This window comes from Calliphora vicina, chromosome 2 (genome assembly GCF_958450345.1).
Source record: "Calliphora vicina chromosome 2, idCalVici1.1, whole genome shotgun sequence".
Classification (NCBI taxonomy): Eukaryota; Metazoa; Arthropoda; class Insecta; order Diptera; family Calliphoridae; genus Calliphora; species Calliphora vicina.
In genome coordinates this window covers 97,050,792-97,176,042 of record NC_088781.1, presented here as the reverse complement: position 1 = coordinate 97,176,042, position 125,251 = coordinate 97,050,792, and the positions used below count along the sequence as shown (strand labels likewise).

General features: G+C 30.4%; 1 protein-coding gene and 1 pseudogene across 1 annotated transcript; one reads left to right on the top strand and one right to left on the bottom strand.

Annotated features, from left to right (window-relative positions):
- Positions 1–29,028: 29,028 nt before the first annotated feature.
- On the bottom strand, positions 29,029–115,965 carry Oatp26F (Organic anion transporting polypeptide 26F). The gene is made up of 7 exons (XM_065501271.1): positions 115,563–115,965; positions 64,775–65,085; positions 64,471–64,666; positions 57,849–57,951; positions 40,086–41,024; positions 39,831–40,016; positions 29,029–29,889 (listed from the first exon to the last, which is right to left on the bottom strand). Exons 1-7 carry the CDS (start codon positions 115,747–115,749, stop codon positions 29,709–29,711), a joined length of 2,103 nt encoding a protein of 700 aa, XP_065357343.1. The 5' UTR covers positions 115,750–115,965; the 3' UTR covers positions 29,029–29,708.
- LOC135952619 (putative nuclease HARBI1) lies at positions 41,922–45,431 on the top strand (annotated as a pseudogene).
- Positions 115,966–125,251: the final 9,286 nt, after the last annotated feature.

Sequence of the window (125,251 nt, the reverse complement as noted above, 5' to 3'; positions counted from 1 at the left end):
TTTTGTATTTGAAATTCAACCAATAACGAAAATTGTATATTCAATTGTCAAAATAATCAAATTCAAAACTCAAAATTCAATAGAAAATATGAAGAAATTTTGTTTTTGAGCAAATGAATACTTGATTTAATTATGAAATAATTGATACCAGTTCAATATGTGACAAATATTTGAATTGAAACGGTTTAAGAAATAGTTTTTTCTGTGTAGTTAATGTTAAAAATTAAGTTGTAAGTTATATCGGATTTTCTTTAAAGTGATATTCGTTATGCCCCACTTTTACTATATTTATTTATAGCGAATAATACTTTCTACTGGGTAGTGATACCAAACATACAGGAAATATTTTTCGCTTATGGGACTTATATTAGGAGTCTCTCAAAGGTAGTGTCATGTGACCCTTAACATGCGTTTATGATTAGTGGTTTCAATTAAAAATACTAAAATTATAAATGGCATGTATAATGTTTCCCATGAGCCAAATTGAAACTGTACAATAGGGCCCCATTCATCAGTACTGATTAAAACACCGCATATTTTTGTTACACAATAAATTCTCTCTTACACGTACTTGCTCTAATATATATTTTGAATGTTTGAGTTCATTTTAAAATCTAAATACATACAAATGAAATTGCACTTGTTTTTCCATTTTTACTGCATCTGGCAATACCACACTCAATCACATATTTTATTATTGTTTATTTTTGCAAAAACACACATAATTATTATTTTATTTAGTCAAACAAGGTCAGACGAACAATTTAAGGAAAATAAATCTAAAACAAATAATAACCTTAACCCCTTAATTAAACACGCACTTAATTGTTGCAAAAAACAAAGCATTTTATTTTACATTTTAAGTTATAAACGACATGTTTTACTTTTCCCGTTTTACTAAAAACTTTTTTAGATGAGTACCTACATCTAAAAAATATATTACCTCTTGCATTGCCCATGCTCCATGAAACAGATGTCAGTTTTACATACATACAATTAATGTACTTTTATTTCTCTCTCTCTACATATTACCTTTGCTTGCTCTCCTGCCGAGGTAGTAGCCAGTGTTGCCAGTGTTCAATCTAGGGGGAATCTAGGGGTTTAATATTAATAAGCAAAAAGTTGGTGTGAACGGTATTTTTCACGTATTTCCGTTTATTTGAATATTTAATTTTCATAAAAGTTATTGCATTGTATTTTTATATAACTGTCAATTTCAGTTTGCTAGTCATATTTACATATTCTGTTTTGTTTACTTTGTACTGACCGAGAAAACGTTTAATTGCAGTGGGGAATTAAACGGAAGTGGATTTACAGTAGTAGACAAAACTGTTCACGATTAGATGAATTTTTAGTTTACAGCTTATTTCTTGCACATAACAACTAGCCCGATAACATTTTACTTTTGTAAATTGTTAAGCACTCTATTTATAATTATCTGGTATCTCACTCTTAAACTAACGGAACTTTTATACGTTTTTTGAATCACATCTGAACGAAGTCAAGTGTGAACAGTATTGTTCCCCAATAGATTTTGTGAAAAAATTAAATTAAATTCTTTTAATTTCTTTATAACAAAAAAACACAAAATAAAGCACTTCAATAAATTTTCAGTTACTTTACAATGGATAAAGCTATAAATTCTGTTTTGAAGAAACACATCCTAGAAGATATACAAAATTGTGTTTCGTACCGATTAATTGCTAAAAAAAATACAAAGTTTCTATCGGACTTTACAATAAAATAAAAAAAACAAAATAATTTATCAGTATCATGACATTGTGGTGGTCGTCCACCAAAGCTATCTTCTGCTGATGATCGAATTTCAAGGCGCTTAATCGTTTTTGGAGCCACGCATACTGCAGTTTCCACTGCAATTAGCACTAAAGTGCTTAGAGAGGCCCATGGAATCAATGTCAGTGACAAAACAATTCGAAGATGTCTTAAAAAGCAAGAGCGTTTATAAAAAAAACATTCTTAAGTCAAAGCATCGTAAGGATCGATTAAAGTTCGTTAAATCGTACGAAAACTTCACCATTGACGATTGGAAACAAGTTACTTGGTCTGATGAAACTAAAATTAATCGGGTGGTGTCAGATAGACACACATTGACATGGGTTGTTAAACGCGATGATATCTCATGGCAATGAGCCCGGAATATTTAAGCGTATCAATGGTATTATTAGTGCCACAGACTGTATTACCATATTAGAGGCCTCTTATCTCCCGATTCTGGATATATTCGGTGTTGAACGTGGTCAGCAAGAAATATATATGCAGGACAATGATCCTAAGAGCACCGCGAAAATAACATGGTTTGTTGATAACGAAATCAAACTGCTCGAATGGCCTTCCCAGGTCACAGATTTAAACCCTATCGAGCACCTTTGGACAATTTTGAAACGGAACATTTTTGCCGAAAAAGACTCTCCAAGATCTGTAGTTGAAATGTGGGAGCGAGCTCCTCTAGCCAGGCAAAATATAAGCCCAAACATTTCGGAAAATCTTATAAATAGTATGTCAGAAAGAATCAAAGCTCTAAAAAAATCACGTGGTGGTCATACAAAATATTAATTTTAAAATAACTCTGTTTTTCAAACAAGGGACAAAACTGTTCACACCGACTTTTGTTTTAAAAGAAGTAAGAAAGTATGGTCGGTCAAGCCCGACCATATAATACCCTACACTAAGTAAAAGAGCAAAAACATTTTTCTTTTAAAATTTCAATAATTTATATTTTTGAGTGATTTTCGGAAGTGGGCCTTATATGGGAGCTATGACCAATTATGGACCGATCACCATGAAATTAGGCCGTGTAATTTATGTCTATACGAAAGTTAATTATGTTGAATTTTGTGTGTATACCAACATTTATAAGCGATTTATGCACGTTAAAGTGATTTTCGGAAGCGGGTCTATATGGGAGCTATGACTAATTATGGACCGATCGTAACAAAATTTGGTAACATGAATTTTGTGTATATAAAACTTATTTGGAGTGGAATTTGTGGAGATACATATATAAATTAAACATAGTTGCGATTCATAGAGCTGTACAGAAGCCATGAAATTTTATGGAATATGAACCTTACATCATATAGGCGAAATGATTTAAAAATGAAGGACTAAAATTCCTGTAGAAGAAGTAAAGAAAAAAATAAAATCCCTTCGAACAGCCTACAGTGCAGAAAAATCTAAAGTGGAAAATAGCAAAAAATCTGGATCTGACACAGACTCCCTATACATTCCAACTTTGTTTTGGTATGAGATGACTTTTCTTGACGCATCTCTAATTCGTCGGAAAACTGTTGACAATTCTAACCAGGTAAGTGAAAAACCCAAATAAAAAACATTCTATTTCTTAGTGGATGCAAATTTTTATTGAATATTAATTTTTTGCCACTGAAAATCTACATTACCATATGTGGTTAAGTATCGTGACAGCTCATCCCCAGTTCTGCACGAATATTTATAAGTTTTGTGGCTTTGGTTGCCAATTGCTGAAAATGCTTCCACAATTGTTGGTTCTGCCACTGTTGTTAGAGTTCTTGGCTTAGTTAAATAATTGTGAAGCACACAGCAAGCCTTCACGATAGCATCCACAGTTGTAGGTTGAACTTCGATTGGTCTGTGAAATATGCGGAAGTTATTTGACAGCAGGCCGAAAGCACATTCCACCACCATTCGTGCGCGGCATATCCTGTAATTAAAAATCTCCTGCGGCACGCTTAATTTCATGCATCTGGCATATGGCTTCATTCAAATTTCAGTCAAGCGCTTCCTTCACTGGCGATCAGTTGTGTTGGTTGTGGAATATTTAATGTTCCATTCTTCAGACTTTGGTATAAATAGCTGTCGCTATAGATGGTATTGACGGACGACTTGCCATTGCAGCCCACCTTTATATATGTGAAGCGCGGATATGCGTCAACAGCACTATGCTAAAATAGCGCTTAAAATTAAACAAGTAAGAGTGCTATATTCGGCTATTCCGAATCTTATATATCCTTCACCTTTGTTGTGGATGCATTATAATTTTTTATAATTAGTATATATGTATGTACATTGCCCACTTTCAGCGTACAGCATCATAAATTTATCAAGAACACAAAAAACAACAACAACGCCATACGAAACAAAACACCAAAAGAAAAAACAAAAACAAAATACGCAAGCCAATGAAACCAACACACATCCAAACATACGTTTAATTGTATAAAAAACAACAACGCCAAAAGAAACAAAACACAAAAGAAAAACAAAATACGCAAAGCATGCACATCCAAACATACGATTTGTTGCTTTTTTGTCAAAGCATGCAATACATTGTGTTTTTTGATGAAATTTTCAGAGGTTGTCTCGGATTTTTGCTCATATCTCCGTTATTTATGGACTGATTTTGCTGATTTTAAATAGCAAAATTCTCGAAAGTATGTCTGACAGAATTGTTGAAGATTTGGATCCCGGAGATATCTGGGGCCTTCAGAAAATTGATGTCAACAGACGGACAGACAGACAGACAGTCAGTCAGACAGACAGACATACAGACAGACAGACAGACAGACAGACAGACAGACAGACAGACAGACAGACAGACAGACAGACAGACAGACAGACAGACAGACAGACAGACAGACAGACAGACAGACAGACAGACAGACAGACAGACAGACAGACACACAGACAGACACACAGACATACAGACATGGCTTAATCGACTCCGCTATCTATAAGGATCCAGAATATATATACTTTATAGGGTCGGAAATGAAAAATGTAGAAATTACAAACGGAATGACAAACTTATATATACCCTTCTCACGAAGCTGAAGGGAATAAAAATTGGGAGCCTGTATGTGCCGTAGCCTTAATCCGAATATGCTTCCCATCCAGTGCACTTAGTGTATGTGGAAACTGCCAGAATTTCTCAAAATCGTCAGATATTTGCTGCCATTCGTTTTCAGTATTGCGCATCTGTTAAGAAATAAAATTAAAAGTTGTAATATTGTAATGGACATATCGGACACCCAGTTCAAAAGTGACACAACTCAAAATTAATTTGTCGGGTTATATAAACCCGAAAAATTAATTTTACGCTTAAACTATGCACAATACACTTGTTTATCTATACAAAAGATATCAGTGTATTATGTTGTTGGTAACTGTGGCTAAAAAAACACTAATATCTTTAATTTTGCTTCAAATGGTATATATTTATTTTCGATTTTCGAAAAATTATATAAATATATATTTTTTTTAATTAAAGGGACATGTTGGTTCATTAGCCGAAACATCTTTGAACTCTGAGTCGAACGAATCATCATTCGTATTCGTCTTGCTCAAAGAAACGAAAGCATTCCCCAGAGCCCAAGTCGAAATTGGATGATGCTTTTGAAAAACTAATTGCAATAAATAAAGATGTAAGTGCATTTGAGGCTTTTGGGGAAAGTGTTGGCAGGCACTGTTTGGGTATGCCATCTACCTCTGGCCACTTATAAATAATCCATAACCATTCGACATCACTGACAGGAAAAGGACCAGCTACACCATTGCAATCAGCTCGAATAGGGTACCCGAGTTGTCCACGACTTCTTGTTACTGAGCCCTGGGCTGCTATGTATGTATTATGAACAATTGACCCAATCGGCTAGTGCTTGTTGACTACAGACCCAATAAAAACGTTGTTTTAACTTTTCTAGGGTTTTTGTCACAATGAGATGACAACCACTGGGACCGTAATGGAACCTCTTCATTACTTTGTTTATTTTAGAGGTATAAACAGCCATTTAACAACTGTAGACTATGCCATAGGGCCAGTATTGGATCACTTCTTTGCGCTACCACAGTTCGGGTAATGTGGTATACATATTTTTTATTTGATTATAATTTTTAGAATCTTTATTCGATTGGAACAGTTTTCATCTGGTGTTTTACTACAAGTGTTAGGTTTACATCCATGAAAGTAAAAAAGTCTTTTAAGTTCAAATTTCAGAGAAATTTGGGAAAAAGAGAAAACACCCATAAACAAGCCATTGAAAAAATTGGCGGGTAATGTGGTACACCATGTTCTTTTAATATTGTATACCAAACAGCATAACCGATACATAGTATTTTAATTTGTAAATGAGTTGCGTTTTATTTAAATCATCTTTAATGGATGCGGTTAAAGTTGGCGGCTGACCTAGCTTACCAGAAGCTCCTCAATACATTCTTCGCTTCGTAGGAGACACTGAATGACTGATGCGAAAAAATGTCCATTTGTTGTTTCTAATAGCTCAGATAGCGTTCTTCAAATCTTCCTCTGCCCATTTTCATACTTCACATTTCTTTGGCATATTATTTGCTTTAAATTCTTTAGCTATACCACATTAGCCGACCACGTGGTTTAATGAAATTATTATCAAATTAAACATATACCCTAAATATACTATATTGTTACATATGTTCTTCAATAGCAAAATATTCCCATTTGACTTTAAAATTAAATTAATTAAGTTTAAAACACGTGATTGTAGAAAAAAATTAATTCTTAACAGATCACAAAAAAAGTCTACCATAAGATAATGCTGATTTTATACAACTGACTATTTCCATGACCTGCAAAAATGAAGTACACTTACCCAATGTGAATTTTCTGATATCATAAAACTCTTAAGCTTGGTACCGCTACTCCTATGCTCTTAGTTTTAGAGAAAAGCAGCTATACCACATTACCCGCCTATACCACATTACCCGAACTTACTCTATTCCTTTTCCTCGGCTTTTATATAATACATGCATTCCACGTTGCAGTGCCATCTGGAGATCGCGTCCGCATTGCCATGTTTCTTCCCTATACTTTGTTCAATGCAAAAGTCATAGCTTTGAAGCCGCTCAATCGAACGAACCCAACGTTGCCCTTCAAGTTGTTGAAATTGCAGCAACCACCTGAGGGCAAAATGATCGGTTCTCAGTTGGAAGTGTTGACCATACATATACTTGTGATAATGCTTCACATACTCTAATACAGCCAGGGGTTCAAGTTGCGTTACGCAGCATTCTGACTATTTTGAGGTAGTATAGCGAACGTATGTGTCCTGTACATTTTCTAAATAAAACGGCGAATCCCCGTTAAAACTAAAAGCACTTCAATTAAATAGCGTTTCGATGGCTTAATATAAAAAAGGCGTAACTCGATTTTTTATAAGAAAAGACTCACATTTTATTTCTCATTTAAAATTTATTTTTTTTTTATTTTAATGAAGTTATTTAATATAACCTTTTTTCATTGATATTTTTGCTGTCAAACTACATATAAAATATTTGGAATGAAATATATGCGAAATAATTTCGCAAAAGCAGTAATCTGTTTTTATTGTGGAAAACATGTGAAATACATCTGGCAACCTTATTTTTCCACACGAAATAACATACGCAGCACTTCTTTTATTGCCGTATCATCAGCGAATGTTGATATGGTAAGTCTATTACACACAGTTAAGTAAAAAGTATATATCAAATAAAGTGTTGGTCCGAGAACACTTCCCTGTGGAACACCAGCTTTAATTTCATAATTTCCTGTTACATAATCGGAATATTTCACTCTAAACTCGGTCTGGTGGCAGTAGACACTTAATTTTGTGAATTAACCCCTTATGCCACACCTTGTCGAAGGCCTGGGCGGTGTCCAGAAAGATAGCACAGCAGTATTTTTTATTTTCAAAAGATTTTCTGATCTCGGCAGTCAATCGATTAACTGTTGAATGGTTCCATGTTGTACACGAAAACCAAATTGATGAACTGGGATAATATTTTGGTTATTTAAGTATGGCATAATTTTACATTGCAATATTTTCTCAAATAACTTTGATATGCATGGCAGTAGACTTATAGGTCTGTATGAAGACGGCATTGTTAAATCTTTTCCTGGTATAGGTATCATTATGATCTGAGCAATTTTCCAATTTATTGGGAAAACGCCTAGTCTAATGATCGCAGAAAACAATACAGATAGCACGATTATAGCTACATTCGGTAGGTTTTTAATCATTGATGGCGTAATTTTGTCATATCCTGAAGATTTTTTTGTATTTATGTTATTTTTGATAACTTTTCGAACGTCCTCGGGACTTACTCTGATATGATCATCCGCTGTCTCATGAACAGGAGGATTTTCCAGTAAAAAATCATTGTTGGGTGGATTTGGCTTAAATACATTACGTAGGTGCTTAGCATTTCTTGCCCAATTACCTTCAGCTTTTCTCAACGAAGTTTTTTCCCTCTACCGGTGGTTTGATGTTACGTGTTTAGTATTCGTCAAACTCTCAATGTATCTTCCGTTTCTGGGATCCTCTTCTAAACAAAGGGCTCTCTTCAGTTTTCTAGTAGCGATGGACAGCCTCTGCTTTGCAGCAGGTGATCTGTTTTGTTGCTACTCTCTTCTAAGCTTTCTCTTTTCGAGAAGCAATCGTTCAATATCTGAATTGGAAATATGCATTTTTGGTTTTCTAGAGATCTCGATCCTTGAATGATCCAGAGCCGAAGTAAATAATGACGTGAAGTCATTGACGCATTCGTTTATCTCTCCCTCACACTGTATATTTGGATTTGTGTGGATATGGCTACTGTACAATTTGTTTTGTAAAACGAAATATTTTCAGGAGATTTTGGTATATTTTTCCCATAATATGTGACTATTACGGGTGAATGGTCGGAAGATAAATCAAAAGATATTTCCGTAGATATTGAATTTCGATCTACATTTCTGGATATGGCAAAGTCTGTAAGGTCAGGAATCTTCCTAGGATCAGTAGGCCAGTATGTAGGGCTTTGTAGAGGTGTCTTCCTCTGGGGTTAATTAGGCGTGAACCACAGTATGTATGTTTCGCATTGTAATCACCGCATGAAAGGAAACGATCTCCTAGAGTTTCAAAGAATTCTTCAAATTTGTCCTTAGTCATCGAAAATCGTGGGGGCAATATATTGAACTCACTGTAAGATAAATCAGCTTTAGCTTTAAATTTCTCAACAAGAAGTTATCTGTCCATCAAAAAAAATTTCTAAAATATCACTATCGGTTCAAAAGTTACAGAATTTTGGCCGATCAAAAACGATAATGAGCCACTGTGCGCCAAATGCCTAAGAGTCGGTTAAGCCGAGCTGCCGAGTCGTGATATATTAGGACATTATGACAATATGCCTGATAAGAAACCTTGAGAATTGACCAATTGTTTATTAGTATTGTTGATGCAGCTTCAAAAGCATCTAAACTTAAAGAATAAATTGTGTTAAGTATTAATAAAAATCATTTGATCTTTAAAAAGTTAAGTGAATATTTTTTATTTATATTGTAAAACCCATATCATTTTTCTACTTTTACAATGTGTAATAAGCGCAATCAATTTTGTTACATATTCGGCTTATTCGTTGACAATAAACATCAATTAGAATTTATTTTAAACAAAGGTTGAAGCTTTCAACCTTTACTTTGATCGTTCATACGTAAGAAGTTGTTGGTATAAACCCTAATATATTTGTTTAAGTGGCTCCTTAGCACTCAAAAAATGGATGTCTGGAAAATACGATAAACAACTTCATCCCAATGGTTTGGCATTCACAATTTGTTCATAAGCCGGAGAATTGATACTTTTGCCAAACAAATGTCTTTGTAATAGCTACAAAAGAGTATGTATTTCATTATGAATGTTTCATTGTTTAGAAAAACGACTATAACATTGTCCATTTTTAACCGATTTAAACAAATAAAAGTTTGTTTTACTCAGGCTTTAAGATTAATATTGTCTAAAATGAAGATCTGAAAAAAACACTCGTAATAATTGAAAAAATAAAAAATTTCGACATATTTATGTGAATAGAATAGTAAAAGTGTCCATACTTGGAAAGACTCATTCGTACCTTTTTAATGTCGTTTGAAATTTTAAAATCGGTTAAATAATGACTGAGTTTCAAATGTTTTAATTTGCGGGTCCAGAAAAATTTGAGGGTATATTGTAACTTTTAAAATATTTGTAATACACTCACCTAGACCTTCAACCCTGGCAACCTTCAAATCTGGCATTTCTAAACGACTCACCCGATCGGAATAAAATTTGACATGGGCGTAGCCAAGGGGCATTTGAGTTTAAGTTATTAAAATAGGCTCTGCAAATGATCAATGGGCGGCACTTTGGGGGCTCAAAGTACCTTCGACATGAAAAATTGTTAAACACGTGCAATTTGTTTGTTTCGCATCCGATTTCAAAGCCTTTTATATTTTTGGAAAGCGCTCGGCTAGGTCTATCTATTAGCTATTTATATCTTATAATTTCCGAGTTATAGGCATTTCAAAATTTAAATTTTTAAAAATATAGATCGGACTTATGGACCGAATGGACTCGAATTTTTTTGTTGGTTAGAGAACTAAATTGCAAATATCATACATATAAGATCAATATCAATTATGAATCCAAAAAGAAACGATTTTCAATTTAAATATTCAAAACATATTAGCTTTTTGCTGTTTTTTGGGCAAAAGGGTGACTTAACTTTCTATAAGAACATATAACAGTTTTATATTTTTCTATACGGCATCTTTACAAAGACATTTTGGTATATAAAAGATGTCCCATTTTTCGAGTATGTCGCCCCTACGCCCTTCAGAATATGACCTATTTTTTATAAAAATTTGGGGCAAAGGTTCTTAAATCCCAAAGCCGGAATTAAAAAAGGGGAAGCAGCTTTGGAAACCTTGATATGTTCTCTATTTATCCCCAAAGCATTTTTCCAGCCCCGAAGAAAATGTGGATCCTATGGGCAAAATTGTAAAAATACTATTTTTGGGATTTTCGCTCCAATTTTTAGGAATTGCGTGATTCCCTTTGACCTTTTGACAAGTTTTTTACATTTTGTTATTTAGAATGACAATTTAAAAAAACATTGAAAATTTCATTGATTTTTGTTAATAAATGAAGATTTTATTACATATTACATATTTATTGAGTTTCTAAAATTAAAATTTTTATCAAAATTTTAATAGGATTGCAAATATTATTACCAATTTGATCCACATTTATTCCGAACTAATTTTTTTATTTACATAAGTTAATTTTTGGTCTTACAAAAAAAATTTCAAGTCAATACCTCAACTAGATTCAAAAATACGCCACTTCAAAACTACGTCCATCAAAAATATTGCACTTTTTCATACTAAAAATTTTTTATAAATTTGTTTTTTAATATAGAAAATTTATAAAAATTTTTTTTAGTATGAAAAAGTGCAATATTTTTGATGGACGGAGTTTTAAAGTGGCGTATTTTTTTGAAAGACCAAAAATTTAGAAATGCCAGATTTATTTCCAAAAAATTTTGATTTTGCCCCACTGTGGTATACTAGATGAGTGGTAAATCAACTCTGCGCAGCCTTGATCTGTATTGAGTTGCTGTAAGTAGCCTTGCGAGCGGGTTCGGAAGATGATGTAAATTTGACAAATAAGCTTCAAGAGTTCTTCTAAAGTCTAAGTCTCGGTGGATGGTCTTATTTACTCCCTTCATGGTTCTAAGAATTTGGGATTGTGCCTGCCCTCTGTATGATATCCATACTGGTATTGCTTGGTGTTCCCCATAATTAGATTCCGTATATCCAAATTGGTTTTAAGACTGTCTTATACAGGATGACTTTGCAGTTAAGGCTTAATTTCGATTGATTACACAGAGGAACAAAATTGACATTTTGGTTTGGTGCCGAGGAAAATGTTTTTGATAAAACATGTATGGGGCATTACATAGTCAAAACTATATTTAGTTTTTTTTGAGGAGCTCTTGTTTTTAAGATATCGCGGTTTTAATTTTTTTGGTTATTCTGTATTTTTTTCTCTTTTTGTTGGGTTATTTCATAAATGGTGACTAAAATTAAAAGCGCATCTTTGTACTGGTATTCTACACAAAATTATCTTTTCTTTGACATCAATTTTGTTTATCAAAGTTTCAGGATATATTGGTGATATCGCAAGGATGTTGAAAATTAACTTTTTTCAGTTTCATCCTTATAAGTTTGACCTATGGTAAAAGGGTTCAAAATTGTTTCACTATATACAATAAAAACTTATCAGTAAACTAATTTATATAAAAATATTGAAAATTCGCTGAAAATATACTAAACTATTTGGCAAATAACTCAAAGTTTTACAGTATTTTTCATATGTATTTCATATTAAAAAAAACTATATAAATGTTCGTAACTTGAATGTTTTACACCTGTTTTTTTTATAAATATAATTTCTCTTGTTATATTATTTCATTATGGCTAGTAAGATGAGATGCTGTGTTAAAGATCCTAATATGTTTTGTTACATTTGTGACGAATATATGTTAAAAGCTCAGCGAAAATCAATTACAACACTGTTCTTCAATTATATTTTGCTTACTTTGGTATTCAAATTCGCAACATAGACAATTCCTGGATATATAATGTAGAAATAAATCTATATGTTTGTAAAAATTTATTTTTTTCTGTACAATACTAGTGTTTTTTAAAAAAAATTTAAGATTTTTTCACCAAAAGCGCTGTAAATCACGTAAATTCAAAATTCGCAATATTTTAAAAACGTCAAATGAAGTATTTACATTCCTGTAGTTAGATTTAAATGTGTATTAAAAAATAAGGCTAATGACTACCTAAAAATTTATTTATAAAAAAAATTGTTTTTTAGGATGTAAAATTTCGGGATATTATCTAAATATTTCATTAAATTTTTAACTAATTTTTCATTTTAATTAAAAACTATATTCGCTATAATGCCTTGAATGTGCAGTGATAAATTTTTATTTAAAATTTTCATAATGCACAATTTTATTAAAGATAAAGCTAAAAAAGTCAAATTTCAACTTTCCTGAAAGATCAGACAAATATGCCAAAATATCCATTAGAATTATTATATACAAAAGAAGCATATGTTTATGTAGACCAGTCCAATGCTAAAAAAAATCACATTCTTAATTGCATTACCCAAAATTTTGAAGAAAAACACAAAAAAATAGTGTATTCAATGAAAATATAAAAACCGCGATATTTCGAAAACGCGAGCTGACTGGAAAAAAACAAGTATAACATAGTAATGAGGGTTCATCAACGTGTATAAAAGGTAGTTCAAATCTCGGGCACCAAAATCTCTGTTCCGCAGTGTTATCTAGTGTAAATTACAATTTTGTGTGTACTAGAAGGCAGTAGGCATTTTATCTTGTATGTTCACATTTGCAGAGTTAATCATCTCAAACGTGATTAAGCTCTAATCGCATCAAAATCGATATGATTATCCATACATTTAAATGATTTGTTAATCACATTGACATGATTAAATCTTTATCATTTCATAGAATCACTGAACATACATCAAACTGATGAAGTAGCATCGGCCATAATGAAAATACCTTTCAGATGTACTACCAATAAAAATTTGTTTCATAAACAACTATAAATAATCCATCATTTCTTACAATTCCATCATTAATATGTATAAATAATCTGCTGATAACTTTATCAAAGTATTTCTTTCCATTTTTAATGCTTTAAAGAAATATAAATTTTTTTGTGGTTTTTTTATTTGTCATCTTAATCACTTTACTGTCAACTTAATCATTTCAAATGTAATGTGAACGGCTTTGATTAACTTAATCCACATTTTGCTTAAACACGTTTAAAAACTAAGTGTGAACATAGCATTAGACCTTTATGCCAAACCTTGTCAAAAGCCTGGGCAACATCTAGAAATATTGCCAAACAGTACTTTTTTAGTTCGAAGATTTTCACATCTCTCCAGTTAAGTGGTTAACTTGCTCAATTGTTCCGTGTTGCTTACGGAATCCGAATTGATGATCTGGTATAATGTTTTGACTATTAAAAAATGTTAAAATTTTCCCTTGGATTATTCTCTCAAATAGTTTAGACAAACAAGACAATATGCTAATAGGTCTGTAGGATGATGCCAATGTCAAATATATTCATGGCTTGGGTATTATTAGTTAGTTTCTTATAGCCCTGACAGACATAGGATTTGTATACTATACTAGCGTAGTATACTACATGTGTGTCAACCTATACTATAATTAAACCATCAAACAATGTGGTTTAAAGCTGGTTCGTATACTATGAAAATGTACGTGGTATAAATGTAGTATATTACTACTACTCACTAAACACAGCTCTGTTCAATAAGAACTAGGAAACCCTAGTCATAAAGTCAGTTGAAAAGACAGTTACAATTTGTATTTTTATTTCAAAAAATGGTTTCAATCAGAAAAATTTTAGGAAACAATGAAATTAAAATGCTGATAGACGTCTGGAAGGAACACATTAATGAATTAAGAGGTGTTCACCACCACGTTATGTGTACAGAATTAGAACGAGAGTACAGGACGAATGTACAGGTTTGTTTAAATTTTATTCATTTCATAATAAAGTATATATTCATACATATATATTTGTTTTTATTATTTTTGTAGAAAATTGGTTCACTAAGATCTGAATTTATTGAGGAAAACTCGCTAGCTTCAGCTCAATCCTCCAACTGCAACATTGCCTTCAGATAATATTCCTGGACCAAGTTCAGCTAAAAAAGAAACAGTCATTAGAAAATGACCTAAAGTTGGCTTAATTTTTGAAAAAATTAATTTTAAATACAAATAAACTTACGTTTAAAAAAGTGATTTGCACTTATTTTTTTGGGATGGGTTACGATTTGGTTGGTGTCATAATTTTTCTGTGACACTTTCTTGCGTCCAATTATTATTAATCAGCTCATTATTATTGTTGCAGATGTTGTGCAAAATGCAAAGAGCTTTAATAATGACGCTGACATTCTTCACGTGAACAAAATATGCAATTTTATTATTATTGTTTAAAATTACACTCAAAATTCTTTCTTTTTCCATTTTTCCTAACATATCAAATGTAAAAACAATAATAGTAGTACGCATACTACATGTCTGTCACACTAAAGTAGTATCAATATCGTGGTATAGAAACCACATGTCTGTCAGGGCTATTACTTGCATAGGGTTGCCAGCAGGGCTGGACTTGGCTGGATTGTCCAGCTTTTTTGATGCCTGTCCAGTTTCAAGCCAAAATTGAATTTGTCCAGCTAAATAGAAATTTTCGACAATAATATCCATAAATGAAAACTTACTAACTCTAATTAGTACACAGTAATAACTTATGCAAAAAAGTGTATGTATTTTTTGAAGAAAGGAACAAAATAAATGACAAAAAGTCATTCATATGGAATTTCTGATTATAATGTCAATGAAGAAGAATGTAAACGTGAAGGATTATCAGAAGCATATTTATATTTTATGCAAAACATAATGCAGGAATTTACAGCTCTTGAGAATTACTCTTGTACAGTTTTAGAGTTGCAGGATATAATGACGGTACTTATAAATAGCATTAAATGTAGAATATATAACACATGTTTTGCACCAAAGTTAACACCATTTTGAAAAAATATTCGCCTAATGAAGTTAAAACTTTTAAGACGGAATTAGAAGACTTTGTAAAAACACCGGTTAACTTTTTAGAAAATCGTTACGACTTTGGTGATGACTCCTGTTTTTTTAAAATTAGCATTTTTAAATTAATAAAATGTCCTATTTTCATGGGAAGATTTACAAAAGCTTAAATATATGAAGATTACTGCTGCCTTCGTGAAGCTTATAAACAATACCAAGAGATTTGTCAAATGATATGGTTCTATTTTGTTTACGAAAGGTGAAAGGAATGAATTCGAGAATTTTAGAAAAGTTGTACGTTTATGTAAAAGAGTTTTTCCTATTTTAAACAATCTCTATACTAAATAAAAAACCGATTGTCATTGGACCTGATTAGAGCTAAAATATTAATATGAACAAATTTAGAGGAATCTTGTATAGATTTTTAAAATTGTTTACAGATCTCTAAAGGTTTGGAATTGGCCAAATCCGTATGCTCAAAAACGAAATAAAGTGGCAGTGTTTTTAGTATTTAATTTATTACTTTTAATTCTTTCTTTATTTACATTGATATTGTGCCATCGATTTTTCAATAGCTTTTGGTATGAAGAAAAAAGGACATACAAATTAACATTTTCTCGGTCATATTTTTAGTGTCCAGTTTTTTTTGATTTGTCCAGCTTTTTAAAAGCCAATGTCCAGCTTTTTGCGATTCTGAATCTGGCATCCCTAGCTTAGCAGCAGGAGATCTGTTATGTTACCAATATCTTCAACGTCTCCTCTTTCCGAGGAGAAGTCTATTAATTTCTGCATTAGAAATACACATTTTAGGTTTAGGAGGAATTTGGGACTTAGGGTGATTCAAGGCCGAAAAGATTAGAGACTTGAAGTCTCTAATCCTTGATATTTTTACAAAATTGTACTTGAATTCAAATATAACGATTTTAAGGGCTGATTTAAAAGTAGCATAATGCTTTTAAATAACAGTGCTGTAATAGCAAACTGTAACATATCTGTGGGCATTATTAAATAAAAGCTTTCAGTTGACCATTGATCGTAAGTTGGCAACGCTGTTTGAATTCGAATATTCAGTTAAAGAACATTGTAGAAAGTACACTACAGATGGCGTATGTATTAGTAAGATCTAGAATATTCGAACTTTGACAGTTAAAGAGCAATCTAGAGTGCAGATGGCAGTGTTATAAATAGTGGCAGAGGTTGCAGTCGTTAGTGAGTTTATAAGAGACGCTTTTCGAATAAACATCAACTGAGTGCCTTAAAGTGTGTTGTGTTTTTCAAGTAAATTCGTGTACATTATAAACTGTGTCTGTATTTCTGCGAATTTACAAACGTGTATAAAAAACATTGAGTGACTATTTAATTCTGTTGTTGTACATTTGAATAAATAAAGAGTTGTTACCATTTTCAAACTACAAACGGCTTTTATTTGCAATCAAAAGTATCCGGTTTATTTAAAGGAAATAAACCAGCGTTTTGAAAAGGTTAAAACGTAACAATATCTTCCTCACACTGTATGTAGTATTCAGTGTGGATATGGTTGCTGATGTATTTTCTATATTTCATCCAATCAGTCTTGAATAATGAAACTTCTGTATGAGAGGATTGATATTGGCCGTAATAGTTTAGTATAACGGGAGAATGGTCAGAAGATAGTTCATATGATATGTCTGCAGTTAGAGTTTCTATTTTAGTTCTTTGATATGGCAAAATATATTATATCAGGGATTTTTCCAGGATCAGAAGGCCAATAAGTGGGTTGACCAGGTGATATAAAATATAAGCGATTTTTAGGATCAACTAGAGTCCGTACAGCTGTTTGTCTTTGGGATTCATTTATCGTTGTAGTCGCCACAAGCCTGGAAACGATATCCTAGTGTATTACAAAATTCTTCAAAATGTTCCTTAGTCACTGAAAATCGTGGGGAGGACAATATAATGAGCTTAGAATTAAATCTCCAACTCCGCATTCTAAGCGAATGGATGTTGCTTGCATGTAGTTTTTGAAAAATGTATAGGGTATAACATTTTATCCTATGTGCCTTACCATCACGATAATTCGTGAGATGAAATATAAAACCTGGAATATGAAAATTATATCTACATATTTGTTAAATAAGTCTCCCAGATTAACAATACATCTATATTGTTTTCGTTGATAATGTGTGAAACCATGGTACAATCAGTTACCAGGTACAATTATTAGAGAGAGTTTCCAATGTTCACCCCTAAAACGTCAAACTTTGTATTTAATCACTTAACTTTTTTTAATTTTTTACCGCGATATTTTTTAAATTTGTTACGTTTTAACTGAAATTATACACACTTTTAAAAAAAAATATAGTTTTTCTTCAATTGTTAGTAAATTTTTGTAATAAAAATTTAAATTCAATTATTTTTTTTTGGCATTTCCTTTTTATATTTTCTTTTGTTTGACGTTATAGGGAATGTATAATTGAGAACATACTTTCTAATAATTGTACCTTTGTAATTCTACAATGGTGTGAAACCATTTTTAGAAACAAATTTTTAAAAAAACTCATTTTCTTATTAAGAGTATATGTATCATTTGGTTCTGGGCTCTCAAAAGCTCTTGTTTTGATTAAGTGCGGTTATGTTATTTGCTAGAGTATTTAATACAGTTTCTAACCCTCCCGAATTTTGGGGGACACTATGTTTTTTAATATCAGATTTTAAAATCCTTGCATAGGAGACGGTTCCAGACTGAACAGGAACCTCTTTTTTATTTTTATTTGGAGTAGTAACTCCAGAAATTGGCGAATAGGAAATGCAGTTCAGAATTACTGGATCAACTATTTCGCCTCTTAACCTCTCTTTTCTATCTCTTAATCTTTTCACCAATACTTTTTAAACTGGGCATCAGCGATAGTTAGCAGAATGATCGCCTCCACAGTTTCCGCATTTTCTATTCTCTAAATAGTGGTTGGGGAATTTTGTCTCTATTGAAGATATTGACTACAATTCGTATACTATAGCCTAATTCTTCCAAGGCCTCCTTGATTTCGTTGGGCTCTACACTGGGCTCTATATCTTTAATTACCACTATCAAACCTTTACTGCTTTTCAGCTGATAGGTGCAAACATTTTTCTTGTTATTGTTTAGATATTGAGAGACTTTTCTGTAATCAATCTTAGTGTATATTAGAGATGAACGATCCCGTGATTTTTGAAGAATGTCGTTATCAGAGAACGTGATTTATAAATGATTTGTTCTTTTAAACTCTGACCGTCATCATTATTTTCATTCTTAAATCTGCTCGTATGTTAACCAAAAACTAATATTTGCTGATTTAAAAACGTTTTTAAAAAAAGGAAAATAACAGAATTAAGCAAATGCAGCACAATTTTAAGGAATTAACTGATAGGTACTTAACATTTTATTTTATACACTGTATTGGAGATAAATAAAATTATGCGCCTAAAAATAGGTAGTAACTGTTGTTGAAAAATATAAAAGAATGTCGTTCTTTATTTTTTGATACTTTCTTGTTTTGTTACCAGTGAGTTTTTAAAAACGTTACCAATGAATGTTGAAAGATATAAGGGCACTGCTACACGTTCAATATCGATCCAGTATCGCGATATGTATTGAACGTGTATCAAGCAGTATTGATGGATCGCGATCCAAATTGCAGAATAACCTAATTTTGCGTGATCCAATAAAAATGGATCGCGATCCAAATATCACAATATATATTGAACTTGTAGCAGTGCCCTAAGAGAACGTCATTTAACAGTATGTTGAAAAATGTGAAAGAACGATATTAAAAGTACCTGTTACTACAGTTGTTCCAGTGATTTTTCTGAAACTTTACCAATGAATGTTGAAAAATATAAAAAAACAACATGTAAGAGTATGTTGAAAAATATAAAAGAACGACTTAAATGTACCAGTTACTTTCAATATTCAGTAACTGTTGTTACCAGTGATATTTCTATCACAATGATTAAATCACAGAATCGGTTCATTATTTCTACTTGGTACATTTTAAACGAAAACTGTTAAAAGAAAATTGTTGTCCCTAAATTACTAAGAATTAATTGATCTTTTATGAAAATAAAAAAAACTAACAATGGACATGATCCTGAATACAAGTACAATATTGTTACGTTTTAACCTTTTCAAAACGTTGGTTTATTTCCTTTAAATAAATCGGATACTTCTGACTGCAAATAAAAGCCGTTTAGTAGTTTAAAAATTGTAACAACTCTTTATTTATTTAAAACTAGTTGACCGCCCCGCCCCGGCTTCACCCGGTAGCATTTACTAATGTTAGTTCATCAAGTTTCTCCAACCCTGCCTGTTCTTATTTATTTGCAAATAAAATATCTAAATTTGTACTGCATACTTTAGGGGCTTTTTTTATTACAGTTGACTGGACTCAAAAAAGCCGGTTTTAGCCGTAATATTTTTTTTTCTTTACAAACCATCTCATGGACCATTTAATTTGTATATATATAGATAGATGTACAACAACAGAATTAAATAGTCACTCAATGTTTTTAATGCCCACAGATATGCTACAGTTTGCTATTACAGCACTGCTGTTTGAAAGTATTCTGCTACTTTTAAATCAGCCGTTAAAATCGTTACATTTGAATTCAAGTACAATTTCGTAACAATATAAACGTATTAAGAACTTTTTTTATGTCGTTCATTAATTCGGGTTTTAAAATGAGTAACGTTACCGAATCTTTGCTTAATCAAGGGAATTACATATATCTCTCCAAAGTTTGATATCATTGTCAGTGAACTTGGTTAATATGAAGTTATACAGTGCATGATTGACGCATTTATAAATATTATTTATAAATCAAAATTTTTTGGAAATAAATCTGGCCCGTGAGCGTAGCCAAGGAGTATTCGAGTTTAAGTTATTAAAATGGGCCCTACAAATGATCCAGGGGCGGTGCTATGGGGGCTCAAAGTAGGGTACCTTCGACATGTAAAATTTTTAAACACGTGCAATTTTTTTGTTTCCCATCCGATTTCTAAGTCTTATTTTTTTAAAGCGCTCGGCTAGGTCTTGAAAAAACATGCTTGCGTGTGCTATTTATCTCTTAAAATTTCCGAATTATAGACATTTCAAAATTGAAATTTTAAAATTTTGCCATACGTTGGTCCGCTTTTTTAAAAATATAGGTCTGACTTTTGGACCGAAAAGACTCGAATTTTTTTTTGTTGGTTAGACAACTAAATTACGAATAACATACAAATGATTTCAGAGCAATATTAATTATGGATCCATAAATAAACGATTTTAAATTTAAATATTCAAAAAATAGTTAATTTTTGCTGCTTTTTGGAAAAGCTGACTTAACTCTTTTTTTATTAAAAATAAACTTTCTTTAAGAATATATAACAATTTTATATTTTTCTGTAAGGTATCTTTACGGAGAACATTTTGGTATAAGAAATATGTCACATTTTTTGAATATGTCGCCCGTACGTCCTTCGGAGTTTTACCTATTTTTTTTTATAAAAAATTCAACTTTGGGCCACATGTTCTAAAATCCCAAAGCTGGGATCAGAAAACGGAAAGCAGCTTTGGAAACCTAGATGTGTTTCATATTTATCACCAAAGTATTTTCCCCAGCCCCAAGGGAAATGTGGACCCTATAGGCAAAATTGTAAATTTGACCTCAAGACAAAAAATATTGTAAAAAAAACAAAAAAAAATTTATAAAACAGCAAAAAAAAAAGCACTTATAAATATTTTATTCCAATTCTTTCATATCATCAAAATTATTACAATATACTATCAAGTGGGCTTTTATGTTTTCAAATTTTAATTTTCTACGTCGATCTGTTAAAAGAGTTTTGTATAAAGAGAAGCTCCGTTCTACATCGACAGAGGTTGACGGTGCAAATTTAAATTTGAGAATTTCATTCGAGAATAAAAATTTTACATATTCATCTTTTGGAACGGTACCAGACTCTAAAATGTATTTTATTTCCAAAAACTGCGGATATCCGGGATTTCTTTTTACTATTGCCTCAAATTTCTTTTTATATTGTTGGTCCTCGATCTTGCATAGTCCGTCAAAAACTGTTGATATAGCGTTAGTGCTCTCTGAAATTAATAGTCCCGCAGTTTGCAATTTTTTTAAAGCAACCAAAATGTTTGCAAAATTATATTTTAGAAATGCAAGTTGAGAACTTAGTTCGGAATTTTCAAATATTTGTTTTGCTTGCACAATTGAGTATTCTTGCACAATTGAAATTTCAAGATGTTCAGCGTAGTACATTGCTGCTTCTAACCAAGTACCCCAACGAGTTGGGCATGGAGACGGTGGGAGTACCACATTAGGATACATTTTTAGAAACTGTTGTTTTCTCCGTGGTGCCTGTAAACATATGTTTTTAACATAACTTTTTAAAAACATATAGTCGCATTGAATAGCACTATTTACCTTTAAGAAAATATTTTTAACACTGGAAATCAATTTATTGACTTTTTCAAAGTCAATATTGCCAAAGGCAATCTTTAGAGAAGATATTCCACTCAACATATATGCAGCTGCATCCGTTACTACAAGTAAAACTTTGTCATATTTTATGCCTAAATACAGAAAATTAATATCAAATCTAAACTCTATTTCTTTTCTACTTTACCATCAGTCCACAATATTTGTAGCGAATCAATCAAGTACTTGCATGTTCAATAAATAAGATTTATTGTCTTTTAAATCTTCTAAGACTCCAACATATCTCTGTTCGCTGTCCATATCTCTGTTCATCTACAGAAAACCATATATATTTGTCTTTGGCTGTTTCACGCATTTTTTCTATAGATTCCCTACATTTGAGAATATTTCTCAATAAAATTTTTAAAACTCGGACAACTAACTTTTTTAATTGGTATATTGGATTCTAATATTGCTTTACAAATATCCTTTTGAAATGTTGTGGCAGTTGGAGTCTCTGGATATTCCGTGATTAGTTTCTGTGAACAGTTATCTTGTTTGGAAGACTCCAATTGGTGTTTCCCACATCTTATATGTTGATCCACATTACACTTTTTCGAACTATTTATTTTGTAGTAGCATATATTGCAAAAGAGCCAGTTTTCTGCAATTTAAGGTTTTTCATAGGTATTTACCATTTTTAGTAAAAAATTTCTATTAATTTTCTCTTTCGGCATTTTTTAACTTTTTTATTTCTATTTTTAAGAGCTCACTATGATATCAGTTAATAGTTTTTAAAACGAAAACATAGTTGCAAAAAATGTAGTAACAAGTGTGTGCTCATAAGTTGAAAATTTGATAAAAAATAGGTCAAAGGACGTAGGGGAGAAATATTCAAAAAATGGGACATGTTTTTTATACCAAAATGTTTTCCGTAAAGATACCTTACAGAAAAACATAAAATTGTTATATGTTTTTAAAGAAAGTTTTTTTTTTTAATAAAAAACAGCAAAAATCTACTATTTTTTGAATATTTAAATTGAAATCGTTTCTTTTTGGATCCATCATTCATATTGCTCTGAAATCTTTTGTATGATATTTGCAATTTAATTGTCTAACTAATTCGAGTCCATTCGGTCCAAAATTACGACCTATATTATTAAAACTGCGGACCAAGGTATGGCAAAATTTAAAAATTTCAATTTTGAAATGCCTATAAGCATGTTTCAAAAAAATGTTGTTTCTGCCCCACTGTGCAATGTTAAACAAAGATGTCCAACAATACTTAACATAATGTATAAGACGAAATCCATGTTTTTTTGAAATACCTATATACGCGGTTAATAACATCACATATGGGGCATTTCATGTCAAGTGAACCAACTTTTGAAATCGATGTCTTCCGATCGGGATGAAATTTGCACCAAGGTTAGCTCTATTGGATAGTAACTCAGACACAATTTTTCAACAACATCGGTCGAGAACTCTCTGAGTTATAGGGGGTAAAATTTTGACAATTTGGTCAAACAGGGGTTTTTTCTTATCCATGTAACTTATTACCTATTGTTCTTACCAAAATGTGTCCCAAATAGTATAGATAGCTATTTCTTCGATCTTTCGAAAAAAAATATTAAAAAAAAAAAATAAAAAATTTTTAATATTTTTTTTCCGAAATCAAAAACTTTTTTGACTTTTTTTTAAAATGGGTCCTTTTTTTTTTTTTTTTTTTTTTCTTAAAATAAAGTTTAGATATTTTCCTTGAACACCTACTTGGTCGCTTAGTGGGATGCGAGTGGGATATCTATCAAAATAAATATTTTGTAACTCAAAACATAAAATTTTTGACTTTTTTTGCAAAATCAAAAACTTTGTTGACTTTTTTTTTTCAAAATGGACCCTTTTTTAATCTTTTTTTTTAGGTCAAACAAAAGCTTAGATATTATCCTTGAAGACCCTTTTGGTCGCTTAGTGGGATGCGAGTGGGATATCTATCAAAATAAATATTTTTTAACTCAAGACTTACAATTTTTGACTTTTTTTTTTGCAAATACGATTTTTTTTCCAAATGGGCCCTTTTTTTAAAATTTTTTTTGTAGTGAAAAGAAAGCTTAGGTCCATTCCTGTAACGCAAGACATACAATTTTTTAATTTTTTTTTGCAAAATCAAAATTTTTTTCCAATATGGGCCCTTTTTTATTTTTTTTTTTTGCTCAAAAGATGCGAGTGGGATATCTATCAAAATAAATATTTTGTAACAATTTTTTAATTTTTTTTTGCAAAATCGAAATTTCTTTCCAATATGGGACTTTTTTTTAAAAATTTTTTTTTGCTCAAAAGAAAGCTTAGGTCTTTTCCTTTAAGACCTATTTTGTCACTTAGGAAGATGTGAGTAGGATATCTATTAAAATAAAAATGTTGTAACTCAAGACATTCAATTATTGACTTTTTTTTGCAAATTCGAATTTTTTTTCAAAATGGGCCCTTTTTTAAAAATTTTTTTTTAGTCAAAAGAAAGCTTAGGTCCATTCCTTTAAGATATTTTAGGTCCCTTAGTGGGATACGAGTGGGATATCTATCAAAATAAATATTTTGTAACTCAAGATATACAATTTTTGATTTTTTGGCAAAATCAAAAACTTTTTTGACTTTTTTTTTAAAATGGGCCCTTTTTGTAATTTTTTTTTTTTGCTATAAAGAAAGCTTAGGCCTATTCCTTTAAGATGGTTTTGATCGCTTAGTGGGATGCGAGTGGGATATATATCAAAATAAATGTTTTGTAACTCAAGACATACAATTTTTGTGTTAAAACATTTATTTTGATAGATATCCCACTCGCATCCCACTAAGGGACTAAAAATATCTTAAAGGAATGGACCTAGGCTTTCTTTTGAGCAAAAAAAAAAAATAAAAAAGGGCCCATATTGGAAAAAAATTTTGATTTTGCAAAAAAAAATTAAAAAATTGTATGTCTTGCGTTACAAAATATTTATTTTGATAGATATCTCACTCGCATCCCACTAAGGGACTAAAAATATCTTAAAGGAATGGACCTAAGCTTTCTTTTGACTACAAAAAAAATTTTTAAAAAAGGGCCCATTTGGAAAAAAAATCGTATTTGCAAAAAAAAAAGTCAAAAATTGTAAGTCTTGAGTTAAAAAATATTTATTTTGATAGATATCCCACTCGCATCCCACTAAGCGACCAAGTAGGTGTTCAAGGAAAATATCTAAACTTTATTTTAAGAAAAAAAAAAATAAAAAAAAAAGGACCCATTTTAAAAAAAAGTCAAAAAAGTTTTTGATTTCGGAAAAAAAATATTAAAAATTTTTTATTTTTTTTTTTTAATATTTTTTTTCGAAAGATCGAAGAAATAGCTATCTATACTATTTGGGACACATTTTGGTAAGAACAATAGGTAATAAGTTACATGGATAAGAAAAAACCCCTGTTTGACCAAATTGTCAAAATTTTACCCCCTATAACTCAAAGAGTTCTCGACCGATGTTGTTGAAAAATTGTGTCTGAGTTACTATCCAATAGAGCTAACCTTGGTGCAAATTTCATCCCGATCGGAAGACATCGATTTCAAAAGTTGGTTCACTTGACATGAAATGCCCCATATATATATTTTAAGATCATGGCCTTCGTCTATTTCAACGTATGTAGTCTAGGGTGGCCCTTAATAAACGAAAGTTGGATTTTGGCCATTCTCACCCCCAGTTTGGTGAACATTAGTAAAAAAATCATCCTGAAAAAAATTTTACGTAAATCGGTTGGGGTTAAGACGTGCCGCAAGCCCTTTGAAGTATTGAGATGAATTTACAAGGGGAAAAATGCATCTTTATCAGTTTTTGTAAAAATTTTGGCATTAATAAATTACTTTTGCAATTTAATTTAAAAGAATAGAAATGTGTACGTAATTGTCGTTCTAATGAGACATAAAAAACAGAAATTGGTCAAAAAATTTTAAAGTTATTAAAAATTCGCCAGGCCATTAACGTGTCTCAGGCCACTAGAACAAGAAATGTAGGAACAAAATTAACATATTTTGAGAAAAATGAAAATAAAAGCTCATTTTTACTTAAAATATGTCAATATTTACTTGTATATGAGTTTTTGTCTCCGTAGGATAACGCTATCCTATTCGCAGATATGACCAAAAATAATTAATTTTTTTAACGGCAGTTTCAAAACTTTATTTTCAAATTTTTAAAAATTTTGTTAAACAAATTTCAGATTATTTGATCATCTCATAGGAATTTATTGAGAATATAATGGGGAATTAAAATATGAAAAAATTATGAAAATATCTCTTATAGTTTTTCCGTACCTGCGATTTCAATTTTGAAATTTTCGAGAAAAACCAATTATTTGGCCATTTTTTGGCGAATGAGCTCTACTTCCTTACTGTTACGAATTTTAAGTAAAGCCTATCCAGAATATTATAGTCCAGATAATTCTAAATATACTCTGAAAGTTTTACTAAAATTGGAAAACTCTAAACCTTAAATCGTGAAATTTTAAGCAATTTAAAAATTTAAAATCTGCATGTGTATGCTAAATACAACATGTAAATACATCAATGTGCTAAGTCGAGTTAACATAATTTAGGATCCCTATTTTGTTAATAGGATAAGTAGCTTGTTTTACCAGACAGCTTCCATAGACGGACGAATTGCTTGACTAATGTTTTTGTTGGTAAGTATTTTAATTTAACTGATACATTAATTTAAAAACCATTTATATAATGTATAAGTACAAGTATGTCAAAGATAAGATATATTTTTTATTTTTTTTATTAATATTTAAGTATATAAACGCACATAAATAAACATACATATTATAGGTACCCAGCAGTTAAGCAATTAGTCAATATATCCCTTATGGACAGTAATTGTCACTAATGTCTAATAACTTGGCTAAATAAATTGATATATTTTGATCATTTGGTCACGTATATGCTCTTTGTAGTGCAGAGAGAATTTCATTTAGTTACTTTATAAGTCCGCAAGTAATCTAGCGTAAAGTCAATAGTCACTTAAGTATCTCTAAGTAACCTAGAGTGTAGTCACTTTAAACGTTTTATGAGTAATTTGTACAAACTGATTTTATACAAATTGTGTTGATATAATTCTCATTCAGTTTATTTTCGTTTATGCTTAAGTATACTAACATCCCATGTAACCTAGAAAGTAGTTATTTTGGCCACCAGAAGTAATATATTGCAGAGTTGTCGGAAGAAGTTTTGTTTACAAACAATCGGTTATTGGACTGTTTATGAGATGTCGTTTAAACTGACTATTAGTTATGTAGCTCAGTGATGGGATTTGAACATTTAGATTTAGTGCCAAATAATTCAATCGAAACATACTACGTCATTTGCTATTAGGCTCTTTGAATTCGTATTTGCAAATGGCATAATGTGATTATGATGGCCTCAGGCAGGGTTATGACTAGAAGATTGGAGATTAAATTAAGTTTAATCTTCGGATGTTTTGGGTTCCTCAAGATAAATATTATAATTTTGATCAAAATGTATCTGGTCGGATTGATACATTTTCGGAGCCTTTCATTCAATTAGTTTAAGTTAACTTTAGCAAATTTTACTATGAATAAATTACGAAACGTTCAAACGTCACCAAAGTGATATTTATGTGCAAAGCAAAAACGCACAAAAATTCAAGCGTTGATTTGCCTTTCATAATTTGAAAATTGTGTACACAAAACAAAAACAAATTTTTAAGATGTGTGAAATGTTGTTTTTGCTTTGCACATAAACATCACTTTGGTGACGTGATTTACAAAATTAGGGCCTTAAACTATTAAAAGGTTTTTTCGATTTTCTAAAATTTCGTTCGTCGCATATATTTATAGAAGTGCAGTACCACCCGGGTAAAGTATACTTCTGACATTGTAGTCGACACTAAATATAAAACTAGCTGAAGTTGTTTTTAACTCGGTTAACAAGAGCATCAGCTGTTTTTCGCCAAGCAAAAAGTAAAAATATTTAAGTTAAAAGACATTGGGAAAGATTTTGCAATTATTTAACAGTTATCAATAAAATTAGAACCATAATATCCTAAATATGATATTAATCTTATATTTTCCATTTTTTCACCACAAACTGCTTTTTTCTTTAGATTCCGCGGTTACTTCTATTGTTTACCTTTTTTAATGCTTCACTATGATTATGGGAAATAAAATTGGAAATATTCTTAATCATTTCTACATTATTTTGTTTATATATATACATACGTTTTCCATTTTAAATAAATTCCACTCAAATAGTCTTAAAATTGATTAGTAAATAACAACAATCTTTAACAAAAATATGAATTCAAAGAGCCTACAACCTCTTCGTAAATTTTGTGACAATCATACATTTTTACTGAAACTTTACTAACATGTCTAACTAAATCTGATAAATCGGCAAGAAATCAATCAATTGTAGTAAGGAAATGTAAGAAAAGATAAAATCACGGTTTATTGTTGGTGTTTTGTTTAAGCTTTGATATTTTTACAAATAAAGCTTGAGTGTCTGTAATTCTCAAACACTCTATAGTTTTATTTGTATAATATCTTTAGTTTTTGTAAAGCCTTTTGGGAAAAGGTTTCCTGATGATCTGGCCTAAGCAACCAGTGAAATGCGCATAGGAACTAGCTTATCCCCCAACAATAAATTTCAGTGAATTTATCAAATTAAAAATTGGGAATTTAGCATAAAACAATTTTACTAAAATCTGATACATTTTAGTTTTTCAGGCAATTATTTAATAATAATCGTACTTCAGTATAGATTTTTAATTTAATGACTCAATTTGAAGAAGAAATTCTATTTTGTATTGCATAAAATGCTGGTATCGGTCAAAGCTTCGTTATTTTTAAAATAAGAAAATAAAACTTGAAGTCTATTTCCGAAATTAATTCAAAAAAACTATTTTTATTTTGGTTTATTTTGAAAAGTATAGAAAGTGCCAAAATAGTATCGAGTGTGCCATTGTGCCACTCAAAACGTAATAGTGCCAAAAATGGCACAATTGTGCCACAAATCCCATCACTGATCTAGCTGCTCAAGTAACCATTTTGGTAGTTACTAAGGTAACTGACTCTATATAACCGGTATGTGAATCCAATGCGTTGACTACTTTGTAATCCAAAAGGGCCAATTGAACCCATGTTTAGGATATGCATACTTTAAAATAACTAATCACGTAGCTAGTTATGTAACTAGTTGTCATCCTAAATGATAGGTAATATCACTAGTTCGGGACAGTCTCCTAGAACTGCTGGGTATATAGTTAGTATGTAAGTATAAAATCTAAAACTACACATATTAATTATACACATACAAAACAATATCTATGTATATTTTCTTATGTCTATAAAAGACCTACACATACGTATAAAATACCAAAGGACATACATACATATGATACTATACATTCAAGTACATATGCACTTACGTAGATACTAATGTATCTACATCTATTAAATACAGGCGAATTGAGAATGAAAAAAACAACAAACAAATAAATAAATACATATCATGTGATTATATTACGCATGTGTATGAGATCTTGAGATTTTTCTTATGAATGAAATCAGCTGTACGACAAAAATGTACGTGTTGCACGTGCCACATGCAATATGGTGTCTGTGTATGTATGACCAAACACTTGTTGAATTGTAATGAACGATAAGACATTGGATGTTGGTGGTGGCGGTGAGGTTGATGTACAAAAAAAATTGAGATAGATGTGGATGATGTTAACTGTGTACGTATCCACCAAATCATCAGCTGTTTAACTTGATACCGTCATAACATCTTCATCCACGATACTGATGGCAGCTACTGTTATGTTGCTGTTGGCCTTAACATTCTCGTCATTTGGTACTTCTTTGGGTGGGATGTAAAACCACCAGGCCGCAAAGAAAAACACCACCGAACACAATTTGCCTGTCAAAGCCAGAATCCACATGTATCTGCAAACAAAAATAAACAGTAACAGTATAAAAGGCAGGAAATGTTCAATAAAAGATCATTTAAAATTATGATGTAGTTTTGTTGTGGTATAAATCCTAACATTATTGCTAAATTTATTGTGGAACTTTAATTTTTCAATTCAAATAAAACTGTTTAGGCCTAACCATAATGTGCATATTGAACAAGGCGAATTTATACAAGGTGCAGTCAGTCAAACAACTGATAACTTTTTTTTCGCTTTTTGGTTCTAACAATTGTCAAAACTTGTTTTTATGTTTAAATATCTACATATTCTAAGCCTATTAACAAAATATATGTATATTTTTTACATAAATAAGTAAAGCCCTCACTATTTAATTATCTACACTATATTAAGTTTTAATACTTATTTGTATAAGTTTTCATTTAGGTTTTTTGACATTTGTTAAGACCAATTGTTGTTTTTGTGGAACTGACACCACCTTGTATGAATTCGCCTTGATATTGACCATAAGCAAACTTTTCGTTAAGTTTCATAAACTGTCATTTGCTTAAGCAATGTAGGAAATTGACGGCATATTTCGTACGGAATCAGCTGCTTTTTGAAAATTGGCCTTTTTTAGAAAACCGGTTAACCTCACATTGAAAGGACATTTTTTAAAAGAAAACATAAAATATCCAATAAAGTATACATTGCTTTAAAATGTATAGTAGTCAGGAATGGTTAATAATTAATAACTATAAAGTCCATTATTACAACTTGCGTTATAGTTAATGTTACCTTTAAGGGTACCTTTTTCTATTGATTAAAGTTACCTTAAACTATAACGGCAAGTTTTAATAATGGCCCTAAATATGCAAAAGTCTAAGTTCATTTTATTTTGTAAAAATAACAAAATTATTGTCTCAGTAAAATGGAATTGATTAAATACACTGTCCAACAGCATTTTTGGAACAGAATAGCGACCCTATAATTCTAAAAGGGCATGTTGAGTAGATCGTTTTTGTAGAATAAACTTATAGTCCAGCTATTCTGATTTTTTTTTTACAGTGGGTTAAAGTTTTAATTTTATGATCAAAGCATTATACTAACTGAGAAAAAATGTTGTAAGTAATGTCTAAGAGGATTCTTATTGTCAGAGTTATAAATTTCAGTGGGGGTCACAAAAGTTGTAAATAAAATCGTTTAGCTTTAATTAGCAAAATTACACGCCATCACGGTTCTCACATTTAAAAAAAAAATCGCGAAAAATCCAAATATGATTTGAATAGGCTGAAGTTTAAAATATAAATTGTCCTTAAGGGGATCTACAATAAACATGCGTACTTATGTATGTTATCTCTTTTAGTTCAAGGGTTAAATTTAATTGCTGTTATTTTAAATACTAGAGTTTATGTTATTTATTTTATTTATTTATATTTTATTAACAATATAATTACAAATTATATGCTAATATTAAATGAGCAATGGCATCGTAGGCCTTCAGCTCAACACATATGTAACTTAAATTTAATGTTAGAGGTTGTTAAATTTTGTCAAATAAGTTGCATTTCTTTAGAAATTGATTAATTATTTGGATATTATTTGGAGAAGGATTGGATAGATATAATTTTGGATCTGTATTTTGAAAAATGTGCATTCGTGTGGCACTAAATTTTGGACAATCTAAAAGAAAATGGGATGGATTGGTTAAATTTGCAGTACAATTACAATATTTTTGGACATCGATGTTGAGTAAGTGTCCGTGAGTGATTCTCGTATGGCCAAGTCTTAGTCGGGTAAATTTTACTACTTCTAATCTATTAGTATCTAATGATGTTAGTTCATTTATTGTGTTTCTGCTGCAGTTGATTGTCTTATACCATGTAGAAGTACTGTTAAATATTAGGTTTCTGTCAATTATATTGAAGTGATTAAATATAAATTTGTTTGAATCGTTTAGATCAAAGTTAGAGTGAGTATAAATGGGAGATGTGACTGCGCTTTTGGCTGTTTGATCAGCAAACTCGTTTCCTATTATATTACAATGCCCTGGTAGCCACATGATTAATATATTTGGGTATTTATCTATTAGAATATTTCTAACGTGAGTAACATAAATATTATTATTGAAGATATTCATAATGGATTTAATTGCTGATAGAGAATCTGTACAAATAACAAATTTACCCGATTTAGATTTTAGGTGTAGCATGGCTTCATAAATAGCAATTAGTTCCGCTGTGTATATAGAGGTGTGAGTTGGGAGTAAGAACTTACTTATAACTTTATTTTCAGTAGTGATACTAAAAGATACAGAATTTTGCGTTTTTGATCCGTCTGTGTAAATAAATATATGGGACCTAAGTTTGTTTTTTATTTCGTTAAATAATGATTTAAATTGGAAAGAGCTAGTGTAGTTTCTTGTAAATTTTGACATTGAGATATCAAAAATATCTGAATTCAAGGCCCATGGAGGGTGGTTTATCCTTTTTGGAAAGTCAGCTTTTAGTGATATATTTAATGTATGGCATTTTTGTATTATCTGATAAAGGACTGAAGGAATTCTTGGAATTTTCCTAGCTCTAGATAATTTTAATACTATTTGCCTAAGGGGTGAAAAATTGTCGTATACAATTGTTCTAAAGAGTTTCGTTGTTAAAATATCTCTTTGGGTAATTAATGGTAATATGTTTGCTTCGAACAAAAGGTTTTTTGTATTGGTAGTACGGAAGGCTCCTAAAGCGCTCCGTGTTGCAGAATTTATGATTGTGTCTAATTTTCTTAAATCGGACTTAGGCGCAAGGCCGTAGATGGGTAGTAGGTAATTAATTTTGGTTAATATAATTGTTTTTATGATAGAAATGAGTGTTTTGGAATTGCAATTAAATTTAAGACTTGATAGACATTTTAAAACATTAAGCCTGTTAGTCAAAGATGAACTTAAAAAATTTATGTGATCTTTCCAGTTATAACTCTTGTTTATACAAAGGCCCAATAGTCTTAGTGTAGTAACTTCATTTATATTAAAGTTGCTGGACTGAATAATACACCGACAGTTCTTCTTTTTGCATATATGTAGGTATTTACATTTTGTACGCGATAGTGTGGCTCCAGAGAACTGACACCAGTTATTAATATTGTCAAAAAGACTATTAAGTTGGAGAACTGGATTTTTCTTATTTGATTTAATAATAATATTGAGATCGTCGGCGTATGCAGATAGGCTTATTCCCTTAGTAAAGGAGATTAGGCAGTATAGTCTATTGAATGCTATTAGGAATAGAATAACCGAAATGGGGGATCCCTGAGGGATACCATTCTGTAAGGTGAGTGGTGGAGAGTATTGTTTACCTATTCTTACTGTTATTTTCCTATTGGTCATAAAGTTAAATATATATTTCATAATTTTAGGTCCTACCTCCCATTCGACTAGTTGGTCTAAAACGGAATGAATACCTACTCTATCGAACGCTTTCAAAAAATCAAGTGATATGATTGTGACATGCTTTCGTAGTGATAGGGCATTCGCAATTTGGTAATCTACGTACAGTAGACTATCGATTGTCGATTTCCCCTTTTTGAAGCCAAATTGATGGTTACTTAGTAGTTTGTGTGATGTTACAAACCACCATAACCGGTTGGCTATAATTCTGTCAAGAACTTTAGAAATGCAGGGGTTGAGAGAAATTGGTCTGTAGGAATTGATCATAGACTTGTCGCAACTTGGTTTGAGAATTGGTATTATTATGCTGTTCTTATATTTTTGTGGAATGTAACTTGAAAATATATCATTAAAATGTTTTAAAATTCTTTTTTTTGTTGAAATTGGTAGCATTTTGAGCATTGGGTAGGATATTCTATCCATACCTGGGGTTTTACCACTAAGTCTGCATAAAACAGATTCAAGTTCGATAAGTGTAATGTGTTCCTCTATTCTTGCGGCACCTCGACATGCTATAGCCGCCGGAGGTCCTAATCTGTATCTATCTTTATTTAAACGAAATGTGTTGTCGAAATTGTCATCAGCGGAATTATTAGACCAAAACTTGGCAAATTCGTATGCTATTTTGCTTTTGTCTATTATATTGAATTTAGGATCATCAGTGGAAGTGATACAGTGAATATTGTGGCTCGTTTTATAACCAGTTAATAATCTAATATTACTCCAAATTTTTTTTACTGGTGTTGAATATTTAATAGATGATGTGAAACTTAATAAAGATTTTCTCTTTGATATTTTGATTTCCCTTTTATAAATAGCATTTTCTTTTTTGTATTTCAGGAGGTTCGACTGTGTCATATTTCGCTTAAATAAGTGCCAAGCTTTATTTTTTGTCCTCTTAAGGTTTTCTAAATTGGTGTTCCACCACGGTACTAAATTTTTTATTTTCGGGTTTGACAGCGGAATAGAAGAATTGGCTGATTGAAGGATAATTTTTGTTATGTTAGCACTCTCCTTGTTAACATTAGAACTGATAGGATGTGACATGTCATACTTAAGACAGTTTTCTTTAAATTTTTCCCAATTAGCATCCTTTACTCTGAATTTGCGCCTACACTCATTAGAATTGTCAAGATTTGAAAACAGTGAAATAATAATGGGGAAGTGATCACTGCCACAAAGGTCACTATCAGTTTTCCATACGGTATGTGGGGCCAAATCAGAGGAGCAAAATGATATATCGATATAAGAGTATGTGCCATGTGTGTTTAAATGAGTAGGTGATTTATCATTTAATATAATTAGGTTAGAGTCATTTATGTATTTAAATATGGTATTTCCCCTTCTATTGCTAGATTGAGAACCCCAACTTATATGAGAACCGTTAAAATCACCAGTTATGAGTTCAGTTAAACCTGGGTCGTCAAACATATTCTTTAGGTTACTAATGCTAAAGTTTTGATTAGGAGGTATGTAAGAGTTTGTAAAATTAAATTTTATTTTAGATGTAATAGAAAAACGTAAAGCGTCGAAATCATTAGCTATATTAACCTGACTGTGTTTGAGAGAATTGTGTATCAAAATAGCTACGCCACCAAATCTTGTTGTGGAGGTATTAATATGGTAGAAAGAGAAGTTAATTGGTATTGGAATATTAGGGTAGTTATGAATGTGAGTTTCTTGTAATGATATAATTTTTGGGCTATATCTTTTTATCAAAATCTGTAGCTCACTATAATTGTTCAAATATCCGTTTATATTCCACTGTATAACGTTGAGTGCCATACAAAGGATAAAATAAAAAAAAAAATATTTATATAAATAAGTCGTTCTGTTCTATGTTTTAGGTTTAGTAAAGTAGCTAGTTTTTTTAATATGAATTTATGGTTACATTTGGGAGGAAAGTTAATAGGTATATATATTACATATGATAATTTTATTATGTGATGGTAAAATAGTATATTATTGATAAAATATAACTTAAAAATATTGGTAAACGATAAATGTAAAATTATAATATACATTAATTTAGTTGTATAAAATTGATAATACATAATAAGGTGATTACTCATCCATTTCATCATTAACGTTTACAATAATATCTTTTTTTGGTTTAGTCTTTGGTGTAGATTTTTGAGGTTTGCCAGCAGCTTTATATCTAGCTTGAAGTCTTTTTGAAGTTGTTCTAGGCAGAATTTTTACTTTTGTTTCTTTGTTGGGTAGAGAAATATTGGGTTGGGGCAATAAGTCAGTTTCAAAGTCAGATAGCGAATCATATGTTGTAAGTTTAGTATTAGTTGTTAGTTTTGATGTTGTAGCAGGTTGTATAAACAAACTGGATACTGAATCCTTTGATGTTGGCATCGAGTAATTGAATGGTGTTTTATTGTTGATGTTGGCAACTGAAGAATATAAAGATCCATCATGCTGGTGGCGTTCATTGTAAATTTTTTGGGCAGTTTTGTTGTCTACTTTTTCAATAGTTTTAATAGCTTGTAATTCTTTATGTTTTATAAATACGGGACATTTTTTGTCTTTTGAAGAGTGTTTTGTATTGTGTATTTTGTAATGTATGCAATTCACACAGTTTATTTCGTTTTCGCATTCTTCTTCAGTATCTGTATTGAGATGAAATTCTTTTGCACAGTGGAAGCAGATTTTATTATTTTTGCAAAACTTTGCAATATGTCCAAATTGTTGACAATTGTTGCATTTTGTTGGAAGCGGTATGTATGGGCGAACATTAACTTTTTGGTATCCGATTTTAATATCGTTGGGTAAGGATGACGACGAGAATGTAAGTATAGTAAGTCCGGTTTCAATTGGTTGGTTATTAACAAACTTCATAATTTTCTTAACTTCACAAACATTTTGGTCGGTCAATTCGCTAGTAATTTCCGTCTCTGGTATACCTCTTAAATCGTTTGAGTATATTACTCCTCTCGTTTGGTTTAGTACTTTATACTCAGTTATTTCCACTGTTATTGAGTCGGAGAGTGCAATCAGTGTTGTTAGTTTATTTGCCTGTACGTAATTTTTTGTTTTTATTAAAATATTTCCACTCAATAATTTTTTGCATTCTTCCACTTCACCGTTACAAGTGTAATCAATTGCTTTTTTTAACAAGAACGGAGAGACATTCGTAAGTGTATCATCACTATTGGTTCTCTTCATTATTAAATATATGGGACCAGGTTGAGAGAAATTGAGTGATTTTGTATTATCCCAATTGAGAGTTGGAGATAATTTGTGAGTTGACAAATTGTCCGGTGGTTTTTTCATAATTGTTTTTTGTTTTATGTTCTTAAATAGAACACGTTGATAATGTAAATTATAATTTTTTTGTTTTTTATTTTTACACTTTTTATTTACAAAAAGTTTTATATTTTTTGATAGAAGTTTTTGGCGATGTTGATATAATGTTTTAAATAAATAATCGTTTGAATTTTATCTATTAATTTTTTATTTACTTAGTATTAATATCCACTAGCGAGAAGACGTTTGCTCTGAATTAAGCTACGAGTCGAACTCGAGTTTATGTTATATTTTTCTTAAGTTTCATCAAAATCGGGTCACAAATATATAACATTTCGGTATCATTCCATGAGAAATTCCAGATATTGGAAAATTTTAATTTGACCTTCACGATTTAAGGGTTAACGTTTTCCGATTTAAGTAAAAGTTCAGACTATATGTAAAATTACCCGGACTATAATATTCTGAACATATTTTACTTCAAAATTAATAACAGTAAGGATAAAAAAATAGTTTTTCTCGAAAATCGCAAAATTTAAATAGCAGGTACGGTAAAACTACAGGAGGTATTGTCATACTTTTTTACATTTTTATTCCCTATTATATTGTCAATAAATCTCCATATTATGATCAAAAAATTCTAAAATTTTTTTAACAAAATGTTTAAAAATTTGAAAATGGAGTTTTGAAACTGCCGTTAAAAAAATTATTTTTTTTTGTTCATACCTGCGAATAGGTTAACGGTTTCCTACGAAGACAAAAACTCATATACAAGAAAATATGGATATATTTTAAGTAAAAATGAGCTTTTATTTTAATAACTCTCAAAATATGTTAATTTTGTTCCTACATTGCTTGTTCTAGTGGCCAATTTTTGTCTTTTGTATCTCATTAGAACGACAATTATGTACACATTTCGATTCTTTTAAATTAAATTGCAAAAGTAATTATTTAGTGGCAAAATGTAAAAAAAACTGAAAAATAGCATTTTTCCCTTGTAAATAAGGAAAAAACGCATTTTTCGCACTTTAAGGCCCCGACGCTTAGGGAAGGCGTGTTCGTAGGGGCGTAAAATTTTACATGAGTTATATTCAAGTCCAATAGAAAAAATTGGAGGGTACACTTAACTATTATACTAAAAAAAATCATACTTGTTAAGGGACACTCTACTGACCATACACCAATAAATTTAGAATAGTTAAAGCTCTAGTTCGGAAGAATATTTGTACAAGGTAATCGACATAATGAAGCCATCATAGAAATAGGTTTCGTTTTTGTTCCAAATTTGATTAAATTATCCGTCTTTAAAATTGCAATTTTAAAGATGGATATATGAATTCAATTTAATTTGTTCAATTTTTGTATATATTGTTACGAAATTGTACTTGAATTCAAATATAACGATTTTAAGGGCTGATTTAAAAGTAGCATAATGCTTTTAAATAACAGTGCTGTAATAGCAAACTGTAACATATCTGTGGGCATTATTAAATAAAAGCTTTCAGTTGACCATTGATCGTAAGTTGGCAACGCTGTTTGAATTCGAATATTCAGTTAAAGAACATTGTAGAAAGTACACCACAGATGCCGTATGTATTAGTAAGATCTAGAATATTCGAACTTTGACAGTTAAAGAGCAATCTAGAGTGCAGATGGTAGTGTTATAAATAGTGGCAGAGGTTGCAGTCGTTAGTCGGTTTATCAGAGACGCTTTTCGAATAAACATCAACTGAGTGCCTTAAAGTGTGTTGTGTTTTTCAAGTAAATTCGTCTACATTATAAATTGTGTCTGTATATCTGCGAATTTACAAACGTGTATAAAAAACATTGAGTGACTATTCAATTCTGTTGTTGTTGTACATTTTAAATAAATAAAGAGTTGTTACAATTTTTAAACTACTAAACGGCTGTTATTTGCAATCAAAAGTATCCGGTTTATTTAAAGGAAATAAACCAACGTTTTGAAAAGGTTAAAACGTAACAATATTTTCAACATAAATATGTAAATAAATGCATTATTTTTTCAATTTAATTATTAGAAAATTCATTTAGTTCAAAATCAATTATAAGATGGAAAATCTAAAAAAGCTGGAATTACTATTTTAGTAAAATTGTTTTATGCTAAATTCCCAATTTTTAATTTGATAAATTCACTGAAATTTATTGTTGGGGGATAAGCTAGTTCCTATGCGCATTTCACTGGTTGCTTAGACCAGATCATCAGGAAACCTTTTCCCAAAAGGCTTTACAAAAACTAAAGATATTATACAAATAAGACTATAGAGTGTTTGAGAATTACAGACACTCAAGCTTTATTCGTAAAAGTATCAAAGCTTAAACAAAACACCAACAATAGACCGTGATTTATCTTTTCTTACATTTCCTTACGTCTGACTTTTCTCTAAACACACGAACCTACCCCCACAAGTAAAGTAAGTAGCATAGAATACATTCACAATAAAAATCTATTTCAGTAATTGGGGAAAATTATATAAATTAAAAATATTAAAAAATTGAAAATTCCCAAAATTACAAAAACAGTTGTTCACTATTTAGAGCCATTGAACTTTGTTAACTATATAGAGCGTCCATATAAACTGCTGATACACAGTGGTTTATAAACATTTTATTTCAGAAATAATTTGGTAGCTCGTGAATGATTAAGATATCTTAATGAAATTTCAAATATTCAGTAATAAAGTGTGACTGAGTGGTTTATATTTACATGGAATCGTATTTTAAAATACTCACCAAACATTTAGTTCGTATCCATACATTTAGATAGTACTTGAAAATATCTACAAAAACTACGCTTACACTTGTGGGTTATCCCATTTAGTTTAAAATATCTGTTGTATTTTTTATAAAATTCCAATTTAAATATTAGCAATTTCCATATATTTATCTGTATGAGTATGTATCGTTACCTTAATATAAAAAGGCCCTAACTCGTGATTTTTTAAGTCTAGATTTTTTGGCAAAATATGATACATGACCATTTATCGAAATAAAAGAAAATCTGGTCTCTTAAAAAAACATGAGTTAGGACCTTTCCATATTAAGGTAACGATATGTTTTTGTATTGTATAATGCTTGAATATTTAAAGCGGGCTTAATGATTTGTCAAATTTATTAAAGCAGTAATAAACCTCAATGGGGTTCGAAATGGAATATTCTCTTCTATTAAAAACAAATGAACTTGAGCCTGAATAAACATTATTTCGTATATGTATTAATATCCATAATCTTGGAATTCCAGTTGAAATATTATTGTAACTCACCTGCTCATATTCGAATTTTCATAGACCAGACAAGCTCCAGCTTCCTCATCACATCTCTCTTGCCACAATATACACGTTTCATCAATTAAAGCCCCAAATATCATGGGTGCCGGAATTGTGCCCAGCAAACGAACTTTTATCCATTGTATACCCAAAGCAAAAGAGCGTTGGTCATCGTAAACACATCTGGAAAGCAGAGATCACTTTATTTCATCAGCGATTTTTTATTTAAAATAAAAACAAAAATCAATTTACCTCAATGTGGCTGACAGAGCAGGCATAGTGGCCAAAAACGTAAACAACATCAACATGAAACACAGTGCCACAAAATAAGGAAGATATTGACATGATGATGAGCACATTGTATTGGTAGCATCATACTCATCACCACCAACTATGGTTGTATTAGCAATTATCTGAGAAATACATTCACAATCCTTGTACGATTTACTTTCATTGGTGGAAGACTCAAAAGCACAGCCCGCAAAACAGGGATTATAGTACATGACATTGTTGGTGCCGCATACAGGATCATACAACAATTTGCTGCAAGAACAATTTGTATTACAGTTCGCTTCCAATGTAAATGACGAGGCAACTGTTAGGTCAGTTTTTATTACTCCTCTTTCGTAGGGTGTTGTTACTCCAGCAAATTGAAGATTTGGACAAGACAACAGAAAACAACTGGTGAAGGCAGTGGCTATTGTGGTAACCATAAGACACATCTTTATAATGCCGCTGCAATTAAGATTAAACTTTTTCACAAGATAACCACCCAAAAATGTACCTCCTCCTCCGGCCGGCACTGTTATCAAACCCATAAGCAATGCCGACCATACGGGGGAAATACTAAATTGGTTTTCAATTTGTTTAGGTAGAAAAGCAGCAAATCCAGCTATAATCATGCCTTCCGAAGCTCCAGCCAAATTCAAAAAGACAAATGTTGGATTTTTCAGCAGAGACAGTAAAGCCATGGGTAACTCTCGCAGTTTGGTGAAATTGCTGGTCTGTTCAGCTTTTTTATTAGAATTATAGGCTTCGGATACTTTTTCCTGTTGCAATTTCTCAGAGCCTGGTAATGATCGGGGATAGGCAAAGATTGGTATGGATAGAAAAAAACAAACAAAGGCCGCTACTACGAATCCTATCCACCAAGCTCCAATCCAAACTTTACTGGCACTGGTCAGGCTTAATCTGTAAAGAAAATTTAGATGAGTTTATTTGGATAAATTGTTAATAAATAATATTGTAGATAATAATTAAAAATTATTAAAAATTACACGAAAAACTACTCTTTCCAAATTCACCACAATTTTAGAAAAAAATATCTATTTAATGCTGCACAATGGGGCAGAATCAAAATTTTTTGGAAATAAATCTGGCATTTCTAATCGGATCATCCGATCGGGATTAAATTTGACATGGGCGTAGTAAAGGATTATTCGAGTTTAAGTTATTAAAATGGGTCCTACAATTGTCATTCTAAATAACCTTGTCAAAAGGTCAAAGAGAATCCCGCAACTCCTAAAAATTTGAGCAAAAATCCCAAAAATAACATTTTTTACAATTTCGACAATGGGGTCCACATTTCCTTCTGGGCTGGGATCCCAGCTTTGGGATTTTAGAACATGTGGCCCAAAATTGAAGATTTGATAAAAAAGTAGGTCATATTCCGAAGGGCGTAGGAGTGACATACTCGAAAAATATACCATGATTTTTATACATAAATTTTCTTCGTAAAGATACCTTACAGATAAATATAAAATTGTTATATGTTCTTAAAGAAAGTTTATTTTTAATAAAAAAAGAGTTAAGTATCCTTTTCGCCCAAAAAACAGCCAAAATCAACTATTTTTTGAATATTTAAATTTAAAATCGTTTATTTTTGGATCCATAATTGCTCTGAAATGTTTTGTAATTTAGTTGTCTAACCAACAAAAAAAAAATTCGAGTCCATTCGGTCCAAAAGTCCGATCTATATTTTTAAATAGCACACGCAAGTATTTTTTCAACACCTAGTCGAGCGCTTTCCAAAAATATAAAAAAACTTTGAAATCGGATGGGAAACAAAAAAATTGCACGTGTTTAAAAATGTTACATGTCGAAGGTACTTTGAATAACTTAAACTCGAATACTCCTTGGCTACGCCCATGTCAAGTATAATCCCGATCGGATGAGCCGTTTAGAAATGCCAGATTTATTTCCAAAAAATTTTGATGCTGCCCCACTGTGTGCTGTTATATTAATAAAATCAGCTGATACATATCTATATATTCTTTCAGTTTTTAAAGCGATCAAACTATTTATCAGAACACATCTATTAAGGAGTGAGATCGAAAAATTCTTAACATACATATATGTTTATAAAAAAGAAACCACTAAACTTACAGCTTTAATTTTTTTTTTATTTGATTGAAATTATTATTACAATTTACAAAAAAAATTATTTTTATAGTTTTAATCACTAGTGATGAAATTTTGAACCTTTTTCGGAAACCCTTCCATTAACGTTTTTATAGTGCTTTCTGTCACTTTGCTCGAACATGTAGTCCATCTCCGTTTAAAATCTACCACACTTTTGGACACCTTTTTTGTACTCTTCAATTCTCTTTTAACAAGAGCCCAATATCTCTCCACTGGCCTTAGCTCCGGGCAGTTTGGAGGATTTGCCTCTCTTGGTACAAATACCACATTATTGTTCTTGTACCACTCAAGGGCTTGTTTGCCATAGTGACAGGATGCCAAGTCAGGCCAAAAATAAGTGGACACATTATGAAGTCTTATGAATGGAAGCAGCCTTTTTTGTAAACATTCCTTGATGTAAATTTCGGTATTTATAGAGCCCGTTGTATCAAATGAGTGGCTTCTTTTGCCGCAACTGCATATTGCTTGCCATACCAAGAACTTTCTGGGAAATTTTGTCTGCTTTTGGGTCCTAAACTTTTCTTCAACATTCCCTCGAGCATCAGCAACATAAAATTTTTGACCTGGAAGTTGCGAAAAATCTGCCAGAACATACGTTTCGTCATCCATTATGCAGCAAGAATATTTTTTTATAAAACTTGACTTCAATTTCCGTGCTCTGTTTTTGGCCTCTAAATTTTTAGTAGCGTTCCTGTCAGGAACTTTTTGAGCCTTGTATGTTTTTAAACCTGCATTAGCTTTAACTTTTCGTACCAAATAGTCCGAGCACTGAGCTAACCGGGCTGCTTTCCTACCGGATGTGTTGGGAGCTCTTTTGAAAATGCGTTCTATTTTTTTGGCTTTAGAAACATCATGTGGACCATTCCTTCTACCTGAACCAGGTTTTCTATCAACTGACAAGTTCTCCCGGTACTGTTTAATAACATTGGAAACAGTTTGACGGCAGACCTTTGTATGCTTGGCCAACTTTTTGTAAGACCAAGTTGGGTTTTGTTGAAAATATTTAATAATTTCAGTACGCACTTTTTTCTGGTCACTCATTTTAATCAGATTAACAAAAAAATTAATATAATTGACATTACACATAATAACTGACATGTTTTTCAAAGGTAACTTGATCAAAAAAAAATTCAAATAATACTTGGGTTAAAAAATGTAATGAAAAACGTGTGTTAAGAATTTTTCGATCTCACTCCTTATATAAAACGTTAATGCCTAATTTTCACACACCCTTCGCATTAAATCAGACTGTATTTCGGTTAAAACGCGTCGAATATTTGTCTGAGTGCTCGATCGTTTCTGGTTTATTTGCATAGATCTGGGTTTTAACATTTCAGTTGCTAACAGTTGGCTTTACGTCTAATTTTGTTAAGGGCCCTACATCAAAATTTTGCATCTTATGACGTTTTACCGGATGGTTATTAAGCAATAACGTATATATCTGCAGAACAGTTCATTCATACAACTCTAAATCCAAAAGTTATTTACAATCACTATACCACAACACATCTGAAATATTTGTCGCAGTTCCACATTAGTATATGGGGGATTTCATGTCAAGTGAACCAACATTTGAAATCGATGTATTCCGATCGGGATGATACATTTTGCTAAAAACAATAGGTAATAAGTTACATGGATGAGAAAAAACACCTGTTTGGCCAATATGTCAAATTTTGACAACAGTCAGAGAGTTATTGATCGATCTTGTTGAAAAATTGTGTCTGAATTACTATTCAATAGGACTAACCTCAAAAGACATTCAGCCCAATTCTAAATATTCCCAAGGAATTAAGTTCCCTGGGAATTAATATTTCCCAAGAATAAATTCCTCATATTCTAAACAGTTTGGAAAGGGAATAATAAGGGAGAGAGAATTCGAATTTTCAAAATCAGTTGTTTTTCGTCAACTGTCTTGTTTTGTGTAAAATTTTGAAAATAAAAAAATTACAAAAAAAAAGAAAAAATGTATCGCTTTTGTGATTAACGTTGCTGAAAATAGAAAATGCTGAAGTACAGAAGATGTATATGAAGAAGCAAAGGATAGAAAGGAGAGAGCTACGGGATGCCAGCAACCCACTTGATTTGCCACATACTTTGTAAGTACACGAGGATATTAATTTATTACATTTTTATTAAAATTGTTCATTCTAAAGGTTTGAGAAATATTATAGAGTAAATAAACCGGCCTTCAAATATCTTTTGGATGTATTAACGACCAACATTCAGTCAAAACGTAAGTCGTTTGCAGTTTCCCCGAAGGTGGGTATCAAACGGGTATAGGGAAGGATTGTGATGTATCTGTGGCCCAGGGAAGTCTTAGCAAAGTTCTGGCAGATGTTATAAATGTTTTTGAAGAACATTTATGCCCAAGATGAATAACTTTCTGCAGAACAGAAGAAAAACGGAAAACTGCGATTTCTCTATATATTAAGCATGGCATTCCCAGCGTAATAGGATCCATCGATGGGACACATGTCCGCTTAATAGCTCCTTCTAATAACAAACACTTATACTACAACAGAAAGTTTGAATTAGATAATGGTAAGTTTAAGTTCTATTTAATGACGAATACCTGATTTTTAAACAATAAATGTTTTTTACAGGTTTGTGATCATGAGTTGCGGATTCTGTATGTTTGCGGATTCTGTATGTATTTTATTTGGAATTCAAGCGAGTTGCGAGCTTATCTTGAGCAAGAATACCTTAGAATTGGCAGCAATTATTGGCTTCTTGGTAAAGTTTTTAATTACATCAGACTGCATTCATAAATTAATAAAGCATTACTATTTAGGAGACGCAGGATATTCTCTGGAACCGTGGCTTCTGACCCCTCATAGATGTCCTCAGGACGGGTCCGTGGAGATAAAATTCAATGAAGCTCACTCCAAATGCCACAATGTGATTGAACGCCTCAATGGGGTCTTAAAAAATAGATGGAGGTGCATTCTTGGTGCTAGAGAGCTGCACTACGTTCCAGAAAGGGCAGCTAAAATAACAAATGTTTGTTGCGCATTGCATAATATATACATTAATTTCAAATGCAATAATAATGTAAGAGATCTTGAAAATTTAGATAACCTTAGCGTTCAAGATAGCGATGTGTTACCCTTGGCTTCACCTCAATATTTGTTTGTTGCCCAAAATATTAGAAATAATATCGGGAATAATCTCTAATAAATGTCTATTGTAAATAAACCACAAATGTGTAGTATATATTTCTGTATATTTGTATATTTTATTATAAATAAATTAAATCCTTTCAAAACAAAGCAAAAATTACTTAAAGCTTAAAAAAACAAAACAATTGTTTACATACATACATACACACAGCTTCAGAAGTGAGTATACACCAGTGAATTTTTTGATTTTTTTAAGATCATAAAAATCATTATATTCCGACTTAAATAATATATATTATTCAACTCAATTTCCAACAAACCGAAACTTTTAAATTTGAATTGATGGATAGATTTTAGGATTTTCATTATTTTAAAAGAAATCAAATAATTTTTGGTGTTTACTCACTTTTGAGGCTCACTGTATATATATAGAGCTTATTTATTTCGAACTAAAAATAAAAATTTCAAGTCCGTTTCCAATGTAAATCCAAGATTAGTGTTTATAAGGCTATTCATTTAAAAATAATGGAAAATTACACTCTGATTTTTTTACACTTTTACACAACAAACACATGAAAAAAATTCTACAAAAATCAGAATATAATTTTCCATTTGTTTTTTAAATGAATACGATTTATTTTTTTACAAAAATAAGCAAAAATTACAAAACTAAAACAAAGAATACATACATATTATGTATGTATTCCTGAACAAGACCACATCGTTTTGTTTGATTTTTTTGTGGTGTTTCTGCGACACTGTCTTGAATACTCTCCAATACCACAGCGTCTTCAGCTAATAATTCCTGCAGTGCATGCGAAACGCTCTCTGTATTTTGTTTTTTGTTAGACGATGTTCCTAATCCGAATTTATAGGCCATACCTTCCACAAACTCCTTCATACCAATTAAATTGTAAATGGCTTCTTCTTATGTAGACAGCTTTTGCTCTATATTTGGGCCACCGCCAGTTGTTCTATAATTTTTTAAATTTTATATACTTTTTTTGGTAGCACCAAACCTGAAAAATTTTCACTTTTGTTATAAGTATGTATTATAAAGAACTAGTTTTGTTTGGCCCTGATACGTTCAATTCCGCCTCCAAATTCAGCCACACTCTGTTGAGCTCTTCTTTGCTTCCTTTGAACCACCCGCGTGCAATTTCTGGATATAATTGCAAGGTACTTAAAAGAATTTCCATTAGCTTTCAATTTGTGTTTTTCGACCTGTAAGTAATGACAAATAATGATTTTTAACACATTTTTAAAAAAAAATATTTAATACTTACTTTTGTGCTTGGAGTAATTTTTCTCAAATTTTGTCATTACATTCTCCCTTTTTTGACATTTGTAAACCTATGATATAAAAAATACAAGGTAGTTTCATTTTCTCTTTATGTCAACCTAATTAAGCATTTGACAATAAAGGGGGTTTGAAGTTTATGTCTAAAACAAAGCTACCATATTCATTAAACTTAATCCGATTTTTGCCTTTATTGAAGTATATTTAAAAATATTTTATTCAAAATATTATTGTGCGTTTATCCAATGCATTGAGCAGCAACACAATTCTGGCCAAGGTTTTCAATTCCTGAGTATCGTTAATAAAGGATTTAGTTTATGCTTGATTGTGGTTATATCTGCAACTAAATCACAAAGCAGTTTGCCGGCACAAACCTCTTGCACCTCTACGAATAAGACAACAATTTTACGAATGTACAACCGTTGGTGTAATCTCTTAATGATATTTGAGAGACAATTTCATTGGGACAACTCTCCGATACTTGGTATCTTGATACAGTGGAATATTTGACGATATTCCACTATATCATTCAACAGCTGGCTCTGTTGTGGTTATATCTTCTTATCCGCCACCAAAGATTCTAAAATAAACTGCAAAGTCTCCGGCAATGCAATGGAATTGTCCCTTTACGAAGCGCTTTATCTCAATAAACTCCCACACCCTTGCACACTATCAGCTTGTTCACGCTCTATAGTTTTCAATATAAACTCCAGGAACTTGCCATAATCACGAACATCCCGAGCAATAAATGAAAAACGGCATAATTGGTAACACGTTCTTTATAGCGTCTCTCGTCCAGCAAAGGTGGTATGAAGACAAAGCCTATATTGCGTTTCAACCATAAGATAGATAAGCGAAACACACTAAAAGTCCACTCCAATTGATTAGCATCATGACTATTGAGCAAACATAATAATCTATCCAGGACACGTTGAAAATAGGGATAAAGTCTTCTCTCAAATCTATAGCCAACACAGAAAGTAGTTCCAATAAAGACTGCAGTAACACGTTTGTAGCACAGGCTAGTTTTATAAAAGAAAGTCGACCACAAAATCCTTTAGATCCAAGAATTGAGGCAACGTTAGAATTTCTCTGATAAATTTAAAAACATCCATTTTTTAAAGTCTGATTGAAAAAGGTATCACTATCTTCGGGCAGCTCTTAATTGTCATGGCCTATGTGATATAAAGGCACACGTCTTAGATTAATCCGATTTTCATCTATTTTAAATATAAATTTCAGTATTGTGAACTGTTACATACTACACATATTTCATTGAAAATTTCTCGGAGTATTGTAACATTTTTCTAAATGTGGCAACGCTTCACTGAATATTTACAAATAAAATAAACTTCAAAAATCCCCTTTCTTGTCAAAAAAATATAAATGAAACTACCTTGTAATTTTTTTATATCATGGTAATACCTACTTTTTTCCCGGGGAAGAGTTTCCCATTTTGAAATTCATTTAGAAAAAGGGAAACGAGAAAAATTTCCCGGGGAGATTTTGTTTAGAATAGGGGAATAGGGAAAAAAACTCTCAGGGAATTGTTATTTAGAATTGGTTGGTTCTCTTGACATGAAATCTCCCATATATATTATGGATCCTCATAAGATTCCGTTGAAAACCCGATAAGGCCCAAAGAAAAGGAGCTAGCTGGCTTTCCACAAAAACTCTCTGTTGATATTAAAAATGGGCAATATTGGCCCATGATATCACCTCGGAATAGTATTAGCTATTTCGTCAAAATCATAAATACTTAAGAAATAATTAACAGTTTCATAGATTTTTAAAATAATAATGTTTTTGCCATATACATGCTTTTTTATTTATTAATGAAGTTGTAATTATTTAAGGATATTAGAAAATGTTTATATTTAAACATCCATGAGTAAAATACAAAAACTATTTCTTATTGGAATTTTTGTTCTTCATTTAATATGTATTTTGCTAATATTGCTACTTTGAAACAAAACACGAAACTCCAAATAAAATGTGCAACCTCTAAACGTTATCCGATGGAGAATCAATTTAAACCTTGAGAAAATCGAAAAAGTCAAATAAATGTACCACCCTAATGAGCACAGTGTCATCATTTCTAGCTCACAAACAGTGTTGCCATAATTTTTTTGAAGAAAACTTTTTATTTCTAAAAAAAAAACTTTTTTTTCAACAAAAAAACTTTTTTAACTACATACATACATACTAAAATTACAAAACCCAATTCGTACATATAATCAGACTGAGATAATTTATCTGAATTTATTGGTAAAGACACTTCAGCTCCTAAATAAATCAATTAAACCGTTTAGTAAATGAATTTGGGAACATAATTTTGAAATAAACGGTTCAACTTATTGATATCATAAATTTACAATTTTCCAAAAAACTTTTTTTTTAAAAAATAAAACTTTTTGCACCTCAAAAACCTTGCAAAAAAAGGGAAAACTTGACATATGGTAACGCTGCTCACAAATCAAAAGATATAATTTTAAATACTCATTCATATGAATCGCATTACTTTGGTTACCAAAACAAATAAAGAAAGAAATAAATATTCGTAAATTAAGTACGTAAGGGATGATCATCACGCTCGCAAGGATAATGGTTTCAATATTGTTTCATTTTGTTATTGCTCCTCTGTATTGTTTTACTTTTTAAACTCTGTCAACACGTAATGTGTTACGTATTTAGTTGTCAGTGTTAAAACAGGAACAAAAGTTTGTTTTATTACTCCCCAGACACTTTATTCTCTGTTCGTTAAGTTGGAACAACTTGGGCGAAAGTGATTTACTACTGACTTAACGCGGTTTACATAAAAAAAATATAAGTATTTATGGTTGCTTATTGTTCATTTTTATCAAACTTTTTGTTGCACCCCAACTCCTTAGCATGGCAGGTGTACGTACGTACTACGATTTCAATTTGTATGTAATAAATTGGATAAAAATTACCCATATTATACCCTACACCACTGTAAATAGGGAGCATATTCTGTTCCAAAAGTAAAGTTTTTTCTAAAATACTCGTATATTGTCATTAAAGGTATTTATAGACGGCATTACTGACTGAGTATACTCAGTAACAGAAAAAAGAAATTCATAATTGGAATGAATTTTTTAATAAATATTATTAATCGAACTTGACTTTTTTTTCCCAAACTTTTTTCATTCAGAATAAGAACATGTTCATAAATATTATAAAATTGTTCATGACGGATATTTTTGCTTTTTTTGCATAAATTTAATAATATTTTATAATAAATTGCATTATAATTGCATTATCTAATGAATTAATTCAAAACTATTTGCATAATAGCCATATATTGCCTAATATTTTAAGATGAATCAACAATATCTGAAAATTAAAAATATCATTAAACATAATAAAATATAAATAAATCAATATATCATTATTAGGGGGCGGATTTTCATGCATTTATTATTGGAAAATATGCGCCTAAAATATGCTTCAAAAAAATCAAAATATGACCTAAAAATTTAAAAAATATGCACTTATATTTTTGTGCAGAAACATAAAATAATTAAGTATGGAATTCGAAATGTCCAAAAAATACACAACACTGTTGCCAGCAGTTAGAACTCTTTAAATTATACCAGGAATTAAAAAATTAAAGTTATAAAACTATTTTTAAAACAATTTTTCTTCTGAAATAACGATGGACGATATATTAATTGTAATATCTTGGTATGAATACTTGTTTAAAGCCATAATCTTTAGAGCTTCTCTATTGTGACTTTCCGTTTAAAATCATCAATATTTTGATCGTGCTGTAAAGTAGCATCCAACCTTAATTTTTATCTCGTAATAAACCAGCTATTAAGCAATTAGTAAATGTATCCCTTATAGACGGAAATAATATCTGATCACTTGGCTGACTCCAATTTATATATTTTGGGTCATTTGACGTGCTATTTGTAATGCAGAGAGAAGTCAATTGGTTACTTTTTACATCCCATGGAATCTAGCATAAAGACAATTGTCACTTAAGTGTCTCTATGTAATCTATAGTGTGGGGACTTTAAATGTTAATTGTGTAGTGCATTTGTCTCTAAGTTATCCAAAATCACTAGTTTACGACAGTCTCGTAGAAATGACTGTCAGGAGCTGTAACTGTGTATGTGAAGCTACAAAATCTTTCGATAACGAAATCTCTTATAAATCGAATTTGCAATAAATACAAATATGAATGTTTTTCGATACATTTAATGAATTTTTGATACTTAAAAAAACTAAACCTTTCTGAAGAAACATTTTTTGAAATGATAATTTTCAATTACTGATAGAGAAATGAAGAACATAATGCCAGTTTCTCGATGTCGAAAGAAGTTAGTCGATAACATTTACTGCTATTTCTATAACAAAATTTTTTGTCGAAACAATGTATTGCCCATTAATGACAAAAAAATATATTTTTATTAAAAATTGGCATAATATGCATATAAATATGCATTTTGAAGTAAAATATAACAAAATATGCATTATCAATAAAATATGCAAAAATATGCACTAACAAATCGATGCCATTTTGCAGCAAAATGTGCGATTCGGATAGATAATTAGTCTACATTGTATTTGGACGTTCGAGAAAAAACATGCATTTGCATATAAATCCGCCCCCTAATCATTATTAATAAATATATCATTTTGTAGCTGAAAATCATAAAAATAAATAAAAAATTTCCAAGGAAAATTTCAAACATTTTTCAACAACACAGAAAAAAGTTTCAACATAAATATTATGATTCGAATTCATTGATTTCAATTCATAACATTTATAAATAATTTCTTAAATAGAATGATTTTTTTAATATTATATGTTTTGAAATAAAATCTAGAAGGCTTGAAAAATATAATTTCAATTTCATTTTTATTTTTATGTTGTTCAAAAATGTTTGAAATTTTTCATGGAAAATTTTTATTTTTTTTATGATTTTCAGCTACAAAATGATATAAAAAGCGCGAAAATGATTAAAGTGATTTAAGAGGATGAAATGCTTTTAAATTTATGAATGTTTTATTATGTTTAATGATAATTTTTAAGTTTCAGATATTCTCCTTTTTATCTTAAAATATTGGCCAATATATGGCTATTATGCAAATATTCTTGCACTAATTCATTATATAATACAATTATAATGCAATTTATTAAAAAAATTAAGAAAAAAATGTCCGTCATGTAAAATTTTATAATATTTATGAACATGTTCTTATTTTGAATGAAATAAGTTTGGGAAAAAAAGTCAAGTTCGATTAATAATATTTATTACAAAATTCATTCCAATTATGAATTTCTTTTTTCTGTGAACATACAAATATAAATGAAATTGAAATTATATTTTTCAAGCCTTCTAGATTTAATTTGAAAACACAAAATATGAACAAAATCTTAATATTTAAGAAATTATTTATAAATGTTATGAATTGAAATCAAATCATAATATTTATGTTGAAACTTTTTTCTGTGTATTAACACTTTTCAAATTTAAAATATTATTGAAATCATTCGGTATTTCAAAAAATCGTTTCGAATTATTTCTTAGTTGATTGATATTTTTCTGCAAACTTTATTTTTATTTTATATTTTCTTGACATTTTTGTTTGTCTTATTTGTATTTATAAATACATACCCGATACATATGAAAATAAAAAGTTTTTGAATTGTTTTAAACAAATTTTAAATACCGACCGTAAATCAAAAAAATCATTTGTATATTTTGAAAATCTAATACAAATTTTGTTTAGTTGATGAAATTGTATTATGATACTTGATTTTTTGACAAATATTAATACTCAGTATTGCCGTCTATAAATACCTTTAGTTATACCACATTTTTACCAAATTAATTATGTACTCGTATACACATATAACTTTAACATTCTTTTTATTTGTATTCCTTCCGCATATCTTAAGAATGCGTATCACGTTCTCGCAGTGTTTTATTTTGATAAAATATATGTTTGTTCCATGAGATTAGCTGCATTTGAGTCATGTATGATGCGAACATGTCTTGTACAAGATGTAAATACTCGTACGTACGAGCAAATGTAACTTATAAATATTTACAAGTGTCATGAGAGCAAAGGTATTTCAAATACGATGATTTGATTTATGACAACTTTCGCACCACATTCATAACCAGAGTGTTTCTTCAATCTGTTTCTTTATGAATTGTGAAAATATTTGTTTACAAATTCTGATTTAAGACATATATTCACAGTTTTTAGAGTGTATTTCATGTTATAAAATAAATTGATACGAATTAAAATATATTTATAGGAAAACATTAAAATTGTCGATATATAATAAAGGCTGGTACAATAATTGATTTTTATATATTAGATTTAGAAAGGATCGAATTAATTTTTACGAACTTTAAGAAATCTTAAATTACTTAATCTTTCTCAATTATCCGTAAACTCTTGCTTCTTATTAAGATTACAGATAAACTGTGGGGTAAAAAAAAATGTATTATGCTGGGGACCCTATTAAAAATTGGACACCATTTTTATGTTTCAAAAAACTCTGTAATAATATCTTTAACGAAATAATATCACTTTTTGGATTTCTCATTTCCAAATTTACCACAGTTATTATGTATTGCAAATGTTTATCAAATCAAATTTGACTCGAGATCCTTTCAGGTCCAAAAAAGGAGTCTTAAAAATAAATACACTGTCTCAAACAAATGTCCGTACCCCACACAGCTGAAAATATATTTGATTATATTTCGAAAAATACTTATCCAATTCGAATAAAGTAAAGGTTTTTTAAAAGTCCAATAAGTGATTATTAAAATTGCCAACTAAATTTATTTTTAACAAACAAATTAAAAGTAGTTCAAAATATTAACTCAAAAAATTGTCCGTACCCTATAAATAAATTTACATATGTATTTATAAAATGCAAATTATGATTATGTATGATGTCCTTAATATTGAATGTGGTGTCCTTTAGCAGTAATTACGTCTCTTAAGTGATTTTTCATCGATAAAGCCAGTTTTCTGTAGTTTCTTCACCAATATTCCACCATTCTTGAACGATGAAATCTTTCAGCATTTTCTTATTAGTTATTTTATGCTGGCGAATTCTTTTCTCCAAAATAACTCATAGTTCTATGGGGTTTAAATCTGGGCTCTGGAATGGTTGTGCGAGAGGAGTCATTCTCGCACAACCATAGAAGTGTGCTTTCGGTCATTGTAGTGCAAGAACTGATAGTCGTCTTGTATTCCCAAATTATTGGCGCTAGCTTTAAAATTTACAAATAACTAAATTTGTCCATCGTTCTTTCCCCAAACATGAGATTCCCACCTCCAGTTGTTATATCACCGAGCAACTAATTATGAAGGATTATTTGTCATATTTTTCAAAACAGAATTCCATGAACTTTTTAATTGTCAAAAGTTATATATATTTTTGTTAGGTAGGGAAAAAATTTTTAAATTTGTAATCAGGAATCCCGCAATTCCCAAAAAAAAGTCTTGAAAAATCCAAAAAACGGGATTTTGTAATTTTTTGTCTATATTATCCACAATAGGGGTGTGGAGATCGAAACGCTTTTACAAAATAATTAAGAACATATTGGACCATCTAAAATGGATTACTATATTTTAATACCGACTATGCGATTTAAGAATTTTTGCCATAAATTTGAATTTTATATAAAAAATAGGCGTATTTTGGATGGACCTGGTTCCCTCGGTATAGAATTTTTTTTTTCATTTATGATATTTGGTGTAAAGTTAGTTTTTCAAAAAGTATAAACTTGTTAATACTTTATCCCAAAAAACTAGCGAAAAATTAAATTTCTTCTATTTTTCAAATTCATACGCATATAACTTTGGACTCAGTAATGGTTTTTAAACAAATCTTTTTTTATTTGACATACACGTTTATTTCTAGTTTAATAAAAGAAAAATAGCTGTTATTAAAAAACTGGAGTAGGATGGGTAAAAATGTTGAAAATTTTATTTTGAAATTCGAATATCTCCTAAGCTATAAGAGTTAATTGATAGCTAAGACAAGGTTTTTTGAAAAAATAGTATTGTATTAAATATTTAACATACCGAGGTGTCCTACTTTGACTGACATAAAGGCTTCATCCAGCTGCATTATATGTCAAACCTCATCAAACTACTTAAACCAATTCCCGAAAAAATCATTAGATAATAATGAATTTGAATTATCACCGCTACTTACAAGAATACGATTCATAAAACACATACTAAAAATTATGATTTGGATTTGGACCTACAGGATCAATAAGAAACAACGACACCAATAAGGAGTTAAGAAGTTTAAAAAAGAAGCATGTTCAGGACGAATTTCATAAATATGAGTTGATTACACTGCGGAACAGAGATTTTGGTGCCCGAGATTTGAACTATGTTTTGTACAAGCTGATGAACCCTCATTACTATGTTATACTTGTTTTTTTCCAGTCAGCTCGCGTTTTCGAAATATCGCGGTTTTTATATTTTCATTGAATACCCTATTTTTTGATGTTTTTCTTAAAAATGTTGGGTAATTTTTTTAGCATGAGGCTGGTCTACGTAAACATATGCTTCTTTTGACTATAATAATTCTAATGGATGTTTTGGCATATTTGTCTGATCTTTCAGGAAAGTTGAAATTTGACTATTTTAGTTTTATCCTTAATAAAATTGTGCATTATGAAAATTTTAAATAAAAATTTAGCACTGAACATTCAAGGCATTATAGCGAACATTGTTTTTAATTAAAATGAAAAATTAGTTAAAAATTTAATGAAATATTTAGATAATATCCCGAAATTTTACATCCTAAAAAACTATTTTTTTTTATAAATAAATTTTTAGGTAGTCATTAGTCTTATTTCTTAATACACATCTAAATCTAACTACAGCAATATAAATACTTCATTTGATGTTTTTTAAAATATTGCGAATTTTGTATTTACGTGATTTACAACGATTTTGGTGAAAATATCTTAAAATTGCTATTAAAAACAATAGAAAAAAATTAATTTTTACAAACATTTTTATTTATTTCTACATTATATATCCAGGAATTGTCTAAGTTGATAATTTGAATACCAAAGTAAGCAAAATACAATTGGAGAACAGTGCATGTAATTGATTTTCGCTGTTATTTTAACATATATTCGCCACAAATGTAACAAAACATATTAGGATCTTTAACACAGCATCTCATCTTAATAGGCATAATGAAATAATATAACAAGAGAAATTATATTTAGCAAATAAAAACATTTTTGATTAAATCTTTAGTTTATGTATAATCTTGCAGGTGTAAAACATTCAAGTTACGAACATTTGTATAATTTTTTAATACGAAAAACATATGAAAAATATTGTAAAACTTTGAGTTATTTGCCAAATAGTTTGGTATATTTTCAGCGAATTTCCAATATTTTTATATAAATTAGTTTATTGATATGTTTTTATTGTATATAGTGAAAAAAATTTGAACCCTTTTACCATAGGTCAAACTTATAAAGATGAAACTGAAAAAAGTTAATTTTCAACATCCTTGCGATATCACCAATATATCCTGAAATTTAGATAAACAAAATTGATGTCAAAGAAAAGATAATTTTGTGTAGAATACCAGTACAAAAATAAATTTTTTATTTTAGTCTCCATTTATGAAATAATCAAACAAAAAGAGAAAAAAATACAGAATAACCAAAAAAATTAAAACCGCGATATCTTAAAAACAAGAGCTGCTCAAAAAAAAACTAAACATAGTTTTGACTATAAAATGTCCCATACATGTTTTATCAAAAACATTTTCCGCGGCACCAAACCAAAATGTCAATTTTGTTCCTCTGTGTTATAGATCAACCAAAACAACAATCAGGCAATACGAATAATGGGAACACAGCAATAATATACTTTTAAGATCCCGAAAGAGCATATGAAATCCCGAAAGAGCATTAGAATCAATAAGGCGGAAAGAGCTTCATCGTATTAATATTATTTCGATTAATTATTAAATCGAAGTTCATGAACAAGGTCGCACTATCAATTCTCCAGGTTTCTGAGTAAATTCTTGGTTATTTTGTGTACATTAGAGTGCTCCAAAAAAATAAAATTGAGAATTTTGAACGCCCCCCTCCCCACTAGAATTGTTCTATGTATTGTAGAAACACGTTGTGTAAAATCTTAGGATGATAGGATAACGCTAACTGGTGGCACAACGACGCTGAAGTTTTGAGGTGCATTTACAAGGGGGGAAAATGCAATTTTTTCAGTTTTTTTTAAAAATTTTGACATTAAATAATTACTTTTGCAAATTAATTTAAAAGAATCGAAATGTGTTCGTAATTGTCGTTCTAATAAGATATAAAAGGCAAAAATTTGTTAAAAATTTTTAAATTTATTAAAAAATCGCCAAGTGAGCCGAATTTCCTTACTGTTATGATTTTTCTGTAAAAGCTATTCAGAATATTATAGTTCAGGTAATTCTAAATATAGTCTGAAAGTATTACCAAAATCGGAAATCGTGGGTTGCTTTGAACACCGATATAATTTTAAAACCAATACCTCTTAATACTGAACTCCGCCAATGTTTACTTTGTTTCACAATTAGAGTTGTCAAACAGTTTTTCAAATTGTTCGAAAACCCGGATTTTTCCAATTTTTTCCGGTTTTTACAAAAGGACGGTTTTCGAGTTTTTATGCAAAATTTAGAAGCTCAGCTCCGTTTAACATTAAAAGTAGTTAAAAATTTACACAAAAGGAAAATTATTTGGAAAAATTTTCAAAAAAATATCAGATAAAATATTTATTTTATACAATGCAATTATAACAGTTAATCTCACTTTATCTATAAGTGATTTTGTTTTTTTTTTGTTTCTTCTTTAATAAAAAATAAAGTAAGGAATCGTATGCCCTCAAATCATTTAAATTGTATCCTCAATAGTTAAATTCACAAAAAGGTTAAAACCTGGCTATTCGTACCGGGTTCTGGTAAAAAAAACCGAAAACTGATATTTAAAAATTAAGCTTTTTCGAAATATTCGAAAATCGGAGTTTTGTAGATGTCGAATATTTGATAACTCTATTCACAATGCACAAAATACCAATATTCAGAGTTTTTGAATTTGATAAATATATTTTTAAACTACAAAACAATTAAGTACTCACTCTGTTACATCGACTTGCAGAAAATCTGTATAAATCAGCAACAATTGTCCGCCAAGAACATAACCCATAGCAGGACCAATCATAGTCATGGTGTAATAAGTACCTGTAAAGAAAATTGTTTAAAATTAGCTTGTATTACAGTGAATAAACTGATTTACAAGTTTTATATATCAATGAAATCCATAGATCGGAAAATCTCCTGCCAAAGACCTAACTCAGTTGTCAAAATCCTAAGTAGCGGAATAGATTAGTGTGATTATTTTGAGAAATTTTTTCGCTTGAATTTTTTCTAGTTTCCGCTATATGTATGTATATTTCTCTATGATGAAATCTTTAAGCTTTCTAAAATATTCTCCTCCACATTCTCCATAAATAGTTGAACAAATTCCAATTAAATTTAACTTCTAATAAAAACAACAATTGTTAACAACAAATACTTAAGAAACAAGGATATTCCAAATAAGTATTTATGTAATCGTATGTAATGTGAGTATAAGTTTTTTAGAGCTACTCACACTTCACAAATTCAAATTCAATATGTATCAATTGACAAATGCTTGTATCTATGTACTGCTGCCCTTATAATTGTTTCTTCTCCTCCTCCTACCTCATTTGAAAGAGGGGAGTTTTGTTCGTAGCATGTTTATTTTTCTGTGCAACTGCTGTTGCTGCTTTTGTGTAAATTTCCGTCTGCAATTGCTTTTGAGGTCTAAGATTATCTTAACTAGAAACCAATAAATTTTATAATATTTTTATTGTGTTTACTCGTGTTTATTCGCACAAAGTTTTAAATACATAGAGGAACTAGACAAAACAACAGATCAAATACTATTTACTGATAGAAGAACAACCAATCAAATAAAAATAAAATAAACTAAAGGAAAACAAATTTGAAAGATGTCAACAATACTCGTGCAACTACCATGGAAACCCTCTTCATTTAGTTGTATATTTAGATGAAAGCACTGTATGATGATGTCGGTTGATATCTAATGTGATGTGATGATGCATCATAGCCAATGTTCGTATGTAAGTGGAAACAACTAAAATATATTAGACGCACATTTACACACATCTACATATATAAGAATTTTACAGTGTGTTCCATAATTACAAAAAAAAAAGATGGAAATAAATTTGTAACTTCTAAAACCTTTGTCTGATTTGAATGAAATTTGACGTGCACAAAGAATAAAAGATAAATAGAGAAAATCGGGAAATATTTGGATCCACCGTCATCAAAAAACTGGAGTAGGGTGAGTAAAAATGTTGAAAATTTAATTTTCAAATGCGAATATCTCCTAAATTATAATAAATAATAAATAGCTACGTTTTCCGTAGTGCTTGACGAAGAGATTCTATATATGTATTTTTTCGAAATTGGAACCGAGACGAAGAAATAGGATCGTTTCGAAAATATAACATGCCCGAGGTGTCCTACTTTAGGCGTTCCAAATTCAAACTCGACAACACTTCTTATTTGCGCATGTCAAATTCCATTCAAATCGGACTAAGGGTTTAAGATTAAAAAAACGTAAAATTTTCTTAAAATTTGGATTTTCTTCACGTTTTCACATTTTCGTAAAAAATGCATACTAAAGAAGCTTTCCAAAACACGTAAGAAAATAGAATACAATTTAAAAATGAATGTGTTATGTTAATTTATGTTTTTCGACTTTTTCATACAAATGCTTGCATGTTCTTATATTTTGAAAAAAATCATAGCTGACAGTATTTTGCTTTAGTTAGGTAGTATCTTGACATTAAACTATCGAAACTCAGCCATTTTCCATTCGATTTTTACAAATCTTTTTGAAAAACTAATAGTATTCTTGGTATAATTAGTATGTATGTACATGAAAACTCCTGCATATTTTTTCGTTCAATAAACAACATTTCTTACAATAATATAAAAAATTATAAATTTAAATATTTACTGTTCATCATGGTACAACAACATAAGGTACACCCAATAGAAAATAAATTCTCAATTATAGAATTCTTGTAACGTCAAACAAAAGAAAATATGAAAAAAATCAAAATCAAAGTTTGACGTTATAGGGCTAAATATTGAAAACTCTCCCTAGTGATTCTACCTTCTACAATTATTGTATCATGCTCTGCATAATATAAATTCATATATATTTATATTTCTGTAGTTTATAATTGTGTTTCAAAATTTTTTATTTGAAGTTCAGAATGGACTCGAATTTAGTTAGACAACTAAATTACCAATAATATACAAAAGATTTCAGATTTGAAAAAATAATTTTCAATTTAAAAAATTTTCTAGGTCCCCCTCCTATATATTTTATATACTGCAGATATGCTTACGAGCGCACTGACTCACACATCTACATTTGCGGATGATACAGCCATTTTAAGTACACATGAAAACCCCGCAATAGCTTCTGAACAACTCCAGTCTCACATCGGCGATTTGGATAAATGGCTGGATAAATGGAAAATTAAGGTCAATGCAACAAAATGTATTCACGTTACATTTACTCTAAGACGAGAAAGTTGCCCTTCCACACAGATAAATAATATCAAAATTCCAGAACAGAGCCATGTGAGATATCTCGGTATCCATCTTGATCGCCGTTTAACATGGTGCCACCATATTGAAGCCAAGGTTACACAAATAGAATTAAAGTCAGTTCAATTGTACTGGTTAATTGACCCACGGTCTGCTCTAGACTTGGAATACAAAGTGCGTTTGTACAAAACAATTATAAAACCGATATGGCTATACGGCATTCAGCTATGGGGAACAGCCTCCTCATCTAACGTTGAAAAATTGCAAAGAAAGCAGTCAGCTCTGTTAAGGACAATAACAGGTGCCCCATTCGCAATAGTAATATCCATAGGGATCTCAATGTCCCCATAATACGCGAGGAGATCAAACTCTCCAGTCTAAAATACATTTCAAAACTAATGGATCATCCAAACCCCCTTGCCAGGGAGCTGCTGTCATTTGAGGGTCATATACGACTGAGGCGATTGGAAACACTGGATCTGGCCATATAATCATTTAACGAGCACTCATGTTGGACATTAAAGCGGCAATAATATCTTTAGTTTTAGTTTAGGTTAAGATTTTAATACTTATTGTAAATTTCTCAAAAAAAAGATTCAAAAAAGAAAAAAAGATATAAAAAAAAATTCCTACGCCCTTCGGAATTTTCAAAATTTCAAATTTGGGCCACATGTTCTGAAATCCTAATGCTGGGACTATAGCGCCCCTGTAGCATTTGTAGGGTCCATTTTAATAACTTAAACTCGAATACTCCTTGTCTGCGCCCACGTCAAATTTTAGAAATGCCAGATTTATTTCCAACAAATTTTAATTCTGCCACACTGTGTAGTGTAATTAAAGAGCCCTTTCAAATGATACCCAATATTGTAAGTATCGATTTACAAATATTAAGTTTTAAGCATAAAATACACTTGTTCTACTTTATTTTAGAGACGACTGTATTCAGGGATTGTGCAGCAAACACCAAAACTGCTGATTGTATTTGAATTCCGAACAAAACTCCCGAATAAGCATTTTGGTAAAACACCCGCTTTAATAAGCTTCAAATGATTTAGTTGCGTAGAGACGAAGGGACAACAACTACTTAGATGTTTTTCAACACAACACAATACACTTCTTTCTGTCTGTCTGTCCATTATTTTTGCCGAATATTTCTTTAAACTGGGTCACACATAAAATTACACCAAAACACTTTTGATAAGCGTGACAAATATTGGAAGGAGCGAAGCAGGCGGTTGTTTGCATTTGAGACGGTCGCCACAAAAAAAGTGTTCTTCATCAACACAAAAAAAAGCACTAAGATAAATATCACTCCCACATTTGAAATTGCGTATATGAGATGTGCTCTTTTGTGTGAGTGTGTGATTCTGTTTGTGTAAGAGTCTGGAAAAAAGGAATTATTTGTCAAACGGTAAATAAATATTATATCCTTTGTAGTTTAAATGTTTACACACATTCATCCTCATGTATGGATATATGAATGAATGAATGAGTTTGCAATTGTAATTTACTATGCAGAAGACTTTCTTTCCAGTATCTTACATTTGTTTTGAAAATAAGGCAATAAACTCACATATCTTTAGATGATCGAAAATATTCGCATCCAAGAAAATATTTACTTTACTTCACTTTCATGATGTTCCATTTAAATAAAAAACAAAACTTAATACAATAGAATCTTACAAATAGATATTTATGCATCACTTGATAGTTTTATTATTACTTGTGCAAGTATCGCAATACTGAAGTTTAAAAGAATTTATTTATTGCAATTCTTTAAAATTGGTTGACACTCAATATATCCCAGTTTATCGCCTTATTCAGAAGAATATCAATAAATTTTGAATCAAACGTATGTACATAAACCAAATTTAGAAATGACAAACTAACAGCCTAACCACAAAAGAAATTTTAAAGTTAATTTTTGTTAAAGTCGACTTTATTTTAAAACAGAACTTTTGTTTTTTCCATAACATGAAAAAATAAAAAAAAAAAATTAAATAACTAAAAATGCACACACACAATTTCAAAAGAAAAAAGTCATTTTAAAATAATAAAATAAAATTTTAAATTTCTTTTATGCTACGAAATTCAAACCTTTCGACCTTTTTTGTCTTTGTAGTTAGGCTGTAACTTTGTATTATATTATTTGTATTATACATTGGGGCCAAAATGGCTGTGTTTTTCGTGATTTTAAAAGTTGAGGGTTATTTGGACCCCAAGTCCTGCTAAGGGTTAATTTCCATCTTTGTGCTGTTATTTATGTTATATTTTCCTCAATTTTCATTAAAATCGGCCCAAAATATTTGTATTGTTATATTGCTATCTTTTCATAAGAAATTCCAAATATTTAAAAATTTGACATTTGACCTTAACGATTTAAAGGTTAACGTTTTCCGATTTTAGTAAAACTTTCAGACCATATTTAAAATTACCAGGACTATAATATCTGTTGAGTTTGTAAAAAACATCTTAAGTCGAGATAAGAAAATATCTTAGTTTTTTTTATAATAAAACTATATTTTCAAAACGCTCCGTTTACACTAATCTGCTTCTTCTTACGAATATTCGTTTCTGAGATATCATAAAAAAACAAATGAACTTATTTGGAGTTGTTGTTGATTTGTTTTTGACAAAACAACTTAATTCGCAAAAACTGTTGAATTTATCGATAATTATTTTATTATTTATCCTTTGTATAATTCTTTGAGAAAAATAATAAAGATCTTCAAGCTCAAATAATAAAATATTATTTGATAAATTCAACAGTTTTTGCGCTCTCCTGAAAAATTTGAAAATTCCACTTAAGTTGTTTTGTCAAAAGTCCACAGATATTATGAATAGGTTTTACTTTAAATTTCTAACAGTAAGGAAATTGGGCTCATTCGCTAAAATATGGACATAAAATTAGTTGACATATTTTTATTTTCTATTATGATCTCAATAAATCCCTATGTGATGATCAAAAAATTTTAAAATTTGTTTAAAAAAATTTTTAAAAATTCGAAAATGGAGATTCAAAACAACAATTAAAAAAATATTTTTTTGGCCATTCCTCCGAATAGGTTAACGGTATCCTACGAACGCAAAAAATCATACACAAGTAAATACGGATATATTTTAAATAAAAATTTGCTTTTATTTTAATTTTTCTCGAAATATGTTAATTTATTTTCCTAAATTTCTTGTTCAAGTGGCCTGAAGCACGTTAATGGTCTGGCGAATTTGTAATAACTTTAACATTTTTTAACCAAATTTTGTCATTTATATCTCATTACAACGATAATTACGTACACATTGCGATTCTTTTGCATACAATTGTATTTATTTATTAGCAAAATTTTTACAAAAACTGGGTAATTTTGACCAAAAGGAGATACAGAATTTTTTGTTTTATATAATATTCATTAATATAAATAAATCTACATATTTCTAGAAAACAATGCAGAAAGTTAACGAGTTTCACCTATTTATTCCATATAAATAGTAAAATTTTGCATATATGTGAACTTTGACCTCGATGCGCGTCCAGAAATCGTTGTTCGATTTGGCCCAAATTTTCAGCACTTAACTTTTAGGCCTAGTGTCTCAATATTCCACCCGGCACTCTTCAAAATTTTAACAAAAAATGTTGTCCATACAACTGATTGTCACTCTAATATACATGTGGAAATATGTCCCAATACATGGCACAAAACACAAGCAATACATGCCGTCTGATCCCCCTTTAAGATGGACGATAATGTGCGCCATAAAAATCACGAGTTGTCTATAAGTTGCGCGTCATTCTATTCATGATTATTTGTCAGAGTATACTGATCATAAATGTCTAAAAGTGAGCGCAGTATGACAGCTTGACCGACCATACTCTTTTTGTATTTTTAATCCGTATTAATTCTCTAGAAGATCTCAGTCTATAATCGATTCTATTTCTTAAATTGTGAAATGATTTTTAAGCTGCTAAACCTCACATAAAATAATTCATACGTTTCAATCCCTGAATCTCTGAATTTAAGGCGTATCAAAAGATATTTTATAGAAAACACCGTAATAAATAATAAAAAAAATCCAAATAAAACTTACCCAAATAAACAGACGACATTTTCTTCGATACATTCTCATCAATATAAGTAACGCCAAGTGTAAACAGCGGTGATGCTCCTGCACCATGCAACAGTTGAGCAGCAAAAAATATCCACATAGTCCATGTTAGATTTTCGGTATTATCAACCTCATCCCCAACACCATCAGCCGTTGTCAAGCCATTTAATACACATGACTTTTTTTTTTTGTTTTTTTTTGGTGAAAACAAAATTATAGTACATTTTATAAAAGCATAGTTTTTTCTTTAACATAAATCTAAATATATGTATATGAAAGTACGTACCTTTATGGTGTTATTATTGCTGCTTAATGCCGAACATGTATTTGTCGTAGACATGGTAGCACGATATGGTCCCACTAGGAAGTGCGGCAAGGCAAATGTTAATGACCCCAATCCCAACAATATTGTACCCCAAGCAATAATGCGTGGCTTTGAAGCACCAAGACGACCTCCAAAATATGTTACGGGAACTAGGCACAGGAATGAGGCGATATCATAACCACTCGCAACGAGACCTGTTTGACGTGAACGCAATCCAAAGCGTCTTTCGATGGTTGTTATTACAACATTTATGAAGCCATTAACTATAAGCCCTAAAAAAATTACAAAAATTTTTTTTTATATTTTTTTAGTATAATAAATAAACTTCATTAAAATATCACTCAACAGTAATCAGGGATACTTATGTTTAAAACACAGTGTTGGGATCAGTCACATCGTATACATAAATCGCTTCCAATCTATACATATAAAAGAGTAACGTTACTGACTCACTGACTGACTAATTCATCATCGCACAGCTAGAATCAAAACGATCTGATAATAATGGATTTTTTAAAATTCGAACGTTTAGGGGGTAGAAAAACGGGTAAATTCGGTAATAAATATACAAAAAATTAAAATTGCATGTTACTCCATTTAAAAAATAAGCTGGCAAGTGTTTCGTACTTTTTCGAAATTCGAACCTTTTAGGGGAGAAAACGGGTAAAAATTGTATTTTGGTACTTTTTTTGGCACCCAACCAGAAACAAATTTTAAATCGTATTCTTTACTTATCAAAAAATAGAAAAATATAAGTTTGGTACTTTTTGGAAATTTGAACCCTTAAAGGATAAAAGTTGTGTTTATTTTTGGTACTTTTTCATTAAATATGATTTAACATAGACATACGAATATTTTATTATGCATTCCCACCACGATGCAGATGTTTATTTGAATAAATTTTTACCACCGCAATGGGGATAGGTTAGGTTATAAAGGCAGCTAGTTATCAACCAGCTCACTTGGGTCCATTAAATTGGTTCCTTTGTGTTACTCTAAGGATCATGCTCAGGGCCTCAAGAGGTCCTTCACATGTCAGAACTGGGTTCAATGCCGAACCAACCCGACGCACGAATGAACGAATCCATCCTCCTGACATCCAGAGTAGATAGATCCGCTAGGCCGTGCAAAAATGGACTACATATTTTCGCAGTCCGCACCCCTGCTAGGGCAGGGCAAAGACAGAGGAGATGTTCAATCGTCTCATCCTCGTCTTCATCATGGCAACTCCTACAGAAGTCATTGTATGGAGTATTCAGTCTCCTAGCATGCGCACCTATCAAGCAATGCCCCATGAGCACTGATATCAGAGCTCGTAGCCTAGCCCGAGGTAGCCCCATGAGGGACATTGACCTATGATGGTCAAAAAGTGAGTCTCGATATCGAACAATTTGTCAAATTAGACCATCTGAGCTGAGCAGACTTAAATAATTTACGCTGAATGGTTGACTTACAGCAAGATAGCGGTGAACCGACCAAGTGATCGATCTCGTCAATTTGTAGACGTGAGCCTCTTCTGGCCAGTTCATCCGCAATAGCATTACCAGGTACACCAGAGTGACCAGGCACCCAGAATAACTCCAGGTTACAATGTCTCGCCATCTCATTAAGAGATACCCGGCAATCATGTACCAATTTGGATGTCTAGTAGACGCCAGATAGGGATTTGATAGCAGGCTTACTGTCGGTACAGATTCGGATATTCACACCAAATAGCCTATAGTACTTCATCCTGTATACCGCCTTTTTGATCGCTGAAATCTCAGCTTGAATTACACTACATTGGTCATGTAACCTGAAACACACCCTCTTCTAAAGATGGGGAATATAAAAGCCTCCACCCACCCCATCCGCAGACTTGGAGCTATCTGTGTATATGACAAGCGTGTCCAATGGGGATACAAAAGATACCAAAAAGTGGATAAAATCGGGAAAATACATTGTATTTGAAATTATTAAGCCAATTTTGATAATTTTTTTAAAATTAACTAACTGGGTGTTATTGGAACTCGACTAAATAGGTGTATATTGGGCCAAATCCGGGTAAACAGTTTAGTACTTTTTTGGAATATTTTTAAATTTCACTTATCGGCATTAAAGTTAGCTGATATGCATCTGAGTAAAGTTAGTGTTAGGAATAGGGGACAATATTTAGGTACCAAAATATGAGAACTGAACTATAGGTACTTTTTTGTTCTTCTAATGGTACTTTTTTGAAATTTCTATAATAATGGACTTAGAAACATGAAATTAAGTGAGTGAGAATTCTAGGTGGAGACTTTTTGGTACTTTTTCTTTATTCGAATGGTACTTTTTGTAATTTCTTCACCAATGAACCTAGAAACATGAAATAAAGCTTATATGGACCCGAGTGAGTGGGAAACAACAAATTGGGGATTTTTTGTACTTTTTCTATATTCTAATGCTATTTTTTGAATTTTCTGTAATAATGGACATAGAAAAATTTAAATTAAGTGTATATGGACCAATGTGAGTGAAAATTCAAGGGGATACTTCATGGTACTTTTTTGAATTTTCTATAATAATGAACTTATAAATATAAAATTAAGCATATGAGTCAGAATTTAAATGGGGACTATATGGTACTCTTTATATTTTTTTTCACTAATGAACTTAGAAACATGCTTAGTTTATATCTATAAGTAGTGACAATATGGAACTTTTTGTTTATTATAACGGTACTTTTTGAATTTTCTAAAAATGTATAGTACTTTTTCGTTATTCTAATGGTAGTTTTTGTATTTTCTTCACCAACGAACCGAGTAACAGGAAATAAAGCTTATATGGACTCGATCGAGTGGAAATGCTGTGGGGGCTTTATAGTACTTTTTTCTTTATTCTATGATAATTTCTGAATATTCTATATTGACCTAGAAACATGAAATTAAGCTTAATGGTCTATAAGTGAGTGAGAATTCAAGGGGTAGACTTTTGCTACATTTCCTTTATTCGAATGGTACTTTTTGTATACTCTTCACCAATGAACATTAAATGAAGCTTATATGTACCTTACCGAGTGGGAATCCACAAGTGGGGGTTTATGGTACTTTTTCTTTATTTTAATGGTACTTTTTTAATTTTCTATAATAATGAACCTGGAAAAATTAAATTAAATAGAAATCAGATGGAATATCACGATTAAATATTTTGAAAATTATGTACAAACCTTATTTGCTAATCAAATAATTTGGTATGTTAAGTTTCATGCTACATTTTTTTAATATAAAAATATATGCTAACGAAGTAGCGGGTGATATGCTAGTATTTAATAAAAGAAATTTAGCATAAACAATTTCTTTTGGCCATCCTCTCAAATGGCTAAAAACCAGCAGTACTACCACAATATATAAACAACTGAATTTATATACAAAGCGAAATACGTATTTTCGACGTTAAACCATTAATATAAATGTTTAGGCAAATAAATTATTATTTTTTGTTTAAAGCATGATATTTATGTAAATATGTAATTAAAATGTGTAAAATTACTTCTGTACAAAACGCGTCTTATCACAATCACAACATAAGTAATTAAAATAAGTTGAAGTTTTAAATTTGCAAAGATTCATAAATATCAACTTGGAGAACTCTACTCATAACACAAGAACATATTAATAGTATTCAAATTGTAATATAATTTATAGACAATCAATTAATTTTTATAAAATGTCACGTTTTCTATGGTTTTTGTAGTGTTTAAGTAATTGTTCACCTGTAAATCCTCAAAGTAGCATTGACATTGAATCAAGAATACTCCAGAAATATATACTGTTGTCCTACCTAAGGTCCTACCTAAAATTAAACACTCTCGATATTACAGTTCTTGTTGTAAATTTAGCTAAACTCCGTACATTGATAAGAAATTAATTCATACAAAGTTTAAGTAGAAATACCTGAGTACAATAAGAATATGTTTTTGAAATTTGCAAAACACCTCCAAAATCTTGAGTTACGGGTAAAAAATCAGTTTTCCATACCTTTATGCAATTATAATACCCCGTTCTCACGACGGCATTATTCGTCATTCACGATCTCATTCGTCATTCAACCCCCAATTACGAACTGAATTACATGATTCGCTATACAAAATTTCAAGTGCGAATTACCTCGTTCGTACGTAATTCAGTTTGAATTACCTTACGAATTACGAACAAATCAGTCTTTTATCGAGTGTTTTGTCAATGTCAGCTGTCAAAACAAAAGTACCAAAACAAAACGAAGAAAAAAAATAATTTCATATAAACATATTTGTATTAAATAAATTATTTAAAAATAAATAAAAATCTAATTAAAATTAATTCACTTGTAAAAGTATTTAAAAAAAGGGACCTAATGGAGGGAAAAAGAAAATTATAAACACAAATTTAAAATTCGCACCAAAAAATCAAAAGAAAACAAGTAAACAAATATAAAACAAGAAGAAGAAATAAATGTCAAATTGAATTACGAATCTGTCGTGAGAACGGGTTGTTTCACAATAGCAATTCAGATCGTGAATTAAGTACTTCAACCGCTCGTCAGAACATGGTATAAGCCATTAACATAGCTGATTCTCAACCGATATTAATTTTTAAAACGGATTTAAAAGAAGAAACTGTGGCCTTTCCAATGATATATATATTATTTAAGTATTGTGACAAAATTGTGCGTGCATTTTTTGTTTTTATTTTTTCACCATCTGTGTTCCTACAATCCTAATGTCTGAATATTAAAGCTCGCAAGAAATCATTAAATTTTTGCTAACGAAAGAATTCGATAACTCCTTCAGAAATACTTTAAAATTTAATTATGCCAAAAGAATAACATCAAGTAAGAAAGTATAGTCGGCCAAGAAAGGGGCTAGAAGAAATAATCGTCCGATTCTAACAAAATTTAATAGACTTCGTCCTTGGAACAATAGAAAAGCTTGTACCAAATTTTGTCAAATTATCTTTGACAAAAAACACGATTTTGTTACATCATACTTATACATCCGTTGGTTAATGCAGACTTTTCTGCGGAGGTAATATCGAATTACTTCGTTAGCAAAAGTTTAATGATTTCTTGCGAGCTTCAATTTTCTAACATTAGGATAGTAGGAACAAAGATCTGGTGGATAAATATTAGAACGGGATACTTGAGGTCAATGGCCATTAGAGCAAAACATTGGTCTTCCCGAGACAAAAATATTGATATATCATACATACTTTAAGATCCGACTGTAAATTGAAATGATATAACGAAAAATGTAAAAAGGCTACCACTACGTTCGGCAAAAAAAATAAAAAAAATGTCAAAACTGTCTTGCAGAATTTTGTTTTTAAGGTACGGTCTAATGTACAGTGTTTAATCTTAATGGTTTCCTGAGTTCTTTGCGGCCCCTAGAATATTTGTACGGACCCCCAATTGAGAACCGTTCATTTAAATACTTGCAAAGCTGTTTTGATTCTATTCAGGGGTGATCGATGACCATAAATTTTATATTTAATATCCTTGATATTGGTGGTTGTTTTTTTTTTACTTTGTCACAATTTATTCCGAATTTATTTCTGGTGTCAGGTCAAATTATAATTTTAGATATATGGATGTTTGTATTTATTGAATAGCTATTTAACAATGTTTTTGAAATAATCCTCTCAGACATACTTAAATACTCGTATAAACTGGTAAATATAAATGAACATTCCATACATTCATTCAATAGTACTCGTTCATAGATAAATATGTATGAATATTTTTGTGGTTGATACTCCAATAAGTATTCAAATTTACTAGTTCTAATGAATGAAAAACCACAGATAAATTTGAAAACAATTCAGGATTGAAAACAAAAAACATCCCAATGAAAATATTCGTATCATCAACCAGCAATAAATGAAGGAGTTTATTTTTTGAGTTTTGAATACAGCCGTTACAGATTACGTGCACATGACTCACGTAGAGTCATGAAATTCTTTAATACAATGCCAGTGGTCGGTCGGTCAGTGCAACCAATTATTAGACAGGCAGTCAGTAAAACAGACCGCCACTTACATAGTCAGTTTATAAGTCATTGAGTTTTTTTTTTGTTTGTTTTTCGGTTATATTGTGGCAGGCAGGATAAATATTAAACAAGAAATATCTGTTGCATGTTGCAGCAACACTTGACAATTTAAATAAAATACACAATAATGTTTTACTTCCAAAAATGTATAAATTCATGAGTACGTGTGTGTGTTTGCGTTTGTGAGTACAAAATATGATGACACAGCTTTTCAATACTTGTAGTAATCAAATATTATGAAAATATTACCTTCCACGCGCCCCATTATATGGTGGCGATAAATCTTTTTGTAAACGCTTTCATTACAGCTGCGCTAGCTCTCTCTCACTGATGCTTCACGGCACGTGACCAAAAATATTAATCAGCCAACGTGAAATTTGCATGAATTATGGGAATAATACGAGAGATCTATGTAGTAACTACCAAAATACGAATAAACAATGAAACAAATACAAAAATACATGCAAATAAACTTTAGAGTATGCTACTTACTCCCATGTGTGGCACATTAGAGTGCTGCAAGATTGCATGGAGGAAAATATGCATTTCATGCTACATTAATGGTGTTTTCTTTTCTGGCATAAATGTTGCATTTATTCTGCCTTTTACCCTTCTTTGTGTTCTTTTCTGAAAAAAAATGTAGTTTGGTCGTGTTCTATTCTAATAATGTTACCCTAAAACCCTGAATATATGCTACATGTTTCAACCTCAATTTTATCAAAGGGTTAGAAATGTACCACTTTTTATGTAAGCAAAAAGTATAGTTTTATAATATTTAGAAGCTACATAAAAGAAAAGTGCATTAATGGTAATGATTTTTGTTCTATTGTGATCGTTGAAAATGCAACACATTATGAGGGTATGGGTAACCTTTAATAAATGGTACAAAATATATAGGCAACATTTTGTGTCAGAAAAGAAAACACCATAAAATATTTGCTTTTCATATAAAAGTTAAATTAAATTAACAATTACTTGTGTACTACAACAATATATTGTTACATAGAACACAGCCGAGCCATGTTTTTTCTCTGCGTATATCTAAGAATATTTAAATTCTACAAATCATATCTATATTAGGGTTCTATAAGTCGATTGTTCGATTGTTAAAAAATCGAATGTTCGAAAAGTTGACTTTTATAAATTACCAAAAGTCGAAAGTTCGAAAAGTCGACTTTTTAAAAAACGAAAAAAGTCGAAAGTTCGAAAAGTCGACTTTTTAAAAAACGGAAAAAGTCGAAAAGTCGACTTTTTGTTTCAGCTATAGAACCCTAATCTATATGTCTCCTGATAACCAGTGTTTAAAAAACTAGACTACAAGTAGCAGTAGCAACCAAAAAACACAAGTAGTCTAGTTAAAAAATTAATAAAAACTCGGAGTCAATCGAATACTACTACTACTGCTACCTTCACATTTTAGTAGCAGTAGTTGTAGTAGTAGTATAAATAAATGAGAAATCTAAAAGTAGCAGAGTAATTTGTTATGTATAGTTAACTTAAAAAAGAAAAAATTTTAAAGTAGCAGAGTCGTTTGTTTTCTATTACTTCTGCTACTTTTAAAATTTAATAGTAATAGAAGTAGCTGTTGATGTAGCAGTTGACGTAGTAGAAGAAGTAGCAGTTAAGTAGTAGTTGATGTAGTAGTTAAGTAGCAATAGAAGTAGTCATAAATGAAAAATCTTCAGCCAAAAATTTATATTGTTTGTTGTTGTTGTGATTGTATATTTGTGTAAGATATTCGTGTTGTAAACAGAAGTTCGGCTTTTTTAAAGCGTTGCCGTATTATTTACTTGAAATAAAAACGAATTCTAAGAAAACAGATTTACTACTTTTTCCACAAAATGTTAAGAAAACTAAAAAATATCCACAAAAATTAATTCTATCATTTAATAATTTTGTACATTGTATGTACCATCTATATGTAGAATCTACATTATAGATGGTAACTTTATACACCGAAAAACACGATCATTCTGTTAGCAACACGATCATCTGAGACGAATAAAAATGAATTATTCTTTTAAAAAATCTCAAAACAACAACAACACACAATGTTCATTTCTTGTATTTTTGGTATTATGGCTGAAGATTTTCTTTTTTGACTTCTACCTAACTGCTACTTCAACTACTACTTAACTGCTACTTCTGATACTACGTCAACTGCTACCTTATTGATACCTTACTGCTACTTCAAAATGTTGTCATCAGGCCCATTCGTTAAATTGAAAAATTCGTTATATCAAGATGTTTTTTTTTTAATTTTGGACAACTTTTTCTATATTGGAATTAGGTTGGATGAGCGGTGTGACATTATGAGGCATGAATATAGTCCAAATTTGTATATCTATAATAGTTTTTACTAATTGTTCTTCTGGAGGATGGCTTGGTGCATTATCCACGATTAATAAAGCCTTCATTGTAAGGGATTTCGATTCGGAAAATGAAAATTAAACTCAGGGACAAACATTTAAAAAAAACAGATTTTGAAGATTCTAGATTCCACTTAATTTGTGTAAAGAAAATTTACAGGAAACACTTAGTCACGATAAAATGTTTGTTTTCATTTTCTTCAAAATACATGTTGAGAATTTTGTTATTCCTATTTCATTCATTCATCAAAATTTTTAGTTTTTCTTTTAATGAAATTCTTCTACGGTTTCCCATATTTAATTCACGTGAATTATAGCCTGATTCACAATATCGAATGAACGATTTCGTTCGCATTATAAGCGAAAGAAAGCTGATTTTGGATTCCCTAACTTCATATTTATGTGAACGAATCAGTTTTCTTTCGCTTAGAATGCGAACGAAATCTTTCATTCGATATTGTGAAAACAACCAATTAAAACCTCTATAGAAAAAATGACAGCACCTATTATTAACCATTGAAAACGGTACTGTAACGACTTATTTTCTTATTTTTACATTCTTTACTACTTTTGTTTTTGTTCGTTATATTGAGCGTACAATTTTCGAAATATTCGCTATATAAGGTTGTCAATGCTAAAAATTTGGTCGTTTGTTTGTTTTTTCTCATCATTCGTTATATCGAGCATACAATTTTTGAAATGTTCGTTATATAAGGCGGTCAATGTTACGAATTCGACCGTGCGTTAAATCGGATTTTCGTTAAAGTGAGATTCGTTATACCGGGATTTACCTGTAAATCAAAACTCTATGTAGAGCAGTAGCAATGATTTGTATTTTAATGATACTACTCCATTTGCAATTCATGTTTTATTACTACTGCTCTGTTCAGAGTTTTATTTTTTGAAGGTAGAAAAAACAAGAAAATGAAAATAGATAAATGCTACTGCTACCTCTACTGAACATTTTTTGAAGCAGTAGTTTTAGCAATAGTTACAAATTTTTAGTTATCGTAGCTTTTTAAACACTGAATATCACCAATTTTTCAACATTCTTACGATCTCGAAATATACTTTCTATGCCTCCAATGATTTCTACAGATGCCCACTAATAATTCCTTTAAGAACATAAATTGCAATTTGTTTATTGTAAAAAAAATGAATTAATAAACTTAGAAAAATGAAACTGAATAATGTGAGAAGTGACAAAATTTAACATTTTGGTATTTTCATTGTGGAACCCTTAGAATATTTTAAATTAGAGAAACTTGAAATAAAATAAGCCTGCTACGAAAATTGTCAAAATTGGTATTGGTATCGATATTATTCGGTATTGTAAACATAAATAACTATTTTAAAATATTCTCGATAATTTTAGGAACATTTTTTAAAATAATTATTCGTTTTAGCGAAATCTCGTAGTATTTCTAATAACAGATTATGTTATTAGATTATTGTAAACTTAATAGCATAAGTTTACAAAAAAATATTTATTTTCTAAATTTGAAAGCACATAAAATAATGTCTGTTTAAGGTGTCGCATTATTTTTTTTTTAAGTTTAAAGACATTTGTTATGATTTTAATGAATAATACAAAAATAATAATTTTGAAAAAATAAATTATAGTCTAATTTTTACAAAAATCTGTTCCACTGTTTAAAGGACAGATGTATTCCAATAAATAAATTTATTATAATTTGTAAAGAAATATTAAAAACTCGATGAATTTTTTTTGTTTAATGATAAAATTAGGAATTTTTTTAAAAAAAATACTATTTTCGACCATTATCTGAAGTTACAATCCTAGAAGTTACAATCCTAGAAACAATTTTAAGAAAAGTTATGGTTGCAAATTTTTCGGTGCAGTCTAGTAGCACATTCCCTAAAACAAAAACTTACACACATACATACATTAATAGTTGGTCAATTTGTGTGTTTGGTGCAACTCAATCTGATATTAAATAAATAAAAAAACAACAAAAACAATTAAGGAAATAAGTCAATGGCTAGACACCGACATTATAACACCGTAAATACTAATAGTTATATACAATGAATCAACAAATAAGGTCCTTAAAGGCCAAGATACTGCTTTCTCTAGCAGATTCTTGAATTAGGCATAATCGTTCTTTTAACTGATTGGTAATTTTTGTTCAGAGCAAATTAATGAACAAGTTTGTTCTTTTTATTCTGAAGTGTTTGACTGAACTAAGTATTTAAACGATTTATCTGTGTATGTTTTTGCAGACTGTGAACAAACCTATTACTGGCGTGATTTTTAATATTGAAGAAAACAAAATGGTAATTTTATAATACCAACAAACAACTTAGATGCCATTTAAAAGCATTAAAAGATAATTTTTAAACATATACATTAATATTAAACGAACAAAAAGAATAAAGTGAATAAAAAGTATAAGAAAACTGAACAACTTCACACATTCATTCTATTGAACTTGTTCGTAAATAACACTGAGTTCATATCGCTCATATCTTGCAAACAGTTCGGAATTTTGATTTACTCTCTGAGGCAAAGTTGTAGCCCTTGTCATAAAGAACACAAATTGTGAACATATAAAATCAAAATCGCAAAAAACTTTAAAAAATTCGAAATAAATTTTTTTAAAGCTGCCTAAAAGTATACTTTAGTTTATAATAATTTAATAGTTTATGGCATAAAACATTTACTTCCTTTAGTTTTTTTCTTAGCAACTTATATTGAGCAGCAGGAGCAGGGCCATTAACTCTAATATGGGCATTGGTAGGACAAGGAAAGTTGTGACAAGAGGCACACCACAAGGTGGTGTCATCTCTCCACTTCTGTGGAATCTTGTCGTAAATAAAATCCTTTTCAGGCTCAGCAGGATAGGTACCAAAGTAGTCGCATATGCTGACGACGTTGTGCTTCTTATTCAGGGTAAGTTTCTTCCCACAATAAGTGAACTCATGGAATCAGCTCTCAGCGTTCTGCTATCATGGGCCAAGGAAAACGGTCTAGGTGTTAATCCTGCCAAGACCGAACTGGTTCTTTTCACCAGAAGATATAAAAATCCAGAATTCAGACCTCCACGACTGGATGGTACTTTTCTGAAGTTTTCAAGCGAAGCCAAATATCTTGGCGTAATTTTGGACTCTAAGCTCTCGTGGAAACGTAATGCTGAGAGTCGAATGAAGAAGGCTTATGTGCCTTCTATATATGTAAGAAAACCTTTGGGAAGAGATGGGGTCTTAAACCATACATTGTACACTGGATGTACACCGCGGTCATAAGACCTATTTTTACCTATGGGGCTCTTGTTTGGTGGAGATTGGTAGACACTAAGACTCACCTTTCTATTCTAAACAAGGTGCAAAGATTAGCATGTCTTGCAATTACTGGCTCTATGAATTCTACCCCTCAGGCCAGTATAGAGACGATGCTAAATATAACTCCCCTTGATATATATATCAAAGGCATTTCTGCTAAGTCTGCTCTACGACTTAAACAGTCGAGCGGACTAAAGCATGATCGTATTGGTCATGGCACCATCCTACAAAAGATAGGCAGGCCAATCATAGGGCGGGAAACGGATTACATAATACCTACACCGAATTTTGACAGAACTTTTAAGACCAGAATACCGACAAGGGATGATTGGGCCGCGAACTCTGTCCTAAGGGATGACGTGATCTCTATCTACACTGATGGTTCAAAGACAGAAAGAGGCACGGGCTCGGGAATCTTTTCAGATGAACTGGACCTTCTGATGTCTATTCGATTATCCGATACCTGCACGGTTTTCCAGGCAGAGATTTATGCCATCGATAGAGCCGCGAGAAGAATCCGGGAACTGAATCTCGAAAATTCGACTATACATATCTACTTGAACAGCCTTGCATCAATCAAGGCTCTTAACTCCACATGATCAGGTCGAAATGTCTTCTCAATTGTATCAAATCACTGGCACAACTGACACAACATCACGTCGAGTTGATATGGGTTCCAGGACACGAGGGCATCCGGGGAAATGAAGTATCTGATGAGTGCGCAACCAACGGGTCGTCCCTGGACGTATCTCTAGCGCAAAGGGATATTCACACTCCCCTGGTGACAGTATCGATAGATGAATGGGCTTTGAGTGAGACGGAACTCAGGTGGTCAAATATCATCACTTGTAGAATATCAAGAATGCTCTGGACCAATCTGACAGAGGATAGAACTAGGATTCTTTTGTATCTTAGCAGGAATTCGATCAGGCTTCTTACGGGTATAATTACTGGGCACTGTATGATTGGACATATGTCGGAACGTATGGGTTACCCACGTTATAGCTACTGTAGAAGTTGTTTAGATGAAGAGGAGGAGGAATCGGTACAACACCTTCTATGTGAATGTCCAGCCTTACAAGAGCATAGACTACTACATCTTGGTAGAGCTCTTTTCCATGATCTGGCCTGTCTCAGAGATGTGTCACTAGTAAATATGATCAGATTTATTAGAAGTACCGGTTGGTTGATCTGGACTGTCTCAGAGATGTGTCACTAGTAAATATGATCAGATTTATTAGAAGTACCGGTTGGTTCCCACGGGGATCACAGGAATCACATAGTCAACGAAATTAGGGAAGGAATCTATTCTCACTTTATGTACGAATTTTCAGCATAAGGGAATAGTATTTCTAAGGGTATCACAATGGGCCACAAGGCCTCCGAGTGAACTCGCTAAATTGCGAGCAACCCACGTAACCTAACCTAACTTATATTGACCTACCTAATAGGTGTTAAGAATCATTCCTAGGAAGTTTATATGTTCTAGAAAGTTGTTTATTGAGATCTTAGGTACATTTTTGTAGTTGATTGTTCCCTTGAATTTTGAACGGTTTGCGACCTATGGAATACAGGGGAAAAAGGTAAAAAAAAACGATTTTTTAAAGTTTTTTGCGATTTTGATCTTGAAGATGAGGTTTTTTTGATTTTATATGTTCACAATTTTTGTTCTTTATGACAAGGGCTACAAGTGGGTGACACGGGTCTATTTTTTGGTCTTTTATCACGTAGTGGTGTCCGTATATGGTTATTTTTTGTCGTGTTGCACTGTGTAATCAACCAAAATCTAGTAGATTCTCTCGAAGATTTATTCGTTTAAAATCTACTGCATCGATTTTCAATAAGGTGTCATTATGGTTTGAACATTGATATAGAATATTAATACCAAGAATAATAGATATATCGAAAATTCTTTAATGAATCAATAAAAATGATTTGGTGAGATGTTTTAGGAAAACGACTGCATGTTCCTGATTGAACATTAATCGTATGATGGGGTATCAATTGAACGATTTATTACTTACTAAGAGATTTCTGTATGCGGGAGTAACAAAATAAAGGAAGACGTATTCTACAGTTTTAAAATTATCCAAAAACACAGATTCTATGACACGACTTTCCCAAGACATCAAAAAAGTTTTCATTCATATTTTGCTTTTGTACGCAAAATGTAAAGGTAAAAGTCCGCCAGCGAAAGTCACATAAAATAATAAAGTGGAAAATCTAACAGAATATTGGTGTAAATACAAGGGTGATCGGCCCGGTTTTTAATAACCGGTTTTTTAGGTTAAATCGGTTTCGGTTTTTTTGAAAAGCTCACATTTCGAATATCGAAGAAACCGGGGTTTTCTCCTCGAATAGCCGGTTTTTTCTAAAAGTGTGTTTTTATGAGTTTTAGTGTATTAAAAACTTTAAAAAATATTCAAAATTCATAAAACTTTTTTAAAACAAATACTCCATCTATTTTACAAGACTTTTTGTATTTAGACAAATGTCACAAGCGATCTGGAAAGCTTGAAAACTTACTCAATGCTTTGTTAACTATATGTCCTGCAAGTAGACTGAGTGAAAGATCATTTTCAATGTTTAGCTTTATAAAACCAAACGAAAAAAATACATATACTCCAAAGCATTTAAACTGTGTTTTATTCCTAAGAGATTATTTTAACCTTCATAAGGTTAACGATCTTCGGCTCAAATTTAACTCAAATAGAAAATATATATTTTTTTCCAATTTTTTTTAAAAAAAAAAAACCTAACGTAGTTGTTAACATTTGAAATTAAATAAAATTCATAAAATATTGAAAATATCAACCACTCACTTTTAGAAAAAAATAAATTTTAATTTCAAAATGGGTTAAATTTGACTCCAAGACCTTGTGAACGCTGAAAGAAGTAATCAAAATTAGAATTAAAAAGTATTTAAGCGTTTAAAAAAGGTTTTTTTTTTTGTTATTAAAATACATGTATATTCTTTATCATAATTATATGATCTCTTTTTTGTTCTGTTATGTTTTTTCATGAACTGTTTTTGTTTTAATAACTATTATTTTAATAAATACAACCTTTATTTTTCTTATTTTTAGGCATTTTAATATTTTGCCAAAAATACGGTTATTTTTAAAAATCCGAAACCGAAACCGGTTTATATTAAATTGCATTTTTTCGAAGAAACCGGTTTTTAAAAAATTTCGAAGAATCGATCACCCCGGTAAATACTCTTAAATTAATTTTGAACTCATTGGATTAGATCTTATAACACATATCTAAAAAACGGCTAGCCGCGGCTGTGGGATTTATGTTTATGTTTGCTAGTAAAATATATATTCTAGACAAAGGAATGATTCAGTATACAGCTTGAGGAATTCAAAATCAATAGATCGTTCAGAATATCAAATAGATATCAGATTATCTTTCATGAAGAGATCGAAGAACCGATCTTTTAATAAAGCCAATATTGATATTCAATAGAATGTAGGGTTGCCAGTTTTATTTTTGCAAAATGCGGGACAATTTTAAAAATAGGTGAAAAATGGCGGGATTTTTCCCGGACGTTTTACCCTCTTTCTGGCAACATATACATATATTCCGAGCCAAAAGAACTGCACATCTTTTGAGGCCAAGAGTGAAGCGTATTGCAGATAGAGCATTCTGCCTCTATCGAAACAAATAGTAGTCGGACAGTGCAACGTTTGGACTATAAAGCAGATAAAGCAAAACTTCACACTTTATTTTAAATAGTTTTTAACAGGTACTGCAGCATTTCATAAAATATAGAAAATAGTCAAGGTGTGTCAGCCTCAATTCGTATTTCCCAGCTTTTCCATGAATCCTGATTCCTGCAAACGTTTTGAAATTACTGATTGAGTACCTCCCAATAATTTCGCAAGCTCTTGTTGAGTTTGACAACTATCTTCATTGCGTAATGCCTCCAATTCTTGGGTTTCAAACTTTTTTGGCTAACCTCACAGTGGGAGAAAACCCTAATTTAGTGGAATTAAATTCGTATCTTCTAAACGCTTCGCCAAATTAATTTCATTTATATGGAAGTATTGCAGGCAAGGGGGTAGGCTAATAAAGTAATGCAAAATGGGTACTGCTACTTCAGTAGAATGAGCGGGAGAGGCTGCTAAACTACACTACCTCGGAAGAAATTCTATACTATTTTCAATTGTAAGAAATTATTTTAATATATCTTTCAAAAAATTTAAATTATATAAGTAATTTTATTTATAGCAAGTAACTATTTAAATCTATAGATTTTGGACATTTACCCTATTGCCGGCATAGGTCGAAATATTCATATAAAATTAAACTTTTTTTAGTTTTATTAATAAGTGTATTTTTAAAAACGAATAACAATTACACTGTGCAACAACCAAAATCGGAATGGAGAAAATCGGGAAATATTTGGACCCGCTGTCATCAAAAAACTGGAGTCTGATGAATCACTAGGAAGTAATGGATCCAACAAAAGTTGCATAACATCTTTCGATAACGGTTCCACTTTTTTATAGCTTGCAGATGAAGTTCTGGACAATGTGGATATAACACAGCGTTAAAACAAATATATTAATATTGACATAAAACGCTTTGCAAATGTTATATTTTTAATCTAAATAAAGCACTACCATATTTAAAAGGACTCATAATTTTATGTCAAATTTGGTATATGGGCATTTGTTTTTAACAACTTGTAAGTAGTTAGAATTACATAAATTTCATTTTTATATAATGTAATTACCAATAGCACTTCTTATATACAATCTTGAGAAATAAGGAACAAATTTAGTACGAGATTTTACATCGTCCCAACGATAATAATTTCTTAAAAAAATTATATAAATTCACCTCGCACTTTTTCGCAGCTGAATTTTTCACCATATGTAGTCTATAATATAGCCTTGATATTCGTAAAAAATTATGACTGCATCTCACAGCATTAGTAACTGGCAACCTTCCGAAAATTCAAAAAGTAAAAAAAAAAATTCTATTAGAATATTCTATTGGTTATCACAAACAGCGGAAAATATATTTTTATTTTTCTGATTTATCAAGCCTCATATTCCATCTACATAAAAAAAGTAAAAATACAACTTAAAGATAGTATTCGCCAATCCTGCTTAATAACAACTTTGAAAACAATTCTTCATAAAAAAAATTTCTGAAAAATTTTTTACATTTAAATAGTTGCCAATACGGAATATTAAGTATTTTTAAGTACAGCAACAACTATAGATTGAAACTACATAACAATAAATCAAATATGCCAAAGTTTTATTTTTTTTATTTTGCGCCACTAAATGGTTGATTTCTCCCACAGTGAACCTGGGTGATATTTGTCTCCCGTGACAAAATAAACCGAACAAACAATATCTCGCACTTTGAAATCGATGGAACACATTCACAACTTTATATGCGGGAAGTTTAAATTTTCGACATGAATTTTGGTCACGGACAACCAGCCAGAAGATGGTCATAATGAAGGTTGTACATTTTTTGATTATTCTAAGTCTATTGATCATTAAGATCCATTTTTTTAGCTGTACAAACATATGTAGAAATGCTGTTTTAGAATTTAACATAGATTGAAAAATAACTTGTCAAGTATACGAACTCATTTCTGCAAAAATATTTGCATACGGCAAATACATACAAATCAGTTCCACTTAATTGTTTTGTTGAATTTTTGTATAGGTACATTTTCAACATAAATGATTTTTTTTAATTTAATAAATATTTAATTAAAAATTAAGAGTTATTAGATGTGGAAAATCAAAAAAAGCGGGAATTACGAATCCCGAGAGGGACGCGGGATTTCATGGCTAAAAGCGGGACAATCCCGCGAAAATCGGGACATTTGGCAACCCTAATGGAATGTCTATTGATGTTAGATTGCTCTTTGAAAACAAGAAGAATTCGTAAGTATTTTGAGAGTAGAACACATTACATTTATATATACTTACAACTGGCGTCTTGGTTCTATCAAACTAATTATTTCCTTATTAAATTGTATTCAAGCTGAAGTTTGAATAACTATCGAAAATAATACTGCGATACATGGCTCAACAATTAAAACTGAAGTCGATGTTATTCCAACCAATAAATTAGAGTAATTTTTGTGGGATTAACTGAGTATCATCTTATTTCAGTAGATCTTCAACAACATTCACATAATACGCATTTCCACATTTTAGTGAGATTGGGCTTAACGATTACTATTTCAGGAAATCCTTAAATTTCAATTCAGATTCTGAATTAGAAAAAAATGTTTGACATGATAACAATAAGAAAGCTGCGAATAGATTGCTAGTTAGCTAGACCAAATGGAAAGGGGCATTAATATGTGATCACTTTATTTTTAATAAAATATAGTTTTTTATATACTTAGGTAGGTAAATAGTGGTCCAAATGGAAAAAGGACCATAATCAGTGATCACTTATATTTGCAGGCAATAATCGATTTTCAAATGAAAATTAACAAATGGAGGTTTTTAATACGAGAGTGAATGTGAATGAATCACCGGTTTTTGGATAAACAATTATTTTATTTTTCAACATAGTCTCCTTTTTATCCTTTCCAAAAAATAAGATTTGTCAGGTATCAAAATATGTATCTTTGTGAGATGATTTCGTCATTGGAGTCAAATTTCTTTCCGGGTTTGGAAATAAGAAATAGTCACCAGGGGCTAAATTCGGAGAAGGGAGCATTTTGTGTGGTACCACATGTGTGTACCCTTTTGGTCACTCGATTATGAGAAATCGCGGCAGCCATATTGCGGAAAACTTTCTCATACCGAAGTGATCATTAAAATTGTAAACCATTGAGCTTTTGGAAGAGATTTTGGAAGCCATGGGCATCTCATATATGTATGCCCATGGCTTCCAAAATCTCTCGCACTTTCAATCTCGGACATAGGGACGGTGGGCGTCCAGAACGGTCTGCATCTTCCGTGCTTGTACGGCCACAACGAAATTCAGAAATGACTTTTTAGCTTTAAAATTGATTGTGAAAAGTTGCCATAATATTTATCAATTTTAGCCTAGGTATGGGTGTTTTTTTCGAAAAAAAATAATGCATAATGAGCATATGAAATTCACTTTTTTCCAATATCTCCCCAAGTCACGAGGTTGTCTGCTTTTAATTGCTGTGAAACGCTAACTAAATGACGCAGCTTGTTCAAATTTTGACAGGAGTCAATTGATAGATGCCTGTTGTCAGGAGAGGTTTTGCTCTTTCAGTCAAGAGTCGGAAAATTCAAAAACTCGCAGTCTTATTGATATAGAGGTTATATGGGGGGTAGGGTCAATTATGGACCGATTCTCACAAAAGTTAGTAGAAAGATTTTGGTTCTTATAAGACTTGTTTATATCGAATTTCATCACGATATTAATTATTATAAGACAATTTTGAATGTTCAAGTCATTTTCTGAGGGGGACCATGAAAATTATGATCGTCTTAGAATATTGTGAGGACCCAGAATATATATTATACTTTTGTGGGTCTGCGATGAAAAGCTACCAATACAAGAAAGAAAAAATACTATTATGTCTCCCTTTATAAATTCTCACTCATTCAGAATAACATGCTATCAATTCATGTTTATTGGTTCATTATAATAGAAAAATCAAAAAGTGTAATTAAAAATAAAAGAGACCATTAAGTTCCACTTTGTAGATTCTAATTAATTTCGGAATATGTTTGTCTAATTTCATATAATAGTAAGAAAATACCATTCGAATAAAGAGGAATGTATAAAAATACATAGCAGGGGAAGATTCTACATTCAACTTGACAATGACCTTAAACACACATCCAAATTGGAGAAGGGTTTTATAGAACGGGAATGCGTTAATGTCATACAGTAGCCAGGACAGTCATTCGACCTTAACCATTTAATAATACATGGGAAATGCGAAATAGTAAATAGAAATGTAAATCGGGAATCGGCTCATCAAGATCCAAACAAATTGTATCGAATTATTAATGAGACATAGTCCATTTTACCTAAACAATTTTCAGGATGATTTGTTTTACCAATGTTCACCAAACTGGGGGGTGAGACTGGCAATAATCCAACTTTTGTTTATTAAGGGCCAGCGTATTTTACGATCATAAAAAGGGTCTTAGGGGCATCACTGTTCTCATTTTCATATTTAAAGCATTCTCTAACACCTTAATGCCCATAAAAACTTATAACGCCGAGTTATTCGTGTACGGTTGGTCATCTATTTAATCATTTTAAATACACACTTATGTACATTTGTATTGGGAGTAACTACTGCCACCCACCACTGCTAAATATGGGAAAAATACAAAATATAAACAAATAATTTTGTTTTGCCTGTACGAATTTTTTTAATGTTTTCAACAATTCTGGCATATTGAAATAATCTCCATTTAAACATTCATCCATACATCCAACATCCAGCCAACCAAGCAACCATTATATTTATTCCATTCCATTCTATTCATCCTTAAAAACACAACAAACAGTCATAAAGTATCCTGCCACATAAATACATACATGTATGAATGAGTGAGGGCGATTGTATATTGTATATGTATGTTGTAGTATTAGCAGTATAATTTTCAGTATTTTCTACTTGCAATTTAATATATCCCTCCGTATCCCTAAACATTTTTCTTTTTTTTACAGTTTTTTTCCTTATTTTAAATTTGTTTCTATTCATTTAATTCATGTTTTCCATATGAGGTCAACATTAATAAAAATTCTCTTTAAATGGGCAAACGGGAACACCGTCAGTTTGCAACCATTCAGGTTAATTTTATGGATGCCATTTAAAAATGTAAAACACATCCATATTCTGATGGTTTATTTGCGCCAAATATGTGCCATGTTTGATTTGAAATATGTAACATTTTTTTAAAGATTCTACTTAATTATTACTTACCCCGATGCTGTGTTGCAAAGAAAGATGTGGAGTAGAAGTGCTTGTTAATAGAAATTTAAGATGAATCATGGAAATAGGCTAAATAAATAATTGTGGTTTACAAAGATAAACAATATTACTCGTATTCATACCCATTCTATGTGACCAACCCTCATTGCAATTTTATGACTCAATTTTTTATAAAAATAAGTAAAATTTGTTATTAGAATTAAAATGAATTTAAGCTTTCTATCATAGAAAATTGTAATATTGTAAATTTAACTGTTATTTAATTAGATTTAAATTAATATCAAATAATAACCAAGGTGAACAGTTGTGCGATTCACTAGCCAGTAGATCCAAAATAGATGAGCTTTTCTGTAAGAACTCACAGTAGGCATAGCACAGTAATCACAAAAAATACATTTTGCTCAAAAGAAAGCTTAGGTCTTTTCCTTTAAGACCTATTTGGTCGTTTAGTGGGATGCGAGTGGGATATCTATCAAAATAAATATTTTGTAACTCAAGACATACAATTATTGACTTTTTTTTGCAAAATCAAAAACTTTTTTGAATTTTTTTTGCCCTTTTTAATTTGTTTTGCTATAATGAAAGCATAGGTCTTTAAGATGTTTTTGGTCGCTTAGTGGGATGTGAGTGGGATATATGTATATCAAAATAAATGTTTTGTAACTCAAGACATACAATTTGTGTTAAAACATTTATTTTGATAGATATCCCAATAAGCGACCAAATAAGTCTTAAAGGAAACGACCTAAGAATTCTTCTGAGCAAAAAAAATTAAAAAAAGTGTCCATTTTGAAAAAAGTCAATAAATTTTTATTTTTTTTTTCGAAAAATTGAAGAAATGCTATCTAAACTATTTGGAACTATTAAGAACAATAGGTAATAAGTCAAATGTCAAATTTTGACCCCCTCGAATACTGAGAGTTCTTGAACGATCTTGTTGAAAATTTGATAGAATAGAACTAACCTTGATGCAAATTTCATCCCAATCAGAAGACATCGATTTCAAAAGTTGGTTCACTTTACATGAAATCCCCCATATATTAATTCTCATATTTGTTATTATATCATTAACCGTTAAAATTTGACATTAATTCAAATTTTATATTTTACTTGTGGAAAATCATCATATTAATATTTTTTGTTTTTAAGGTAAGGACAATATTATAAAATTATCACATTTCACAAAAATATTAATCTTAAAGTCGTAAAGTTTTCACCAATACCGAATATTTATATAAAAAAGCTCAGAAGCTCCACAAACCTGGACCACTTTCAAAAATTTTAACGTTTTTTCATATATGTATAGCATCAAGCCGGTCTTGAGTAACCTAATGGGACCGGATCATACTGATAATAATTTGCCCATTCATTGCTATTGAAGCACAATAGAGAAGTGTGCATTGATCATACTTTTTTAACAAAAAATCTTTGTCAAAAAGTAGTAAAAAACCAAAATTTTTAAGGTACAAAATGATCATTGTGAGCTATTTAGAGTACACATTCAGAAAGCATTGGTATGTGCACAAGGGTTGCGCAGCTTTGCCATAGCTACAACTTTGCTAAATATTGTTAGTGGAAAATTAGGAATCCCTGTAAGTTATTTTAAAAAAAATGTTCTTCCCACGAAAAATTGTGTTTTTTTTGTTTTGGCAAAAAATTTAAACAGAAATTGTTTGGTGGACTCTTATTTTTATTATTGTCATATATAGTTAAGCAATATCACTAAGTCTGAATTAGCTGTTGGCCAAAAACTGATGACACCTTTTTTTGAGGGCCCACTGATTTTCAGGCCCATAAAAAAAATTGGTCACCAAATGAGTATAGGATTTTACTACCCTTTGGTAGTAGAGTCGAACCTATACCGTAATGACCGTGTGTTTTTTGCCCTGACAGACATAGGATTTGTATACTAATAGTTATGTTTATTCATAAAAATTATAAACAGCATTTTAAATAATTTTTATGCAAAATTCTTTAAAATTGAATTTTATAATGGTTCGATCCCATTTTAAACTTATTTTAAAGTATTCGTTTTACACTTTATCTTCAATCATTAAATTTTGTTAAAATTTAACAAAATGACAATAAAATAAATGAATAAAACAAATTATAAAACAGTGATGTTTATTTAATCACATAATATTTAAAATATAATTTCAAAACATTTTGCTTAAAAAAAGTTACAGATATTTTTTAATTTATTGTATAAAAAACATTCATATTGTTTTTCATTTCATGGACAGTTACCGCCAAGGCATATTTAATCAGGTGGCAGCGTTACGCCAGCTTATTATTTGTTTTACCTTCTAAAATGTCAAAAACTTGTTTACAAAAATTTTTAAATTTGTTAAAAAAAAACTATTTTTAATTTGAAATCTTGGTTTATTTTTCGCATAACTGTATGAGTTCATTTTTAAAATTCTTGAAAACTTTCATGTTAGATTTTTCAATACTTATATTTTGTGGATTAACCCCAGTTGTCCAAATGGTCATAAAAGGAAATAAATAAATTTTTGGTGTTTGAATTTAAACAATTATATTAATGCAATTATATTAATTAAAAGTTCATTCCATTATCGCAATTGACCTTTCAACTATTTAACCACATTTAACACGATTTGAAGAAAAAACATTTAATAATGTGAAGTAAAGCACTGTTATTTTGTAGTTAATAGGGGCATTTTAAGTGTTGAAAAAATACAATTTTATTTAAAGCACACACTTTTCTAATTTAAATTCCAAAAAAAAGAGAGAAGGAACGATGAAACCCACCTACACATTCAATTAAATTGAATTCATTAATTCGACTTAAAGAGCAGCAGACAACCAACAACAAAAGAAAACATCATTTGATCAGACAATACTGAATCTCCGGCATCATTACAAATGATTCAAATAAGCTATTTACTGGTTTTCGCTTATAACTAAAGTAGGCGTGACAGTTGAGAAAGAGTTTAAAACAACTCTTTTTATTTGAATTTAATAAACATATTAACACTTTAATAAAAATATTTATTGTCACCTAATAAACAGAGGGTTTTGTATTCTATTCAATAGAACTAATTAAAATAATATGAACTAATTAAAACCAGGCCAGTTCACTTTTGCAAAATTATTCATATTTGCGAATGGCATCTAATTTCCATCTACAGCTAGGGAAGTCCAAAAATTGTTAAGCAGTTGAATTAGTTTAGATTTCAACTACATATGTGTAGATAAATAAAATACGTTAAAAAACAAAAATAAGCTGTTCATATTTTAAAAAGCTTTAAAATATGAACAGCTTAGTTGACTAAGTTCATATTTTAGAGTACCCTATGAAAGTAAAAAGTGTTCATATTTTGGAGTGTTCATATATTGGGGTGTTCATATTATCGCGAGTGCACTGTATATATTTTTTCGAACATCCAAGAAAAATATTTAGTGAGAATAACAACTGACATATTAAATTTACATGTATTTAAAACAGTAACCCTGAAGGAAACCTGGGGCCAAGTGTCCCAAGTCACCAGTTTTGTCGACTATTTTGGTGACTTTTTAGCGACATTGTCAACGAAGCGTCAACGAAGACGAATCTTCCATCTGTTATGAATTCATACCATTTCGTTTTTTAATTAGTTTAATACAATTTCAAATGTTAACAAAATATGCAGTTACATTATTTACATCTACTTCAGAAAAGTACCAAAAGTGTAGATTAGAATTACTAAAATGTACTAGTGAATAAGTACCTAGTCAATAGTAATATGGTCAGTAGTAGACTTCCAATGACACGCACATGTTAAATGTCTATAGTAAATAGCATTGTCTGGGGTAAAATAAGTCACTAGTACTGGTGACTGTGTCAATAGTATGTCAGTATAGTTTCACTATTGACACTTCCTGCAAGGAATGTTCACGCCATACAACAATTGTTTGAAAAATTTACACACATTTGTTATGCTCTTTTAAATACTTTTGTTCATTCATCGCTGAGCATGCGAAGAAAACACATATGGCGGACTATAGTCATTTTTTTTCAGAAATTTATTAAGCATTGTTGTTGGTTGTTCTCGTTCGAAGCATAGCAAACACACGCGTTTCAATTACAATTGAACACAATAAAACAAAATCAAAAATAAATACAAAATTTAAGTGAATTTCGGACTTACAATGTATATTTTTTTCATTTCCTTAAAATTTAAATTACATTCATTTAATAAATTGGTTTTATTTGACAAAAATCCTAAATCTAAACTTTCTTCATTTTGTTATTATTTTAAGTGTTTGACATTATGTTTGCTGGGTAGCTCTCTCACCAATACATCTTAATTTTTATTTTTGAACATCACTGATTTAAAACTTTGTTTGCATTCACATGTACAGAACTTAACGAAACTATCAAAAGTATTCAATGCTTAGAAAAAGCTAAAAAAGAGAGATATTGAATATTCTTTATCATGCTTTCGATTTCTCCAACATTTACAATCAGCGAGAGAGTTTTTTCCAATTCAAGTTTTGTTAAATCTAATGAAAAAAATCTTTGCTTTTTTTATGTTTTTGTACACAAAATTCGTGGTTGTATTTTCAAATTATAATAGATATTATTCAGTTAATCGAATAATTTTAAAATAACCGATTATTAACCGATTAAATATAAGCCCCGATTAATTAATTATTAATGCTCGGTCAACCGATTAAGCCAGAAACCCGATTAATTGAATACCCTATTATGTACACATTATTGGTCTGATTTAAAACATAAACTGCTGATTTACAATACAAACCTCTTTAGATTAATATTTTTAAGAATTACAATAATTCTAAATAGTAGAGGACGATGAGTTTACTGAAAAACTTTTTCAAAATAAATTGCACATAATGAAACTATTAAAAATTTAATTCCGCATAATTCTAGAAGTTAAGCTAAATCATAATAATGATTCATTATAAACTTAGTGATGATTTTACCAAACGTTAAATTAAATTTGATGTACATACAGGGTTTACAATTGCTACTATATTAGCCGTCAATTGCAGTAAATATACATTTTTATTAATCTGCATACTAAAAATATAGTTACTATTATAATTTTGTATAACTCTGCTAATATAAATTGCTGTTACTATTCATATATTACTATACAAATTGCAAAGTTAGTTTGCAATTTCTAGTAGCAGATACAACCAGTTGTCAACTCGTTATTGTAGCACAACAACCAAAATATATGTTCCTGCTATAGCAGCATACACACTTTTTTGCCGAACTAATATTGCGCGTCAGCATTCGTTTTTGTTTTGTTGTGCTATCAATTTTCTCTGGCAGCAATTTACATTTCTTTGGTTGCTCTGCTATGGTTGCATTGATATTTCTTGTTTTTTGGCTATTTGGATGCTGCTAGTTATTTTATTGTCAAGTATGTAATACGAAATAACGATTATTCATTAGTGTAAATATTTTTGAATCTAACTGAGATATTGACTTGCATTTTTTTGTAAGACCAAAAATTAAAATATCTAAACAAGAAAAAAAAATATTCGGAATAAATGTGGATCAAATTGTTCCTAATATGTATTTGCAATCCTATTAAAATTTTGATAAAAATGTTAGTTTTAGAAACTCAATAAATATGTAATATGTAATAAAATCTTTATTTATTAGCAAAACTCAATGAAATTTTCAACGTTTTTTAAATTTGTCATTCCAAATTACAAAGCGTAAAAAAACTTTTCAAAAGGTCAAAAGGAATCCCACAATCCCACTAAAAATTTAAGCGAAAATCCCGAAAATGGTATTTTTTACAATTTTAACCATAGGGTCTACATTTCCTTCGGGGCTGGGAAAATACTTTGGGGATAAATAGGGAACACATCAAGGTTTCTAAAGCTGCTTTCCGTTTTTTGATCCCAACTTTGGGATTTTAGAACATGTGGCCCAAAGTTGAAATTTTTATCAAAAAATAGGTCAAATTCCGAAGGACGAAAGGGCAACATGTTCAAAAAATAGGACATGTTTTTTATATCAAAATGTTCTCTGTAAAGCTACCTTACAGAAAAACATAAAATTGTTATATGTTCTTAAAGAAAGTTTTTTTTTAATAAAAAAGATTTAAGTCACCTTTTCATCCAAAAAACAGCAAAAATCTACTATTTTTTGAATTCTTAAATTGAAAATCGTTTATTTTTGGATCTATAATCGATATTACTCTGAAATATTTTGTATATTACTGATAATTTAGTTGTCTAACTAACAAAAAAAAATCGAGCCCATTCGGCACAAAAGTACGACCTATATTTTTAAAAAAGCGGACCAAGGTATGGCAAAATTTTAAAATTTCAATTTTGAAATGCCTATAACTCGAAAAGTATAAGAGATAAATAGCACACACAAGCATATTTTTTCAAGACATAGGCGAGCGCTTTCTAAACATATAAAACTCTTTGAAATCGAATGGGAAACAAAAAAATGGCACGTGTTTAAAAATTTTGCATGACGAAGGTACCCTATTCTGAGCCCTCATAGCGCCGCCCCTGAGGCATTTGTAGGGCCCATTTCAATAATTTAAACTCGAATACTCCTTGGCTATGCCCGCGTCAAATTTTATCCTGATCAGATCAGCCGTTTAGAAATGCCAGATTTATTTCAAAAAAATTTTGATTCTGCCCAACTGTACATTGGGTGTGTTTACTGATATGTTGTTATGCACTTATCAAGAACAGCAACTGATAGCATCAATTGCAGAAATGTCAATTGTGCTATAGCACAACTACAGAAGTGTGTATTTTTGCTAGAAAAGTTTGCCAGCACAACAAAATAAAGCGAATGGAGTGCAATATTAGCACGACAGAAAAACTGTGTGTGGTACTAAAGCACGAACATATATTTTGGTGGATATGCAATGGATTGTGTTTGCTACTAAAAATTACAGACTAGCATTGCAATTTTAATAGTAATACGAACGAACAGTATGAATATTTATATTAGCTGATTGTGATGAAATGAGATAATTTCATATTTATTGCATAGTCAAATGTAAGAAATATGTTGCTAGAGCTGAATATCGAAACCCTGTGTACATACATACCTTGCAATATATTTGATTTCATTGTTTGTTCTTAAAATTTTATTTTATTAATCATTTCGTTAGCTTAGTGTACAAAGTCCTTTTCAGAAATATTATAGGAGAGACAAAAAATTTTCTAAAATTCATGATTTGAAATATTTTTGAAATCTGATAATGGAGTTTTATTAATTATTTGGTATGATTTATAATGACAAATAATCACAGCTAGGAAGAAGTTCGTTTGCATCTTATATGTAGGTCCTTTTTTGGGACTTGTAACATTTTCTGTTTCATATCAGAAAGTCGAGGTGATAATTAATTTTAAAATTATCAAATATTTAATTAAAAAATTGGTTTACATTTTTTGGTTGAAATTTAATGAATAAACAAATAACACTATGCGACAAATAGTAGGGTCATTGATCGGCGGGGGTTCTGCCCAATGGGAAATGTTAGATTGGTAAAAAAAAAAGTTATACGTGTCCCGACGTTTCGCTGAGTCAGGTCTAGGAATCGATATACATATATTGATTTGAAATTACACGCAGAGAAAAAATATAATTGGGCATGGTTACTGTAACCATTTATATAATGTTACAAGTTTTTTAACTATATTATAGTCACAGTAACCATTTACATGATTGTGGTAACCATAATATGGTTAACTTACGATTCACATGATTGTCTCAACCATATATATGGTTACAGTAAACATATATATGTTTGTGGCAACCATATTTATGATGAATAATTTTATCATAATATGTTGTTCTCAGATTATGATAAGCCTTAAGCCGAGAGCACCATAATATGATAAGTCCTTCATCATATAAATGGTTGTCACAAACATATATATGTTTACTGTAACCATATATATGGTTGAGACAATCATGTGAATCGTAAATTAACCATATTATGGTTACCACAATCATGTAAATGGTTACTGTGACTATAATGTAGTTAAAAAACTTGTACCAATATTGAAATGGTTACAGTAACCATGCCCAACTATATTTTTTCTCTGCGTGTAGTATGTATCGTATAGGAAAAATTGTATTTGTTTTGCCATGCATTTTGATCATCTAAATGTCCGAATATCGCAAAGTTATGTTTAGTAAAGTTATTAAGCTCAACGCCGGCTACATCATAGTCAGAAAAGAAAAGTGTTATTTTTGGTTTTCATTGAGTGGGAGCCTGGAAAATCAGTTTTTCGTCATCTTTTTCGTTAGTTATCTTACAAAACTCAATTAAAATCATTTAATACTATACTCAGAGAAAAAATATAGTTGGACATGTTTACCATAACCACTTCATAATTTTTACAAGTTTTTTAACAATATTATAGTTACTTCAATTATGTATTGCGATAATCATAATATGTTTATGTTATCATTCATATAATTGTAGCAATCATATATATGATTGTAGTAAATAAATATATGTTTATGACAATCATGTTTATGATGAATCATTATATCATAATACGTTGAACTTAGAGTTTGATAACCATAATCCATGCAAAATGCATGAAAAAGGCAAAAAAAATTTAAATTTTCCTATACGATACATACTAATTTTAAATCGATATATCTCGATTCCTAGACCTGACCCAGCGGTGAGCAGAACCCCCGCCGATCACTGGCCCTACTATTTGTCGCATAGTGTAATTAAACAAGTATTATATATTTAGTAACATATTTATACTCAATTCCATTTGACTGAGATAATAATTTTGAAATTTTTACAAAATAAAATGGACTCAGCACTTTTGTATATTTATAGTTATTTAATATTAATCATTCCTGACTACTAAAAACTACAAATTTGAATGCTGTGTATACTTTATAGGACATTTTATGTTTTCTACACATATATGACGGTTAACCGGTTTTATCGATGTCGGTTAACCGAAAACCTAAAAAAGGCCGATTTTCGGTTTACCAACAAACTGGTTTTTTAAAAAGTCGGTTTTTGATAAACACTACACAGAGAAAACAGATTCGTAGTAGCAACCAAATTTGTTGCCAATCGAATGATTCGGTTGCAAACATAGAATTTTTCGGTTCTATCAATAAAAAGTCAGTTGATAAAAAAGAATTTGTAACCCCTTCTAAAATTTTGTAGCCACAACTGTAAAATTCGATCACTAAGTTGGAATCATTCGATTGGCAACAAATTCGGTTGCTAACACGAATCTGTATTCTCTGTGTAGTACTACATATAAGTACAGAGATTTTTTTGGAAATTTATGAAATTTTTTTATTTCTTTATATAATTTCAAAATTCCATACAGACTATGACTATGTTTTATAATCTAACTGAACCCGGTCCGCGTTGCTGGCCCATAGAAAACATCTGTTTTATATTGCATTTCGATGTTAATATATAGTGTGGTACAAAATAAAAGCACGGGCTCCCCCGACCTGACGCACCCGAAACACGTATAATCTGTAGCCAGATGATGGCGCACAGTGGAGCAGAGTCAAATTTTTTTGGAAATAAATCTGGCATTTCTAAACGGCTGGTCCGATCGGGATTAAATTAGACGAGGAGTATTCGAGTTTATGTTATTAAAATGGATCTCAATTTGATTCAAAAATATGCCACTTCAAAACTCCGTCCTTCAAAAATATTGCACTTTTAGTATAAAATGTGACTAAATCAGAACCAATGACTTGTTGTTGTATAAAATAGTATTAAGAAAATTTATACAAATTTTTTAGTAAGAAAAAGTGCAATATTTTTGAAGGACGGAATTTTAAAGTGGCTTATTTTTGAATCTCATTTAGATATTGACTTAAAATTTTTTTTGTAAGACCAAAAATTAATTTATTCCCAGAAGCTGTTCATCTGGATGAATTTAATGAAATTGATGAGGAATTTGGGTTTATAAGGCAAATAAAAATGTTGATAAAAATTACATTCTGCAGTTTTACAAACACGTCTATAAAGAAAGGGGACGAATCCAAAATGTTTCCAGTTTAAAAAAAAATGGTATATTTCAATTCGACTACTGTGCATCGAATTTCTTAATAATAAATCTAAAAAAAAACAAAATAAGAAACAGGTTAAATATGAATTCTACACGAAAAATTCTAATAATAGTTTAAATATTAAACTTAATGGCAAACTTTTTCTACATTTTAATCAAAATGCAAATGATCATAAACAATTAATGCAAAAACTTAAAACTTATATCTATAGACCAGTCACCAATCCAAATGTATGAATAACATTACATATTAGCTAAGATTTAAATATTACAAAAATCTATTCATTTATTTTACTGATAGTACACATTTTAAATACTTTATTTTATTATTATTGTTTCTTTAATTGTTGTTTTGTTGTTTTTTTTTAAATAAATTTATTGAATTATAAATATAAACCCGTTTCAATAAGAAATTACTATTATTTTTGTACAAGTCCAATACGGTAGTTTTGAATAGGGCTGTACGGAAATCTAAATAAAAAAGTTATCATCCCTGCTTATAACAAAAAATCCAACATCAATAAAAGTTGACACAAAAATACATAAAGCAAGTAACAATTTAATACTACTGCAAGTAACAATTTAATATTTCGAAAATGTTTTAATTCTTCTTTTTTATAATTCGGTACAATTTACCATTTTCCAATACATTTTTTACTTTCTGTATTAATATGTTTTTAATGAAAGTAAAAATATGCAGTAAAGAAAACTGATTGTAAGTTTAAGACAATCTCCTTATGTCCGTCAGTTCGTCTCACTGTTGAATGCACGGTATATTTTGTGTTGATCAGAATTATTTGGTATTGAAAATGGGCAAAATCGAAATTTGGCACAAATTGTTAATAGCTAACTTATATATTCAAAAATTAACAAAACAGATTTCGGGCTTAACACATTTTATTCCCAAGGTTTGTGAGAAAGAGTTAGGTAGATTCGTATCTTTTACAAGTATTTGGTATGTATTATTGAATCATTGATAAATTTGCAGAATAACATTTACCATAAGAACTTGAAATTCCAATATGTAATGATTTGTCGTGGCATAAAATTTAAAATTAAAATTAATGTAAAATCCGAACAGATTAAGATATTATAATAAAATATTTAATATTTAGAAAGTCAGAAATGAGACATAACAAAAGAGAGCCTAGGGTTAATTTCGCATTTATTAAGAATTTTATTTAAAGTACCCCAAAAATTTCAGCAGGAAACAATTTTTTCAAAAAATTTAACTAAAAGTCACTAATATCTCTATTATTTTACCTTTCGATAGCCGGTTTTTTCTAAAACTGAATTTTATGAGTTTTAGTGTATTAAAAACATTAAAAACTATTAAAAACCCATAAAACTTTTTTAAAACAAATATGTACTCAAATTATTTTAGAAGACTATTTAGACAAATGTCACAAGCGATCTGGAAAGCTTGAAAACTTACTTAATGCTTTGTTAACTATCAGGCATGTCACAGAATTTCATTCTGATCGAAAGTGGAATTAATTCCGTATTTTGCTTGTTCAGAAAAAGTAAAACGAAAATTTCTTTCGGAATGAAACCAATTTCAGTATTCAAAGTGGAATTGATATTTCTTTGTAATTAATTGTTTTTCTAAAATTTTTAATCAGTTTCTGTACCAAAAATTTCACTTTTGCTTTAATATAAAAAAATACTGTCGAATTAAAATCAGAAATACAGAATTATTAAGTATTTTTGGAATTTATAAATTACACGGAATCTGAAGAACCTAAAACGAAATCGATCGGAATAAAAACTGCCGAATTAAAACCATTCCGAAACAAAATGTGTGATAGGCCTGTATATTAGAGTGAAAATCAGTTGTATGGAAAAAAATGTTTGTTAAAATTTTGAAGAGTGCCGGGTGGAATATTGTGACACTAGGCCTAAAAGTTAAATGCTGCAAATTTGAGCCAAATCGGACAACGATTTCTGGACGCGCATCGAGGTCAAGTTCAGATATATGCAAAATTTTACTATTTATATGGAGTAAATATGTAGATTTATTTATATTAATGAATATTACATTACAATGACCCAAAAACTGTATTATCGCCAAAATTCGGAAAAAATTAAAATTTTTCAGTTTTTGTAAAAATTTTGCTACTAAATAAATACTTTTGCAATTGAATGCAAAATAATAGAAATGTGTACGTAATTATCGTTGTAATGAGACATAAATGACAAAATTTGGATAAAAAATGTTAAAGTTATTACAAATTCGCCAGACCATTAACGTGTTTCAGGCTTGAACAAGAAATTTAGGAAAAAAATTAACATATTTCGAGAAAATTTAAAATAAAAGATCATTTTTATTTAACATATCGAGTCCTAACTGCGAAAATAACGTAAGCGCCAAAAATCAAATTTTATAGGAGAGAGTTTTTTTGTTAAGTTGTGCGAAGGATTTCTTTAAAAATTAAAATCTAGTCTATTAATGGTATCATACATGCGATAAGTGCATTTTTAAGTTAATTTTGTGAGCAACAAATTTGTTTTGGAGCTTACGTTATTTTTAACGTCTCTATTACAGGCAACTGAGACTAAATTGTGGCGCATACGATAAATGCTTTACAAAGAAAAAATATTTTCTTAAGTTTCGAAAAGATATATTTTCTAAATTAAACATTTGTTATAAATCATAGTAAAGATTTAATATAATATAGTAGGTGCTTAGGAAAGGCGTCTTTAATATTTTGGGAATGTTTTAGGCCAATATATTCGTTATGAAAACATTGAGGAATACTATTTTTATTGCAAAGAGTTTTTATGTCATTGAATTTATGTGACGAAATTTTTAATTCTGTGTTGTATAGCGGAGGAGGTCCACCGTATAAGTATTTAAATCAATGCTAATAGTCTTTTCCTCGCTATTGTCTAAAAGCTGTATTTAATTGTAATCTTATTTTCTTTGGAAGAAGCAGATCAGAAAACATTTTCCAGTTTAGAAAATCAGATTGCTTTAACGATATACACTCATAACCGAAATGCTTTGTTCTTGCACTTCTAATAACTGTAGGCCACTCACTAGGAGCCCATACAGTTCGGTTTCGAGTAAATGATTCTATTGTGCTGTGAATAGAATCAATAGGCATCATGGTAAGACCTGGTAGTAAGTAATTTTAATAGATTTAATGAATTTGGATTATATAATGAAATAAGCTATCATGGTTAACATGGTATTATTATGATTTTGCCAGGCACAGCTATCGCAATACAAACTTAAATCGTTCACAGTTTTCCGTTCGTCTAAAATAAGGAGATATTTGTACATTGCAGTACAAATTTCATTACAATATCGTTTGCCGTCTTTTTCACCCCATAAAAAACACAATCCATAATCCATACAAATGTCCTACCGAAATTGGACTTTATCGGACATAAATGTTTAATTTATATGTTTATATCCACAAATTTCGCTCCAAATAAGTTTTATATATACGGAATTCATGTCACCAAATGTTTTTGTGATCGGCCACAATTAGTTATAGCTCCCATATAAGACCCGCTTCCAAAAATCACTTTAACGTGCATAAATCTCTTAAAAATGTTGGTATACACATAAAATTCAACATAAATAACTTTCATGTAAACATAAATCTCTAATTTCTCTGCGAGTTTAAGTTTTCACTAATTTATTAATAATACATCAATGGATAGGGGATTTTGTCTATTTTTCAAATATATATAATTTTTGACAACTAAAAAAATCATGGAATAGTTGTTTGAAAAATATTGAGTTTTTGCAAAGATACAAATCTGTCAAACTTAAGTTAATTTTTATTTATGAATATTTTGTAATGAAATTTTACAGTTATATAGTTTTTTCTATTGAAAATGGAAAAGCAAAAACAGATTTATAATCAGGAATCCCGCAATTCCCAAAAAAGTGTTGAAAAATCCCAAAAATGGGCTTTTTTAGTTTTTTGGCTACAATATCCATACTAAGGGCGGGGTTATCGGGACCATTTACAAAACAATTAAAAACATATATGGCTATCTAAAATTGGTTACTATATTTTGATATCGAGTATGCGATTTGAGAATTTTTGCCCTAAAGTTGAATTTTAGATAAAAAATAGGCGTTATTTGGCTGGACCTGGTCCTCTCGGTATCAACTATTTTCAAATTTCTTTTCATTTAGAATATTTAATGTGAAGTTAACTTTTCAAAAAGTATAAATTCCTAATACACCTTTTTAGAAATTGTTTAGATAACTTAAAATGGAAAAAGTACCTTTTTACAAAAAACTAGCGAAAAATCGCCTTTTTAAAAATTTTTAAATTCAAATGCATATAACTTTGGAGTCAGTCCCAATTCCTTTTTTGTTTGACATATACATTTGTTGTTAGTCCAATAAAATAAAAATGGAGAAAATCGGGAAATATTTGGACCCGTTCTTATAAAAAAACGAGTAGGATGGGTAAAAATTTTGAAAATTTAACTTTCAAATGTGTATATCTCCTAAGTTATAAGAGACAATTGATAGCTACGACAAGGTTTTTTGCAGTGCTCGATGAGGAGATTCTATATGTGTAAGTTTTTTGAAATCGGAACACAGCCGAAGAAATAGGATCGTTTTAAAAATTGAACATACCCGAGGTGTCCTACGTTGGTACCCCGCACCCCTAGTGGGCCCATCCGGTCAAAACTTAAACTTGACAACGCCTCTTCTTTCCGCATGTCAAATTTCATTCAAATCGAACTAAGGGTTTAGAAGTTACAGATTTATTTCCCTCTTTTTTTTCTCATACCACTGTGTGTCGCTTACGTTATTTTTGCGGTAAAGCAAAAAGGTGAGTGTCGCTTACGATATAATTGAAATTGCGATATCTCTGTATATATAAACACTTAATTTTCATTATTTCGTGTGTTGATGCGCACGAAAGTTTTCTATCGATTTTCATTATAAAGTCAATTTTGAAAAAATGTCGCTTACGTTATTTTTGCGGTTAGGGCTCGATATCGTAGGATATCGTTAACCTATTCGCATGTATTTTTGTTAATGTAATATTCATTAATATAAATAAATCTACATATTTGTAGAAAATAATGCAGAAAGTTAACCATATAAATAATAAAATTTTGCATATATCTGAACTTTGACCTCGATGCGCGTCCAGAAATCGTTGTCCGATTTGGCAGCACTTTCCTTTTAGGCCTAGTGTCACAATATTCCACCCGGCACTCTTTGAAATCTAAAAAAGAAATCGGCTGTCACTCTACTGAGTGAAAGATCGTTTTCAATGTTTAGCTTTGTAAAAATAAAAGAAAAAATCTATATACTCCAAAGCATTTAAACTGTGTTTTATTCCTAAGATATTATTTTAACCTTCATAAGGTTTAAAGATTTACTAACATTAACGATTTTCGGGTCAAATTAACTCAAATAGATTTTTTCAATATTTTTGAGTTAATTTTCATTTTTTCCAATTTTTTTTTAAAAAACCTATCGTAGTTGTTGGCATTTGAAATTAAATAAAAGTCATAAAATATCGAAATTATCAACAACTCATTTTAGAAAAAATTCCATTTTAATTTTAAAATGGGTCAAAAGAAGTAATCAAAATTAGAATTAAAAAGTATTTAAGCGTTTTAAAAAGGCTTATTTTTTGTTATTAGAATACATATTGTATATTCTTTATCACAATTATATGATCACTTTTTTGTTTTGTTTTTCTTCCATGAACTGTTTTTGTTTTAATAACTATTATTTTAATAAATAAAACTTTTCTTCTTATTTCTAGGCATTTTAATATTTTGCCAAAAACCCGGTTAACCGGTTATTATTAAAAAACCGAAACCGGTTTATGTTAAATTGCAATTTTTCGAAGAAACCGAAGGGACTTTTTGTAAAATTTCACGGATAATATTTTTGCGGAACCTTTTAATCCCTTAACCTTTTGACGGACACTGACGTCTATAGACGTCATAACAAGGGTTTCTGGGGGGACATGACGTGTATACACGTCATAAATTGTTTCCTTCATAAAATCATTATAAAGAAGCTAATGCCCTTAAAAATTGGTTAAAATCAATAATATATCTGTTTTCTTTATAACGATATGTATATAAACATTGTTGCGGACAAAATACGGATACAAAGCTTACAAATATTGCAACATGCCAAATTTTTAATTTGGGACTTCCCCTGGTAACATGTCGTTTACAGACGTCATACTTGTATTAGAACTTAATCAGTCGTGTAAAGTGTGTGTTTCTGAATAGACACATTAAAAAAGAAAGATAAGTGTATTTATTAATTTTTAAGTGTGCTGTTTTCTTTAAATTTAAAGGTGATTATTTTTATTACAAGTGAAAATTATTCATGTGTTATGCATATATCACATATAAACTTATATATTATTCAATATTTTAAGCTTTTACTATGTCATACGAAAAACAAAGAGCAGCGTTAGAAAAATTGTTTGGTGAAGCAGACTCAAATGAAAGTTTCTCTGAAATAGATTCAGACACATCATCAGAGCCATTTCAAGATGATGGGGAGTTTGCTGATGATCCAAGTTACAATCCCGATAAAAGTTCCAGCACTTTGTCTTCCACCATAAACGAGGGTGATCATTTGGAATCGGCTAGAAAAAAGACTGATAGTGCTAAACAGGTGACTCTAGATACAACTGAAGAGAATGCAGAAGACATCGAAGACAACTAAGATACTTGGACTTCAGAAACTGAAAGTATTCCAGATTTCTTATTCGATACTAGTCAATGTGGAATAAAGATTCCTCTACCACCAAATCCATCACCTATTGAGGTGTTTTCTAAGTTGTGGACACCTGACATTACTACAACTTTTGTTGAGTGTACAAACGAATATGGACAGAAATTGTTTCAAAATATGGGATCAAGAACCAGAAGCTGTCGTTTTAAATCATTTGAAAATACAAATAAAAGTGAAATGGAAAAATTTTTCGGCATATGTATTTTACAAGGACAAATGAAGTTTCCTACGATACGTAAAATGTTTAGTAAAGATCCATTGTATCACCATCCAATTTTGCCTTCTCTTATATCTGGAAGAAGATTTGAACAACTTTTGCGTTGTTTGAACTACGAAAAATATACATGTAAAACTGATAAGCTATCAAAAGTGTCAGAATTGGTTAATCTTTTAGTAAGCAATTTCTCAAAATCGTATTATCCAGAGGAAGCACTATCCTTAGATGAATCATTATTACTCTTCAAAGGCCGTCTTTTTTGTCGCCAATATATGAAAGGTAAACAAGCGAAATATAGCATAAAATTTTATGAATTGTGTACACCTGATGGATATACTTTATATTTTGAAATATATAAAGGGAAGCAATATCAATAATTAGGTTCAACTAAGAAAACACATTCCATAGTATTGCGATTAATGGCTTCTTACTTAAACAAAGGTCACCACTTATACATGGACAACTTTTATAACAGCGTAGATTTAAGCAAAGATTTGCTTAAACATAAGACTCACTCTACAGGAACATTGAGATCAAATAGAAAAGGAAATCCTCCAGACGTTGTTAAACAAAAATTGAAAAAAGGAGGCTACAAATGGAAAAGAAATAAAAAAATGTATGTTAGTAAATGGAAAGATACAAGAGATGTCCTATGCATAACAACAGCTTTCAAGCCTGAATTGAGAGAATTCATGAATCGATATGGAAAGAAAAAAATGAAGCCTGTATAAATTGAAGCATATAACACCAATATGTCCGGAGTTGACAAAAGTGATCAAATGATCAGTTATTATTCCTGTCCACGAAAAACCATTAGATGGTATAAAAAGGTAATATTTCACCTTCTTGATATGTGTTTATATAACTCGTATTATATATATAAAAAACATACTAAAAGTAAAATCAAGTATATAGAATTCAGAGAAGAAATTATTCGTTCTTTATTACGTTTAAACAAACAAAAGGCAGCAATGGATAAAGGTTCACTAATTCACAAAAATGAAATTCAGCATTTTCAAGAAAAAATTCCATCTAATGAAGGAAGTACAAAAAAATCTAATTTCTTGCGATGCAGAATGTGTTACAAGGAAAAAAATAGACGAGAAACAGCATTCCGCTATAAAACTTGTATTGATAAGCCTCCACTTTGTCCTGGTTTGTGCTTTGAAAAATGGCATACGAATAATATTTAAAATTACTTATTTTCATAGCACATATATAATAAACTGTTTTACTTTATGTTTTTAGTTTTAAGTTTTAAAGATTGAATTTTTTGAATTAAATTACTTTTTTATAAAAAATTTTGTTTCATTTCATAAAAAAAACATAAAAATTTAAAAAAAAAATCGACGTGTATACACGTCATGTGCTTTATTATAAAGCTTGAAATGGTCTACATGTACCATGACGTGTATATACGTCATGACGTCTATAAACGTCATGACGTCTATAAACGTCATGACGTTTTGTATCAAATAAAATATATAAGGAGACTCATGACGTCAATAAACGTCAAATATTAAAACCAATTTTTATGTTTTAGATAGATTATATTTTCAATTTCCAACAGTTTGGTGTTGTCGGAATTTTCGTATCTTGCCAAATAACGGAGATACAGCAAGTGTCCCACGGGAAGACCTCCTAAAATTTTGGTGTCCGTCAAAGGGTTAAATCCCCGTTTTAATGGAGTTTTTCGCTCTTATTTTAAAAGGACAAAAAAGACCCATGCCTTGAGGATTTAGAGGGTTAACATATCCTACATAGTGTTTATAAAACGGTTAACCGGTTAACCGAAAAACCGGTTTTCTTCGAAATCTCGGTTTTTTGCGAACCGGTTAATTTAAAATGTTGATTTTCGGTTAACCGGTTTATCCGGTTTTTATCACTCGGTTAACCGGTTTTTAAACTTAAGGTCTAAAATTAGGAAATCTCATGGTTTTGTGCATTTTTTATATTCATTTTACACACATTATTGGTCTGATTTGAAACCTAAACTAAACCTATTTAGATTGATATTTTTATAAATTACAATGATTCAAAATAGTAGAGAATGATGAGTTTATTAAAAACTTTTTCAGAATAAATTGCACATAATGAAACTATTAAAAATTAAATTCCGCATAATTCTAGAAGTTAAGCTAAATCTTAATAATGATTCATTATAAACTTAGTGATGATTTTACCAAACGTTAGAGTAACTTCGGGTAATGTGGACTACCGTTTTGTTTTTTCTAAATTTTGGCCACAATATATATGGATATTAAAAGAGTTGTGAAGCAATAAATTAGCTAATGTATTCTCTAATGGTTTTTGCAGTTGAATATTTTTTCCGTTAAAGGATAAAAAATTTATGTGAAAATATTGTAAGGAACCCAAAAATCAGCATTAAAAAAATTGAAGGGTAATATGGACCACTATATGAGGGTAATGTGGACTAGTATTTAATACATAAAATTCATGAACCAGCTAATCATGAATGATTAAAAAATTTAATTTCAATATATTTTTATTAATACAAACTAAAAAGTCGCGTTCTTGGCTTAGATAGATTGCTTACATTTATTAGTACATAATCAAGTAATTTAAGTGGTCCACATTACACGAACTTGGGTTACTAGAGTGCTCCAAAAAAATAAAATTGCGAATTTTGACCGTCCCCCCCTCTAGAATTGTTCTATGTATTGTAGAAACACATTGTGTAAAATATTAGGATGATAGGATAACGTTAACTGGTGGCGCAACGACGCTGAAGTTTTGAGGTGCATTTATAAGGGGAAAAAAATTTTGCCATTAAATAATGACTTTTACAATTTAATTTAAAAGAATCGAAATGTGTACGTAATTGTCGTTATAATAAGATATAAAAGACAAAAATTGGTGAAAAAATGTTAAAGTTATTAAAAAATCGCCAGGCCATTAACGTCCCAGTAAACATTTTTTGTATTTTTGGAAGCTAAAAAAGGTCGTAAGCGCTGTTGAATACGCTTTCTAAGAAGCCTTATCAAGGAAGCAACAAATAAGCCAATACTATCGAAAGCATTTTTGTATTGATGTAAGCTAAAACAAATGAAAAACTTACTGTTATCCCTTATAGAGAAGCAGGTTGTAAGTGAAATATTTAAATAATTATTGGGCTTACTCCTGTCGCTTACATGAAAGCAGGTTGTATTGCAGGGGCATAGAAATCGACATTCTGTACGAGTTTTTTTCCGAATGCGCACAAAGTTTAAATTACGTAATGAAATTCTTTAGTCATCAAATTGCAGTTGAGCAGATAAGACGTACATAAGTAAAAGTGCCGATAATATTAAATTCAGTGAAAAAAAAATTAATTGGTGAAAAAAGTTATATTTTATATTAAATGTAAGAATTAAAAATTTTAATATTTATTGAAAATTGTTCCCACGTCTCTTCGTTTTTCTACGGAATATATTCAAGTATTTAAAAAAATATTTGGTTTTGTGTTTTTGTTTGTGTTAGTTTATTTTTTTTTGTAAGATTTATGCTTTTTGTGTGTGTAAACTGTACAGTCCGTGTGTTTATACTTTTTTATGTAAAAAAGTTAACGGCTTTTTGTGTTTGGTTTGTTTGCAATAATTTTTGTTGTTGTGTTTTGCTTTGGTAAACATTTGCTAGACGTTTTATTTTAAATAATACAGTGAGTGTCACTCAAAATCGTACAGCATATTTTTTTTAAATATGAAATTTTACAGGCAATAATAGGTGATTATATAAAAAATTAAAAGTCATTTTATAAATTGGAACAAAAAATATGTATTTCAACAAAAAAGTTAACAAAACCTCAATTCGTTAAAAAAATATTGATGAAAATTAAAGAACATCACAAAATTCATATTTCACTTAAATTCGTACAATTATATTAAATTATAATTAAAACTTTAAAAATAATAAAAAATGTTAATATTAAATAATCCTAATACTTTATAGGGTATCATTTGCTATTTTTTAGTGCCTTTACGATTTTAAATGAAGCGTTGATATTCTGGGCACTGACAGTCTTACCCAATTTTTTTATTTGTGGATAAGGGCAATTAAAATTATACCCAATTTTCTGATAGGTAATAGCACACACAATATAAAAATAGCATTTTAAAATATTTCCAAAACATCAACTTTCTAAAACTAATGAATAAAATTTGACTACGATGGTGTACGATTTTAAGTGACATTCACTGTATGTCAAAAATGGTAGGAAAACGACAATTTAATAATTTAAAACAAAAAGAGACAAATACAAATTTGTTAAACCTTTTGAGGGCAACGGAAAATAGTTCTGAAGAAGTTCAAAATATCGAAATTGTTTCAAATTTTGAGAATTCAACTTTAGAAGTTGATGTGGAAAAGGGAACACTAAGAGAAAATGTAAGGGATTGGTTTATAAAATATGGCCCATCAGTGGCAAGTGCATCAGCCATATTGCAGATTTTAAATGGTGTACATTCTGATATTCCATTGAGTGTAGAAGCTCTCGTTGGTAAAAAAGAAATGTGTATTATAAGAACTGTTGATCCAGGCTCTTATGTACATGTTGGTGTAGAAAGAAACCTCCTTAAAATTGTAGAGGTCATTAAAAATCTCGACGTAAAAGAAATTATTTTGGATATAGGAATTGATGGCTTACCTCTATTTAAAAGCTCTTCTGTCGGACTCTGGCCAATACTCGCACGTATTGTTAACATGCCAATGATAAAAGTTTTTCTCATAGGAAGTTATGTCGGAATACAAAAACCACATGACATAAACATATTCCTTCACGATCTCGTTACAGAACTTAAAAGTTTGATTGAGAATGGATTTGAATTCGAAACACATAATATAAAAATAAAAATTCGAGCATTTCTGTGTGACGCTCCTGCCCGAGCCTTTGTATGTGGTGTGAAAGGCCATAATTCTTTAAATGGATGCAATAAGTGTGATCAAAAGGGTAAAAGTGTAATGAAAGTTACCACATTTTCCACATCTATTGGAAACTTACGATCTGATGAAGATTTCAGTCAAAGAATTGATAAAAATTTTCATCATAAAATTTTTCTAGATAGGGAAATGTCTTTAGAATCCATTGGTATTAAGATGATAACTCAGTTCCCTCTGGACATTATGCACCTAATAGATTTAGGCGTGATGAAAAAAATGCTATTATTCTTGTTGAATTCTAAAACCACAGAGTGTTTTATGATAAATTCTAAAATCGAGATGTCTTCCTTGCTAACATCCCTTTGTCCCTTTATTCCGAAAGAGTTTATGAGAAAGCCCAGATCTTTTGATGAAATTGCTAGATGGAAAGCAGTTGAATTCCGACAGTTCGTGTTATATACAGGTCTTGTTGTTCTAAAGAAAAGTACGAGCGAAGTTTTCTTTAGCCACTTCTTATTGTTATCATGCGCTTACAGAATTATGAGTTGTCCTCTTTTATTCGAATCTAAGAATGTTAATGCCCATGATATGATAATAACGTTTGTGCAACAATTTCGGAATATTTATGGGCCATCAAGCATAACTTACAATGTACACAATCTTCTCCATTTAAGCAAAACAGTAGAAGAGTACGGCAATCTCTCCAATATAACTGCGTACCCTTTTGAAAACTTTATGAAGGATATAAAGAAAGCAGTAAGAAAACCAAATCAAATTGAGCAGCAACTATTTAACAGATTTTCTAAGGTCCCATTGTTTAAACCTAATCAATTTATGGGCTATAAACAAAATTCGAAAGGTGAAATAAGTTCGTTTATTTCCGATGCAGGATTTTTTAGTTCAAGTGTTCCTGATAATTGTTGTTTACTTGGTAGTAATTGTCCCGGAGAAATATTAAAATTCCTTGAGAATGGAAGCATTATAGTTAAAGTTTACATTAATCCAAAAAACTTTTTTCTCGAGCCAATACCATCCGAGGATCTTGGAATTTACATAGTAAATCCAGACTCCTTTTATGAAGAAATTTTTAGAACAGATCAAATATACGCAAAACTAATAAATATTCCGTACAAAAACAAGAGATTGCTAATTCCCTTAGTGCACACATGTTTTTAAATGGAAGAACCTATATAAAATTATTATTAATTTCAAATTAAATCTAATTAAAAACTTATAGAAAAATGTCTCGCTCCAAATTTAATGAAAGTATTAAAAATTCGATTGAACAATTAACTGAACTAATTCATATGTTAAAAGGTAAGTAAGTCAAAACAATAAAAAATACTACATTTATCTATTTATTTGTTCATACGTATTTAACTTATTTATTTTTAGAAACAATTGTTTCTCAAAGTAATATAATGGACGTTTCAGAACTAAATAAAAAGTTCGATACTCTAAAAGGTAGATTTAATTTTAAGATATTTTTAACACAACACCTCAATCATTTTCTGTAAATTTCAGAAATTGTGAAGGACCAGAAACACTCAATAGACGTTTCAAAGGGACAAATTAGAGATTTAAAAGGTAATTATGTCTATTTGTAAGCTGCAGTTTTTTGTACCTTATTTTTTTTCATAGAAACTATAGTAAATCAAAATAAGATAATTGTTGGACTGGTATCAGAGGTAAAAACTATGCTAAAATGTTACGTAACACCAGGACTTGTTTCCATAAAATATTCTAATTTATTTCCTGTTCAGTCTGAGGCCGAATTAAAAGAAATTGAAGATGATATAGACGATGAAACAAGTGCTGCAATGGTAAGAAAGCTTATGTTATTTAATTTATATTATCTATTAATATTATTTTTAATTTGTGTTTATAGGTTTCAACAATTAAAAGCATTTTAAGCTTAGGGGGATTAAACAAAAATCTTTTAAATTTATTCGATTTAAAAATGTTGCTCGATTTTAATGTTGATGGGAAGCAGGACAAAAAGCGGCTATTAGATTTCCCGAAGTTTGTAAATGTAGTATTTGGTAAGTATTTTGTTATATTCTTAATAAATTTGAATTATAATAATACCATTCTTATTATTTCAGAATCTATAAAAGTAAATGGTGTCTCTAAAAACATGTTTCTAAATGATTTACGTAAAGCATTTAGATTAAACAAAAACCGTTACTACAAGAAAAAATGCTTGAAGAAACAGAGTAAAATTAACAACACATTTTTGAATAGTGAAGAAGAATCAGATTCCGAAAATATTAATCCAGATATAAACGAATAAACTCCTTCCAACACAGCAAAGACATAATAATCAAGACCATTCACCATTTCAATTAATTAAATATTCAAATGATATTTCAGAAATTTCTAGTTTTATTTCAAAAACATACATACTAAATAAAATACAACTACATATTGGTAATTAATTTCCTTATATTATTTTTAACGAAATGTTTTGAACATTAGTATTTACAACGAATATAATATATGCTTATATTCGCATATATACTTTTTAAAAGCCTATTAATTATAAAAATAGTTTTTTAATAATTAATCCAATTTATTTAAGTATTAACAATGTTAAGGAACACATTGTTTAGTATTCACAATAACAGTACAAAAATGGAAATTAACCCTTAAGAGTACTTGGGGTCAAAATGAATGTGTTTTTCGTGATTTTAAAAGTTGAGGGTCATTTGGACCCCAAGTGCTATTAAGGGTTAATTTCCATTTTTGTACTGTTATTGTGAATACTAGACTTCATTTTATATTTTTCTTAAGTTTCATCAAAATCGGCCCAAAAATATATAATATTTCGCTATCTTTCCATGAGAAATTCCAAATATTGAAAAAATTGACCTTTGACCTTCACGATTTAAGCGTTAAAGTTTTCCGATTTTAGTAAAACTTTCATACTATATTTAAAATTACCTGGACTATATTATTCTGAATAGCTTTTACTTAAAAATCATTACAGTAAGGAAATTCTGGTCATTCCCCAAAATTTGGCCAAAAAATTAGTTTTTCTCGAAAATCGCAAAATTTATATCGCAGGTACGGAAAAACTATAGGAGGTATTGACATACTTTTTTCACATTTTTATTCCCTATTATGTTGTTAATAAATCCCCATGTGATGATCAAAAAATTCTGAAATTTGTTTAACAAAATTTTTAAAAATTTGAAATTGGAGTTTTGAAACTGCCGTTAAAAAAATTAAATTTTTTTGGTCATACCTGCGAATAGGTTAACGGTATCCTACGAGGACAAAAACTCATATACAAGTAAATATGGATATATTTTAAGTAAAAATAAGCTTTTATTTTAATATTTCTCAAAATATGTTAATTTTGTTCATAAATTTCTTGTTCTAGTGGCCTGAGACACGTTAATGGCCTGGCGATTTTTTAATAACTTTAACATTTTTTCACCTATTTTTGTCTTTTATATCTTATTATAACGAAAATTACGTACACATTTCGATTATTTTAAATTAAATTGTAAAAGTCATTATTTAATGGCAAAATTTTTACAAAAACTGAAAAAATTGCGTATTTTCCCCTTGTAAATGCACCTCAAAACTTCAGCGTCGTTGCGCCACCAGTTAACGTTATCCTATCATCCTAATATTTTACACAACGTGTTTCTACAATACATAGAACAATTCTAGAGGGGGGGACGGCCTGTACCTAGAAAGTTTTTTTCGTCCATACAATCTTGGAGCACTCTATTGGGTTACAGTGGTAAAAAGTTATTTTTACCTACTAATCTAAATGTGCTTAAATTCTTACCAAATATATGCAAAACTACGTGTCCACTTTAACTATATAAAACAACCAAACATTAAATTCTACCAAGTAACTGTACCAAATTTTGTTTCTTACTTGAGCCGAAAAAAATGTTGAGCAGGCGCATTAATTTCAATACAAGAATAAAAAGTCAACATATCAATAACTCATGAAAGCAAATGTGCAATTGTCGTTTCAAACAAATTGTAAAATGTACGACAAATCAGTTTTATCATACCTTCAATAGTTTCTGAAAAAAGACACTGGTCCACATTAGACGCATAGTCCACAATACCCGAAGTTACTCTAATTTGAATTTGATGTGCATACCTTCCTTCAATCAATTCGTTAGCTTAGTGTACGAAGTCCTTTTCAGAAATATTACAGAAGAGACAAAAAATGTTCTAAAATCCGTGATTTTAAATATTTATGAAATCTGATATGATATGATTCATAATGACAAATAGGCACAGCTAAGAAGAAGTGCGTCTGCATCTTATAGGTCCTTTTTTGTGATTTGTAATATTTTCTGTTTCATATCAGAAAGTCGAGGTGATAATAAATTTCAAAATTGTCGAATATTTAATTAAAAAATTAATTTACATTTTCTGGTTGAAATTTAATGAATAAACCAATAATTAAAACAACTATTATATAGTTAGTAACATATTTATACTCAATTTCATTTGACTGAGATAATAATTTTGAAATTTTTACAAAATAAAATGGATTTAGCACTTTAGTATAATCATAGTTATTTAATATTAACCATTTCTGACTACTAAAAACTAAAAATTTTAAAGCCGCATGTACTTTATTGAACATTTTATGTTATCTACACATATATGACGGTTTAACCGGTTTTTTCGATGTCGGTTAACCGAAAAACCAGTTTTCTTAAAAATGCCAATTTTCGGTTAATCGACAAACCGATTTTGTAAAAAGTCGGTTTTTTATAAACACTAATCCTACAAAAATGTTTTCCATAACATTTTACATAAATTTGCTGAATATATATTATATTTAAAATGTAAGGATCACATGGTGTGCCAGAGTAGGGAAACTTTAACCCCCCTCAAATGAAATTCCGATGTAAACTTCCAAAACGCCGATACAGGTGTCTTTTTTTTTCTCCTCTATCAAAATTTATTGGTCGGACCTTGTAATTTTGGAAAAAGTTTGATTTTGTTATATAGTGTAATTTATGCCACTGTGTTATATAGAAATACCTAAATTCCTTAAACGAAAATATGTTCTAAAAATTTAGGTTTTTCATAGAAGAGGACGCTGTAAAAATGTAATTGGATAGATTTTTTTGCAACAATACTTATATTACACTAGCCTCTTAATCTTGTCGAAAAATTGTGTCTATACTACTATCCAATAGGATTAACATTGGTGAAAATTTCATCCTGTTCAAAAGTTTTGTCACTTGAGAGGAAAACCTTCATATGTATATAGATTAATTGTTTAAAGTAAAGCAATATAGTGTCTTTGGTATGAAAGGTATGAAACATTTTAATCCATATTTGAAATTATATAAAATGTTTTTTGTTTCTATAATATCATAATATTTAACTGAAACTGACCAGTTTTAAATATTTTTAAAACAGTATCCACGGTTTTTAATTTCTTCGATTATTTGGAAACTCTACTTTAAACTACACGTTTACCAATAAAATATGTGCTAAAAGTTAGTTTTAGTGTTGATGTTCTCACTCACTGAAACAAGTTATATTATAAAACTTAAGTTTTATTAATTACTTTTCAAGTACAATATTTTTCCATTTTTATTTATTGCTAAAAAAAACTTGTTTCTGCAGATGAATATATATTTTATTTTAAAGAACTATAAAATATTTTCGCTTATATAACAAATTACGTAAAAAGTAATGAAAATTTTAATAAGTGCTTTTTTACATTTTTTGCAAATATCAAAATGGCTCTAGCATAGTTGAATAGACCAATTTGAAAGTTATTTAAAAAAATGGTATTACTTTTTCGCGGTTGTCAAAAAAGTTCATTCACAAAACGAGGTAATGTTTGGAGATAATTAATTTTTTATCTAAAAAACGCAAATATTTTTATTTATAAATATATCAACTTGGCTCGAATCTATATTTCAAATTTACGGTAACGAGAAAAAATCCGCTGTTTTATTATTAAAACATAAAAAAGTAATAAAAAATTTAGAAAATTTTAACTTTAAAAAATCGTTTTTCTAGTTTTTGAGGTTTTTATTCCAAAATGACCCGAAAAAAATGATATTGTAAATAACACAATATTTGCCATTGCGTGGTGCTAGGGCCAAAATTTGATTATAGCCCTAATGTACAATATAATCACAAATGAGTCTCGAAATTGTCATTAAAATTAAAGTTCCGATAGTACATAATCTGAAAATAACATTGATGTAATCAATTCTTCGTTCCTGTTGTTCCTTGTATGTGAATTCTTTTGTTTGAAATTTCAAGAATAACACAAGGCAACAAAATCGAAAAATTTTAAAGTCTTTCTAAACCACTACACAATTTTGATGTATTGTGGTTCCAGTAGTACAAATATGGTCCAATTTTACTTTAAATTTTTACGTAAAATTATAATTTTTTTTAGACGTTTCACCACATAATTAATGATAACTTAAAAAGGGTTAGTCCGATGTTAATAAAATAAACTTAGAAAAGTTGAGATTTACATAACCTTTAATCCGTTTATATATTGCGTTTTAATCGGCTCAGTAGTTTCGGACTCATATAATAACAAATTGAAGCAAAAAATATAGTTTTTGCGTGAAAATATAAAATTTTTGTTTTAAAAAAAATCATGAAAAATCGAAAACGGCAGAAATTGTTCAGATTTATTACTTTATCGTAAAGTCACTTGTAATAGGAGCAATATGAGATATCGCAATGACGTATATAAGACCATTATAAGTTGGACCTACAATGGGTCAACATCGGAAAAAATATTTTTTAACCCAAATTTTTTTTTACCAAAAGTTTTTTTGCTAAATATTAAAAAAATTAAAAAAAAACAATTCGAAAAATTTTTTTTTTAAAATTTAAAAAAAAAATAAAAAAACAATTCGAAATTTTTTTTTTCAAATAATGAAAAAACAACTTTGGAAAAAAATATTTTTATTTTGAAGTATAATTTGGTAAAGAGCATATAAGATTCGGCACAGCCGAATATAGCTCTCTTACTTGTTTTAATTAAATTTATAATACGTAAATAGTTTTAAATGAAACTGAAAACAGCAGCAATAAAGATAATAACACTAGTCTTTGCCTACGATGTGAAACACAAGATAATGTAAATCATTAAATCCTAAGGCCGAATGTAAGTTCGGTGCTGAAAAAAAGGTTTATGTCGGACAATAATTTTTTTTTCATTATTTCAAAAAAATAATATAATTAACTGGTGTTTACCCACTTTTTAGGCTGTGTATATGAATTGGTTATTTTAGGCCTAACTTTCTAACTTCGGGAAAAATATTGAAAAAAATCAAGGAAGTTATTTCTGTTTTTATAAATATTTGTCATTTGTCTTCCTCACAACACTCTAATTATAGTCTCCTAGCATATGCTGGTCCCAAAAATCTTGATAATTCTTTGTAATAAATCTGTCTACTCTAAACTACTGGTCCGATTGCAAAACGATGTACAAACAAATCGTACAGGAGGGCATATGCTATCAGAAAATTAAATTTGTGTCAACGCTATTAGAATACAATGTGAGATACAGGGTGTCAAAGATAAATAATAAAAATAAAATAATCCTGTCTACTTCACTAAATTATCTCTTATACTTTAAAATATATTTAAGTTGCAATTTGGAAATTTTAAATTATTAACTTGCCTGTCTGTCTTACACGATTCATACATTTTCCGGCTCGGTTGCTATTTAAAATCGAGAAAATCGGTCAACAAATGGCTGAGATATAAGGAAAAACCAGGACAACGTCGATTTTTGACCTATATCTGGTTTACTAAGTCATTAATATAGACAATATGGATATCTAATGATAGATATTTCAAAGACCTTTGCAACGACCTACAATGGGTCAAAATCGGAAAAAATATTTTTTAACACGAATTTTTTTTTTCACCAGAAGTTTTTTTTCGCTAAATATGAAAAAAGGTTGAAAAAACAAAAAAAAATAAATTTCTAAAAAATTAAAAAAAACACAAAAAATAAATTTTGTTTACCTAAAAATATTTGAAATTTTTATTTTGCAGTATAATTTGGTGAATGGTATATAAGTTTCGGCACAGCCGAATACAGCTCTCTTACTTGTTTTATATCTAATTATCGTAGCCTACCAAAATGTGGCACACATCATAACAAACCAATCAAACTACCAAGAGTCAATTTGTTAACTTGAAACTACCAACTTTGTTCCAATTGAACTTATAACCATTTTTTTACCTTGCGTTGCTCCACCCCAACACAACCAAAATAAAGCCCATTTTGCTGTACAAAATCGTTGCAAATATTTTGGCTTGAAACGGCTCCAACCAAAACTTTGAGTATCTATAAATACATCCGTTGACGAGGAACTACGACCTACTGTTGAGGGAGTTTCAACTGGATTAGCTCCGTTATTATTATCCATTGTGTTTAAAACTTTCAAATTTCTTTCTCACTTTTAATACTTCACAAACACCTGAACAATTTTTATTCTTTTTATTATTATAGCATTTTTCGTACGATTTCTTAATAATCCATTTAATTTCATATATTCCAAAATTTCATTGGCAATATAAAGCACAATTGTTTCCGTTACAATTCAAATATCCTGCTGAACAAACGTTTTAACGGTAGTTAAATGCTGACAAACAACTTCACTAAACGGCGCGATAAATGAAACTAAACGATGATTTTAAATATGAATTCCATTAAAGTTCCGCCTCGGATGCACAATCAAATAACATCGGCGCACACGAAACCCAAACATTTAATCCACAAACATTAACAGAATCTGCTGCTAGCTACTGTTGTCTGTAGGAAAAGATCTTTACATTTGTTATTGTAGTCGTTTGTTTTTTGGAAAACAAACATGGAACACAAGTATCTTAATTAAAACCAAAATATTGCAGACCATCAACCCAATGCCATAAGGGGGTTGTGGATACTGTTAAATTGTTGGTTCTGTTAAAGTGTACAGTGCAGCAGACGACAGCTACGACAGTAAACAAACACCCCCACAAAACTGTTTAAATAATAACACTGAAGACTGTGTGTGGGTGGTTGGTTGGTTGGTTGGGGGACTGGTCTTTTGGCGCGCGTTTATTTTTCTATTACAAGTTAAATACGGTCTGAAAGTCTCCGTCATTTCGTATTTTCCTTTTTCATCTCTTTTTACGTTCGAGGGGGAGAGTGTTCGATGACAGTGTTAAGGAATCAAAACAAAATGCTAACAACACATTTCAGAGCATCATAATGTGTACTCGTACATAAGTAAGTACAAGTACGAGTATAAGTTGGAATTTGCCGGCATTTGTTTTTATTCATATTCCTGCTGACGGAGCGAATGTGAATGAGTTTATCTTACGCATGCATTCATGACATCAACATCATCATCATACTTTACAGTATTTATGACGACAAGGTTTACATTCATTCATTTCCACAGCAACTACACTTGAAAAAAATATTAGTTCCCGGTCCCGGAACTAATTAATGAAATAAATTGATGTTGTTTATACTATTGTTGCCAAATGTCGGGAATCGGAATTCCCGCTTTTTTATGTGTGGCGTTTTTCTTTCGGAATCTCCACTACCAAATTATGATTTCAACAACACCATCCCTTGATTCGTTATTCTCTCCCGACTTATTCTCCAAAGAGTTATATTTCAAGAGATGTAATTTCACGAGACTTTTTGGTCAGATCAACGTCGTTCTGTTCTTCCGGACAACAAACGAAGATGGGTGTCGAAGGATAATTTACCAGCGTACGTTTAGAAAATCCCTCCATTTTTTTTAAATTGTATTAATTTTAACAATTTTCCACTTTTTCAAATCCGTTAACGCGAATGATTTTCACAAACGTACGTCTAAATTGTTAATAATTTTCGTTTTTGTTATAAAAATTGTACAAATGTTATGGTCAGGCAATGGTTTGGATCACATGCTGCAATAATCACTTTTTTCTATTGATTTTTACGATGCTTATTTACCTACAGCTTATTTGATGCAGTCACAAAACCCAAAAATTAACACAAAAAAGCCAGATATAGCAAATTATTTAATTCAATTAAGTTTTGAGCTTACAGCTTAAAAGAAGCACTAAATTAAAAGTATTCAAAAAACATTAATATTTCGAAAATATGTGGTTAATATTTAGTGGGGTATCCGTTTTGATAGGAAATTCATAGATTCTACCAGTTGTGCTCTATAATCAGATCTAATTTTACCCCATTCTTTCTGGAGTTCCCGTTTTAAATTAGAAGAATTAGAAATATTGTGGTTTATTATTTTATTTTCTAGCATTCCAGCAGTGATCACAAATTCCCAATGACGTTGAGATCTGGACTCTTTGCAGGTGTCTGTATTGCTTGTGGGCAGTTCCAGTCAAGCTAAGTCTTTACAATACCAGATCAATGTTTGGAAACGTTGTCTTGGTAGAACCTTAACGAATCTCTAATGCCAAATTTCTCCGCACTTTGTACTAAATTAACTTTTAGGAGATCCAAATACATCTTATTATCCTTGTTTCCTTCAACCAACCCTTGAAGAGGACATACAACCCCAATTCCATCACACTGGCTCTGCCTTGTTTAACTGTGTAGCGCAAAGCACATGGTTGAAGCTCGGTGTTTGGATTTCTCCAAACACAAGACTTTCTATCAGACCTGAAAAGGTAATATTAGCTTGCATCTGCAAAAATAGCAGACTTCCAGAATTTTTTTTTATATCTTTTTTTCTTTATTGAATCTTTCTTTTTAGAAATTTACAATAAGTATTCAAATCTTAACCTAAACTAAAACTAAAGTTGTTATTGCCGCTGCAATGTCCAACATGAGTGCTCGTTAAATGATTATCTGGCCAGATCCAGTGTTTCCAATTGCCTCAGTCGTCTATGACCCTCAAATGACAGCAACTCCCTGGCAAAGGGGTTTGGATGATCCATTAGTTTTTAAATGTATTTTAGACTGGAGAGTTTGATCTCCTCGCGTATTATGGTGACATTGAGATCATTATGGATATTGCTGTTGCGAATGTACCATGGGGCACCTGTTATTGTCCTTAACAGTGCTGACTGCTTTCTTTGCAAATTTTCAACGTTAGATGAGGAGGCTGTTCCCCATAGCTGAATGCCGTATAGCCATATCGGTTTTATAATTGTTTTGTACAAACGCGCTTTGTATTCCAAATCTAGAGCAGATCGTGGGCCAATTATCCAATACAATTGAACTGACTTTAATTTTATTATTATTAATATTTATTTAATGCAAATTTAATTTACAAAAAATATAGAGAAAAAAGGCTGCCAGGGCCTTCGCCTTTAACTTTAATTTTATTTGTGTAACCTTGGCTTCAATATGGTGGGACCATGTTAAACGGCGATCAAAATGGATACTGAGATATCTCATATGGCTCTGTTCTGGAATTTTGATATTATTTATCTGTATGGAAGGGCAACTTTCTCGTCTTAGAGTAAATGTAACGTGAATACATTTTGTTGCATTGACCTTAATTTTCCATTTGTCTAGCCATTTTTCCAAATCGCCGATGTGAGACTGGAGTTGTTCAGAAGCTATTGCGGGGTTTTCATGTGTACTTAAAAAAGCGGTATCATCCGCAAATGTAGATGTGTGAGTCAGTGCGCTCGTAGGCATATCTGCAGTATATAAAATATATAGGAACGGCCCTAGAATACTTCCCTGGTACACCAGCGGATATTTTTCGACGTGTTGAGATCACATCCTTTAATTTTTAAGCAGTTTATGTACGTTCGCAGGTAGTAATCAGTAATTTTGTGTATTATCGAAGGCTTGAGATATGTCAATAAATAATGCGGAGCAAAACTGATTGATATATCGACAGCGGATTGTATTTCATATTCATTTTTCAATGAGATGTTCTGTGGCAAGTGTGAGCTAACATACATTTTATACTTTAACCAGTTCGTCTTCTTGTTAGGGAAACAAGAGTAAGAGTTTTCCAATTTACTTGGAACTTCTAATAACGTTAAAACTGTAGGCGAATGGTCTGACGAGAGGTACAGCGAAGGGATCACTGAAATAAATTCTCGTTTTATATTCTTGATTACAGCGAAGTCAATTAGATCGGGAATCTTATTGAGGTCTGTAGGCCAATAAGTAGGTTGGCCACTAGATATGACATCTAGTCTGTTAGACGATATTGCTTCTAACAGTTGCCTCCCTCTAGGAGTAATAAGACGAGAGCAACAAAATGTATGTTTTGCATTGTAATCACCAGCTGCTATAAATCTTGGACCTAGAGTCCTAAAATATTCGAAAATCTGCTCTCGATTAATATTATAAATAGGAGGACAATATACTGAAGATATTGTAACTCTACCATCAGGTATAGTTATAGATGTGGACCGTTTTATATTCTGGCATTGGGAAATGCCTAATACCCTTTCTCACTAAGATAGCTGTTCCACCACAAGCTCTACCACTTGGATGTTTCGTATCATAAGTATAGTATCCGTTAATTCTGAAACAGTTCTTTATGGTAAAGTGTGTTTCAGAAACGAGTAGTACATCAATTTCCTGAAGGTGGAGAAATTGTTGTACTTCATTCTTATGTTGGCTAAGGCCGTTAGCATTCCAAAAACAAATTCTTAGAGAATTAATTATACCCTTCAGCTTCGTGAGAAGGGTATATATAAGTTTGTCATTCCGTTTGTAATTTCTACATTTTTCATTTCCGACCCTATAAAGTATATATATTCTGGATCCTTATAGATAGCGGAGTCGATTAAGCCATGTCCGTCTGTCTGTCTGTTGAAATCAATTTTCTGAAGGCCCCAGATATCTCCGGGATCCAAATCTTCAACAGTTCTGTCAGACATACTTTCGAGAATTTCGCTATTTCAAATCAGCAAAATCCGTCCATAAATAACGGAGATATGAGCAAAAATCCGAGACAACCTCTGAAAATTTCATCAAAAAACACAATGTATTGCATGCTTTGACAAAAAAACAACAACACGTATGTTTGGATGTGCAAGCTTTGTGTATTTTGTTTTTTTTTTGTGTTTTGTTTCTTTTTGCGTTGTTGTTGTTTTTTATACAACTAAACTTTTGTTTGGTTGTGTGTTGGTTTTTTTGACAAAAAAGCAACAAATCGTATGTTTGGATGTGCATGCTTTGCGTTTTTTGTTTTTCTTTTGTGTTTTGTTTCTTTTGGCGTTGTTGTTGTTTTTTATACAATTAAACGTATGTTTGGATGTGTGTTGGTTTCATTGGCTTGCGTATTTTGTTTTTGTTTTTTCTTTTGGTGTTTTGTTTCGTTTGGCGTTGTTGTTGTTTTTTGTGTTCTTGATAAATTTAGGATGCTGTACGCTGAAAGTGGGCAATGTACATACATATTTATATTTATAATTATAAAAAATAATAATGCATCCACAACAAAGGTGAAGGGTATATAAGATTCGGCATAGCCGAATATAGCACTCTTACTTGTTTTTTATTTAGCAGGATCTGCATGAGTATGCTTTGATTCTGCATCAATTGTTGATACATATTTTGCATATTCGGCATGAATTAAATTCTCAATAGAGCTTTGAGAGTTAGTGTCGGGTACTGGTACACCCTCTTTTAATGCATGTACATATGAAAATAATGGGGCATTATTTCCATTGCTTCTTTTCATTTAGGTAACTGAACCCTGATTTGTCGTATGGGCATACGATTAGGTCTTCATGCGTTGGAATACTGGTCATCCCCGGTAGTTTGCGGTGTGATTTTGACCACAGTTACTACATTTTCTTATATTATCTGTTTTTGAGTGGGGACATTCTTCACTTTTGTGAATATCTCCACATCTTACACATACAGAAGGTAATTTGCAGAATGTTCGGGTGTGACCGAACTCTTGGCAATTAAGGCACTTAGGTGGACCTTTGCGCTTAATTGGTTCTTCTACAATTATTTTACGATAAACCGTATATCGGATGAGTGTTACCCTTTTTCTATAATTGAGAAGATTTGAATGTAATTTCAACTCTAAAAATTGGTTGAGGAATTTTGTGCTTATTTATTATATTGTGAATGGACTTCACTTCAAAGCCTTCAGACTCTAACGCCTTTTTTATATCATCAGTAGGCACAGAACTATCTATGCATTTGATGACTACTGTCAAACCTTTAGCACTTTTTAGTTGATATGTATAGTAGTTTCTTTTCTCGGAATCGAAATTATCTACTACTATTCTGAAATTTTTCCGAGTAGGTTTGTATCTTTGTCTCTTGTATATTTCCTTTACGCAGAGAGACCACGTGGAAATTCTCCTTACCTACAAGTTGGGACAATTTATTCACCAAAACATTTGTAGAGGGTTCCCGCAAATACAGGGGAGGTGGCTTATAGTCTGTTACAGGCTTTGCGGGTGTTTTTTTTCACTTTCTTGATTGGCAAGAATTGCAAAACGATTTTGACTTACCGGATTTTTCTTCGCCTGTTTTGGATTTGGTTCCAATTTTGATGTCCTAGGACTGGACTTGCGTTTAGATATAGTGATGTAACGGTCCATACCTGTTCGGATTTTTCCCGTGTTTTTCACTATACTTTGATTATTTTTTGGTATGGTACCAGTATTTTTTGGTATGACTTCCAGAATGAAATGTCTTTGTTCAAATGTTGTCGACAAAACTCTATTTTTCGCCTTTTATTAACAGCATTTATCAACGGCTTATTTCGGACAGTCCTTCCATTTCAATTTGCCTCGCGCAGAATCCTTCAAACCTAAATATTTTTCAACATTGGAGCACTCACATTGGGTTTTTCTTTAACATTACGAACAATCCATCTTTATCTGCAGTATTATATATATTGTTATATAATGTTAAACCAAAATTATTTATGAATATACAAACATTTTAGTTTTGATTTATTTCTCAGTTTAAAATTAAGCTATATTCTATGCGTAAAATTTTACAAAATACCAATAAAAACATTGTTTCATCTTACTTTAGGTCCGTCTGAAATTTTAACTCTGACTGGTCGCAACTATTAGCCAAGGTTGGCTACCGATTCGAAGGTTGGCTACCGATTAATAAACTTTACAAAAATTAACAAGTAAGTAATTCGGCTACGTTGTTTTTAAACGTCGGTCGGACATTTTTTTCTACATTTCTCTTGGTTGAAACGATTTTGCCAATTTTCAACAGCGATATTCTCAGCAGAACGGCTTCTCCGGGGCAATACATATAATTATGGATCGATAGTTCGAACCATAACTGATTCAAGTCTCCACAGAAAACCAAAACTACATATTGATGTACACAAGATTCGGCACAGCCTAATTTAACACTCTTACTTGTTTTATTTAATGATAAATCAATATTTTCGAGCATTGATTAAAGTTACAAATCTTTGATTATCTTCTGTCAAAATTTTATTATTTTTCACGACTAGGCGGATTGAGATTTTCGACAAAAGTTTTTACATAATAGTTTGGAGTTTATTAAATAGTCACCCTAACTATGAACGAAATTTTAAAATAACATTTTAAGTTATATTTGAAATTTGTTTTATGGTACCAAATTTAATATAATAGTCAACTTTATGGACTTAAAATCGACTTTAAGGCTTTTTTAGTTAGGCTGAATGTTTTTAGAAAAATTTTGACAACTATTACAAAATATATTTGGGAAAAACAAAATAATGCCCAGTTAAAAATTGGAAATTTCAAAATATAAACTTAAATATTTTTTAAAGTACTTATTAGAGATAACTTTGATACAAAAAAGGATTTCTTTATTATCCTATTTGCTTTCTGACGAAAATTCATTCAATAATTGTCCGTATTTGTGACAAATACGAGCTCTACAAACCTTTGCATACTAATGTTAGTCATCGTTGACACCCTGTATCTCACCTTGTGTTCTAATAGGGTCAAAAATTTCACTTTCTAAAAGTTCATTTCCTACTGTACGATTTGTTTGTAGATCATTTTGCAATCGGACCAGTAAGCTTATTTATTATCACTTTTCATTTTTTAATGGAATTATCAGATTTTTGTTGGACCATATGCATATAGGCAATTCCACGAGAATCACTACCACGACTGAAAAAACAAAAACCCAAGATGATTTGAATAGAATAAAATAATAAAATGTTACTATGTGAAAATATTTAGATCATATTACATTTTAAAGACAAAAATAATAGTTTAAACTGATTATATTTAATCTTTTAATGTTTTAGGCTGAAATTGCGGCGAAAACTAGGCTCCCAATTAGCTTGTAGAATGAAATGAATTTGACTCTTATTGTTTTTTTGCTATTGTCAAATTGTTTATTGAAACCGAATGTATATTTTCTATTAATTTTTTTAGTTTTTGTATACATATACTTACAGAATATATATTGTTTTATTATAAGAGAAAAATCTGTCACGTACGGTATGTCACGTACGATATTAAATTTTATTTATTATAAAATCATCCAAAGATGGTTTTCATTTAAATATGACGGATTGTAAAGCAAAAATATTTTGTTTAGTGTAAGAAATTTAAAGAAAACATAACGCCTCTCACGATTCGAATATTTTCGCATATTTCTACATGTACCTCAAAATGAGTTCCTTTTCATGTCACGTACGATATACCCTTATTTCGCTCAATATTTTGGACAACAATATTTCAAAAAAACTTTTTATTATTTTAAAATATAGTACCCTCTGAATGAAACATAAAGACCAAATTATTTTTCAGATACTCTTATTTTTGCAAAATCTATTCCACTCTATAGGCGTACAAATGTCACGTACGATGATATGGAATTGCCAAAATGTTAGGTGACTATGGTTGGAGTTCTGTGAGGGAGACGAAAGAAAATAATATATGTATGTAAGTTTGTTCCAATTTTAATATAATATAATAAATATCTCAAAAGTTTGAAGTTTAATTTATTAATTCCAAAAATATTTCATAATTCTGTATTTTTTATTTTAATTTGACAGCGTTTTTCATACTAAAACAAATGTAAAGGTTTTGGTACAGAAATTGATAAAAAAATTTAGAAATCACAATCAAATATCAATTCCACTTTGAAATTTTCGTTTTACTTTTTCTGAAGAAGCAAAATACGGAATTAATTCCACTTTAGATCGGAATGGAGTTATGTGATAGGCCTGATAGTCCTGAAAAATCCGAAGAAATCGCAAAAAAATGGAACCCTCAAAATATAAATGCTGATATAGAAACAACTAGGATGAGAAAAAAATTTCCAGTGTTAGAAAACTATCTGATATTTTTGGGGGATTGTAAATTTTGAGCCTAAATAACTTTTAGTTGTATATTTGAATTAAATATACTAAATTCAACAACATTTTTAATTCAAGTGTATTTGATAACAAATAAAAACAACGACATTAGCTTATAATTCCATGACATCAAGGTGTCTGTTCTATCGAACATGCTCTACTGTTCATCTCTATGCACAGGTACGAACTCAAACTACACTCATACGACACACTCATACACGGCCATGTTACCGACACGTATTCTGTGTCAAGTGCTGTTTACAACACGGATACCACGCTACTCTCCTACAGCTCCATACATTTATTCATCCATCGTACACGTACCACATTCCGTACATTGTTCCCACATCAACAGGCATTTAACGAAAATCCCAAATATATTATGATGCTTCAGAAATTAATACTTGAGCATTAGAGTGGTACACAAAAACAATGTACACGTATCTTGACTAATTTTCAACTACCTACGATAATTGGGACAAGGTGCTACACGATCATAAATATATATGTTGATGATCTCAGAATAAATCTTGAATATATATTTTGGAATTTATTCAATTTCATTACTTTAAGAAGGTAGAAATTTACAGAATAAAATTAATATTTGGACCACTCTAATGTACACACGAGTATTAGTAGATTTTTTTTATTA

What these genes read in the sequence shown, in the direction of transcription:
- Oatp26F (XM_065501271.1), bottom strand. Translation starts at nt 115,749, where the DNA reads ATGGATAATAATAACGGAGCTAATCCAGTTGAAACTCCCTCAACAGTA. An exon ending in AATGTCGTCTGTTTATTTGG is followed by an intron (nt 57,952 to 64,470) that starts GTAAGTTTTATT and finishes TTTTCTTTACAG; the next exon opens with GTACTTATTACACCATGACT. An exon ending in GCTCTGTCAGCCACATTGAG is followed by an intron (nt 40,017 to 40,085) that starts GTAAATTGATTT and finishes TCTGCTTTCCAG; the next exon opens with ATGTGTTTACGATGACCAAC.